We start from the raw sequence: 121896 nt of genomic DNA, 5'->3' as shown, positions 1-121896 counted from the left end.
CGTCTTAGTCTAATAGAGTGGGTCAAGTAATACAGAATCATAGAATATTCTGAGTTGGAAGGGACACACAAAGATCATCAAAGTCCAGCTGCTGGCCCTGCACAGGAAAGTCCCAAGAATTGCATCATGAGCAGTACATAAAAATGAATGTCCTTTAAAAATAAAAAGCTTTTAGGTTTGGATTTTGGGGTTTTTTTGCTATTGATTTCATGTAAATATGCACATGAAGATTTATAGGAGGAAAAAGTGCTTCCACCTCAGGAATAACAAAAGTGATAAGAAATAAGTAGGTAACTGTATCTCGTTGTCTTTGGTGAATGTCAAAGCAGAATCAGCATAGCTTCAGCAAACATAGTGTTAGGTTGTTTCCCTTCCCATGTCTTTCAGAAGGGCTATTTTACACCTCCAACAGGAAATCTTCATGCTTAATGTAGGACTGTGAAAATGCCAAATGAGATTGTCGATTATTAAAAAAGATAAGGGCATCAAGGTGGATTTATTCTACTAATATGATAAAAATGCTTTGCAAGCAAAATCTATTAAAAATTTGCACAAAAAAATTTATTTTCTAGGTTTTGATTCAGGAAAGTGATTAAACACATGCTTAAAAATAAATTTCCTGAACTGGAGGCCTTTAAGGATTAATATGGGCCTCTGAAAATGGGATACAGGATATTCTGAAATATGCTGAATTCCCAGATAGAACAGGGTAAAAGTTACAATCTGATGTCTAACAGTGTCTCTTTTAACACCAGAACCACTAAAAGAATCACAACAGCAAACACAAAGCCACAGATGCATGTATGCCTGGCTTTAGCACATGACAAGAACAATACTGGCTTTTTGGTTTTGCTCTTTATTAGTTCTTATTCTGCTCAGAATTCACAACAAAGTTGCTTGTACCATCTGAATATATAAATTGTTTTAATAAATTTTGTTGTAAGTTTGAATTGTTTCAGCACTTTTTATTTTATCTGCGTTCATAATTGCATACTTTAGAGTTACATAATCTTTTTGATTTCTGAATGTCTTTTTTTTAATATATTGCATGGATTTTTAAAATAGGAAAGATATTGTTCAGCATATTGTTTCATTAAGAATGGATATGTTGCAAACTTTTCATGGCAATTACTACAATAGAAGCCTTTGTTTACTTTTCTTTTTTCCTCACTTGGTTTCCTATTATTAAATTTAGATAAATTTTAATGATTTTTATGGTTCTCACAAAACCTCCATAGGGTTAAGACATATTGATATGAAAGATATAAAAAATAACATATTGATATAAAATCAAAGTGCAAACTCTGGGCAGCATAACTCAGATCCCAATAGTTAAAAATAGAAATGTAGCAGTAAATGAGAGGGAAAAAGGAGAGGGAAAAGAATTAAGATTAGACAGCAAATCAAAGCTGATAAAATATGTTTAAAAGAAAAATGCTGTTCTCCACTGGCATCTATGGATATAACTGAAATCAGCTCTGTGTCATTTTGATAGACATAAACATTTAATTCAAATGGCAAATGCAATTTTTTCTTGAGAGTTATCCAAAACAAATAAGAGTGCCCTCCCTCCTCAAATTATCCACAATGAGAATGCATTCAATGCATTTTAAAATTCAATTATCATTTGCTCAAGTATAATTATTAGACATTTAAACTATGACCTGGTATGCTTAATTGAGTAATCATGGTAAGTCACATATTATCCATGTTACTTGATAGGATGAGCATGAAAGCAGGTATTACTAAAATAATGAATGGTTTAAAGTCTACTTCTACAAGCTCAAGCATGCAGTTTTTAGGTTCAGTTCAAACATGTATGACCCAAATTTAATTGCTAAATATTCCCAGAAAATCTGTGCTGGGCCTTTATTTATTTAGGATTTTTTTACATGGGTGATTGAATAATTGCTGATTTTTTCAACAATATCCTGACATGCTTTTTTTTTTTGTTCTTTTTCCTCACTTGTTTTTTGCCTGATCACTGTACTAGGCACAAACTCAAAGCTATTTATGGGTAAAAACACCCATGATGAAACAAAAGCCAGAATACAGAAGATATTAATAACTTCTTAAATATTTTATGATACTTGAAAAGCAGAAAGCAAATTCAATTGTTCAGACTAAGATACTGTATTTTGCTAAATCTGCAAATACAGTAAAGATAGATAAATTAGTCAAAAGTGAAAATTTGCTACAGCCTTTGAATCCCCAACAATCAGACTTATGTAGTAATTATAAGTATGCATTTCTGTGGAATGTAAGGACTGAAATTAGTGAAAAATGTGTAAGAAAGATGTGGAAGAAAATTGATAGAAAATAGAATTTCCATGAAAAATTGTCATTTATGGAATATGCCTTTTTTTATTGATCTTTTATATAGCATATTTGTTTTCCTTTACTGTAAAGCTGTTGAAGAGAGGAGAGAAATGTACAAAGCCTAGGTACTCCTAATCATCATTCAGAGCATCTAAATTTGATATCAGCTTCAACTTTGATATCACTGCTTTAAAGCTAATCTAATGCTGTTGCCCTGGAAAAGAGAAGTCCTGCCTTTTCCCTCTCCATCCCACCCAGAACTGATCATCTCTGCCCACTCCCTTGCAGCAGCTATAGTGACTTGCTCAGTCTCAGGGAGATCAGGGCAATGCAGTAATGCTGCTTAAAACTCATTATTTTCTTCCAGGGTTAACCTTAAATTGATAACGTAATAGAAAAGAAGCAGGAGAAATATGGTGAAAGCTGAACCATGCATCTCAGGCTGGTTTTAGGTCAGCTTAAATTCCTCGTGAAACTGATCTTTAACAAGATGTTTAAAAAGTATGATATGAACAGGCTTTGGTTTCCTCACTTCTACAAAAAAATGCTGATGATATTAAATTTCTCAGCCAACTCTGACTCAGGCTTTTATTCACTTTTCTTGCTTATTCAATAACAGGGGACATAGAGAACATTCCTCACTATAGTTTCTGCTACATCTGTTGAACATAGGTTCCAGAATCATATTTACCTTCTCTTACTTCCTCAACTATAGTCTGAAATGGTCAACTGTTTTCAATCACTCACTGTACCATTGTGCTGCTCTTTATATCCGTGGTAGATATTACTGTCAAAATTTATATTGATACATATATATTCCTATTTATACAGTTCAGTGCTTAATAGCAAAAGAGATTCTACTTACCATGCTCCCAACAAAACATCTTAAAACCTTCTCATATTAAGGCTCAAAGGTAATTCTCCATCCTTACCCATAATGTCTTTCCTAGACAATAAATAGTCCCACTTTCTTCAACATCACACATGCCTCTGATATCACTCAGGCTTCTCCACAACTGTGCTGTAGTGCTGTGCTTAAACCCACAAATATTTCCATCATAGCATCTCTGAATACGCCATTTCTTTCTACCCTGTGAGACGCCAGCTATATCTCAAAACTATTATTGTTTTTAACATTTACTAATATTTACTACTTCTTTTTTCCCCTCTAAGGTTGACAAAAGGAAGGAAATGCATTGACAATTCTGCTGCAAAGGCTACTTTTCTCTTTCTTTTCTTTGACAGATTCATCTGTTCCTGTGCATCAACATGTGGCCTCCCTGTTTTTCAACTGTACAGAGCAGTGTCCCGCTCTTCCCACTCAGGCTTCCTCTCATATAATTTCTCCCACTCATCTCTTTAGATCAGGTTTAAAATCTTGCCTCTGCTTCCAGTCACATTATGATTCTATCATCTATCATCCACCTGTTAACATTTTGGATATGCCTTTTTGAGATTGCTTTTCACATAGTGAGAAGGCCATGGGTTGTCCCGGTGAACCTGTGCAAAGTTAGCATGTCATCTGCCTCTGAACATTTCCTTAATAGTCTCCTGGGCGACTTTTTCTGCAACTCTCTTGAGAGCAGCCAGATTCTGTCAAAGGCTGTCAATCCATCATATTGATTGAACTGGCTTTACTGTTTCTTGAATTTCCTTGTTTTAACCCCTGCACTACAAGGGACTTGCTGTGTGTACCCTTAAATTTAAAGGCTTTGGGGAATGGGTTATTTTTTCCTGCTTTTTCCTATGGTACTTACTACAGAGAAATCTCAGCTATGACAGAGGTGGCTGCTGCAGTAAAAAAAAAAAAATCAATTATTATAATAGATTAACAATTATTAATTTGAGCATATAAAAATAACATACCATAACCAAACTCTCAGTCTTTTGTTATTGCTCTAGTATTATATTTGTGACCAGACAAATGTTAGTGTTCTATCAAATTAAAAATTGCTACATCTACTTGAAAATATCTCATTTCTTTCAATTAAAATATTATAATACAAAAACACTGGTAGAGCTTTTGTACTTGAAAAATGGCAAACGATGGGGAATGCACTTTGGGATAAAAGTCACTGGATGGCACACAAAGAAGTGGCTTTTTTTCACTTCTCTTATTACAGCCCTTACTCAAAGAAAAGGGCTATGGAAGTTGCTGCTGGTATTACTATGATAGGAATTCTAATAACATTTTATATTTACACAAAGGAAATATCAAGCTATCTAATTATCTAAGAACAAAAAAGTAATAGCAGATTTTAAGTGTATGTATGAATAGAGAAGAAACACTGTTTTTCCAGATCAGATTCATTTTCTTATTATACCTCACCCTAAATATGTTCCTTAAGGTGTGTATCCCTCTCTGTGTATCCCTATCTACTGTACGGACAGTAGGCTGATGTTTTGCCCTTGTTCAACATCCACCTCCTAGGATAATCCAGAAGCAGCAGCAGCAATCTAACGGGATGTTCCTTCATCAGTAATGCCATCAGAAAGAGCTGCTGTGTGACTTCAACATTTGAGAAAAATGTCTCAACGTATAAAGTAAATGATTAAATAATTTGTATTTAGCCTACTACAGTTCTAGGGTTTGCCCAGTTCAGGTAAGAAATGGTGACAGCTCTTCACAGAAAGCAAACAAGGACTCGGTAATATATAGACATTCCTTATTTTCATTAGGCTCATTTTAGCAGATCGAAAAGATCCTGAGTATAGACAGGAGATGAGCTGTATCCATTACCACATGTGTATGATTCACAGGGTTAGACCTGATTATGCCTTCTGGCATCAAAATCTAGTAGTACTCCATGAGGATAGCCCTCATTCAGAGTAATATAACTTTTTAAGGACCTTCTGCCTTTCAGTGTCCTTTCAGTTGCTGTGGATGAAGACATATTGCTCCAGGGAAACTACTCTGAGCTCCCTCAGGCCTCCAGTCCTTTTGTGCTGGGAGGTCAGGGATGGCCTATGACAGCTTGGTGATGAAGTGCTCAACACTTAGGACTTTATATATTGAAGGGAAGCATGAAGGAATGATTTAACAGATGTATTTGTGCCTGCTGAAATTTATGGGCATGTGGATATTCTGTGCCAGGACTTTTGAGCTGCTGGCAAATATCCTTGCCAAAAGTCATGGAGCTCAGATCTACACAGAGTATATTTGTCATTAGGGTTGGTATTCATCAAATGTAACCTCGGTATCTTGTATTACTAAATGTCTCAATGTGAGTTGTTTTAATTTTTTTCCAGAGATAACCCTGGAATTATCTTTAGAGCACTCAACATTCAATCCCCCTCTCTGGTTTTGCCTTTGCTTAACTCGCCGCTCTCTGTGTTGAGTGTGATTGGTGACATTTCTAAAGGAAGGCATCATGACTGAAAGTTGCCTCACTGTCAGTGTCCATACTGTTACAGTTTGGAGGCGATGGATTTTTTTTTTACCTTCTGAAATACCATAAAAGCTTTGGCTTCATAGAAGATCTCACACCGCTACAATATGATGACTGCAACTTGAGGGGGTGGCCTCTGCAAGCCACTGGCATATGGGTTTTATATATTAGGGTCTGTAGAGGAGATACCACTTGCAAGGATTTAGTGTGCCAGGACTGTGTGCCAGATGGTAAAAGCCATATGAGTTGCAGAGTTCTTTAAAGAATTTATTTTAGTTTGTTTTTGTTTATCATAGAGAATATCCTTCTGGGTTCATAAAGTTTCAGCATGTTCTGCCTTCTGCGTCATGGAGAAAAATATTAACTCCATCCTGAATCCAGGCCACCAGGAGAACAAAAATAGTATTTAGAAAAGGAGGTAGGCAGGCCGTTTCCTGGGACAGAAAAAAATAGTTAGTTTAAAATACATTCTTGCTATTTTAATACTAAAATGAATAGATTGTTACTGCTGTTGTTCTCTGAAACAATTTATTCAGAAGATTAAGCAGAGTTCTTTGAAACAAGTATATTTAAACACTCTGCTTTATCCTGTTCACTCGGAAATTTGAAGTTTTTCTTGTTATGGTGAATTACTCACATTTGAGTTTGGGCATATGTTTACTCAGTATCATGGAGGGGCTTCCCCTACCACACAGACAAACAATTGGTATAATATGGTAAACCCCGAAATTTGAAGTCAGGGGCCAGGGAAGCACGTGGGACGTTGGACTAGCAGGAAGTTCGGGAACAAGGACACGGGAGTACGGCACAGTGTGCATGGGCTGTAGGGGGGGGTCGCAAATCCACAACATTTAGTACTGCGATAAAGAGGACGCAGCATCAAGGTATTTAACTGGACTGTCCATCTTTGAAGCCAGCTACTGTGCCTGTGAAAATTCATCTAAACTCACCATTTCTTCACAAGAAAGTAGACATGCGACCGGCAGAAAGACGCCGCGCTGAGGGGACCCTGAGGGCAGAGAGGCCTTCGCGGCCTCAACCCTCAGGCTGAGGCAGGCGCAAAATGGGAGCTCGTCCTCATGGGCGCCGCGGCTGCCCGTTCGGGTCCGGGTTGGGACTGGGGCCGGGGTTCGGGTTGGGGCCGGGGTTCGGGCCCAGCCGGTGCCGCCAGGTGGCGAAGCGGGCGGGGCGGGCAGCGCCGCCGCCGCCGCCTGTTCCTGCGGCTGTCCCTGAATAGCTGATCTTGGGAGAGCCGCGGCCCCGCTCCCAGTTCCGCGCCCCTTATTGCCCGTTTGTTTAGCTGGGTGGGAAGCCGAGCCCCGCCTGCCAGCAGCTTCGGGGTTTTTCCACCAGCCCCGCTGGGTTTTACTAGGCTCCTCCTAGCAAAGCGTCCCGAAACGCGGGGTAATGCCCTGGTTTAAAATTGGTTCCCCCGGGGTGCGTTAGGGAGCGCGGTGCAGCGAACGCGTTCGGAGCTACACCCAGAATGCGGCGAGTTGATGTGAAAATGAAGTAATCGTAGGTTCAGTATAAATTCCTGTGTTAAACCCCCCACTTCATGCTTTGAATCTGAGTCACTTCAGCTAGACTACAGCTACCATTGACATACAGGCTATGGATGTGATCCAGGAAAACAAGATATTTTGGGACCAGTGAAGGGCATCTCAAGTTTGTATTGCTTACTGGTAAAATTATTCATTTTTGTTGAAACCTCCAATTCCTGGCTGAACCATGCTGTGATAAATAAGGGTAAAACATGGTTTGCTTGACTATTGATAGTAAGCTGCATGCTGGTTTTTGTGAGTGAGAGATCACTGCTGCTTGTGGAGGCGTCCCAGTCTAATCGCTTTTATAGACAAAATTGACAGCACAGCCACATGGTGTGCATGAGAGATGAAATGAATGAATGCTTTATATTTATGTTATTAAATTCAAAGTGTAAATTGGTAGTGAGAATTCTGTTGTAACCATCAAAAATAACCATCCCTTGTGCCAGTTCCCCATGTTTCCTGATACAGCTTGGTTTTCTTTTTCTTTTTGTCTGCTGCAAAATATAAAGACTTTTAGTCAGTCTCTCAGCCATTTCAGGGATTTCCTTTTTTTTTTTTGGCTAATTGAGGCTTGTTTTCAGGTACCTGGGCCTAAGTGACTTCAGTGGAATGGGCATTTATGCTCAGAATGCACTGAACACTGTCATTTTATTCTTAGTTATTTGGAACCAGTTTGCTAACTTAAATGTGCCATTGTACATACTGAAGTGATTGCTTTTTTCCTTTTTCTGTTCTTTTTCTCTGTAGTACTTCAAAGCATATACAACACAGGACAAAGTATAGTATTGAGAAGCTCCCAGTCAGACCTTACTTGTAGCTGCTGATCCAAAATGTTAAACCAATTTTTGATACATCTCATAATGGAAATGATTAATCACACAGAAGCTCTTTACAACCAAACAAGGAGATGCAGCCTATGCTTCCAGAAGGGAACAGATCCATAAACAGAGACAAGTTTATACAGAATAATTCTTACCAAACAGATCAAATTGGGCTTTTTTTTTTTTTTTTTTTTTTTTTTTTTTTTGTTAGAAAAGAATTCAGAGCTGTTTTTCAGAAGTTTGTGCAGCTGTTAGTTAGTTGGGTAGAAGGAGGTTTTGGCTTTCAGTGTAAAGTAAATATTTTCAGGGATCAAAGAGGTGGGAAATGGGGGTGAGGTGAGTTTGCATGTTGAGAGGTAGCCACTCAGCTCTGAGTGGGCTATTACACAAACAGGTATTATCTCTATGTTTTTGTCTACCACAGATCTAATACCCTGCCAGTGAACAAAAATGTATATTGACTTATGTTTTGGATAATTTGAATAAAACAAATCCAGAAAGAAGACCTGAGACCTGAGAAGTTCTTGTTTTTATGGTCTCTTTTCTCCCTCATGACTCCAAGACGTATGGTGTCTGGCCTTATTTTTGTCACACCTTTCTCTACTGACAGAAATGCTTTGAGTTTCATTTGGAGGGATTTGGGTTAACCACTAGCTAGAGGTCAAGAAATTCTCCAATCATGTGAAGATGAGCCCTCAGTCTGAGCATTGTTCTTCATCTAGCTACTTCACTTTGAGGTTTGTCTTAAAATCAAGTAGAAGGAGCTATAGGGTATTTTAGTTGTCTTCAGTTTTGAGAAGAGAATTATGGGGTCTAGGCATAAATATTCATACAACAGACATCTCTAAAGCAACAGCTAGAAGCAAAGGCTTAAGCCTGAAGGCATCTCACAAGGTAAGGAATGGAGGCCCCATGGAGGTCTTTCTCAGCTCTTTCCCAATAGTCTGACCAAAGAGAAAACACTACACCAAAATGTAGCTGTCCGTAGGTACAGGCAGCCAGATCCTGGAGATGGAGCAGGAGACAGGATGCAGAATGCATGAGAGCATTCAGGGCCCTGACAGATGTCAACTATCATGAACACAAGAATCAAAATAACTGCTCTGATATTTTTACACCATTCCTCAACACTTTCTTTATACACAGCAAAGAGGAGGAGATGTAACTTGTCCTTGTCACAGAAGAGGAAGAAAGCACAACACTCTCATCAGGCCTGCAAAGGCTGCACAGAACTCTTTCAACCTTAAGTCTGAAACAGATTCAAAGGACCACCTCAGCTTCCTGCCTGAACTAAGTATTTCCTCTGTCTCCCCATGCTTTTTGTCGTTACTTTCATGGGTCCTTGAGAGTTCCCTAGTCAGTCCCTGCAGCAGCCACCTTCTCTCCCCACAGAGTCTGCATTTGTCAGTCTTTGGTACAGAAGTCAATGACTTCTGCTGCTCTGTGCTGCTCTGTGTTTATGGAGATCCTCCCTTGAAATTATTTGGAGAGCCATTCGTGCTCCACTCCTTCAGACCATCTGCCTTAAGATTCCTCCTAAGGAGGATGTATTTAGAAAATCAGCCAACTACTCTAATGGTGGCTAGCCTGAGGAGAAGGTAAGAAGAGGGTGGGGAGTTTTAGGTATTGTTCTATTTAAATAATAATTCTCTATTAACATGTTTCTAAAATGGTTTAAAGCCTGAATGTATGTTTTTGACCAATCACTCAGTTTCATAATTTTTGTTTGTTTTTTTTTTTTTTAGATACAATCTCCAGTTGATTTGGTCTTAAAATAATTTTCCTTCATTAACTAAAATAGGTGATTAAGAACATCTTAACTATGCCTCTCATTCAGGAAAACTGACAGATTAATTATGTTCTAAAGAGCTATGCAAAACTGGAAAATTACTAGTGCTACTTGTAGTGTAATTTTGGCTGATATTAATTTGTTACCTTTTTCTTAATTGTATAAGATTACTTCTTTCTCTGCTGGGGATTTGAGCAGTGAGAATATTTGACCCATATGTTAAGCTGTGGAACAATCTTTTAGTACTTCTATGGAAGTTTTATTTTTCTTGTTTGCCTTAATTTAAACATAATCTCTGATTTGTCATGAGCAAGGAAAAAGGTCATTGAAAAGGATGACAATAGCTAATAGGTTCTATTCAGTGTTAACATGCCCCACCTGCTAGTAGTGTAGTATTTCTTTTAATAAATATGATAGAGTTCTTATGTCTAGAACTGGAAGAGTTTAGGTACTCCTAAAGCATAGAGGAGGGGGCACTGAAAAAGGGTCATGGGTTAGATGCAGAATTACTTTGGATAAGTAGGCATTTGAAAGAGCAGCCTCAGAAAATACCCTGCTTCCTAAGAATGCAATTTGTAACTTTAATAACTGCTCTGCATGGTAAAGTGACAGAAAATGAAGGGGATTTGTCACAGGACACATAAATGAGATAGAAATTATCTAGGTTTCACAGAGATTAATTAAGAATCAGTCATATAGGTAGCTACAGCTGGTGCTCATAGCTTTGTGTTGACTGGCCAGAATATCAAAAACTCATGGAGTTTCTTGAGTGTTTCTAGATTATTTGAAGAAATTGTTTGATAACAGTCCACAACTGTTTTGAAACAATTTCAGACACATTCACTAAAGCATGTTAAAACTTTTGCTTATCTCCCAGGATCACATGGATAAACAAGGCTTTTGTACATATATTTGAAAAAGCTTTGGTGAAAATTAAGCAGAATTTTATCTGCAAAGACAAACTGTATCAAAGTCCACCATACTGGCAACTTTAATCAAAGGCTTTCTAGACTTTATAATTTGTTACAGATAGCATGTATTTTGCACAGGAACTGGATAAATATGGTGGAGGAAATAGAATCTATAATGTATGCCTCCTAGACATCCTGCATCCATCAGTAGGATGTGCTTAACTTATAAAGGATGAAACAATTAGGATGAAGGTGTTGTCAAGAAGGGAGCATGGCAGTGCTGTTCTTGGAAAAAGGGACATAATGAAGAAATATATTGACCACCTGTAATGAGACAAAAAGTTTAGGGAAGAAAAAGGTATGCTGAAATTAAAGCTGATGCAGTTACTGGTGAGGAAAATGATTATGCTTTTTATTGGCCTGAACGGGTTGCAAATGAAAATGTTACAGTAGGATGTGAGTCTTTTAATACAGATGAAGGGCTGAGAATGAACAAATGCTAATTCCCTTCCTAACAAGCTACCTTTAGCTGTAGGGCATATACAGAATAAAACTTAGCTTTAAACATGTAATGGGAACCATGTTGTGTATGTGTTACATGTGGCTCTGATATTACTGAATCCATTACAATGAACAGTAATTAAGAAATATATATACTATATATGTATGTATATATAAAAATCATCCTGATTTATAAGACTTTGAGTTACTTGTTTAAAGAAAACCTCTATTTAAGTCCCATTGAATTTAGAGCTGTGCTTGAATCCTTTCTTGATCTGGGACCTTAGGCAGATTATTTTCCTTTTCTGGGCATCATGACTTCTTGAAACTCACATTTTGCAAGGCAGAGTCAATATGATATGCTGCACAAAAGTATTTTCTCATGAAAACTTTGTTATTGTTCCCATTTTCTTTCATCTCAAATAAAAATAACTCATGCTGAAAATGCAGTCTGTGGATATTGGCAATTAAAAACAAATCAGGAAATCTCTCTGCCCTGTGCAGAATGAAATTATTGGGTTGCCTACCAGTAAATACATGTGGTTCCTGTTTAAAGCAATGTTCCAGGTAAGTGAAAACGAGAAATCTTGGAGACCAGCCAGGTTTGCTTTTTCAAATGCAAGCAAGCTACCTTGCAATTGGCTATGCTTCTTCAGTGAAAAGGCAGGAAGAGGAGACATTAAAAATAAAGAAGAAGCAAGAAATAGAAAGAGCATGTGGGAACCTAACACAGCACACTAGGTACAGGTTCCACCTTTGTTTTCACAGAAGCAACCCTACTGAAATAACTACTGCAGGAAATAAACCTTGGTTTATAAAGATTTTCAGTAAACAAAAAATAACTGATATCGCAGTACCTCGAAGTGGAGGAGATGTGCCAAAGATTCTGATGTAGGACATTCAGCCAAGCTTATTGGTTAGTCTCATCAAAACAAATTAATTATCTTGTTTTTCACAGACCTGTTTCAACTGCTGTCTCTCTCTAAGCAGCGAGACAGTATACTCAATTTATGTAAAATATTTTCTATGAATAATCACAGTCACAAGGCTGAGATCCAAAACACATGTAGGCAATTAGTGAAATCTTTTATAGAGAATAAATACTGAAAAGTTTGATGATTACTATTATTAATATTGACTTCTGTGGGAATATTGAAATAGGCCTAAATGTAGGTAGTTAATATGGCTGCAATGCAATATGACAGTATAAAACAACATGGTAATTTGATGCTGCACACAGAGAAGCTGTATCAGAGGGGAAAGAGAGAGCTGCTGTAAAGTGCCAGTGTAAACACTACCTGGAATTCTCTTTTTAGATTGCTGGCCAGGGTGCATTGCCAGGTGACACCCAAAGAGCAGCAAAATACCAAGGAAATGTTCAAGGTAAGACTACAATCTTGAGAACACTTTTTTTTTTTTTCTGAGAATGACTGAAGAGAAATTTATTTTAAGTATAAGAAAAGCAAGGATAACAATTAGAGAACTTCCGGAACTTCTTGGTATCAGGGGCACTTGGTGTGCTTGGTGACCTTGCATACATTTTTCTCAGCGTCTCTCATTTAGACTAGCTGCTAGATATGATCTGATTGCAGGGAACTATCTCAGGACACTTGTCACCTCTGATGCTTGCAATTTAGCCTCATCAAAATGTGAGAACTATAGGCTGTTGAGGATATGGCTGCAAGCAGAGGGGAGTCACAGCAGGCACCGTTGGAGCCTGTCTCATTCAGGAAGGCTGGCAAGGCAGTTTGTAAGCTGGTGCACCAGAGAAGACCCTTGTTCTTTTGGGCATCTCATTCAAAGACAGACAAGGCCAACTTGCTGCTCAGGCAGAGTTAGTAAGTAGCCAGCAGTAGCAGAGCCAACAGCTTTGCCTATGCCAAAGGGCATAAGGACTGCTTGTAAGAGGAGAGATTTCTGCATAAACAGCAAATTCCTGCCTCCTTCCCCTCCTCCTTTTCCTCCTCCTCCTCTGTTCCATGGCTGAGAAAGGGGTGACAGTTTGCCAAAAGACAAGCATTACTAAATTTCTGTTTTACAGACACCTCAGAAAAGGACCACTGCTCCATCTCTGTTTTACCCTCAGACCCCAGGGCCTCTCCAAATTCGTCCAGCCCCACCATCTGCCCCAGTGCCCATTAGCTGACTTTTAAGTCCTTTCACTCCACGAGTGTGCTGACCACCTTAGTCTTTGCCCACAACCAGCTTCCATACATTCCCTGAGACAAGTCAGTTCTCCCTGTATAGTAAGTTGCTTTGAGGGATTTAGTTTTATCACCCAAAAGACAGATGATAACTCACATGAGGCTGATTTTTTACTGCCTCAAAGGGACATCCTAGCTTGGGATAGACAAACTGATAGAGCAACTTTCACAGGATGAATGTGAGTCCCAGACTAGGTTGGCATTAGCCAGCAGAACATCTCTGGGTGTGTGTGCAAGTCTGTAGACCAAAGCATTTGGGAGTCCCTCATGTATGTACCTCATGCATTTTGGGAGTTTGTACTCAGCTAGATTTCTGCTGATACAGTCTGGAGTGTAAGTACACAGTAACATTTGAAGCGTCACAAGTTTGGTTTATGCATTCTGATTTAGATCTGTCTAGAAGAAAACCTTCTTGTGCATTCTGAAGCAGCTCCACACTGTAACCCAAACCACAGAAAGTGGGGAAAATTTGAATTAAATCTTTGCTGTATATGCACTAAAAAATGATTTCCAAATATTCTTAAGAGACACTTGTAGGAGATTTGGTTTACAAAAGTCTTTGCAAAGAACAAATTAATTGTATCCATCAGTTTGCTCTTATCTATCATTGTGTTAATTCTTTCTAAGAACTTTAATGGGACAGATGTGTTTGCTATTACAGAAGCTGAATTGTTTAGTTCTTAACATTTTGTACTACTCTGTGGTGCTTTTCAACTCTCTATTAATTAAGTTCTCATCTGTTTTTCTTTCCATTAAGACTATAAACAGAGTCCACAAACATAATATTGGCTGTGTAAAGCATCTCTTCTCAATCTATCTAGTGAAAGGAGGTTGTTTTATGAGAAGAATTTTGAAAGGTCTTTGCTGGATTTTCTGCCTTTCAAATGTTTGTACCAGTTGGAACAGTGAACATGTCACTGAATAGATGGTGAGTAAAATCTTCCCATTCAATGAGACTAGGAGATCAGATACTAGATCAGACATCATGTCTGGGAGATTATCTTAGAAGCCTTTCTTGGTCTAAGTGTAATTGTCATGGCTCAGTGGGACAACAGGGAGCATAAATAGCGGAAAACAGAGGATTTCCTGTGAATATGTAAGAGGTAGTGGTGGGCATTGATAGGAGTCAATAGAAGAATGAGCCAGGGTCTGCTGCTGAGAAATGCAATGTTTGCATGTCTCTTGTATGGGCTGAAACTAAGGAGGGAAACGAAGTCCTAGGAACTGTACTGTGAGAAAAGAAAGACTAAAACTCTGAAGAAAGGACTTCTCTTGAATCTTAGGTTCACACATTCTGATCAGCTTTGCAGCTTGTTATTTTACACCCTTTCTTTGACTCCTAGCGATCATGTTCAGGTAAACAATGCTGCTTCTCAGAAAGTTGAGGGTTCCCAGGATATCCCTTTTCAGCAGCCAGAAGCTGGCAGTGCAGAGGTCTTCTGTGTGTGCACGAAGACTGCAGGTCTGTGAACTCTTGCTGAGGCAGAGACTGGCCTTTCTGCCCTACTACAGTGGGGTACCCTGACTGAAGAAAGGCTCAAAGGCATCTGGAGAACTGGTAATTTCAATATAAAGGAAGTTAAAATTGTGATCATGAGAATAAGAGCAGGAAAAAAAATCTTGTCCTTTCTATGTAGTGATGCCATGCAATACAACAAAGGAGCACTGGCACAGAGTTAAATCTGAACTACTGAGCTCTAAGTAAATATGCAGGAAAAGATACCACACAATAGGCCAGAGAAAGAAACATAGTTAATTCAACAGAACCATCTTTCACATGCATTTGTCGTGGGGAGAGATAATGAATTTTGATTTTTTTAGGTCTGATGCAGCCAAATTTTCAAAGAAATCAGGATCATTGATACTTTCTCTCTAACAGCAGAGATGTTCATCTGATAGGATATGATCTCTATTTGTCATCTGCAGTGCATGATGGAATCCTTTTGAGTCATGTTTTAAAAAATATTAATAAAAGCAAGAAGACAACTGGAAAAATTACAAAGAGAAAGTGCCAAAACAAATGAAGTAACTTTCTTTGAGAAAATTCTGAAGCAAGGCTTCAAGTGCAATTTAGGATATCACAGAGGAAATAAGATACAGGACAGAAGATAAGCTTTCTTCTGGAGCTTGAAATTAAATTGTGAATCAGCAAGGTACAGAAATGTAATGCAAATATTTCACATAGGAGATGCTGCAACTAAGTCCCTGTGTATATTATATAGCTAATTACTTCTGTATTTTCTGTATCAACCTAATTTTAGGTCTTTTTTAATAGATTCACAAATAATCTTCTGGTAACAGTATTAGTGGTTTAAAACATCTTCTCTTATTAGAGCTGGGAATCAATTGCTGATTGCTAAGCAAGTTTTGGTTTCTGAAAGGCCTATTTATTTATAAAATTTTGTCTTAATTAAGATTTAAGGTGATTTTTTTTCTCAGACAGAAAATGTCAGAGAAGGAAAGGGAAAATATAGATGCTTTTTTTTTGTTTTGGAAGTAAAAGCTTTTGATTTTTATGAAAGGTAGTGGTGTGTGACGATGCAGAATATCTCAGGTCAGAGAAGAGGCTGGAACTAAGATAAAATTGGGGATTGGTTGAGGGGCACTGATAAAAGGTAACCACTTCTGCCGCGCTCCCGCCCCGGTTCCCTTTATCTCAGCCCCGGCTAGCTCTTGTGGGGCGAGGGCGGGCGATGGAGGCACCCTCCGCCGCTCCCAGCTGGGGTTTGGAGAGTGCCTTTGTGGGTTCCGGGCAGCGCTAGCAAGCCTCGCGGTGGTAAATGAAGAGCGGATCCTGCTGGGGGCTAAGTCCGAGTTTATTGTAGCCCAACGGGGCTAAATATCCTAGAACGGTGCCAGCCAACAAGAACAAGCACAAGGTGCTTGCACTGGCTTATAAACTGTAAGGGAGGGGTATCCAACGACCAATGGGGATAGGGATAGGGGGTGGCTCCGGGATGGGGGGATATGGTGGGGTCCAATGGGGGAAGGGTATGGGGGGAGCCCCAGGTCCTCACCCAATCACCCGGTGCCCTGAGTAGAAGCTTCTGGATGGATGGGAAGGGGCACCGAGTGATAGACAAGGCACCCGGGGGGGGTAAAATGCCTCTTCCAGGGTGATGGATAGATACTGGGAAGGCGGGAAGGGAGGACAAGGCGGGAAAACTGGGGATAAACCAAGTTGCACACGGGGGTACAAAGGAATAAACCAATACATAATACAGGGATAATAAAACATATACATAACGCAACTCCACATCTCCTCCTTTTTTTGTTTAAAAAGAAAGAAAGGTGAAGAGGATAAAGTAAGTCTTTAAACGGGGTCTTCACAGTTACTGGGCTCATTTTGAAACTAGATGTTTCCTTTTTCTGGAAATTCTTCTTTTTGAAACCCTTCTTTGTTCAAGGGTTTCAGTTCATCACTATGTTAAAGCTTGTAAGAAACACAATGAGTCCCAGCAGCAGCAAAAGTCCTGTTTCTTTAGAAAGCAACTGAAATTAATAGTCGAGGTAGGGGAGGTCTAACTCAAAGGGGAACAGAGAATTTTCGGAGCCAGGGAGGGAAGAGGGGGGACCAGGTGAGGGGGACCTTTTCCGCCGTCGGAGGGCGGCGTACCCAACTTGAGGACTGTCCGGTTTTCTCTTCTGGGTCTTAGGGACATATGGTCTGACGAATTTGGAAGGGACCCATCTCAGGCCTGAGGGCGTGGATACGCAAGCGTACCCCCGTCCCCAGGTGACCAAGTCATAGGGTCCTTCCTGCCGCCAGGTCTCAGGGTTTTTAATGAGAACTGGCGGCTTTTCCCTGACCTTGCTCTGCTCGTAGGAATTAAAGTGCCTCGCGATGGGGGGGTTGAGGCACTCGAAGGAACAGTTTAAGAAATTGATGGTAAAAAGGGCCCGCGCTAACTGAACCTGGGGGGACTCATTTTTAGCTGACGACTGTTGTTGTTTAAGCATCCTTTTGATGCTTTGATGAGTCTTCTCTACCACGGCTTGACCTGTCGGGGAATAGGCGATGCCAGTTTTATGTTCTATTCCCCATTGCTGCAGGAAGCCTGCGAATTCCTTGGATGTGTACCCGGGGGCATTGTCTGTTTTTATCTGTTTTGGGACGCCTAGCATGGAGAAGGCTTGTATCAGGTGTTTCTCTACTTCTTTGGCCTTCTCCCCTGTGTGGGCAGAGGCGAAAACTGCTCCAGAGAAGGTGTCCACGGAGACATGGACGTACTTCATCCTCCCGAAGGAGGGGATATGAGTAACGTCCATCTGCCACACCTCACAGGACCTCAGACCCCTAGGATTAGCCCCTGCGCTCACTGATGGTAGTGGGAGCGACTTACAGGACGGGCATGTGGCCACAATGGCCTTGGCCTGGTCCCGGGTTAGATGGAACTGCCGGACCAGACCAGGCGCATTTTGATGGTAAAGCTGGTGGCTGATCTTTGCTTGCTGGAACTTGTCCGGGAGCGGCGCCAGCTGTGCGGGGGCGGCAGCGAGGGAATCGGCACGGCGATTGCCCTCGGCCAAGAACCCCGGCAGGTCGGTGTGTGACCTGATATGCATCACATAAAACGGTTGCTTTCGGTGGGAGACTAGCCTTATCAGCTTAGAGAGCAACCTGTTAAGGGCATCGTTGGAGACACCTTGCAGGATTGCATCCTGTGCTCTAGACACTACACCTGCTACATAGGCCGAATCAGTTACCAAATTAAAAGGTTCAGAGAACCGCTCAAAAGCTCTAACGACTGCGGCCAACTCAGCTACTTGAGGGGATCCTTCTACTTCAACAACATCTGCCTCCCACTGCTGAGTTTGAGGATCTTTCCAAGTTACTACTGACTTGTGGGACCCTCCGGACGCGTCCGTAAAAACTGTTAGAGCCTTTAAGGGTTTTTTGCTCTGAATTTGTTTTGTTGACAGAGTGAATTGGATTTCGGAATTGAAAATTTTGTGGGCCGGTCTCAAAACAGAAATTTTTCCGGTGTAGCTGTCCAGTGCAAACTGCAATGATTCATTCTCTTGCAGCAGGTGTTCTAACATTGCCTTTGTGAATTGGCCCGATTCTAATTTCAAAGGAATGTGGATGTGATCAAAGTCACACCCCGCCAGCTCCCGAATCCGCGTTCTCGCTTTGCGGATTAGCTCTGCCACCAGCTCTTGTGGCCGTGTCAACCTTTTGGATCGTGAATGACTCAGGAATACCCACTCTATGATGGAGAGTGGGTCCCTTTTGTCCTGATCCTTGCCCTTTCCTAGGGTGTCTGCCCATTGGAAGATGACACCGTGGAGGTGTGGCAGTCTGCCCAATATGATGAATCTGAAGGGCAGGCCCGGATCGTACCTGTGGGCCTGCCTGGCAGACATTGCCTCCTGAACCTTCTGCAAAGCAGCTTTGGCCTCTGGAGTGAGTTCCCTGGGAGAACTAGGCTCTTCCCCCCCTTTCAATAAATTGAAAAGAGGGGCTAGGTCTTCGTTGTTAATACCTAACCAGGGTCTCACCCAGTTTAAAGACTCACACAGCTGCTGTACGTCGGCTAGAGTCCGAATTGAATTTTTTATGGCCAATTTCTGCGGAACAATGGTCCGCTTGTTTATTTCTAAACCCAGGTACTTCCAAGGTGGCATTTTTTGAATCTTATCTTCTCGCAGCTCGAACCCTACAGCAACCAATGCACTGGTTGTCAGTTCAAGCGCGTGTGTAAGTAGATCGCTGTTGGGGGCACAAATAAGAATATCATCCATATAGTGCTGGATGATCACGCCCTCGGTGGCTGCACGCACAGGGGACAGCAATGAAGAGACGTACCACTGGCAAATGCTTGGGCTGACTTTCATGCCTTGGGGAAGAACTTTCCAGTGGTATCTCTCCATTGGGGCTTCTCGGTTGATGGAAGGAACCGAGAAGGCGAACCGTGGTGCGTCATCAGGGTGTAGGGGAATTTGGAAAAAACAATTTTTGATGTCAATGACAGCTAATTCCCAATTTTCTGGTAACATCGTGGGGGACGGCATCCCTGGCTGGAGAGGACCCATGTCTTCTATTACATTGTTGATGGCGCGAAGGTCATGAAGGAGGCGCCACTCGTCTTTGCCAGGTTTTTTCAGGACAAAGACGGGGGAATTCCAGGGGGATGTTGTTTCCTGGATATTCCCTTTGGCAAGTTGCTCCTTCACGAGCTCCCGAAGCGCTTTTAATTTCTGTTTATTGAGCGGCCACTGCTCTACCCACACTGGTGTATCTGTGAGCCAATTAAGTTTTCGGGTAGGACGCTCCTCAGTGACTGTTGCCCGAAAAACCTGGGGGGTCGGGATGTCAATTGTGACCCCCCACTGGGCCATCAGGTCTCTCCCCCATAAGGGTTCTGTGTAATCTAATACGAACGGGCGTAAATAGGCCGATTGTCCGTTCGGCCCTTCAAATTTTACGATGTTTTTTGATTGCTTTGCCAATTGAGAACCCCCTACACCTTGAATTTTCCCTGCCACGTTTTGCAATTCCCAGCGTGACGGCCAATCCCGTTCGGGAATGACTGTTACGTCTGCTCCTGTATCCAGGAGACCGCTTAGGTGTTTGTACTCCCCATCCTTCCGCATATAGCAGGAGAGCTTTGGTCTTTCCTTCCCTATGACCTGGGCCTGGCACACCTGGTAGCTCTTTTTTGCTGATTTTTTCCATAGATCCTCAGGGTGTGCCGGAGGCCCAGATGCTGGAATGGCTTGGGCGATGATTTGGCCCTTGGGAAGGAAGACTGGAGGATGGGGGCAGTGCAGCCACACCACTAATCGCTCGGTGTTCCTGGATGTCAGGGATGGTGCAATAGTGACTTCGAGAGGCGTGAATTTTGTGTCCCCAAGAACGATGTACTTACTGTGGAGGTTCCTCCAGGTTTCCGGGTCCTCTGTGTCGACAGTGATGGAGTGCCAGTCGCTGTCCCTTAGGTGCAGAGCCTCAGTCAGGGCCAACCTATATGGGGAGAAACCAGATACGATGTTAAGTATCGGCTTGGGCTGGTTCGGGCCTCGACCCAGCCAAGCAGCGGGAATGAAATCCACATCCTCCCTCATATAGGTTGGTTCGTCAGCCATAGTCCGGTGTGTCAAGTCCAGTGAAACGTCCTCAGGTGGGCATTGATGGTAGTCGTCCCTCCCCTCCTCTGATGTTATAGAACCCACCATATTTATGTCCTCGCGCAGGGAGGGACTGCGCTGATGACTTAGTTTTTTTGTTTTCCCCCCGAGTTGGGGGCACTCTTTTCTTGTCGCTGTTGTTTAAACCTAAAAAACTCGTCCCTCAGCGGGCATTGGGAAGCCCAATGTCCCTTCTGCCTACATAGATTGCAGGCCTGATGGTGCTGTTGTCCCCTCGGGGGTGCTCCTGTAGGGCGGCGATCTGGAGAAGGGGTGGCTGGCGGTGTCACGGCTTCAACGAAGGCTACTCTCTTTGTGGGTGGTTTAGGAGTCTCTGGAATGTCTTTAGCAGGAACTGTCACCTTCCTCGCACAGACTTGTAGCATGCTTTGAAGGGTAGGCTCAGGGTCCAGGGGCAGACTGAGGATTGCTTGCCGGCACGCGTCGTTAGCGTTCTGCCTCGCAACTGTGGCAAGCATCCCCTCTCGCAGCCTCTCGTCCGGGACCTGAGCCTCCATCGCGTGATGCAAGCGATCCACGAACGCGACAAAAGGTTCTAGGGATTCCTGCTTTAGGGACAAGAAGTTAATAACCGTACCGCTGGGTCTTAACTTAAAAAACGCCTTTTCTGCTGCCTTAGTGCTGACTTGCAGCGCCTCTCTGGGGATTTTTTCCGCCTGCTTGGTCCCCATTTTCCAATCCCCCTCCCCGCACAAGTGGTCTAGCGATATTACAGCCCCATCCTCATCCCTAGAGCTATCTGCATTGGCCCAGAGGTCAGGTAACACCTCTCTGATCTCCCGCTTCCACTCGGACTCCCAGATGAGGAATTCTCCGTGGGTAATTAAACAGGAGAAGAGAGTTCGCATGTCTGCTGGGACATATTCTTTGGAGTAGAGGGTTGCTTTTAATAAGCCTCGGAAGTATTCGCTTTCCATCCCGAACCCCTTCTTGGCCTTGCAGAGCTCTTTGATGGTCTGCTGGGGGATGGGGGACCACTGTGCAAGGGGCCTACCCCCCCGCCGCGGGGTACAGGTGACAGGTGCGGCCGAGAAGGCAGGCAGGGATTGGGGTGGATCGGGGTTCCCACGCTCCCCCCCCCGGAACCGAAAGCGTGGGAACTGGAAGTGGGGTCGTGGGAACCAGGGGACGAGGCGTGGTCTGGAGCAGGGGGAGTGGTATGGTGGGGACTCACCTCCCCGGGGGTGGAGCTGAGGGGTGGGGTGTTGAATAATTCAAGGAAGGGGGAGTTGACGGGGGGTGGAGGAGGGAGGTGGGCGGAGAAATCTGGGGAGCAGAAGGGGTTGGTCTGCCGGAAGGGATTATGGGAGGGGGGAGGACAGGGATCATGGGAAGAAGGAGCACGAGTGGCGGGAAAACCCACGCGGTCACCTCCATCTTGTGTCCTGGGGAAGGGGGAAGAAGGGGAGCCATTTCGTGGGGTTTGGGGATGGAGGATGGGGGATGAGGGATCTTCGGGGGTCTGGGATAACTGAAAACGAACGGAGTCTCTACGGGACGGGGCTGTACAGCGCGGGGAAGAAGGGGAACGGGTAGAAGCAGAGACAGTGCCTGCACCGCTCTGCGGGGTGTCTAGGGTATTCTCAGAGGGGCCAGAATCTGCCTGCGGGCAATGCCGGGATGCCTGTCTGATAATACCCGACTTCGGGAGAGAGGGAGAGTTTTGCCGCAGTTTTTCCGCAGCGCCCGCCGCAGCCGCAGCCGCGGGAGCAGCGACAGCAGCCGCCCCGTGCCCTGCCGCAGCCGCAGCCTCGGGAGCAGCGACAGCAGCCGCCCCGCGCTCTGCCGCAGCGGTGGCTGCCGCATCGTACTGCAGCGACCGGGCTGAGGGACAGGGAAGCGGAGTAGGGTTATATGAACTACCCGCCGAACTGGGGATCGGTTTGTTTGCGGCTGGCAGTGGCAGACTTTCGTAGCGATATTTAATTATATCGCGAATTTGGAGAGCCAAATGGGTGAATATGGAGAGAGAGAGATCTGACTGTCGCAGGATCTTCTCCGCTACCTGTTCCCAAAAAGGAGCTTGGTATAATTTAGCTGGCGAAATGTCAGGGAAAGTTTGCGACAACCACTGAACGAATCGTTTTACTTCAGATTTTTTAACCTTAATTCCCCCCACTAAAAGGATACCCACAACTTGGGAATAAATGCTCTTTTGCGGCACGGACAGCCTTGCACCCATGGCTGTTAGATGTTAAATCGTGCTGCAGCGCCTACGATTGGGAAAACACGAACGAAAAACAAAAGACCACACTTCCGGCTTTGTCGCGGTCCTTTAGCTTCTCGCCCGGAAAGGGAAGCACCAAAAACAGGAATTTTTTCCCCGAACCCCGGGGAAAAAGAAACCCACCAAAAAGGGATCCTTCCCCTAAACCCTAGGGGAAAGGAACCAACCAAAAAAAGGACCGGGAAAGCCCCAGGGGCCCCTATACTCACAAACCACAGGGGTCCGAGAGGGAAGGGTGGAAAAGAAAAACCAATCGCAGGGCTTCTCCGCGAGAGAATCGACTCTGGAGGTGCTTTCCAGAGCTGCCGATCCTGTCCCCAAGAGTGCCACCCACTAAAACGTGGGTCTGCTCTCGCCGGGGTAGCTGACGGCCAGGAGGACGATTCTTCAGGTCTGCGCGACCCTAAAATCCTCAAACGAGGGTCCAACGCCGCGAAAACGGGGCCGCTCGTTGGGCGCCAGCTGCCGCGCTCCCGCCCCGGTTCCCTTTATCTCAGCCCCGGCTAGCTCTTGTGGGGCGAGGGCGGGCGATGGAGGCACCCTCCGCCGCTCCCAGCTGGGGTTTGGAGAGTGCCTTTGTGGGTTCCGGGCAGCGCTAGCAAGCCTCGCGGTGGTAAATGAAGAGCGGATCCTGCTGGGGGCTAAGTCCGAGTTTATTGTAGCCCAACGGGGCTAAATATCCTAGAACGGTGCCAGCCAACAAGAACAAGCACAAGGTGCTTGCACTGGCTTATAAACTGTAAGGGAGGGGTATCCAACGACCAATGGGGATAGGGATAGGGGGTGGCTCCGGGATGGGGGGATATGGTGGGGTCCAATGGGGGAAGGGTATGGGGGGAGCCCCAGGTCCTCACCCAATCACCCGGTGCCCTGAGTAGAAGCTTCTGGATGGATGGGAAGGGGCACCGAGTGATAGACAAGGCACCCGGGGGGGGTAAAATGCCTCTTCCAGGGTGATGGATAGATACTGGGAAGGCGGGAAGGGAGGACAAGGCGGGAAAACTGGGGATAAACCAAGTTGCACACGGGGGTACAAAGGAATAAACCAATACATAATACAGGGATAATAAAACATATACATAACGCAACTCCACACACTTCCATCACACAGAGTTCAAAATACTTTATTTCACTGGTTGTTTGAAACAAGAAATACACCCAGTCTAAGAAGACTAAGAAAGGGATAGAGAATGCAAACACAACAAGGTTTGCCAAAAACAAAGCAAGCTCTCGTTAAATTAATTTATTAATTTCTCAGCATGTGAAAAATGTATCAGGCTTCATTCCAAAATACTCTATTGTTATTCTGAGAAAAACAGCTCCAAACAACCTTGGAATGTCTAAAACAGTTTGAAACGAATCAGTGAGCATTCACATTTTGGAACAGTTCACAAAAATGGTGGGAGGCATTATATACTTCTAACAAGTTTCAGATTTGACAGATTTGGGTCTTTACACAGAGTTTTGGGGTTTTACATTGAAGCCTGTTTCTCTTTTTGCTGCTATCCAAATTGGCTGTTGCCATGTTCCTGCAGCTGTCACATTTTACAGGAAGAATGGTACAAAATGAAAAACTGAATTGAGGAAAATTCAGACAAGGTGACTTCTGTAGGCTGCAGAGGAGGCATCCATGACCTGAGCCTAAGCATCAGTCTGTTGTAATAATTCATGCATTATCAGTGCTGAATAAAAAATAGTCAAAATAAGATCCATGCTGTTGTGACAGTTTAAATAGAGCTTTCAATAGCCTGCATCCAGCTGAGGGCCTGGTGGTGTGGGGTGCAGCAACTCAGGGCGTGCATGTGCACTGTTCTGGGATGCTTTTTTACCAGGTGCAGATGGTGTATTGTGGATTATAGGGTGCAGCATGGTTCCTCATGATGTGACAGCATCCACATCTCCCTCTGGAGATGTCTGCAAGTATCTGGACTCCCAGGAGAGGAGAGCTTGTGATCCACACTCCACTGTAGATGTGTGCGCATGAATGTGTGCTTAGTTGTGTGTAGGGGCCAAGAGTCCTTCTTGGGATTACTTGTAGAAGGTGATTTAGAAACTTGTGGGTATTTATGAGCATTTCATGGTATGTAAGATTATGGTTTATTTGTTTTGTTATTGATATTGGTCATGACTATCAGTTAATGATGTCGTTAACAAAACACTATGATTCTGGTTTGGTTAAGCTATATGCAATGAGCAGTTTTCCCTGGGACAGGAGAAGAGAGTAGAAATCTCTTCTATTTCAGGAATAGGAGAGAATGCAGGTTGCAAAAGAAGAGTGGATAAGCAGCCCTACATTAGCAATACAGATAAGGTGGAAGAGGTGGATTCATGGGCTACACAGAAGAAAAAATAGAAACTAATATAGATCATGTTTATGATAGGAAAATTAAGCTGAAGAGTGAGATCTGGAGAATTTTTTGGACAAGCCCTGCAGAAGCACTTTCTCTTACATGTTGGTGGGAAGTAAAGGTGAAAACAGAAACTATCCTGGATCAAGGGTACAGTCAGTATTAGCTGCATTTGAAGACATTGGGAAGATACATCATTAGAGTCTGACAGCTCATGGAACAACTGAAGTTTCCAGCTGAGGTAATGAAGAGGTAGAAAGAGCAAGGTCTGGGACTTAATAAGGGAAAGGACAAAGGAGAGGAGTTAAGTTATAAAAAAAGCATAGACAGAAAGGCTCATTTCAGAAGTGGAGGTAAATCTACTGTTGTTTATCATGGCTTTGGAGAGAAAAAATACTTCAGGTGTAGACTTGAGCAGTAAGAGCCAGGTTGCGCTAAAAAGGAGCATGACTGCTCCATATCCTATGACTATATCTGTACCACTGCTGCAGCACTATCTTGTCTGTGCATGCAAATGTCTGGCAACAAGACTAGAAGCTGAACCTTGAATAAATTGCAAAACTTTGGTAATTTTCAGGGAAAATAGGAAACGTGTGGCATCACTAAGATTATACCAATAAAAAACCCCTACCACTTTTTACAGCCATCAATTTATGGGATTCTATGTTTATGTAGTGGCATTGTTTATTATGCTTACATAGTAGCTATTTCATCTTCAAAATTGCTCACTTTTAATAATCTCTACAGATTTTTGGCTACATTGAAATGTTACATTATTGAATATTTCTTTCCTAATGGCAGGTAAAATCTTTTTCAAGTTGATGGTTTGCAATCTGAGACTAATGATTACATTTCTGACCAAAAATTATTGGAAAATAACTGAAAACTATTTTAAATGTGCTGATTTTGAAGTATGGGATGGCTTACTGAGACTCTTAGTGCTATTTCTTATTGTGATACTATAACTATAATTCATAATTCTCAATCATTTTCAAATCTTTCAATAACAATCAAAGCCCTGTTCCTTGCATTTTAATTTTGATAAAGTTTAGCAGTATGAAAACATATGTATGAATATTGAAATTATTTTTATATATTTTTAGTATATATACCTTTAAGTCATGAGGAAATTTATGTAGAAAATTTTGAAGGAAAATATAATATTGTGATATTTTTACATAAGGTGTAACTGTGAAAGTTATGATTAGATAGGTGAAATAGCAACCATTATGAAATAAGTGGGCTCTTGCTTTCACATGTATTTAAAAATCTAATGTCAAACTGACAGTAACTAAAGTATTGTTGGAAGGAGTTGGTTCAGCATGACTTCTAGTAACTTTTGTTCCTTGTTTGTTATTTTCTTGAGTTGAACACTTTTTTTTCCTTTACTGGTTTTATGAAAAGTTTGTAAATTTTCATAGCTCTTCCTTCCCTATAATAAATTAAAAGGCTTAGGGAGGAGTTTCTCCCTTGAGTTACTTCTAAGTTGCAAAAGTTTTGGCACAGCGCACTTTTAATGTTCAGTAACTTTCTAAAGAATAATACAAGCTTTCTGAGAGACCTGCAACAGCTTCATCCTGTAACTTTGGGACTGCATTCACTGTTCCAAAGAGGAGTGGTGTCGTGGTTTGACACGGAAAGAGAATTTTTTCCGGAAGGAAGAGGTCAATTTAGATATTGACCAATTGAAGATGGACACACCTCTGAGAACACAGAGGGGTTAAAAGCAGAATTCCCAGGGGAACTCGCTGTCTTTGGTTCCGGTCAGCGTGCAGTGCAGCCTCCCCTGCCCAGCAACGAGCTGGGTGGGGGAGGGGAAGCCCCATGGCCTGACAAAGGTAGGCCCAAGGGTGGAGGGACTGGAACCAGGCCCCTGCAGATGGAAGGGTGGAAGAAATCTGGGATGTTTCCATTTCCTCCCCCCCGCGAGTTTCTCTCCCAAGAGGGAGAGAGAAAGAGACAGCGGCAGTTCTGTCAGCAATTCCACCACAAGGAAGGAGGAGCGGGGGGAGCTGCAAGGTGCCCAGTGCGTGGGAGTTGCTGGATGTCCGGGCATCGAGCCAGGGATGTTCGGACTTAACCCTTCCTTGAGAAATGAAAGCTTGTGAATTTTCCTTTCCCCTCCTCGGTTTGAAAGAGAGGAAGAGTGTGGGATGATTATTCTCCTTCTGCACGGTTGGGGTGTAGTGAGGCAGAGATCTCTGACGCTTGCTCTTGGGGAGAGGGGTTTATTGGAGAATTCAGGAATGCCCAAGCCTCGTGCTCTCAGGCGTAGCACGTGGCTGGGCTTAGGAGGACGGGGGAGGGGAGAGAGAAATGGAGGGTTTAGGAGAGGGGAAGCCCCAGGGAGGGAGGGAGTCCTAGAGGGGGAGGAGGGAGGAAGTCCAAGAGCGGGAGGAAGTCCAAGAGCGGGAGGAAATCCAAGAGGCTGCATGGCCCCTCGGAGCCCCCTTTTCAGGGGCTCCCAGGTGGGCTGGGACAAGGCATGGGCCAATGGGGTTACAGACTCTGTTTTAGGGGCAGGTACAGAGGTGCGGGATGAACCACAATCTTTTGCAGGGTGGGATGGAACAGTCCATTTCACTCCAGGATTCATCCAAGGGTAGAAGTGACATTCGGCTAGCTAAGATAACAATCATATCTATCTATCCTCTGCAACAGAAGAGGGACACCTTGGACCCTAGGGATGTTGGAAGGAGGAATTCTAGATGGGAGGGGGACAAGGAGTGGCTTTTAGCTGGACTTTTCCGTGTTAGCCACAACCTGAACCAGTCTTCTCCTCCAAGAGGGACTGTGTTTTGGGAGGATGCCAGTGAGTCAAGAGACCTGCTTCAGCTGGGAAAAAGACAAAAGTGGAGTGAACAGAGAAAAGGTTAGGGGGTTTGTGGTGGCACCCCCTGCCCTGGAAAGGAAAGAGAAGAGAAGAAGATCTCTGTTCTTGAGCCCTCGGCCCCAGGGGAAAATGGGGGGGACTGTGGTCCCAAACAATGAAAAACTGAACTGTTGTTTTCTCCCCTCTTGGCAGGGCATCCTTGAAAGGAAAAATCCTAAAAGCAGTCTGTCCATCCATGCATTGCTGGTGAGAGCACTGTGCATGGAAAGGAGAAGGGTCACCATGGCAAACTTTTTTCTCCGGGCAGTGCCATGTGTGACATGGAAACACAGAATGTGGAGCTGTGTTTCTTGGGGGGTCTGTGGCACAAGAGAGACTCTGTTCCCTCGATGGACTGAGTATTGATTGTCTGGAGGGTGGAAACCTGATTGGGGTCCAGATTGTGTCTCACTGTGGTTTGTTGGAGTTGGGTGGTGGGGGGGAGGAATGCTTTGCAAGGTTTTCATTTGATCTTTGTGTGGTTTTTTTTCCCTTCTTTAGTTTTCTCTTTTCTTTTGTAGTAGTAGTTTAATAAAGTTTTTTTTCTGTTATTAAGCTTGGGCCTGCTCTGCTCTGTTCTAGATTCCCCTTCACAGCATTCAAGGGAGGGATCACATTTTCATGGGGGCACTGGCATTGTGCCAGTGTCAAACCATGACAAGTGGCCTTTCAATTTGGCACAGAGATGGTGTGGTCTGATCAGTATTGTCAAGACTTTGCTTCTCACAAGTTATTGGAATGAGGAGGTAGCCAAGAAAAGTTGCTATGGTAAAGAATTGTTTTGATAAAAAAAAAAAAAATAGGAAGGAGACAGCACAGTCCTACTACCAAGAATGACTCTGTTGTGATGTTGTATTATGAATCAAAATAATGTAAATACTGTGTTAGTAAAATGACAGCCCTGAAGGCAGTGGTGATGTAGAGCTGAAAACAGATTAAGGTGAAAAGAAGTGAAAGAAAGTGGGAATTAATAAAGACAGGATGGCAGATTTAATTTTTAGATCAGACCTATTAATTTTCAATTGGTAGTGACTAAGCTGTATTATATGAATGGCAGTAGTTTAAAAAGGAGACCAAACTTCAGGGAAAAACCTAATGAAACGGTAACTAATTATTACATAGGTTTTGAGCCCTCCAGAGTGTTTCCTATGCCTATTTCAAGCCTTTATCCTCTGCATTATTTAAATTATTTTTCAGGTAAACCAGGTTGGCTTCATCCTATCATTGCAAATTTCTCATATAGTTAATGAAGCCACTGTCTTTGGGGTGGCTGGTCCCCTCCCCTCCACTCAAATTCACATAACAGTGGTCAGATATGCAAACCATCCTTTTAATTCAGTGATGCCAGTGAATTTTACTGGATTGGAGAGTGCTCCTTATTTTGAAAACCTTTCTTTATTGGGTGGAGAACCAAGTTTGACAGAGTGTGTTCTTGCTTGGAGATCTGTGCAAACCAGCATTCATCCAATTTGCTGTCAGCAGCTTATAGTCATGCACATCTTTATCAGATGCTGTGCTTCCAGACAAGAAGATATATTGATGATTTGCTTTTTATTTTCCCTTTTTTTTACTAAACTGTGCCAGCCCTCAACAGAGAGAGTAAGGAAGAGGGAGGAAGAGGTTTTTACCTTGGCTGGCACAGTGCAGGTAGTCCAGTGAGAATCACTGCCCAGGTGACACAACAAGGGATGGATCTTGTGAGACATTATGTCACATAATGGAGTGTGGGATTGAGAAAGAAAGCACCCAAGCCAGTGGAGGTTGGGCACTGGGGTACACAGGACTGTGTCTTCACAGGCCCAGCTCTAGAATAGGCCAGAACTTGTGATGGATCTTTTACGTTTCAGCTGCTGGAGACTGGGGAATTGTAACAAGAGTTTGGGCAGTGAACACAAAAAAGTGCTTTAACTGCCAAGAGTGTAGTGTTTATTGTGATCGTTGCTGTAGGGGAGCTTAGACCTACTGAACAAGACATAAATAAATTACCTGTAATACCCTTCTCTTACACAATGCTCTCCACCCATAGATTTCAAAGAAATCTTCTTTCCAAAGAAGCCCGAAATTATTATTCATACTATTCTGAGGGGGAGGCAGTGGTAGAAGACAAGGGAATGACTTCTTCATGGTTACATAGCAAAGCAGTGACATAGCTGGGATAAGGGCACCATTCTCCCAAATGCCATTGTGCAACTATGCATATGAGAAACCTGCCTTTCCATAGGTACTGGTGTCCTGCTCTCTATAAGGGTTTTTGCTGGTACTAGGAATGTGTTTCTTAATATTTCAAGGTAAATAGTAAAAAAATCTGCTAATCTGATAACTAGCATAGGGTGATTTCATGCTTGAGCATAGAATTAAATTAACCATGTTCACAGTTCTTAAGAACTTGACCAAAAAGTGGAATCCATTTTGCCTTTTCATTCTGTGTATCCATATGACTCTCTAACAACATCTGTAGGAGATCACTGATAGCCTGTGATCTGTTCTTTCACCTTTGCAGATAATTTGCACTTTTGGTTTTTTGCCTAAATTGTTTGATGGATGATACAGAATTGCTGTCTTCAGTAAATTCTTTATGGTGTTATTGCAGGCTCAAAAGCTCAAACCCATTCACTTTCAATGGAACAGCAAAATTTGTAGCTAACAAGTAGATTTCAGCCTTTATTTTTTGAGTGGGCTAGAACTACATCCACAATGGCCACTCCTCAATGTGAAATGATTCAAAATAGCTTTAGCTGTTTCTCCAGACCATAGAGAATAATATAAGTATATATTATAGGGTATAGGGCCTATAGTATAGGGCCATGCACCAAGGCAACCAGAGATGAAAAAGCTATGGAAAATTTGCAATGAAACATTCCTGGCATCATCCTTCTAGCAGAAATTATGTGCAACAAAAGGACAATTGATGTTAATAATTAATTCAGCTTTAGAAAGGACTTACTATGTTTTCCTTGATTGAAATGATAGCTAAATGATGTCTGTCCAAGATTTTGTGTGCCCATTGGGGAAGATGTAACATTGATCTGCCTAGAACCTCTAGTAAATCCATGACTGCCTTAACACATCATTAACAGAACAGTTTAATACATACAGTATTAAAGTGATCAGATCCACTGAAAGTCAGCCAAGCAACACAGAAACTCATTTCCAGAACTCCCTTCTACCTCTTTATAGTTGCCCTCCTTGTTTGCTCCAAAAACCATGTGGGGAGAGAAGGTCCTGAATTCTTCTTACCTTTTTGCCTGAAATCAGGAGCAAATTTCCAAGCTACTCTGCATGTCTTAATTTTAGGCTGATATAATCTGTTCTTTTTTTCTTTGGCCTAGGTATTGTTTCAGCATGTTTATGCACTTTGTCACATGTGCAGTCCAAGGTATGGAGAAAAATCTTCTTGCACCTTTGGGCTGTGCCTTAACTGTTCTGTTTGGAGCTTTCTGTGGGCTTAGCACTGATCAGTTGTTGAAGACAGCACAAGTCTAAAAACTAAGGCTAAAACTGAATGAAATATTCCCCAAGAGCCCTCAGAAACATGAATAGGCAGGGAATTCTACATTCCTGGGGCAAGGAAATGGCACAGGTGTTGTCAGTGAGGAGTCTGGGGAGCAGCCCCACCATTAGGTGTGCCAGTGGGGTGGATGGATTATTGCTGCTCCAAGAGTGCTGACAACCACTGCTGGGCTGGGGCTGGTGCTTCTGGACTCTTCTCCAGCACCCCCAACTCCTCCGGTCTCTTATGCAGCTGTGCCTACATTCACAAAGCCAGGCAAGAATGGGGCTGAATGCAGCTGGTGGCAGCAGTTTAAATCAGAATAAATGATGCCTGTATGAGAAGCCTATGAGTTGCTGTTAGATCACTGGTTCTATTTACCTTGTCTGTCTTCATTTTGCAAAGTGAAAGTCTATTAAGAATAGAGTTCTTAAATGCTTTTTGGCCACACATTGAGAATGGGGAAGAAAACTATTTACTGAGGAATTTCATCTGAAATCTGGAAAACTGCTTGCCAAAACACAAATGAAATGAGCACCCTATGCCACAGTCTTTAGGAAACACTGCATTTAATTTTATTTTAGAAGCAACTGGTTATTGCTGGATGGTGACAAGGCAGAGGATGGCAGTGGAGGGGTCACCCTTCCACAGAGCCATTTACCAAGTTCTGATCTAAAGGCAATCTTTAAAAATAAATGAAAAGGGGATGCAGTCTGTATCAGAGATGACCTAGCACACAGCTTAAAGATGCTTAAAAAGAGGAGAATTCAGTGTGTGTGGGATGCTGGAGAACTGCCGTGTGGTTGGATATGCAAAATAAAGATCTGTTTTGTAAAGGATCTGAGCACCTGGAACTTTCTTTTGGCATTAGCCTACCAGTCAAATAAAAGATAAATATGCTAATCTAATCAATCTATTAAATAATTATTTTTCAATGAAATGGAAGCTAAAAAAAAAATCCTAGTAACAAAGCTCTCCAATCGATACCTTTGCATAAATAATGTGTGAGTACAGAATGCTATATTGAAGCTACACCGATATTTGTTTATATACAGAATACACACACACACACATATGCCTTCTGCCACCCATATTCTATACTAGAAAAGACAGGATAGCTGATGAATAAGCCAAGATAAACAGGTTTTTTTGGATGATACCTTTTTAGAGCTGACTTCTCTGCGAAATTTAAAAAATGCATTTGAAATTAGAGGACTTTTTATAGAGGATATAAAAAAGTAGATGGAAGAAGAAATCACTTAGAGAAATGCTAATCTCCTCCTCCACAAACTGCCCTTTGCTATGACCCTGACCTTTAGTTCTGTCAGTTGAGAAGATCCTGAAATATTTGTTGTGATATTTTGGGAATAGACAGGTACAGATAGAGCTATATGCTGGCTACTCTGACTCATTCCTTCCCTACAGATGAAGGTGTAAGGAAAAATCTATATAAGCATGCATACATACACATTATTTGACATGCACTAAGACATGCGTGTTTAAATTAAAAAAGTCCCTCAAAGTTATTAATATTTATTTGTGCAACACTGAGCTCTGAAACATGAAATTCATAAGTAGTGATTTCAGTAATCATCATACTTGCATATTTTCTTACTGCCTAATTACTTGACTTCTATGCTGCCTGTGCTCACATGGACGCCCTCTTTGCTGAGCACATTTGTTCTGTCACAACCCACAGCCATCCATGCTGTAGATATCCTGTTTGTCTGCACTGAACGTGGTTTCACACATGAGAGAGACTGTGAGACACGCAACTGTGAAAACAGTTCCTAATTTTATTAATGCTGTTACCAGGCCTGCCACTGCCAAGTGCTGTGCAGCAATTACAGTGAACTACTTAATACAGTGGCCAGTGGGAGAGGAGGAGACTCTTTCTTAGTGGCATAGTCAAATGCAGCAGCTGTTTTAGGGATAAAAACATGCACACAGCTGGCTTCTGGGCTGTTGTGTTCACTAAAACACTCGCTGTGACTACACATAAGCAAGCATGAATTTCACATTCTTGGCATTATAGTTGAAGATCTCTTGTAGATTTTTTTGGAGAGTGAGTTTCTGTCATGCACTCCAAGTTTTTATTGTATGAACATCAAACAATGTATGTGTTGATTGTATTCCTTAAACTCGGGTTCTGAAAGACTTTGGAATCTATCCCTCCTTCCTTTGTGATAATCTCAGGATGTAACCAAAACTCTTTTGAATAAACAGGTAACTTAGAAAGGATATATTGATCTAGTCCAATGCATACTGGCTGCTACCCCTTTGTGAATAAGGCTCCTTCAGATGTGTTGCTGTTTGTACACCTGAAACTGCTGCTTATCTGTGCAAAAGTAAGCCACTCCGTTTAAACAAATGACGGAAAACATAAAATCAATTGGATATCCTGTACAGAACACTGGGGGATTTTTTCAGTGTTATCAAGTTTATGCCATATCAGTAATTGGAAATTACTGTTGAGCCAATAGCACTTATTTTAGGAAGAATGAACCCTGTGATTATTTTTGATGTGATTATTTGGTTTGCTGTACAGTCACACTGAACTTTGTCTAATGGTTTCTTTCTTTGAGTTCAGGGTTAGGTTGCAGTATTTCACGCCTACTTTACATGACCAGAAATGACACATCACACATGTGACACATGTGACAAAACAACCAAAAGCAAAACTCATACTTGCAATTTTATAAACCCTTAAGGAGTGATTGTATCCTCCTCCTAATTTGTTGTGTTTCTGCAGTTAAAAATCTCACTTATTATAACTAAAAGATAGGTTTCTTAAGCTAATTTAAAGCTGAAATGTGACTTGTCTTGCATGTATCACACTGAAGAATGTACTATCTCATAAAAGTTAATTTATCTTGCTTCTTGGAATTGCTCTGCAGCTATGCTGCAGAGATAACATAACAGTGTCAAACACCTCTTTTCAAAAGCAAGCAAGCAAACAGCTGTGAGTGATTCCCCAAACCATCATTTATCATGCAATGTTCAGAAAGTCACAAGTGGAGATGCAAAGATCTCACTCCTATCCAGGGCTGCCCTACATATGTAGGATAATTGACTTCCTTACAATAGCAATTGGAAAACTGGAGCTTCTGCAGTTGTGTGCTTATTTGTAATCAGTTAGTGTAAATCAGAATCTCAGAACAAGCTGATAGCTCACAAATACAGCAAAAATGTGGGTTTATGATGCATATTATCAGATTTTGTCTTTTTTACACAGAAAATCCCTCCCTTTTCCTCCATCTCTATATTCTCCTCAAGCCAAGTTGATTAGAAACAGCCTAATATCTTGGAACACACACACACTCTCAAGTGATAAGATATTGGTCAGAGAGATTGACATTGATTAATTAGTGCCTCTGAGGTCTCATACTTAAAGGAGAAAATGTTGATATTGTGAACATTTTTTTTAGTAGATTCTGATGTTTTATAAATGAAACTGGCAATTTAAAAATCTGAGGTTCAGTAACATAAAATATAGCACAATGAAAAATCCACATGCTGTGATTTTACCAGGAGTGAAAACTAACTTTTACTCTGGAGAGTACAGAGACTTCTCACAGTTCAAATAATAATAGAAAAAAGAAGAGTGCTTTACTGGCATTTTTAGGTCATGTTTCAATACATACTGAAATATTCTCTTTTATTGCAGAGTTGTTCCAGATTTAATTATTTTAATTTTTTTTTCCAGCAAATACATTAATGGAGCTTTGAACTCTCATTAGAGCGATGATTTATTTTCTCCTTTCAGTTGTGTAAAGTTGCTGGAGCTGTGTGGCTATATTGGGAGCTAATTGGGTGGCAGATGTAGAGAGGTATAATGAATACAAACCAAATGCACATCCACTGTAAGAATTATATTTGCACTTAATCTAATATGTATTCATAGCACGAGTGATGGGATGACTTCTTACTCTTTCACCTTCAGAGTTTAAAGTAATAAAGTTCACTATGCAGGAAAAAGACAACAGTGAACATAGTAACATAAATGAAGTAGAATCTGCCTTCTTTTTTGCATGTAAAATGTTGGGATTTTTTTTCCAAAAAGAAAGAAGGTGTCTGATATTACAAGTGCTGCTATGTGTGGCTGTAGCAGTTTCCCAAGTGAGTCATCAAAATTCAGGATCCCCTGTGTCAGGTCCAGTAGGAAGTACTATCTGGACCTGAAATACAGAGTAAAAGGATCTTTTCCCTGCCCTTAGAATTACGTATCTGGATGTCATTGGGCATGTCATTAGATGCCTATCTGTATTTTCAAACACCTTGTAGTTTAAAGAAGTCTATATTTCAACATTTATTTGCCTGTGGAGAGAATCTAGAATAAAGATAAACCAAGTCTAATCATTACAGAAGGAATTCTGAAATAGAGGAGAATTTGGTTGCAGTTTCTTTTGACAGATATTGTAAAAGATTATCCTGGCTTAGTTAAAAATAATAGCAAACCTGTTTTGAAAAAGAAGCCTAGGTGAGTTTTGGCAACCCTTTTTTTTTTTTTTTACCATTTATACTGATTTTTGTGTAAGTGATTTTCTCTATGAAAAATCAAAAGGGAACAAAAGATTGACCTAAGTGAAGATGTCATTCTCTTAATATGAACATGTCAGATGGCAAAAAATCCCAAGCCACTTTCTGAACAATTTTATGGAGCTTGGAACTATTCTGTTCATGACAGTGGAGTTTTAGTAATTTCATGTTAATTTTGTTCAATTTTTTTCCCTGTAAGAAAGGGTAGGATTGAAGATCTGCACCATTTATTGTGATTGATGTCTCATTTTAGCTGTCAGCCAGCAGTGGGCTTTGTTCCCAGTAGAGGTCAGCTGTGAGAGAGCAGAATGCCCACAGGTACGCCCTCATCCTGGGCAGAGCTCAGATGCCATTTCCAAGCCTGGGGGCTCTCGGGTGTCTCCTGAGATACCTGTAATGAAATCTGGTCCCACATATTCAGAAGATGGACTCAAAATGAACCATAGCAGCTAGTTACAATTTTTTTGTTCACTGGTCCTAGCTATATTCCTTGCTGATAGCCAGTGTCAGTACATGTTCTCCTGCAATGTACTATACAAAGATAAAATTACACAGTTAAATAGTCAAAAGCCAGCATGTGAAAGCAGAGTGATACCTTCACTCAAATACCATTGCCCTAGAATTTCAGCCATTTCTTCATGCTTCTTAATCATACTTGGCTCAGATGGATTAAAGACACATTTCCCTCTGCATGGAAGTCTCATTGAGCTTTCTGTGACACAGGCTGATTAATCTCATTCAATTTATGCCTGTTTCCTTTGGGGAGACATATCAGTGTCTGGGACGGGAGAGTCCATCTTTGCCTATAGGGATCAGTCACATCGGTGCAATTAGTCTGTAACAGTTCATAGCCTCAGATCACTTTTGTATAAGAGTGTATTTCACAGCTGTATCTGACTTGCTTGTATGTATTCAGAGTCACACGAGTTATTAAAAATTTCCTTGCAAAGTACAAGTTTTCTGCTGGACAGAAATAAGTGTTTATATGTCCATTTCTGGGATATTTCTCCTCAGAGATTTGCATGGTGAAAAGAACACTTTTTCCTCAGCTGCAAATGCAATCCACTTTTTGAGTACAAGGCTTTTATAATCCTGGGCTAGGAAGAAATTAATCAGAAATCAAAAATTATTTTCAATTCTTATAATTACCATTTTACATATGGTAATTTACATATGTTGATTTTTCTTTTCTTTTGAGAGGCTGAAAAAATAGCAAAAGCCCACTCTTCACTTCTTAATAGTGTTTGAATGGATAGATACTTCAGACTTAAATTGTGCTATTATTGTTATGTATGACAGACTATTTCTATTCAAAATAAAATATTACTTACACAGGCTAAATTTTGCCATATTATCACAGCTTTAGAGGGTTATTTGATTAATTTAAAGGGACCATTTTAGGCTACTAAAATAGATGAATATGTGGTCTGACACAGTTTGGTAATTTTGATGTCTATGTATACACAACTAAGATGACTGGGGGAACAAATCGACCCTTAAGCTTAAAATACAGGCTGTTTTCATTCTCCACACCAAAAATGTCAGATCTGTGGTATCAAAGCACACTGACTTACTTGCTGCATGTTCTGCTCTATGTTGCCAACGTACTCTGTACTAAGGAAATGACAATGGATACTGTCCTGTACATACTCTGTACGGTGCCCATTTATACCAGGTGCTGCAGTCTTGCATCTTTGCTCTCTTGCATTGCAATAGAGGTATTCCATATAAACTGGTTTCCAGAAAAAATTAAGCCATATGTCATACACTGATAAGATTTTTCCACATGGTTATAAATGGAAGTGCTGTTCTGCTTCCTTATCACAGGATTTAATTAACTTACACATCTGTGTCCACAGAACCAATTTGGCCACTCAGTTGGCTAGTCACTAATTCAATACCTATGCAGAGGCTTGCAACCCAATGCAGGTGTGCCATAAGCCAGTATCTCTAGCATGTAAAGAGTCCAAGCTGTTTGAAGAAAAATGTTGGGGTTTTTTTTGTTTTGTTTTGGTTTTTTTGCTTTTTTTTTAACAAAAAATATGTTACTGAGGTGAAAACTCCAAGTTATACACAACATGCAGCAATTTTATTGTAAAGAAGTTCTTAGATGAGCACCCTGTGGTCTGCATGTGCCTACAAAGGGGTATGTTTATGGAAAATATATTAGCAATGCAAGCAAAATAGCTGCAAACAAAATTAACTCTCAATGTGAAATGCTAGGAACATAAAAAAAGAGAACACATTTAAAAAACTGAAGGTGTCTCCTGGTCCTCCTTCCAAAGAGTGAAATAAAATTATTAAGAGAAATGTAGTAGGGGCTTTTATTGTTAGTATTACTTTTTTCTTTGTTATTATTATTACTTTTTTTTAAATAATAGACTTCAGTAAACTGATTAAAAAGAAAAGTTACTAAAAAAGAAAATACAGCTGTAGCCTTGAGTTATATGAGAGCTGCAGGAAGGCAGGCCAGGTGTGTAGATGTGGGTGATGATGAGAAATAAGAGGGAACAGGGCTGCTCTTGCTCCTTTAGAAACCCATTCAAGGGCTGCATGTCCGTGTGAAAGCATGTCCTCTGCAGCTGCTCACCAAGAGTGTGCAAATCACAGGGCTGAATGGTTGACAGAGAACCTTGATATCTTTCTCAACACAAGTAACTTTTCTGTGGCCTTTTTTTGTTAAAGTTTATAATGAATCAGTTATTTGAATTACTCAACAGCAGTCTGAAATATCACTGCAATGGCAAAAATTGCTTTGATTGACTTTGTTTTTTGTTCTCACTTGAACTACTCTCCTTTTTTGTCTCTAGAAGGCTGTATTGGGTTCATCATGCAAAGGGATGGAGGCTGTAACAAAAGGCTGAGAAGCATCAGAGAAAATAAATTGTGGAAGTAAACTTTTCAGAGTATTCTGGCCCTGCCCAGCACTTCTGAGAAGGGAGCTCTTCCTCACTTCCAGGCTGGAGTGACTTCCTATATTTCCTGAGCCTTCCCTTGGTGTAAAACTAGTTACTCCTGGCTGCTTATATCTCTGCACAGCTGGTGAAAGGAATATCAGGTTCTGAGTATTTTACATGTCTGCAGTGAGAGGTCTCCATTCATCCATATAATAGCTAAATGCTTTGTCCATATAAAGGTAGTTTAGAATTTTTGTCATTTGACACTATTGCCATTCAGCAACATAATACTTAATATGTATTATTTCCACAGTTCAATAAAGCAGAAATTAGCTAAAAAGGAAAAGGAAAACAGTTATTTCTGTTTAAGCATTAAGAGGAAAAAATATACCTGAAGAAGTTTAATATCTTAACTTCTCAGAAGTTTACCAGGGGTGATCTGGCCTTACGGTTTAAAGTCTAAAATACTGGGAAAAAATAAAGATATTATATTGACAAAATACTCTGCTTTTCCTATTTTCTCCCAGCTATGTATTTTTAACTTTTATTTTCTGAAATCTCATTTACGGAATTCATTTTTCCTAACAATAGGTTTAGCAAGTAAGTCAGTCTTTTTTCACATCCTATTGCTACTGCCATATTCTAGGCAATATTGTAGATATTTTAATATGTTCAACAGGACATAAATTATCTTGGAGGACATTCATGGTTGTTTTGGGGTGTGCACTAGACCCAAAGCAGTTTTGCTATGGAAAATCATCGAAACAGTGATGCCTGAAATTTGTCTCTTCATAGGAACTTAAAAAATAATGACAGCTGTACCAAGAAATTTGCTTATAGAAGGCCTTAACACATTTGTCTAGACTCAGTCATACTTCATACTCATTATAACCTGTAGAAGGATTATAAGAAAATGAAATGTAGAGAAAAAAAAAAGGGAAGATCTGCTTTTCCTTGAATTTCACACTGGCTTCATTTACGTTACCTGACATTGTCTATGACAAATATAACCATAACAGTGAAATTTAAAAATATTTAATAATATAGATTAATTTGATTTTAACTTATTTGATTCTAATATATGCAGCATTTTATTTATTATGTGCCGTATACACAGTGGAAATTTCTCAATAATTAGCATAAAGCTAGCTGTTCTGAAAACAAATAGGAAGATTCCCGTGTCAATAATGTTAGAATTATTGGCTGTAAAAATGTTGAGAAAATTGAATTAAAAATGTAGCAGTATGAGAGAGATTCTGTTTTAAAATGGTCTCACTCAAGTTCAAATTACAGGTCATAGATGAAAAACTAGAAGGATTCTGTAGGATCAAAACACAAGAGAGTTTGCTAGCTTTGGTCTGCTAGAAATGCACAAACACACTAGAGAATAAGAAAATTGGCTGTGCAACCATTAAGCTATAGTATGTAGCAAAAGCAAATATTTTTATGGGTTGGCATCAGTTTGAAAACTGTGATAAAAGTGGCTGATTTTAAGACAATGTTTTAATTAAAAAAATATATATAACACATTCCTATATAAACAAGAATTGTTTCTAATGGGGCAGAACTCTATTCAAGACCTTATGAAGTGAAGAGTTAATCATAGACCTGAAAAAATAGATGAAACTGATTTTATCTCGATTACATTTTTATTGTGAGTTCTGCCAAGAATTCATAGTCTCAGGGGGTTGAAAAGGACAATTTAATAAAGCTGAAAGTAATATTGAGACAATCAACTGGAGAAAATGTAAACAGAAACATGAAAAAGATAATAGTACATTGCTGAATAATATTTTACTAGATGCCCAAATTGCACATTTCAGAATGATGTTGTTGCAGTGACTTAAGAAAAGAAAAGAATGGGTCAAAATAAAATGAAAAACATCTCTAAATCATATTGAAACATGGATAAAAGCTGGAACAATCATTGTAACAAGTCTCTTGGATTTCAGGAAGTAGATAGTGGAAGCAAAATGTTAAAGACAAATATCTATGGTCATCAGATCTAAGAATGGAAAAGCAGAGAAAGGAGTTCTCAGTTGTACCGGGAATCCTGATAATATTATTGCTCTGTGACTGTATGATGATAACAGAACTGACAAGAATCCATGAAAAGCAGAATTTCAGTCACTTGGAGTCTGCATTTGGAGAACGCCAGATGGTTGAGTCATACAACATGATGATGCAGTCCTTTTAATTCTAACCAGTTACACAGCAGTTTGTTTAAGTTAGACATTTTGAAATCTGTATGTCTAATTAACTTTCATCTGATAGTTTTAAAAGAACTAGCAAAAGACCCTCATAGGCATTTTATTTTGGTTATTACAGGGTTGAAACATGGGAATTTTCAAGTTGGGAAAAATTTAAATTGTACCAATATTTAAAAATGGCATCAGGACTAAATCAGGAAATTAAGGGCCTATCAAGATAAGATTGCTTAAACACAATTAATTTCCATCAACATTAGTTTCACCAAAAAAAAATTGTCAGACGAATTTGATCCCATCTTTTGACAAGATTACAAGTTCTTTTCAATCAGGATAATATTGTTGATGTAATAAAATTTTTAAAGGACGTGCTCTCTCTCACACCAGAAGACATTTTGCAAAGAAAATAAAGGAATAAAAAATTAACCTAACACCTATTAATTTTATTGAAAATATAATCATATTTAAGTGTAACTGCAAATAAGCCATTACGGTGAGGATTTGGTCCGCATGAGGTTCATTTCCCTCACACCTTATCTTTCTTAATGAGACAAGAAAACATGATATTTTCTTCATGAAGTTTTCTTTTATCACTAAAACTAGTGGAGGATTAAATGATATAAAGCTGGTGAATGACAGAGCAATCTGACTTTCTTTAAAAAACGGAACAAGTTATTTTTTTGGAAGCCTGTGCAGTGAGTAACAGTGTGAGCCATGCTTGTAGGATGGAAAAGACTCCATGCTGGGAAATAGGGACTGAAAGGGGTTTGATTTTATAATGGATAATCAGATACACGTGGAGCTCCTGTGGTGCACTACGGCCAAAGTGCTAAAATGATCATTGGACTATAATGAGGAGAATATGAATAAAAGCAGAGAGCTTGCATTATTCAGGTGAAGATTTACTGTGAGGGAACAGGGAAAGTGCTACACAGACTGTAGCCCCTTGGCAAGGGAATTTTGGGGCTTTGTGCCTCTGCTAGAGGAGAAAGGGAGGCACTCAAGTGCCACTGCCGGTGTCCAGCAGCTTGCCACCATGCTGCATCACTGCTCATCCTGCCCTGTGAAAAGGATTTTCTCCCTTCTAATTTCTTCTTTTTTAATCATTATTATTTATTTGGTTTTCTTTAGAAAGAAGGGTTTGATAGAAACTCTGGTTGAGCTTAAAGGACTGGAAAATATGCTGAAAATGAGGGACTACAGTTCAAAGTCTTGACTTACTAAAGAATAGAAAAGTGGTACAAAGGCTTCTATAATTTCTCTGGAAAAGACTAGCAAAATCCATTGCCTGGAATTAGAGAAATTTAGCCTTGAAGTAATTTACCTCAGAGAAGGGAACTGACCACTGGAAAAACTTACTGTAGCCTGCAGTGGATTTTGTCTAAAGAGAAAATTTGAAACCATGATCAGTTTTTATTCTGGCTTATCTGCACTATTTGTCTTGATACAGAAATTCATTTTGGGGAGTCCTGTAGATGTGTAATATAAGAAGTAACATTAAATAATCAACAGAACCCTTCTGATATTAATATATTTCAGTCAAAAATATAAAATTGTCATGTTATTCTGCTGAGATGATCTACAATAAGGTCTTATTGATGCTTTTTAAAAATGTACTTTGCAAATAATTTTAATTTATGAGCTAAATAGTAGACATATAAGATATGAAATCTTGAAGTTCTCCACTAAGTAATAAAACACTGACTTTTCTGATTGACATAACGAACAGAAATACACCTAGATCAAAAAATCTGGTCTTTTGTCTCCAAACAAGCATGTTCAGAGACCTCCATTTCTGTCCATGTAGGAAGAGGAAAGTACAAAATACTGCAGCTCTAGAGGTTAATTCTGCAAGTCAGGAGGCTCTGTCCTGCTGTGGGAACACAGCCCACAGCCCCAGCCTGCCTGTCGGCCACCCTTGTGGCCTTGCATGGGATCATGCAGGACATGTGCTGGGGCTGGACTTGGGACAAGGGGAGGAGGTAATGGAGGGGCTGGAGTAAGGGCACAGATAGACACTGCTGCCACTAGTGCGATGTTAGAAAATCTTTTCTATATTTTCAGGTTTCTTTATTTGTATAGTTTGAAAGGTTTTGGTTATTTTATTTTTGACCAGTTCTACTTTAAATTACATATTGCCTCAAGCCATTTTGTTTCTTCTTTCGTTGCACCTGCTGGCACCAGTTTCACCTCATTATATCCACTGGCATTGAGTTTCACCTCATTATACCCACTGGCCTTTTAGTATTGGAGCTGATTCAGCCATCCACTCCACTGCCATGCTGCCCTTCCTGCTTGAAATGATTCAGAGCCTGGCCTTCACATGTGGCCTTCACCAAGAAGTTAACAAAAAAAGGAAGTAAGCCTGTTAGAACACACCAACACACCCTGCTTCTTGTATGGTCGGTCATTTGGTCTGTTACAGGCATGCTGTCTGCACTATCAGTGAAATGACAAAAACTGCCTTCTTTTATGGTCTTTGCTGGAAAAAATTTCCAAGATGATCTGTGCAGTTTGTGACCAGCACCTCTGCTAAAAGAAAGAAAGGCTGAAGTGATCAAGGAACAGGATGGGGTGGATTTCAGTGGGCTGGGGAGTGGTGACATGTTCCTTGGGAGAAAGCACTGCTGCAGGTTGCTCCTAGAAAAATCAACATCCCAAAATACAAGAATTCTGCTGATGTAAATGGAGAAGGGCAGGTCTCTGTCTTCTTCAGCCAACTGCATTCATGGTAACCTGAACACCCAAGTCCCTTCAGAAGTTGCCTCAGAAAACATACCACACCTTTGTTTCACTCTCTAGGTTTTAATTTCCCCGCCAGTCTTTTTTTTTTTACCCACTGGTCCTCTGAAATATCTCTACAGTTCTCCTGGCTTACCCTCTGCCTCAGACACATTTCTATAAAGCTGCAGCCTCAGCATTACTTTGCTTTTACATGTATTTGAGTGTGTGTATGTACTATCTACATCTGGAATGAGGGGCTGTATTAAGAATAAAATAATTATAAAAATAATTAAATGGTCTCACATGGAAAGCATTTGGAAAGGAAAATACCAGAGTAAAAATGGAAAAATAAGTACGTGTCAGGTCAGCTGCAGGTTAGGAGTAGCTCTCTGGGAAGCCAGTGGGATTTGCTGGTGCCCTGTATGGGAAGGCAGAGACCGAGCAAGCACAGCTGCCCTGCAGCACTCTGGTGACGAGGACTGCAGTTATGTCTGCAGGAAGACTTTAACCTTGCCAGCCTCAGGAGTATTTCTCAGAAGTTAAGGACATCAACTTTAGCAAGACTGTGCCCAAAGATAGTTATGACCAAAAGGGAAATCCCTGGGGCAGGCTGCAGGAAGCTTTTGAAGGTACTTGTGCCAGCAGATATCTGAGGCATGGGCATAAGAGAAGGAAGTTCACCTAACAGTCAAATTCATATGTTAAACCCTTCTCAATTCATTCCTGCATCGAGGAGAAACACTGCAAACAAAGACATCATACACTGAGTTATTTGTCAGCGTCTAAATTAAGAAAGGATTTTAATACCTTGCTTTGAGAGATTTACTTCAGTGATTAAAGTCAGGCATGATTTTAGGAACCTCAGAAGATCAGCCACCTGATAAACTCCCTGCTTCAGGTTAAAATAAATTACATTTAAAAAGCATGTTTCTTGAAAAAAAAACCACAAGGAAGAGATATTATAGCAACAAAAATTTGTCTTAAAAATTATTAAATTGTTTGGTCTTTCAATAATTGAAAAGGCTTCATTACCATGCAAACAAAAACCAGCCTGGCTATTCACCTTTCAGAAGATGGCATTTGCATTGCTATAATAGGAGAGAAGAACCTTAGGAAACTAATGAAGGAGCATAAAAATGCAAATTACTGCAGCTAATTGGCTGTGCCTTCTTACACCTTCTGAATTATTAATTTATGACTGAGTAAATCTGCCCCTTTTAAATAATATAATAAAGAACAACATTGTGTTCTATGCTGTTGGGTGGATAGTGTTTGTTCCCTTAATTTTATGGTGAGTTGCTCTTGTTTGCACTAGCAAGATGCTTACAGTGCTCTGCATAACTCTGCAGGTCCATCACTCTTCTCCTGCAGACTGACACCATTTTATTTCCTTTTTCTAATTCCTGACTGGGAAATAACAAGACAAAAGATGATGTCATTATTACAATAATGCTAATAACATCTTTATTGCCATTGGCAGTAAAGTTTAATCATAAAGCAGGCTCAGAATTCTGCAGAGACCTATTTACATGCCAATATATGAGTAATTCCATCCAGTTCAGTGTAGTAATTTAGAGATGGTTGCTGCCCAGGTGGTTGAAGAAATCAAAATAAAAGATTTGATAACTGTGGTCGATATGCGCACATTTTCTCCTGAATATTATTTTTTTCCCATGAAAAATTTGGTAAGAGTGAGGAACTGTTTATTTTACCTGGGGTTTCCAGCCCTATGATACGGCCCTTTGGCATACATGAGCACAATTTTGCAAGTGCCAGATATTCTACCTGGCAGACCTGTATGTTCACAGTGTACACACATTCACAGAAAGGCCCTCCCATTCCCTGTGCACACTCACTGGGACTGTGCAGGGCATGAACAGTGTGTCCATTACTTTCTGAACTTGCCTTATATTGCTTGAATGCTTCACAGTTATCTGAAAAAGCTTGGAGTCATATATTTAAGTAATGCTGGGCAACATGGGCTTAAAAATTAAACTTAGCTTGTATGATTTCCTTTTTCATTGATGGCTTTCTATATTTCCCTGCAGCATACTTAAATTAACAATTTTTATTTTAAAAAATATGTGCTACAGCACTGGGTACTTTCGTGCTGGGGGTGCCTGCATGACAAGGTTGGAAGAATTTGGCTTGTGGGATGGATCATTGCCTTAGAGGACACAGGTAGCCACTAAATACAGCAGGTGGGAATGCCTCTCCTCCTTCTGTAAGGCAGAATGTTTTTTATTACAAAAATCAGCCTGTTAACATGAAGTTTCTCATTCTCAATTTTAGTCTCCAAACTATTTCTTCTTTAAAATGTAGCCAAAACAGGTTAAACATTTTGTTGCATTTGATTTTATGTTGCTTAGTGCATGCTACTCCAAACTAAAAAAGACGTCCACATCCCAAGGAACTAATTTGTGTGTTCCAGCCACTGCTGTGGCTGGGGTGCCTAAACCCACTACCACAATGAGGCAGTCATGGACAAAGCTTTGCCTGATTTTAAGGCTTCAGTTATGAAGACAACACAAGGGAATAGCAGTTAGTCCAGGGAAATTCTAGTGTTGAAGTTAGGTAAACAAATGCCAAAGAATATTAAGGCTGATTTTTTTTGTTTATCTTTGAGGACTTTTATAATTTGACTGTGCACAAGCTTTGCCTGGGTCTTCTTTTATAGCATCCAAATATCTCACTAGTATCAGTGCATTTCTCAGGTGGGAAAGGAACATTATTTTCAGTTTATAGAAGTGAAATTGAGAGATGCAGGTTGGTTAAAATAGCTCCCCAAGGCTGCCTATGAAGACTTAGGCTGGAATTTGGACTGTCATCCCACTTGCTGCAAAAACTACCGAGCCATTTTTTGCAGTCTGAATTTCCAGTATTTTCTAAACAAAGAATGTCAGTATTTTCTAAACAAAAGAAAAGAATACAAACCTTGCTTTAAGATGCCAAAGAGATATTGTCTTCTTAGGCAACAGAAACTTGGTTGTCATAGCATGCCAGTTTTTGTTGAGCAAATTTCCATATATCAACCACTGAGAAACTCTCTGTAGCGGATCTGTGGAATATTATAGTCCAGGATCAAAACCAAACCTACTGCCATTTGAAAGGGTCATATTAAGCATTAGGTCTATACTATGTGTTACTTAAAACGTTAATGAAGTATGTAACAACTGTTAAACTAAAGCCAACAAAAGCAGTGAAGAAGTAACCCTGACATATTACCCAGAAGAGCAAGGAGGAAAACACTCCAGGAAGTATTTCAGTAACAACCCATAGGTGGTAATTAAAGGCACTTAGACACAAAAGAATTTCATCCAGATAGATGCATGGGGAATGTAGCATTTACCAAAAACTTGCTGATAGTGTCTCCTTCAGTAATCTCTGAAGGCCCGGAATCTTCTCTCTTAACTAGGAAGGAGAAGAGTAGCAATGTTTTAATGCTCTAAGAATTGTTGAAGAAATTAAAAATACTTGAAAGATATAATAAGTGTCCATAGATTCGCAGAGAGAAGAAGCAGGCATACAGGGACAGTAATTTTCGTTTGTCAGCAGGCCAAAACCTAAAGGGATTAGCCTGCAGCAAATTAGATTAAATATCAAGGAAAAATATTAATTAGTCATGAAGGGAATTTTTAGAATTAACATCATTGAGACTGAGGCTAAACTTCCTAAAGCACAGCTAGAGATGGTTTAAGGTCAGTTTAAGTCTCCCATCACAAAAAGGGGAGCTTACTAGGAACAGTGCAGCTTACTAGGAACAGGCTCCTCTCACATTCTAGCCATAGGCTGTCTTTTGAACCTCAGCGAGGGTTTTTGTCTCCCTTCTGGAAAGTGACTGGTCGAGTAGCCCTCGATCAGTTTCAGTCCACTTTCTCCTCCTTCATATTTTAGCCCAGTAGCTGTACACTTCTTAAAAGGCTTTCTCATTAGCATCTGAAGAAAAGCTGACCTCTGGAAATGTGCCACTCTCCCTGCCTTGCTGGGGAGGAGGTGGAGATGTTCATTCACAAGGACATGACATATTCTGCAAGATGGGTGAGCAGTCACAATCTGAGCTTCTTTAAGACCAGAGTTTTGACGACAAAGCCAAAGCAATACTTACTACGCCGCGAGGAAAGAAACCCAGCCCAGTGACAGAGAAGTGCCACACTGACCATTCCTTTGGGAAGAGCCACATTGCTTCTTCCCAAGCTCTGCGCTTCAACCCTGAGGCGAGTATTGCGTATCTCTGCTGGCAGTGCTGCACTATCACGTGCTCGGCTCCTCGCTGGCAGCGTAACCCCGCCAATTCCGAGCAGAGGGAGATCGCTGTCACCACGCCAAGTGTCCTGGTGGGAAAGGGGCGGTGGGCGCCCAGGCTGTCCAGTCCATCCCCCGGGACTGCGGGGCTCCCTGGGCCCGGAGTGCCCTCTAGCGCTGGCAGAGATACCCAGCGAGATACCTGACTTGCCATAAGTACTCCTACTTTGGCCATAAGACATTCCTATTTTACCATAATTTTCCATAAAGCAGCTCAATACAGAAGACACAAAGTGATGGGCAACCCACACTTGCAATACTTGTGACGAATAAACCCAAACCATTTCAATTTATGGATAGAGTTTTATTGTAAATGCAGGTGAAGCCAATGGGAAGAAATTATGATGTCCAACTCAATTCAGAAGGCTGAATGATTTCTTTATTGTAACTATGATAAAATACATTAATATACTATATAAAAGGAGGGTACTAAAACTACATACTACTTTCTCTGACTCTAATACAACTCGTGACCCTCTCGCAAGAGTCCAGACACAGGTGAATCGGATTTGCCATCAGGCTCAAACAATCCTCACCAGAATCCAATCAAGCACTCACTCCAGGTAAACAATTCTCCAAACACATTCCACATAGGAAAAACAAGGAGCAGAAATAGAAATAGTTTTCTCTTTCATTTCTCTCTGTGCACCTCTATGAAAAGTCCTGAGAGGGAGAGAAATGTGCTTGCCACAACAGTTTTATTTAAACTCACTAGAATCTGAAGAGCATATTCACTAATGTGAACAGGGAAGGTTGCTCTTTGTAAGGGTGATGCTGTGCTGCTCAGCAAGTTGTGTACCTGGGACTGTTTGACCTAAGAGAAAACGACTGGCTACATGTGATGCAAACAGATTAAAGCTGAAGAAGGAAAATGTTTTTAGTTCTTGTCTACCCTCACCTCTTTTGTCTTGTATTTTAACTTCCCATCTGGTGGGAATTTTATTTTTGAAATTACAAATGTGACGCAGCTTTATAATACTGTTTTTTTCCAGGTGACCTTTGATGCCAAATCTCATATTTTCAATTTCTAGGTCTCCTAAATTCTTATTAGAATTAAGATGAAATTATCTACTTTGCATTAAATCTGCTGCTGGAAAAGTGTTGACAAACCAGCAAGTCTATTAGGGACTGCAGGGCAAAAAACCCATGTGACATGCCAGCTGTGGAACATACCACATCTGCTCTTAGCAAGTCACTCACTCTAAGTCTGGGTTTTCTTTTTGAAGAAGATTCTACTTCCTGTTCTGACTATTGTGGAGATGGACTTGGGCTGTAGGTGAAGATCCTGTTGTGGTTTGACACACAGGAAGATTGGGTTATAAATAGGCTCAAGAAGGTCAATAAAGTAAGTGACATGCCTGTCAAACCCAGATGGGGTCATCAGAGAAAAGCCTGGGTGAGGTCTTTTGAGAAAAGCTTTGTATCTCTTCTCAAAAGTTTTGCCAGCACTGAATGCACTGCTCTTTTAATGACTGAGGAAATTATTGACAACATGTCTCCAAGCACTTCTCTGGTAGGATTTTCCATATTGTGTTATCTTCAAAGTTAGTCAATCCCTGTAATTCCACTTGTCACATTACTCACTGTTGTGAGTTAGGTCTGCTTCTGCAGTAGCCATCATTTACTACTTCAGGTAGTAACTAAAGAACCAAGAAATAGTTATTTAGCAGGGCTACATCAGAGGGAATAAATCACTTATGACTAGGTGAAGACATAATATTTACCCTCCCAGAGAACTTGCTTCCATCTGTGTATTCAGCACCAAAGTCTACCTGTAACATTTTTATGGTTTTGTAAGGAAACATTTTGGGGCATTTGAACAACCTTTAAAAAACCAAATAAACTGTTTTGGATAGTTTTCAAATGTGATATCTCACCACATATTTAATCTCTTTTTACAGCAGAAGATAATTGTCTCAAGAAGATAAGAGCCTCTTGGGGAAGAAGGCCATCAAACTGGTAATAATAATGATGAACATGAACGTGCTATTGCTGAATTAAAATGAATACTCTTTTTCCTATGTTTGAAGTAGATCACTTTAGATTGCTATCTAATCTATTATTGGAATAACAGAGGGAAACTACAGCTTGAGTACCTATGCATGACAGCACTTATGGCGGAGCTGTAATTAACCAAGTAATTTATTAAGGGAAGGGACTTCAGAAAAATGACTTGGATTAAGTAATGTGAAATACTAAAGCAGCTTCTTAAGGTATTTTTCTTTGGCTTGCTCTAGAGTTTCTTGAACAACTAAAAAACAACTTAAAAAATAAGTGTCAAGAAGTCTACTGTCTTGTGAAACTTGTGAAAAAATAAGAGCTAGGTTGAAGTGATTAAAAAATCAGTTCAGAGATTCCTGATTGAACTGAATATTTTATCTACTTAAAAAAATTGCTTTGACTTTGGTTATTTTAAAAATAAATCCCAAAATAGTGTTTCACTTTGACCTTTTTTTCATACTCCTTATGATTTTTTGGCATGGCTACTGACAATAAAGCTGAAGAAGAAAACTAGGGAGGGCTCCAGACTAACTTACTTGGTGTGGCAGAATGATGCCTTTTACAATTGCTTTGCAAATGCTTTTCTTGCAACAGTCTTGTTTATGGGAAATTCTGGAAAAACACCAAAATGACAAAAACAGAAGCTTTGTTCAAGTATTTCCCTTTTATTGAGTGATATCTTCATTAACTGCAGTCAATGCTTGTGTGGAAAGTATGTCAATCTGTAGAGGCGTGTAGGAAAGAAAGGCTGAGATCACTAAATAATTTCTGGGGGCTTTGGGTATGTTCTGTTGATGGCAGTGCTGTAAAAATGTTGATAATTAATAATATTTCCAGAGGAAGAGATTTAAATTGCTCTGTTGTCTTTAGCACATAGTGTCCCTAGATTTCTGCTCATAAAGTTTTTGCTTATGAGCTGGCCCTAAAGCATGTACAGATCAGGCAAGCTTTCTCTAAAATTTCTAATATGCTGCTGCAGACCTAATTTTGTGGATGTTATTTGCTTGTTTTGGACATATGGAGTGCCATGTAAAGTTTGTTTTCTTTCTCTAAAATGATGTGGTTCAGAACTTTAAAAATAGGTGGTATGTAAAGTTTTTCTTCCAAATATAAAGATTTAAAAATGCTGAGCAGTTTCATTTGGTTTTAGAGAGCTCAGTACTTTAGAAAAATCAAATTATTTTTCAGCCTAAATTTAGACACTTGCATTAAAAAGCTCTGATGAGTATTCCAAAGAAATAAGTTAATAGAAATAAATTAATTATCACCCTAACATTTAGCATTAAAGAAAAGTATTTTGAGTAATAAGAAATCTGGTTTAAAAATTCCTACAAATAAAGGTACTTTAAAATATGAAAATTATTATAAACCAGTGTGAAGACCACCTGGAATCATTTCTTGACATAAATAAGTACAACAAAAAGCAAGATGGTAAGAGTGAACCCCAGACAAAGTGGTAAGGCTCAAGTGGTTTTTCCTAAGCAATCTGGAGTTCTTAAAAAATTATGGTTTTGCTCAACAGAATAAAATAGAGGATGAAAAGATGAGAATTCAGAAATATGGGAAACCTAGGAAACACAAATAACCAGAGATAAAGAAGACCAAATAAAGCTTAAGTCTTCAATAAAGTGAAACCATAAAACCTGCAAGTTTACTGAGCCGTAGCTAAGGAGAATGAGTACAGCAGTATGATGAAAGATTTGTCTCAATATTCACCATGTGAGTTAATAGCAGATATATTATTCTGAAACCTATTCTTTACAAGGAATAAAATTAAAGGATCTTATAAGATGAGGGTGCTGACACATGAAGATACTGAAATAATATTGAGATATTTTTTATCCATATTGTGTTTCATGTGATAAATGATAACTTCTGTATTAGAAAAAAAAAACAAACCACCTTGAATAAGTTAACAGAAATCTAGTAAAGAACAGGATGGCATTTAAGTTGGATTTTCCTTTTAGAAAATTCTTCATTCCTCATTAGAGGTATGACTGAGGATAATAGGTTTTCATGGAAGAAGAGCTGAAGTGCTGCACCATCCTGACTGAAAAACAGGAAACCTCACTAGAGTGGGATTAAATAGTTAAATCTTAGTAAGGGCAAAGGTTATTAGTAAAGTGCCTCTGGCTCCCTCTCTGCATACATGTGTTTAAATGTATATTTTTCTTGAAAAGTAGGTGAACACTGAAATGAAAAAATATGCAGTAGGAAAAATGATCAAGGTTAGCTTGGATAAAAGATGACTGAGAGACCTGGAGGAACAAAAGCAAGCTACAGCATGGTAGAGTGAGAGCTGAGAAATATCCCTGAGTAATGCAAGGTAAAGAACATGGAAAGAATAATTGGAAAAAAAGTAGCTTCAGCTACTCTGGAGAAAGGAAGAACAAAGTGTTATTGCTATTTTAAGTGGAGGTCAAAGTGAAAACAAGTATGTTTGAAGTCTTAAAAGGACAAAAAAGGCCAAACAAACCCAAAACCCTAGGATAAACCAATTCAAGAAATTAAAATCAACTCCCAGTCACAGTTATGAGTGATATTTTACTGCTAGAGAAGTAAGTGGAAGAAAATAACCTGCTGACAACTTTAGTGTTATGAATTTGTATGAAACAAATGAAAACTTGTTTTCATTCGTAGTTATCTTTTTATCACAAGGATGTTAAAGCTGAAGCATCTGCATTAGAACTGTGGTTGTTATGAATTTCACCCAGTGGACCACTGGTCTGGTCCAGCATTATTATTCTTCTGGGAAAGCAAATTGCTAAAACTCAATTGAAAAACACAAAGGCATCCTATGCAAACATGTCATAATTAGAAATGCGTAGGGAAGGTTTATGATAAATATATTGAAAGGTGTGGAAAAATGTATTAATCTGTCACTCATTTTTCATGACAGGATAACATCTTAATTCACTCTTTATCTATTTTTGGACTTAAGTACATGTGTTTAATTGCATTTACCATATCTCTATTGTTTTATGAAACTGCTGTGTTTATAATTAATTGTTTAATTTAATATTTGTAAAGTGTGAGTTTTACAGAAGCACAGCGCCCTGGTAGCTCTCACTAATATTGCCTTATAAAGCAGATAATACAAAGTGCTTTAATTTATTTTTCATGTAATAACCACAAAGCTGTAGGTGTGGAGCCGAGTGCAAAGTCAGTGAGTCAAAGCCCCAGTGATTTGTATCATCTCTCTGTTCAATACTGATCCCTTGCCAGGCTGTTGGCTTTACTTCATGATATGTGGCACAGCAGACAGCACATAACAGAGCTCTTAGTGAATCAGCTTCTACCAGGGGAAAATGTGGGCACAGTTTTGGCCTTGATCTTGCCAATATCACAGTCTTGGCAAGTAAATGTGGGCACTACCTGGCTATCCTCTGAGGCAGCCTTCTGAACAAAAAATGGAGCATAGCTACCAGGGAGTTTGAGAGAGCATTTCAGCTTAAGCAAGAGAGAGCTCACATCTTACTTGTTTTGGTGTTGCAAGAATAAGAGTCACAAGTTAAAAAAGAGAAAATGTAAGCATATGTTGCCACTCTCAGACTTTGGGAAAGCTGGTAGTGCTCTCTGGAGAATCAGTTCCCTTTAGTCCCTTTCATTCCTGCAGGACAGCAGCATCTGGTACCAGTCAGCAGGAAAATGATGCTGCTCTGCTTCTTCACCAGTTGAGAGCAGTGCTCTGTGGGAGGGGGTGAAGATCAGCAGAAGAGGAGCTTGTTTATCTTTACATGTATTTCAGGCTGCAAGTCCACCAGCACAGCAGCATCCACTGGTTTGCATTCCTGTACAGTTTGTCAGAACTTCCAGTGTGCATTTTTTGAACTGATTTCAATTAGTTGGAAGCTCACTGTGTGGGAAACCCAACTCCTCATGAAGTTGAACAATGCCACTTGCAGAAGTCATGTTTTGCAAGAGGTGTTTTGCTTCTAAAATTTTCAGTTTCTGCTTAATATAATATCTAGCACAGTACAAAGGTTTTTATTCTTTTTAGGGCTTAGAGGATAGTCTGTGGGGTATAATGTACTCTTAGCTACCAAAACAAACCACCTCACTGATTCTGAGGAGAAGCTCGTAATAGCACCATTTGTTCAAATACTGAAATAAAAGGAAAGCAGTTAATCTAAGAAGTTCTGACATACAAAAAGCAGTAGCAATAAAAGCTAATTGTCTGTTAGCTCCAGGTATATTTTTATTGAGTGTTTCAATCCTAGCCTAGAGGCATATATTAAGAAAAGGCTCTGCAATTTTCACAGATCAAGCAGCAACCAGAGGAGGCTGCAATCTCATTTCTCTCTTTTCTTTCCTAACCAGCCCATCCCTCCCTCAGCTATCTGAATCTATTTCAAGGAGCTTTTAATGCCTTCATGTAACTACTTCCAAAGCTCTTCACAGTGGCTGATAACCCACAGTAATAAGGTGATTTCCTCATATCCTCATTTATATCTACTGAAGCACAGATTTAAGGAGGAGGTTACTGTAGCTCATATGAAGAAGGAAGGGGCAGCTCACATGGGTTTGTTTATTTTCAGTGACAGAAAGCATATTTCTCTCAAGGTTGGTAGCATAATCAAGGCTTTAATTAATTATTTAATGTGCTTTGTGTATGGCACACTTTAGACATTTCTTTGGTAGGCAGAGGACCTACAATTTTCTAATCTGCTTTTGTGTCTGATTTTGTTTAATACAGCCTTTATGTCTGGGTATCAAGAAATTAGGTTTTTTTAAGACAAGATACCCCAAGACATCTTCTATCTTCTGTGACTCCATCCAATCTGGGTTTCTGTCATTGGAGCCTCCTCAGGTTTTCCAGTAGTTTCTTTATTCACCCAACAACAACAAAAGCCACAGACTTCAGTGACTTTAAGCTCCAAGCCCTATCTTGAAATATCATGGATTTGGTTTTCATGTATATTTATGCTAATAATTAATAATAAATTGATTATTTACTATTGCCCTCCAGTAATGGATCATGGCCATTAAGACTGTTCACAAATGAAAAAAAAAGTTATTTTGCCTTTTCAGGTAAATTTCATGAATCAGCTGACCTGTAGTAGACCAAAGATGGGAGTTTTCCCTTTAAAAAACTCTTTGTCATAACCTACATTGATCTGCACTGTTGTGAGCATACTGTATTTAGTTATTTTTATCTAGCACGTGACAGAAACTTGTGCATCACTACTGAAACCATCAATTGCACTATTAAGAAGGAAGACATACTCAGTAATCCCTGCAGTTCTCATCACAGCAGGGCTAAGTCTAAAAATGACGTTGGTAGGATCAGCACTGAATTTCAGTGCTTTTTATTACCTTGGCCTTGTTTTCTTAGAATTCAACATTCTTCAGGCTTCTTACAAAGTGTATACTTTGTATTTTGCAAATTCTATTGGCTGTTGTGGGTGGACTGGTGTGGCCAGAAGAACAAGTGACAGTGTTCATGGAACAGAGGCAAAAATCAATTTAACTTTAAAATGTAAGCACTTACTGAGGCTAGAGATTAAATAATAGAGGCAGGCTCTTCTGTCTAGCATGGCAGGGGGATCTGGAAGCAGAATAAGCTATAGAGGAAAAACAGAGTAAGCAGCTGGAGTGAAATGCCATATTTGTTAGGCATTTTTGATGGGTAAATCTTACAGAAACCTTTATTCTTGGCCTGCTGTGTTTGGAAATTGCAACAAAAGAAACAAAAGCTTATTACTTGGAAAAATCCAGCCTCTGGTTATGCATGTTTACCAAGATGAAGGAGTGCCTGGAATAATTATTTTTCAGAAGAAAAGTGAGAAGGATTTTGCTGGTGAAGGCTGAAAATATACTCCTCTGGGAACAGAAAACACATGGATTTGATCACACATCTTTTTCCTGCTTCCAGATATCTGTGCTTGCCTGAAGGATGCTACTCTCCCTGGGGCAGTTCAAAAAACCAACATGATCATTAACTTTTCCAAAGATAGCAATGGGGAAGCAGAAGCTCAGGCAATGCAGTGATTCCTTAGGTGACCCTGGGAAGTCCCTGGTGCTCTCAGAAGGTCATTTCAGGAGATGCAGTCTGGTGGGACCAGTGGGAAGTGGACCCTAGGGAGCAGCTGGATTGTAGGAATATGTTTTCCAACCTGCTTGCTCAGATTACAGCACTGCCAATCCCAGATGTTCACAAATCACAAGAAAAGCCTGAGAAAGGCCTGAGCTTAAAAACTTAAAACTCAGATTTTAAAAATAAAACAAGTTTAGGGTGTGGTTTATTACCTTCAGGTTTCTTAGCCTTAAGGGTGCACTGGAGTCATGTTTTTAAGTTTCTCTTTGCTACTATGAGGTCTAGGAAACTTACTTAAAACCATAAGACAAGATTCCCACCTATTCATTTGGCTGTGGAAGCTGAAAAATACAAACTTATGAGAGGTGCAGCACTGACTGATGGGGCCATGCATATGACAAATACTTGGGAAAGAGAATTCTCTTGGAGGGGGAGGGGAGGCATCCTGGGAAGGAAGTGCAGCAAAATGGTCTGGGAATTCAGTGGGGATAAGTGTTGAGAGAAAGACAGGGGAACACAGGCTCATGAGGAAAGTGAAGCTGAACATACCAAGTTCAAATTTGCAAAGGAGATGGGAAAGTATTTCCCAAAATGAACTCTATTATTTAACCCCTGTGATTTCTGTTTGCCAGGTGAATTTGCTTTTCCACAGAGACTATTTGATTGATTTATAGAGACAATATGCCAGCATAAGAATGTCACCAGCTCAAGGGAAGTGATCCTGCTCCTGTGCCCAGCCCTTGCGAGGCACATCTGGAGTGCTGAGTCCAGTCCTGGGCTCCTCAGGACAAGAGAGACATGGAGCCCCTAGAGTGGCTCCAGTGGAGGGTAACAAAGATGATTGAGGCACTGGAGCATCTCTCTGATGAGGAAAGGCTGAGGGAGCTGGGTCTGTTCAGCCTCGGGAAGAGGCACTGAGAGAGGAACTCATGGATGTCTGTGAGTATCTGAAGAGAGGTGCCAGGAGGATGGAGCCAGGCTCTGCTAGGTGGTGCCGAGCAATAGGACCGGAGGCAGTGGGCAGAAACCGATGCAAGGAAGCTCCACCTGAACATGAGGAAAATCTTTACTGTGCAGGTGACCCAGCACAGAGACAGAGAAGTTGTGGAATCTCCCACACTGAAGATACTCAAAAACCATCTGGACACAATCCCATGCCACATGCTCTAGGATGACCCTGATTGAGAAAGGAGGTTGGTCCAGATGACCCACTGTGGTCCCTTCCATCCTTGCCCATTCCATGTTTCTGTGGTTCTGTAATTGTTACTCAGAGAATTGGGTGCTTGGTCTGAGCTGAGGATGATGAATGACAAATCCAGATTAAAACTAACTGATAAAAAGGTGATGACCTGTGGCGGCCCTAACTTAGCTTTTCAACATAATAATATAGTAAAATCCAGCCTGAAGAAAGACAACGAGCAACTGGAATGAAAAGATGATACAGTTTTAAGGTCATGAATATTTACATTTCTCAATCTTTTAAAATATCAAGTCAAGACAGGAGTGAATGAGGGTATTGAGAGCTGTGAATTAGCCTTAGCTGTGGGGTGCTTACAAATGCAGTGCAGAAGTGTAGACAAGGCTGCCTCACAGTTCAAACACAAGGTGAAGATTTTGGGAATTGCAATGCTGCTGTCAACTAAGTCACTGCCAGCATGGTGAGTATTCTCAGTGTGACCAGTGCTATATGTGAATGTAGGGAGCTATGTTGCAGACTTGAATCACTCTTCCATGTCCTTGACTGTGGAGCAAAGAAATGGCTAAAACATTCCATGAGGGGTTTTCCTCAAAATTCAGCCATCCTTGCTGCTATCAAAAATGCCTTGGCTGAACACAGAAATTGCATTTGCATTTCTGCATGCTCTGTGGGCTATTTGCTCTGCCCAGTGTTAGGCATATAACTTAGAAGACTGGTCTATGACAGGTGGAAGAAATAAGTTCTTGCAAGTGGTGAACGTGAGCACAGCCTTCTGTCTCCTCTTGCAGTGTGGTGGCACATGGGCTCTAGCTGGACACTTCAGATCTGGGTGTGCCAACACCCTTTTTCTTGTCCAGAAGCATCCTTGGGTGGCTCATGGTATACAAGCATGGAAATTCTGTTCTGTCTTACACATTGTGGAAAAAGATTATTTAAAAAAAAAAAAAAGTCAAAAGGAAATAGAGCTTTTCTCCTCACCTGCCAATACCTGCTACATTGGATGATGCTTTTGTTATGTTTACTGTTGTACTGAGCAAACTCCTTGCTGCACTGAGAGCTGGCTGGTACTTTGGGTTGTCTAGCTCTTACTTACCCATGTCTTCAAAGACTCTGCAGTGATGCTGCATACTGAAAAATTGAGCAGATTAGGTACTTTTGAAAATCCCATTTGAAGGATCAGTTCAATATATTTTGTTAAAAAACTTGAAGTAAAATAGAACCATGAAATCAAAGCCAATCTAGCATTAATATTCCACGAAAGTAAAAGTGGAGCATTACAGACATCAAATCAAAATCAAGTCAACAAATTGACTGCAGCACCAGCTCAGAATGAAATCAAATTGCTAACTTGATGAAAATGCACAGTTTTTATGAACTCTGAAGATCTATGAAAGCAGTGTCTATTTAGCCAGGAATTTCAAAAAGCACATTTTGCCAGAGCCAGACAGAAATGTAGCACTGAGCTGGGTTATTTTATGGTGAAACCACAATTTCAGAGCCAATTATCTAGCTTCCTTCTTCAGATCCTACTCCTCAGTAATAAGTAAATCCTACCCTCACCTCCCAAGTGCCATCATATGTAGCACAGTCTAAGAAAAGGACACTCCTGACAAGCAGAATTTTGTCAGAAGTTATTTACCAGAAATTGCAGATGACAATTTCAGGTCTTTCAGGATCAAACAGAAGCCCCAAAAGATACATTAAAGAGCATTTTTATGCAATGTTATATATAATTTTTAAGCTTTAGAAACTTTCCTTCCCACTTCTTTTTCAGAGAAATTTGTGCACATCTGGAAATATAAAGCTACCTTTTAGAACTAGGAATCTGAAGAATATAAAAAGACCTGGGTGTCTTCTACCTAACAAAATAATGAAAAAAGTAGATGACTAAGACAAATGAGTGTAACTCTCTCTTGAGCTCTCTTACTCCTTCACACTCGCAGAAAAGCAGTGAGAACTACAGTTGAAGAGGGAAATAGAAGAGGTCACAACACTATTTGAAATCAGGGCTTTCCTGCTTTTGGAAAAGACTCATGAAATGCTGGTGTTGCTGGCTGGTGCCATAATTCCAAATACCCAGGGTTTTTAGAAGACCTTATATTTCAGTCCTTTTCCAGCAATACAAGCTTCTGTCCTGAAGTCAAAGCATGTTTGAATTTTCAGATGTCCCTCAATCACATTTGTAGTACTTTCTTCCAAGGACGAGCCTTGCAATTTGGTATAACAGGGCTCAAATGCACTCTTACACATCAAGTATCATTTGAAAAAACTTTTTAAATCACAAGAATATTGTGCTTTGAAAGCTACAGAAATAGATACCTTAACAGACTCAAATGCATCATATGGATACATATCACTAAATAGCAGGAGCACAGCTGACTGCTTTTGAGGGAACTGCCATTATCTTTGATGAGGCAGAGCTTTCAAGATTGCACCATATCATTATTCTATGGAGTGCTCTCAACATTCAAAAAAGTTTTTTTAAAGTAGCTGTTTGGGATAAATAAACACCAAAACAGCTGGGCAACAAGTGGTGTCAATACTGTCTGTCAGCAAAATTAAGAAATAAAAATGTAATGGGTGACTCATCACCTCAGCTACATTTTAGAAGTTCTTGCTTTATGTCTTAGAAATGAACCGGACAGCTTCTCAGCAGGAATCTTTGTTTTCATATTCTTTATACAACAATATTTATCAATATGAAATTTACCATAAAATCTTACATTTTATATGCAATCTGTATATAAGCTATTTTTTTTTTCAAAACTGTATTTTAATCTCATACTTTCACAGTACCATTTCTGAATTTGTTATCATTCTTGATCCTCTTTATTTTTATTGCCAGACTCACTGTGAGATGTTAAAATACCAAAGGACCAACACATGACCAAAAGGGCAGTTTCAGGTTCCTGCCTGAAACCTACAGATTTGACATCATGCATGCCCAATTTTCAAATGTAAAGTTCTGATTTTTTTCCATTTTTTTATTTGGTATGGTGGACAACATTCTGTCAACACTGTGGAAGAAATTGTGCTGCTCAAATTCTTACCCTTCTAGCCAGCACGAGCTTACACAACTTGCTTCTCCCTTTGAACAAGTCATTACACCACTGAATCAGGGCTCTTGTCTGTGAAACTGGGGTGATAATAATTTATCTCATAAGAACAACTGATTTAATATTTACGATTTAAAGCATTGTGTATTTCCCATTTTATTAAGAGTAAAATTAATGTTTAGATTTTAACTTATTTTTATTTTTTTCCCCCAGTTGATATATATATGTGTGTGTGTGTGTGTACTTTTTTTTTCCAAAACTGTGCAGAACACCAGAGAGGAGGGTGACTGAAAAAGTGTAAGGAGAATTTGTGCCCAAGCAAGAGTAGCTGAAGGAGAATAAACTTTGTGTTAGTAATTTTCATTCTAATAAAGTTCCTTCAGAGTTAGGAAAGTGTGAAGTTTTCTCTATTTCTTTATTTAAGTAAAAACTCAAGATTAAAGTGAGCCAGGAAAAGAGAAGCCTGCCTTGACAGATCTTTTGGTTATGATGAACTTTATAAAAATTTAACTTCCACACTAAACCTCTTAAGCTGAGTTTACTATTAAATTTAAGTCAGAACGCACTGGAACGTTAAGAAATTTTAAATATAAAACCATCTCCAGCTTAGAGATCCCACAATCTGCAATTGTTTTGAGGGCAAAAGGGCAAAATTCTGAGATAATGTCTGATTTTTATATTTTAATAAAACTTGAGCTGATCTCTTGCTTTCTAGGGCTTAGCTGAAAAAAACCCAAAACTATGCCTATATTGAGTCTTAAGGTTACAAACATGATGCTGTTGTTTCTCCTGCACAAAATGTTGCAAAGGAAATTGCAGTTGTATAAAAAATGCTTGTTCAAAACTAGTTTTCTATAAGGGAACATGCTAAGCATAAATACAGGGCAGCAAGTTAAATTGGAGCTTTCAGGTTAGCTTGTTTGGAATGAATTTCCACTGTGGCAGAGGCAGCTGAGATGAATGATAAAGTGACTGGGTGAAAGTTCTCTTCTCAGTCTGTGATCCCAGACATTACAAACTAAAAAAATGAATCATATTGTAAGCCCTCAGAGCCTTTTCCTAAAACTGCAATTATGTTACATGTTTTAATAAATGCATAATCCCTGTAATATGTACCTCTAATGAATGCAAAGGCTAATTCCAGTGCTTTCTTCCTAACAGAAAATATTTTCTGTTGCTTTAATAGCAGGATTCAGCAGATATTTACATCAGTTGATGCTAGTGGCTTGTTCCACACTGGCTGCATTGAGGACTGGGACTGATTTTTGTTATTTCCAATACTTGCATTTTTTATCCAGCAGAAGGCATAGAGATGAACTTTCTTTTTGATGATAGAGCTGTGAGTTTCTCTCAGAATTAAACCTCAGGCCTGGTTGTCTCCTGCCTCCTTGCACCCCCATTTGAGTAGGTGTTGCTCACCTCATCCTTCTGATCAGAGAAACAACACTTGAAGTAGTTACTCAAGTTTTAAAATATTTTCTTGAGAGAATTCTATACTGCAGATTCACAAGCATTTCTTTAGTTTGGAAGAGGGATGTCAATCAGAAGTACTGCCACTTTATTAACTGCTTCTATTTCCAAAATCACTTATATTGTTACAGTCTGACAAACTACACAAAGAGTTGAAAAAATTGCTACCTACAGGGGCTAATTCAGCTCCTTTTTGTGGTGTTTCATACTTTTGCCCTGCCATGATTACTGTCCTATTTTTTTCCATGGTTGCTAAACCACCAACTAATTACGTTTTATCAAAGCTGCACATAACAGTGGAGTTTGTCTTGTGGTTGATGTACATAAAAACAAACCGGGTGAGTGAGTCAGTCAGTCAGGCTCCACCTGGTGCCTGTGTTAGCACTTATTCATGCCTTCCCTTTGTTCTTCTGGGCTCCTTTTGCTTTTTACTGCACAGCTAGAATAGGTACTGACTGCTGCATTATGTGTGCTTTAATGTTTTTTTATTATTACTATGGGAGAACAAAAACAGTCATAAAGGTGTATTTTCTTTCTGGCAAAATTTCTCAGTAATGCAGTAGCTTTTTTGTTGGGGAGCTTGAAGCTTGGAGAATGTAACAAAGATTACTAGACGCCCACTTAGTTTCCTAGCTGCTCGGGCAGCTATTTGGAAGAAATGAAAAATCCCTTATCCTCCTTCCATGCTGGTATGAGTTCAACATTCTGCAAATATCAATGTAGAAATTTACATGCTTATCCCTTGAGAAGTCTGTGCACATATGGTATACTTTTTCAAATTATTTAATTAAAGCTCAGAAAGCACATGAAATCTGGAATGCTCACTTCCAAGAACACCTACCACATTAAATCAAACTCCCCAGGATGAAATATGGAGGGATTTTAAAGAAATGTAATTTACTTTTCCTTTTTGTATTCTTCCCCCCTCTCCCCCAATTCCCTCGCCTCTAGCAACAGTGAGAGACCTAAATTCTCTTTGGCAATTTACTCAATTGGACAAGTGAAACTGTGCAGAGATGAACCTCTGCAATACTGAAATATAGAGGTTTCTACCTTACATGTTAACTATTTTTTTTTTTTTTTATATAGAGGTAAAAGGAAAGGATTTTTTTGTCTGCAGAGTTTTGTTCATGTTGGTAGGTAGAAATTCTAAATGTTCAGGTCTTGATGTGACCTGACAGCATTCCTTCTATGTTTGTTTAGTACTTGGCAGTTGAGGAAATACACAGCAAATGAAGACAGAGATTACCCACTCTGAGGTAGGAGGTTGGGAATTGCCTACTATATTCAGCTGCCACTACTTGAAAAGAGATACTGAGCTTGCCAAAGCACACTGCCTATAATTACTAAACCTGTCTATTTGATGTCTGCTTTGACCAAATGGGGAAAAAAAGAAGACAAAATCAAAGAAAAACTCCAACCCTTGGGAATGAGATCGTAACTATTTTTCAGAAAAATTTGATTTCCCTTTGCCAAGATGCTTACCTTGGTACCTGAGTACATGGGGAACAAATCCCGGATTTTCAAAGGAGCACGTGGAGCATGTGGATCTATTGCTGGCTTTGTAATGAACACCCACAGCCTTCTGTGAAAAGGTTGTTCTACCATAGCCTTTCTCTCTGCATCATGAACATGGGTTGGCAGGTTACCATACTGTCCACAGCCCTGCCTGTGGTGTGCTCTACCTGGTGGGCTACTTCTGTAATAACCAAACCAGCTCACAAAGAAATGGGCTCAATTTCTTCCATTTTACATGTGGATTCAATAACTTTTGCCTTGTGCTGTCTTTCATGCATGGTCAAAAAGGATCAATGTTTCTCAGCTTCAGTCTTTAAAACTCAAGTATGTTTTTAAAGAGAAAAAATGGGGCTGTGTAGCCACATGTGCTCTCTTGGCAAAACTGCTCCAGATGTTCACATGGTCACGTCCAACCTGGCTTGAAAGAGATAATAGCCCACAGCCAAGGTCTTGCCAAGCCTTTGGCTCCCTGGGCAGCTGCAGAGCTTGGTAGCCTGCTGCTGTGGCTGCCTGCCCAGCAGTGCTTCAAACAGGGACCTAAAGACATCCTTCATAATGGGACACACAAGCTTTTGTCACAATCTCAAACTACATTTGTAGGGTTATATCCATAAATACAAGAAAATGCAAGGCACTCAAATCTCGCATTTCCACAGGATACCTCATTCCCACTGTCTTGTTTTCCCTCTCAAAGCATCCCTCTGGAAAACAAGCAGCTAATTGCTTCTTGTCAAATTACTGGGGAACTTCAGCTAGCTCAGGCAATTAAGAGAAGTTTCATTTTGATTACTTTGTGCAAGTTTTGAACAGAAACTATGCTCTAAAGACTCATTTTAGGGAGAACACTATTACATCAATGTAGGTAGCAATTTCTGTCTGATGCAGGAACTTTTGAGTTCAGTGAGGAAACCTCCATGACTGCCTCTTCTAGCAGTCAGATCTGATGATTCTTAAAATGGGGGACCCTTAAAACTGGGATGTGAGGAGTAAATTATTACCTTCAGTTATAAACAGTGCTAATTGCAGAAATAAAGAAACCATTAAAAGCTGTAAACAGAGGGTTCTACCATTTCTTTTCTGATTCTGTGCTCTGTAGCCAGAAAGATCCATATGGTTGAGGGAACCTGGCAGTGAAAAATGCTGTTCTACAACATTCACCTGAAAGTGACAGCCCAGAGAAAAACTAGGTTTGAACTTGCATCAGCAGTCCTTGGATTATTTTCATGTGAATGGCAGAGTGAAATAATTTGTGATTGCAGGTAATGCATGAAGCAATTACCAGAAATATGGTAGTTTGGCCCAAGGAAATTTGTGTTCAGGCAATAATTTCAAATGTTTTAAATTCTACGCTTCTGTAGTAGGTGACACAAAATCCTTTTTTGGTAATGATTTTATCACTAAGTCTGTCCTTGCATGCCCTTCCTTGTTAGCTGTTCAAGCATTAAAAAGATTTATTAACCTTGTCTTAGTTTCAGTAGCCTCGTTTTTTCTGGATTTAGTTTGCAGTATTTGACATGCAAAATGTTATGATTTTTTAAACCAAGTGCTCCAAGTAATAAACTACTGCATTTAAGAATAAATAGGTGGTTTTACTTTTCTCACTTGGACCTGGAGAAGTCTGTACAGTTACAGAAACCCCAATATTTCCATTCTTGGTCAGCCTAGTCCAGCTACTAACAATGAAGCTGATAATATCAGATGTTCCAGAGGTATAAGCTATTTAAAGGTGAACAGTATAAAGCAATCAATTCTTTAATAATACACTAAGAATAATGTTTGGATATTTATTCTGAATTACTTTTAAACCTATCCAATGACTTAGAGAAAATCTCACAATTTAAACTAATAAATAGACTTTCACCAAGCCTTGAAAATAATTCTAGTCCAAAGGGGTAGCATCTTTCTCTTTTTGCATGGAAAAAAGATGTATTGAATTACTTTCTCTAAAAATCCATTATTAGATATACCTACTGCATATAATTTTTTTCATTTCTCTCTGTAAATATTTGCAGTCTGTCTTATTATGGATAGTCTGTCAGTTTCTTTATACTTTGAAACTATATTTTCAGAAGCCTTCCTATTTTTTTTTTTTATTTTTTAAAAAATAATATGGGGAATACAATGTTCCATATACAACACTGAAAGAAAATAGAATAAAAATGTCAGTATTTTTTTCTCATTCTCTGTGCTCCCTGCATTTTTCATCCTTTCATAGTTTTTGGGTTACACAGGTATTTTTTTTTCTGAATACTGCTACTTAAATTATGTGCATAATATTTGAGGAAACTAGAATAAAAATGAAACAGGAACAGAAATTGAAATCAGAGGAAGCAATAAATGGAGCTGCAATAAATGACCAGAGAAAAAATAAAGAGATCACCCAACAGAACCCAGGCTTTTCTATTATTAATACATTCTGGAATAAAAATAAATTTGCTTTCAGGAGACGTGCCTCAAAACTTTTAGCCGGTGTAAATCTTTGAGCCATTGCCTCCACTGGGAGTGGGAAAACTGTGTAGGGACATGCACTGGACACAGCAATTTCAGCAGCTTTTCCAGCCTGAAGGATGACATATGTGCAGGAGAGAAGCAAACTGCAGTGTGTCAGTTTGCAGGGAGAAGGCCAGGAGTAGTGGCTGTTGCTGTTGAGGCAGGATGGGAATGAACAGACTTGACTCAGAAGGCTGTGAGAGTAAGACTCCGATTTATTCAAAACACACCGCTCTTTTATACAGAGCTTCATGAGGATCAAATCCATTGGTCCTGAAGTGAAAACAACCCACCCATTGGCGCAGAGTGCTTGACGCACAGTGATAGAACTTAACTATAAACAATGTGAAAAACAAGAGAGATAAAGAATTATTTACATTCTTCTCCAACTTTTTCCCAGGCTCCTGCCTGGCTAGAAATTCTCAGTTTCTCTCTTTGACTGAATCCAAGTCCCACAAGTGGCTTTTGCCTCAGCCACTAGAGGTGGCAGCAGTCTCTAGCAGCGGGAGGGAAGATGCCAGGGGGAAGCCAGAGTGGCAAGGACTCATCTTCTCCACCACTGAAGGCAGCTTTGGAGCACACCCAAGTGTGGCTCAGGTACAATTGCAGTGTTTACTCTTGAAGGGAGTAAGGGACAATTCACATGCCTGAGGTTGTGGAGGTCTAATCAGTGCCCACAGTGCCAGGCTGTGTCCCCAGCACCACCATCCCAGTGGTCACAGTTGTTGGCTCCTCGTCTCAGGGTACGGCTGAACCATGCCCACAGCTGTGGTGTGGTGCATGTTGGTGAATGTCTGCAGCACAGGGCACTCCTGAGGCACCTTAGTGAGCCTGCAACTGGAACCTTCAACGTTGTCTGGAGCGCTTCCCTTCCTGGGAGGGTGGGCAAACCTACATCCTGGGGTGAGCCTGGTAGCCCCTTCTTTGCACAGTTCCACATTGATGAACTGAGGAGCACACTGTGATCTGGAGTGCTCCTGCAACTGGCCTTCATCAGGAAAGAAACTGATTTAGGGTCAAAAATGTGAGGTCATTTATTTCAGTTTCAGCATCAGCCTCAGAGAAATGCAGTGAGCTTACTGAGCAGCACACAGGGCCTGGCACTTTTCTGCTGCCCTTGGAAGGGCACTTAGGGGTGGTGGGGGAGGTCCAGCAGTGCCAGCACTTCTTTTCTGGTACTGTCTGGGGCAAAGCTGGCATTGTGGGGTCGAGGGGAAACTCTGGTCCCTGAGGCAGAAGGCTGCCTTCAGCCTACAGAAAGGGAGGTACAACGTGTGCCTACTGTGCCTGCAGCACATGGGAATAGAAATGTGGGAAAATACACACAGAATCACAGAATATCCTGAGTTGGAAGGGGCACACAAGGATCATTTAGTCCAACTCTTGGCCCTGTACATGACACCCCAAGAGTCACACCATGTGCCTGAGAGGATTGTCCAAACTCTGTCAGGTTTGGTGCTGTGACCACACCCTGGAGAACCCATTCCAGTGTCCAACTACACTCTGGGTGAAGATCCTAAACCTCCTATGATACAGCTTCAGTCCATTCCCTTGGGTCCTGTCACTGGTCACCACAGAGAAGAGATCAGTGCCTGCCCTTCCTGTTGTGAGGGAGGTGCAATAAGGTTTCCTCTCAGTTTCCTTTCTCCAAGCTGAACAAGCCAAGTGACCTCAGCTGCTCCTCATACAGCTTCCCTTCAAGGTCCTTCACCATCTCTGTTGCCCTCTGGATGCACTATTATTGCTTAATGTCTTTTGTTATGTTGTGTCACCCAAAACTGCTCCCAGCACTCAAGGTGAGGCTGCCCCAGCTCGGAGCAGAGCAGGACAATCCCCTCCCTTGTCCGGCTGGCGATGCTGTGCCTGATGCCCCCCAGAACAGGGTTCGCCCTCCTGGCTGCCAGGGCACTGCTGGTTCATGGTCAACTTACCAGTGATCAGAACTCCCAAGTCCCTTTCCATGGAGTTGCTCTCCAACTTTTTGTTCCCCCATCTGTATGTACCTCAAGGGTTGCCCTGCAGAACACTAAGAATGCTCCTCCTGCCCCAAATGGGACACTATAACAACACAGGCTGTAATACAACTGTCTGCCTTAAGCCTGTGTGGCATGCCTGGTTAGATGTTATTTCATGACAACCTGATACCATCTGTAAATTTTCTTTGGATAACAGGGTCAAGAAGCCATTTTTCCAGCTGTGGATGAAGAGCTGAAAATACATGCGCATGCTGCTTATGTGCTATAGATGTGTTAAGTGCTTTTTCCCCTCCCAGGAATAATGTAGTGTGACAGGGTGGGGATGCAATGTTACTGTTAGTTTTACAATAATGATCTTTTGATATTTGCTCTTAAACTCTGTCACATATTTTTATTCCATCTTCAACAGGTGTTAATCTCTTCCCAGAAGCAGCTGAGCATTTGGCTTTGCTCAGCTGTTTCTAATCAGAGCCAAAGGCAGTCCTGGAGCAATCATAGTATTTTTCCTTTTAAATTGTCTATGCATATTTAAAAATAAATACTGCATTTCTGTGTGGCTCTGGCTAGATGCATATCTTCCTCTGCCTCCATTATACCTGTTTAAACTAATGCAGAGCTAGCTGGAGCCCAGTTGCCCAATTTTGTTCTTTCAACACCCACTGGAATGTTCAGAGGACAGACACTAAGTAGGGGAAGAGCCAGCCAGAGAGCCTCCCTTACATTCTGATTTGCTGCAGGGGCCCAGTGCTCTGCAAGGTGGTTGGGATGGATGCACAAAGTCCCTGAAAGATGAGATCATCTATACAGTGTGGTGGCGGTGTCATGCACAGAGCAGGCAGCATCACTGGCTTTAATAACTGGAGGTTCCTCCCTTCCTCCCTCCCTCCCTTCCTCCCTTCCTTCCTCTCTCCCTCCCTGTTGTAAACCAGAGTCAGTCCTGGTGGCTGCAGAACCCTCGAGCTGTCCACAAGGAGCTGGGCAAAAGGAGGAAGCAGTGACCAGGGTGCAGGAGGTCTGGAACTGCTGGACCACTCTGCCCTGAGGCCCGAGTCATTTCCCTGTCATTCCCCCTTACCAAGTGTCCTACATATAAAAAATGGCCTCCAGAAAATCACAATAGGATAATGTGTTGTATTTGTGTTACTTCTCAGTGTGACAGTAGTCCCTCAGGGTGGTTGCAGGTGGAGGGACTTAGTGCAGCCCTGAAAACATTCTAATGGTTACAACTATTTCTCCACATCCAGGTTTTGTTTGTTTGGGTTTTTTTTAAATATCAAACAGATATGGGGATATAGTCAAAGCCCTACATTTTTAAACTTTTATTTGACATATTTTAGAATAATTTATATAATCTTTGTGTTCTTTATTACATTGTGTTACAGATCTACAATATTGTTAAAGAAGTCTATTTTAATTTTTGTTACATTCTGTCACATGGGGCTGTTTCATTTGAAGTACAGGAAGGAGTCAGGGGTGTGGGAATCCAGAGCTTCCCTCTGGCTGCCCTGGAAGGTCTGGGATCCTGGCAGGGGGTCAGGAACCCCCCTGTACAGAGCTCTGAGAGACACTGTCTCTGATCTCTGTCCATGGAAAAGAGTTCTGAGTGTTTGATATGAGTAATAATTAAGTGTGGCACAGGTGCAAAAGTAAAATTTTAGGATTCTAGATTAAGGGTTCAAAGGGGACAAGATGGAGGAAATTGGGTATGTCTTGTTCTTTTTCTCCTTCTTCATGCCCTCCATGTTTCACTGTAGTGTTGGCATTTTTCGCTTGGTTTAGGCTGGGGACCCACTATTCAACGTAGGTGATAGATATTGGCACATTATTGTAAATATAGCACAGGTAGTTTCTGGTATATAATGTTTGTAACATCCCACCGAGGGGCAGAGCCCAGGCAGCAGAACATGTTAGAGATAAGCAAGAATAAACAACCTTGAAAACCAGCGCAGATGAATTATGGCTTCTTCTTTGGCAACGGGGCAGAAAGAGACTTTCTACAATCTCAGAATCATCAATACCCCAGATTCTAACACAGGGGGAGCATAAGATACTCTCAGAAAGCTCTGAGAGGCATCTTAGGCTTCAAGACAAAAGACCTAATAAGTTCTGCAGTTAGAGCAGCAAATTTGGTTGGCTGTGCCAGAAGGGCTGCTCAAGGGTTAGGGAATCAGTGCATTCAGTATCAGCATTGGAGAAGCCTGGGCTGATGTGGACCAAGCTGGTAGTTAGCTGCAGGATAGCTGGGTCTGTGGGCAGTGTGGGAAGTACAGACCTTTGGGCAGGGCTTGTTTGCCCTTGACTCTGAAATCTGCCCTCCTCTACTCTCCATGCATCCTCATTTACTCATGAGGATCATATTTACTGAGTCATTAAGTAAGGTCTTGAAGGAACAAGAAGAGAAAGAAAATTGTAAGATTTTGACAAATGCAGAAAACAAAGAACACAACTGGGAAAGCTTTAAAGAACTAAAAAATATTTGCTTGTTTTCTTTAAGAATTAAACTGGTTAGTCTAATTATTTTGCTTTATCATTTTGTAGATATTGAACAAATAGGCAAGAAAGGAAAATGTGTTTCTCCAATCAAAGGTTTTTTTTAGCAGTATTAAAACTAAAGTTGCTTCTGATCAAGTGCCAAAATAAACATGTTACTTACTGTAAGCTGTCAGAAAGAGAATTTCCCAATTTTTTTTTCTGCTCAGATGTTGTACTTTCATATGCTATGAAGAGAAATGAAAATTGAACACTGTGGAGAGCACATAGGGTTACTATTCTACAATAGGCATATCATTGGACAAATCAATATTGGAGTTGCTATTGGCTTTTTCCTCCTCCCCAGATCAAATACAGATATTAATTAGTGTTATTTGTGGTGCTGCTGCCCTTTGCAAAATATACTCATTAAAAATGCTTCTTGGTTCAAATGGCTCTTCATAACTTGTTGTCAACTGCAGTTTACAAATGAGAAAGTTTGAAGCAAAAGTACATAACATTCAAGAGGCAATCAGAAAATAATAAATAGAAAAAGTTATGTCTATAGAACACATATAGCACAGTAACATTATTATACTTCAAGCCTAAACAATAAAATGAAGAAAATCATTAAGTACCTATTAGGATTTCCTACAGTAGCTCTAGAGAGTTGGATACCTTATTTAAAAAAGTGACATTATAAAACCACACCAAATTCCCCATTATGGGAAGTTAATTTTGGGCCTTTTAGCACACACCCATCTCTGAGTTAGAGAGGCCTTACTACACAGCCCTTTGTGCTGGAGAGTGCTGGTCATAGCCATGCAACACCTCAGAAACAGGGCTGGGGGCAAATTCCCTGAAATCTGTTTCTTTACTGCTTGAGCAGCTGTCTTGGGATGGCTAGACACAATGAAGTGCTGTACATAATTATTTTATCCATGGCTGAATGATGGCCAGCTTTGCTGGAAAACCAGCAGCTGTTTAGTGGTGTATAGTCACATGCTGTACCAGTCTATCGAGGGAAAGGATAAATGATCCAGCTGATGTCTTAGGTCACAGTTGAATAACCCAATTTGGAATTGAGTCAGAACAAAGAAGGCATCCTCATGGTTTCATTTTTATCATGAAACCTTTAGTAGAACTAGGGATGCCCAGGTGATGCCTTTCACCCAGGTGGCTTCTGAGTGCAGTGTCTCAGAGTAGTCTTGTGCTGAGCACTTGGCATAGGGCAGTTTAACAGCTGTGACACTCCTCTGAGTATTTTTTGAGACTCAAACATTTAATCCATAATGTCTTGCATTGTATTTGCATTCTTAGCAAGGCTCATTACTCCATGTTTTCATAGTAAAATATGTGTAGTAAAATATATGTTCCCCATATCTGGTGCTGTGGGGCTTATTAAACATTTCCCTGTTGGTCTTCCCAGGAAGTCCTGGAAGGGATATGAGTGAGTCACATCTACAGTCATCGGGCAGGCTTGTATCTGTGTGGGATGCCAGAAGGGACAAGGCTCAGCTTCTTCCCCAGCTCCCAGAGGCAGGATGGAGAGGATGAGTAGGGCTGTTTGTTGACCCATGGCTGCCATGGTTCTGAGGTTGGACACTGCCCCATTCCCTGGAAAAGGGGCTAGTGGTGGGGACAGCCACTCGCATACCATGCAGCATAGTGTGGAGTTTAGGACTGCAGCTACTTTTTGGAGGCCTGCTTTGTTCTGATAATACTAATTTTTGCCTTTCCTAAACTCAGTCTTGTGTTTATTCACATGTCAAATCCTTTTCTTATGAACTGTAATATAAATAATGTACATGAAAAGCCACAGTCCTCTATCCCAAGAACTTGAACTCCTTATGGCAGCCTGTGTCCAGTTTTACCATCCTCCTCCCATTCTCTTGGTGTTGTCAAAGCCAAGCACAGAAAGGCAGACAGGTTTTGAATCCTTTTAACAATGTGATGGATCTTACTTCTAATAAAACTTTACAATGTCAGTAAAACCTAGAGGAAGGTAAAATCTCACTTTCTTCAGTCACTTTTATTGCTACCTGTCCTGTCTCAAATTTTCTTCCAAAGTTTGGATTGTACTCTGTCCTTCTGTCCCAGAAGGTTCTGGCTTTGGGGAAGGAAACTGATTTTGGATACCTGTGTATGTGTTTCATTTACAAGGTGCAATGAGGGGCCCTATTATCAGTTTCTGATTCGTGCTGTCAGATAGGGTCAAGTCCTTAACATGACACTAAGGCAAAAGCAGGCTGCTTGAAGATTATTAATTAATCTTCAACAAATGAATCTTCCAGAAAAAAACAAACAAACAAACAACAACAACAACAAAAAGATATCCTACTATTCATCAAGTAAAGATCACACATGGAGAAAGTAGTGAAAAGTCACCTTCCAAAATTGTCATGGAGACATAGCACCTTGTGATACAGAGACTGTGTTTCTCATTAATTATTTTTTACATTGAAACTAAGAAACCTTATATTAAAGCAACTTTAAGGCTAATATAAAACCTAGACTCATCTGTTCTCAGGAATATCTTTGAAAAATATTGGCATCTTCATAATTTCCCATTTTGTTTATTATCAGCTAACTCTCTTATATCAGAGTGCTATCAGTGTGAATAAAATCTTTCCTTTGAGAGAAATGATTAAAATGTATGATTGGTGGTTTACTGTGACAAAAAATGGGAAAAGATAATCTTCAGTATTGTCATTAAATAAAAAAAAATCACAGCATTTAAAGACTATATCATTCTCCGAGGAAAATGTTAGGACAAATGGGACAAATAGTCTATATTTTGCAAAAAGAATATTTAAGGTCTTTCAATGTTTTACACCGGTTGTCAAAAATAATCCAAAATAATTTATCCTCTTTCTTATATTCTGTAGTGTGGGTACGTCCTAGCTCTGTACTCCTGATCCCGAATGAGAGGAAATGTGAAAATACAGGTTGTGTTTATCAGTAAACAGTGCTGAGAAATTTGTCACCTGAGCAATGAATTACCCAAAAAGAATTTACTACAATGATGTAGGACTCTGCAAATGTACATGCTGCTGTAGAGCTTCGTGTCAATAGAGGTTTTGGGCTGCTTTTAATTGAATGATGTATTTCTATAAGGGCCTGTGAAGGCAGGTCTTGTATTGAGATTGAACTCATTTACATTAGCATAAAAATGGATGACTTTTGGTCTCTTTCGTGCAGCGTACAAAAACATTTTCACAAAACCCAGAATCCAGTCACTGAATCACAGTAGCAAATAATTAGAAATGGAAATGCCTGCTGGGTTATTGGGTTCTTTCCTTTTAAAATGCAAATATATTTCCTGTGATACATACTTTTTCTTATGAAGTTCACTCTTGAATCATGCTTCATGACCATTTCATAATTTTCCTGTGCATATAATCCCACAGATTCAACTATTAAGTGCCTCACTTATGTCTCATTAATCTTGGTTTTATCTCTTGACTGTATCCTTGCTATCATGTTCTCTAAGAATTAAGGAGAGCTGTGGGAAAATCTGTTTGCATGAAATGACATTTAGATTTCTACAAAACTGCAAATGTAACATTTTTGAGGTTCAAATATGTTTTGCTAACCTTTCACGTTTCTTCATCCTTTGAATTTTTTACTTTCTGATCAGGAAGGGAATTTGAAATTACAAAATACATCAAGAAAATTATTCCTATGGTATTTTGGGACAGAAAGAAAATTAGCATCTCACAAAGCCTCCCTTCTGTCTAGGTACTATTTGAGAACCAGAAGGAAAATGAACTAATTTTGTGTTCTTCTGAATACCCATGAAATTATCCCAAGTAGTGTTTCATTTGCTGGGCTGTTTCCCATATGGTGGACATTAAATATGACATATTCTTCAGAGCAAGCCTGAAAAATAGAAATAAGAAATATATGTATTTTTTTCACAGAAAATGCAAGTATTCAAAATAAACTTTATCCTCTTATTTTTGAGATCCTAATTTGACAGCATTCTTGGAGAATGGTGATCTAATAATATTCCTGGATACAGTTGAGAGAGTAAGCTAGAAAATTACTGGTTCTTGTTAATTTAATAGCTTGTTCTGTGCAAAGTAGCTGTAGCCCTATTAAGTCTGTTACCTTAACAGGGGAGAATGACTGTGCCATGCCTCAGGAAAGGAAGTCCCTAAGGTGCAGACAGGCACAGGGATCATCACCTGGAACTGAGAGAAAGTTCAAACACACCTGGCCATGGATACCTGGTCCAGTGGCATCCAGGAAGATATTGTGACCACTCACCAAGTCACACAATTACTAAGAATCAGCAGAAGCAGGGGTCTGCCCTGCAAGAGGATTGCCCATGGGAAGCAGAACAGGACTCTTGATGACTGCTCCATACATATTATGAAAAATATTTCCTTTTTTAGACATCCCAATGTCTCTTCTGTAAGTAAAACATCTACTCGCTTGAGGTCTGAGTAGTGACTCCAAATTCAGGTCCTGTCTCTGAATTATTAATCAGTGCTAGCTTTATTTCTCCAGTTCCCTGTGAGCATTTTGTGATCCTAGGAGTGAGTGATTTGATATGCCAAAATTGTGCCTAACCCTCTGTGCAGGGGGGCTACATTTCATCTCCTCTTCTCTGGAATGCAGCAACTCACCAAGGAAGTGTTGGGACACCAATGTTTGTCCCTTTGTCCAGCCACACTTGATAGCAAATCGGATAAAATTTAATGGAGGTGATAATTGCTTTTTCCAGACAATGTATTTTTCTTTTTAATTTCATTGTTGGCTAATGATCTGTCTATTTGTTCATCTTGCATGTCTACAGGGCTGAAGAACAGTTCCTCAGATTACTCCCTGGTGAATACATCAGCAAGTGGTTACTTTCTAGGCATTTTGCAATACTCCACAACTAATTATATCTATTTCAGGAGATGTAAATCAGGAAGGATTTTTTCTTGTCCAGCACTTTCAAGCTGCATATCTGAAAACTTCCTACGAACAGAAAGGAAATGCCTTTATCCCTTTATGACCAATGAAGCTTCTTTTTTGATGATTTTTTTTGGTTTGTAGCTCAGGTGTATGCCTCGTAGACCAGACTAACATTGCTATTCTTGGCCTTGCTTGAAGGGACTGTCTTTATCCATGTTTTGGACATTTCTGGCTTGTGGACAGTGTCTGCAGGCAACAGAGATTTTAATTACTATGTATAATTTGCATCTGGGAGCAGAGAGCTATTGCATGGCACAGAAATTCATGATGTTCTGACTCAGGTGGTGCTTGACCATGACAGCTTTGCTTTAGATCTGAGCTCTGTCCAGATATAGAAAACATAAAAAGCCGTAATAGTTGAAAAGCAATACTCTTGAAATTATACAAAATGGACTTTTAGTTACAGCTTCAAAGATGACAAAGTGTTCTCTGGTCCAGTAGTGGCTTTGGCAGATTTTCGTGAAGAAAATCCTTGTTAGGGGCCACTGCCTTCTTTTTTCTGGGTTGCCCTGCCTGAGAGTGGGGAAATGGCAAACTGAAGAACAGGTGGAGTTGATATCTTGACAAAACTATTCCTACCTTCCCCCATTTCCTGTCTTCCCTGTCTTCTGATGGTTGAGATGCCATGCCACTCATTCATCATTTACAGTACCTCAGAAAGGTAGCATAACCCCATGTGGATTTTATGGAATCTGGGAAGCTTATGTAAATGTCGAAAAGACAAACTTCTCCAAAATATTTTTAGTCCACATGTCCCAACATGTCTTCCACCAATATTTGGCAGTCATGAACAGATACAATCCTTCTTTTGTTATTGATCACTTAAAGCTCAGGCATCTAAATGAGATGGGTGTTCTCATTAGATGAGATGCTTTTGTGTGTTTGCAGAAACACAGTGGAGGGTTGCATTCTTTTCTTAGTCAGTCATCTGAAGGCAGAGAAATGAAATGCAAATTATTATTTACATATTTTCTGTGTTTGTATGTCTAGAAAAAATGTGTGAGAATTCACCTTGCTAATGAGCTATAACCAAAGTTTTCTGGTCATTAAATAGTAAGGAAACTTGGGATATGAGAAGTAGAAAGACCAGACAATGGCAGCCTGACTAGGGAACAAAAAGGGCTGATGTTAAAACAAGGAAAATTGCCTTTGCCCTCTAACTTAGCCAAGGAGAACCTTGTTCATCAGTATTTGCAAGTAGTAAGTCTATTATGCAAATAGCTTATATTGGTTTACTGCTGTTTTCTTCCAGTTATTTATGTTATGACAAAAAAAGCTACTGATATATAAACAAAAAGTTGAAAGTCCTGCAGTTATCAAAACTATAATTTGTATTAAACCTTTTCCTGTGGGACAGAGACATTTTCTTCTCAGATTTATTATGCCATTTAACATCCCCTTGGTTCTGACAGTAAAAATGTTAGTGGAATTGTATTGAAGAGTGGATCAAGGAGATGAGAAATCATCAAGGGCAAAACCAGGTCAGAATATCTCCAGTGACCCCCAAATGAGCAGGATTAATTTTTGAAGAATCACCAAATGGGGTGATCCTGCTGAAAGTAATGGGGAAGACAGATTTTAATTATGAAACCATCCAGGAATACAATGAAGAAGCAGATTAGGTGGAGATGACTGAGAAGAGTTGGTGACTTTTCTTCAGAAGATACAGATAACAAAAGAGAGAATCTGGGGTTAATTAAATCCTAAGCAGCAGGCTGTGAGTGCTAGGAAGGGAGGAAAGCATAGAGCTTCTGACTCCTGGGATAGGGAGGAGAAAAAACACCAAAACAGAGACCATAGGTGGGCAGAAAGCTGGAATCAGCCAAATCAGAGGCTGTCTTACTCAGGACACTCAGGAAGCAAATCTGGGTAAAAGAAGCTGAGGTGAGTTGTGTGTTGCTGGCAGGGACAGTAGGAAGAGCACAGCTACAAACCCTCCCTGTGCAAGGATAGTGAGCAAGAGTAGTGAGAGACCCGCTGGCTGAATCACCATCTTCTCACTTACCCAAGCCCAAGAAATATTTGTACAGAAACTGTAAATTAAGTTGACTTAGATTAGCATGAGTATAAAAAGCTATTACAGCCAAAATAAGAGAGCTCTACTATATAGTTTGATGGTTACAAAGATTGCTTTGAAAATGAGCAAAAATAGGATGTGTATAAACCACACCAGAAAGAACAGGATTGTACTTGCCTCACCCTGTCTCTTGATTATTTTTTATGTTGTTCTGGACTATTTACTGAACTTTTTCTTTACCTTCTCATATCCCTGGGCCTTTTAAAAATAGGGACACTTACTGTCATTTGACTATACTAGTTTTGGAGCAATGGGACAGACTTTGCTACAATGAAGAGGGGGAAAAGTATCCAAAAATGAGAAAAACAGTGGAAAAACCACATAATTCTTAGTTTAAAATCTCAGAGAAAATGGGGTGATTTAAATTAAGAACTACTTGCAAAAGCAGAGCTGCCTTATAATGTATCCTCTGTAAGGGTGAAATGTGCAATGTGCTCTTATAAAATTTCCAAATTCACCAGAGCAAAGAGAGCACCTGACAGGCAGACAAATCTGAACAGCTTTAAACTCCCTGCTGTATCAAAAGCCTGGGGCAGGCAACCTCCCCTTTTAAATGTACTCCTAAGGTAAATATGTGAGAGAAGGGATGGGAAAAATATGCTTCAAGACTTCTGTCTCAGCTGGAGCTGACCCCTGAGCAAATACCAGGGTTCTTAACCCTATTGCCCAGCCATCTGAGTGAACAGTTCCATCACCCAGCCTGAAAAGAAATTCAATTTCACCTCAGTTTAATCTTCCCTAAAAGCAGGTCTGGGGACTTCCTACCTATTATCTGTGACCTCCTTTGTAGTTTTCAACTACTCTCTGGTTATCTTACTTTTGCTTAACCCTCTACTGCATCCTTATCTCTCCAGACTTGCCTTCACCTTCACCCCTTTCCTGCTGTAATGACTGTCTCTGTGCTGTGCCTGCTTATTTTTTGTCTTTGAATTGCCTGGATTGGTCTTTCCTAAATGCCTCTTTTCTTGGAATTACATATTTTATTCTTTCATTCTTCACTTTAGGTACAGTTTAGTGTTCTTTTCTTCTAAATAGGTTCTTAGCAGGTAAAGTTCAGACCCTATGAAGAGAGGATTGATTCTTACCAGGGGTGGCTATGCAGTCAGCTTTTTAGTGGGAGAACTTCAGCTGGCTCCTTATACCCTTCATTGTTTGCTAAAAGGGCAGATTCTCACTTCATGCACATGTGTTAGAAGTCAGCATAGAGACTTGTGTCCTAGTCACTAATGATGTTTCAAAATCTTTACTGCTATATCCATTACCAGATCATAATTTTTTTCAGTGTTCTGGGTGGAATGTGTATGCTACAAAATTTTTAGTAATTTCTTGGTGTCTGTGTAAAACAATCTATTTATGGTATTTGAAGAATTTGGAGACTAAGAAAATTTCAAATTATTGTCACATCAATGGCAATGAAAGTGAAGTAAAAGCTGTGATCAAGAGTCCTTACCCTGTTTTTTATTTTAACAAGAGAATTTAAAAAATGCCTGCAAGTGCAAGCTAAGTGTTGCACTTCGCTTTCTTAAGAAGCTCCCTTTCTTAAGTCTTCAGAGTCGCTAATTTCTCTCCAGTAGTATGTGTTAAAACCCTGTCACTTATTTCTTGTTCACTGTTCTACCTGTGTGGGGAAGGAAAAAAAGGCTCAGATGAGTCACACACCCTGAAAACATAACAGTGATTTGAGTTAGGGCAAAGGCTTCCCTGAAATGCAACCTCTCCTGCTTCTGCAGACATCTCATTGCTTGCTCATTATTAGATGCCTGCAAGGATGTGAATGTATGTGAGATTTGTGTAAAGCACAGATGGTTGTGGAGACCTGCGTCTGCTGTGTATTCATTTACACAAATATGATGGTGGTATCCTTATAGCAGCCTCTCAGTACCTGAAAGGAACCTACAAGAAAGTCGGAGGGGGACATTTTGCAAGGGAATGTAGTTGCAGGACAAAAGGGAATGACTTCAAACTGAAAAAAGGAAGGTTTAGTTTAGGTGTTAGGAAGAAGTTCTTTACCATAAGAGTGGTGAGGCACTGGCACAGGTTGCCCAGGGAAGATGTGGATGCCCCATCTCTGGAAATGTTCAAGGCCAAGTTGGACAGGGCTCTGAGCAACCTGGTCTAGTGAAAGGTGTCCTTGCCCATGGCAAGGAGATTAAAAATTTTTGATCATTAATGTGCTTTCCAACAGAAACCATTCTATTTCTGTATTTGTGATAATTCTATTCATGTCATTCTTGTCTGCAGTAGTAAATCTGTCTGAAAAGAAAATTAGAAGAGGGAAAATTGACAAGGAGATTTCTACCTGATGACCCACTGGTGAGCTGATTATTCTTGGATAAAATCAGAAGATGAAAGGAAAATAATGAAACTTTTGTTTCTTTTTTGGGGGCTATATACCAGGAGGTTATGTGACTTTAGTTCATGCTTGTATTACAGTGACATGACTGTTCTTGAAGGACCTTTGTTACATGGTTTATTATAACACCTGCATTTATATATTTCTCTGGAAATGTTTATTAAAGTTATGAAACCATAAAACTAATTTTAAAATTTATATTTAAAGGAAAAATTAATATCAAACATTAAAAAAATCAGTTTCAATTTCAAGTATTGCATTTTTATTTGATTTTTTTTCCTTTTTAAAATATGTTTGTATCTTGATTAGGATGTATTTACTTTTTTTGCCTAAATCTTTATCAATATTATTGAAAAAATATTTTCAATATTATTGAAAAATCTACAAATTGCTCCTATAACAATAAGAGTAGATTTCCCCATCTTAAGTATTTCCCCATATTAAGTAATACACAGTCACATTTTAAGAAGCAATTTCTGTCTCTAAGCACCAAGAGGGGCAAAAAGTAGGAGATACAGGGGAGTAAAATTGCAAAAACTCTTCATTGCAAAGATGCTCCTATCTCAAAGCCTTGAGGCTCATTACTATGCCTCTTAGCACTCAGAATGGCAAAAACATGCCAAAATCTCTTGGTTTGATAAAAAATCACACCTTGCAGCAGTCTCACTTTTCTGCCCTACCTGGTCCTGCTCTGCTCATTAGTTGTCCTTAAATGTATCTCCAGTATATATTGTTTCTTACCCCTGTCCAACAATCAGATGCATTTCCTCTATACCTCACCTGCTCTAATGCATTCTGCATGCATTCTACTTTCTGTGCCTGTCTCTGTTGTCTCCCCTCTGACCTCTCAGGGGCTTCTTACTTTCCTCTGTCTTGCAGCTGGCAGGACAGGTGCTTTTGGCAGCATTTCTGGGCTGTCTCCTTGTGTAACACCCCACTCCCCAGTGTATCCAGCCTCCAGCACCTCTATTTACCTTTCTTGACAAGATTGGCTTCCTATGCCTCTCCTTCATGAAATGATTCTTATGGAGGGAAGGAATGGGGACATTTATTTCCCTCTGCTGTCAAGCCTGTTGCTGCCTCTGTGGGTCTTTGGAGATTGGAGAGGTAGAATTTTCCCCCTCCTCTTTGGGGTGACTGGCTCCCCTTCATATTCTTTCAGTTTATCCATATTCTTTACTCCTTAGGTCCTCTAAGCATTAAAGTAATTTGCAATGTTTCTTGGGAGATCCCAGGATATTGTTCTTAGAATGGTAATATTGAATATTCTGCATGAAACTTATTGAAAACTCCATGGGAGTTTCTTTGTCTTTGTTCTTTGGAAACTCTCAAGATCTAGCTTCACATTTTCCAAATATTTGGGATTAAGTTGTATGCAATGTGATGCTGTATGCTGTATTCTCTGGAATGCATGTCTTCAGAAATGTGGCCTATATTGTTTATGACAGAGAAAAAAGTCTCATGAAAGGAGCTTCATTTAGGTTTGTATGCAAGGGGAATTGCTACCAAAGTCTTTAGAAGTCAGCCTAAAGTGAGGATAATTTTGACATTTTTGTTATTTATCTTTCCCTTTTTTAATTTCTTTGCTAATTTCTTACATCTGCTTTTTTTTTTTTCCCATCAGCATTGATGATTTGCTCAAAACTTGGTTAAATGATAATAATTCTATGGGCAATTTAACCACATAATTTTAGATGAAATTAGAACTTACTGTCTAGCCTAATACTGTGATAAGACAGAAAAATAAATACTTGAGCATCCTGTTATTAATGGGTAAACTAATTTCATATCAGCTGCAGAAACATTTTGAAGAATTTATTTTTCTTTCATGGGATTTAGAACATGGAAAATCAGGATCTAGGTTTCAGGTTCTTAAAATGAGGCCACTGTAGTAACTCAGACACTGTCTGGTGTAATAGAGAGAAGAATCTGATCCTTGTATTTCTGCTGAATTGTGCCCTTGCAAAGAAAAATGGAAATAAATGAGAAAAGCAGACTCAATTTACTAACAATCTTAATGACAAAATCTCCATAAATTGTGCTAATAGAGCAATTTATAAAAATTGTCATAGTATATTAAAGACAGCGATTTACAAAATCCTTTTAGAATAATAAACTAAGAATTGCTGGTAATGCATCTATACTTTCAAGTATTGTTTATGAATAAAACAAAATGACTGTCTCTTCTCATTTACTCTATATTATGCTAATACCAAGTATAGACAAGTGCAAATAATGAAATACTCAGATTGTTGTTTATCTACAGATTGCATTGATGGTCAACACATATTTTAGATGCATCACACTTTTTTATGAGAAAAAGATTTGTCAGCTGGACCATTGCTGGGGTTTTTGTTTATGAATTACTGAGAAATGTTTATCTGAAACTGTTTATCTTGTCACTCTGACATAAAGCTCAGCATATGAAATTAATACATTAGGACTTCAGTACACCGCTCTCAGCTAAATTAAATGCTTCAAAATCCATTTGGAGGTTAGTTGTCCCTTGTTGCAGTCATGCTGGCATGGTAGCGTGGAGGAAGGTTTTAGAAAGGCCTTGGGAATGGTAAACTGAGGAAAAGGATACATTCATGTATGCCCCATTGTATTAGAAAGGCCTTGGGAATGGTAAACTGAGGTAAAAGATACATTTATGTATGCTCCACTGTTTCGGGAAAGTCCCGCTTCAGCATTCCTCTGTAGACCCCCTTCTCCCCACCCCTGAGCAGTTCCCATTGGACCTGGCCCCTGGGGTGGTTCTGATGTGCCTTAGCTGAACACTGTCTCTATTGTTTAAGACCTTATCTCTTAATTTTGCTGTATAAAACTGTATCTGGGCAATAGCCCAGGGCCTTTGGTCACTGCAATGCTTCAGGCAATACAATCTCTCTGGATAAGCATACCATTGGTCTCTCTTGGTCTCTTTATCTCGAACCCTTGCGGCGACTGAGGCAGCGCCGCAGCTCGGACCGTGCTAACCCAGACGCTGCCTGGTGAGCCCAGGGCAGTGGGACCGCGGAAAACCCCGGCCCCGAGAGGGGACAGCTAGCCGGAGGGTCCCGGGGGGCCGGGGAGAGACGGGGGACATCGGCGAGTAACCCTCGAGAGCAAAGTGGCGGTCGAAAGAGAAGCTACAGTCCCTCCCAACATAACAATGAAGATTTAACAGGAGATGCTACAGTGAAGTTTTACATGGCTAAAACTGTGTAAGGATTTAAGACAAATCCTTAACAGGCAAAATAATGGAAAGACAGACTGCAAGATGTGCTGCTTTATCCCTGATCATGGAGGGGTAAATCCTGCCCTGCAGTTGTTCAGTTCCTGGAGGTGGGTTCCTCTGAAGAATGGCTGCATTGTCCCAGGTAGTCATGAAGTCCCAAAGGCAACTGAGTTTTCACCCCAGGTGCAGGGTCTCCCCTTGGCTGAACACAGAGCCATTTGAAGAGCTGGGTCTGTCCTGCCAACTTTCTGCTGCCTCCTCCTCAGTCTCCTCCTGTAGCACCTTGCTGCAGTGGGTGGTGCCCCTCAGCTAAGCAGAACAAACTGAAACCTCTGTCTAAAGCTGACCAGATGGAACTGCAAAGTGCTGTGTGTGTCTAGCTACTGTTAAAGCCAGGATGAGGTGGTGGCGGGAGCAACTCTGCTACTTTCAAGGCAGCAGTACATGGAATGATCCCCCAGGGCTTGTGTATAGGGTTTCCCCTTGCTGAGCTCCAGGATCCCAAAAGCTCACCCCAAGCAAGGACTCCTCCATGGCTTGGGTGATTTAGGGTAAGTTGGGAGTTACAGACAGGTTTGGACTTGTTTGAAGAAAATGTATATGCAGTTGTGGGATTTTCTTTCCTGCTGTTTTATTTGGCAAAGACACATGTTACTGCAGAAGAGCAAAAGTAGGAATTGAGGTGAGTCAGTGAGTGCACATATGGAGGTTATAAATATTGTGACCTGCTCCAGGGGTGGGGTTGATGGTTTACTGCTTCCCATCTCTGGCACATCAGGATGGTGGAAACAAGTCTGAAGCTGCAAAAAGGCCCCCTGGCAGTGTCTTGTACCTCCCTGCAGGGAAACAGCATGTACAAACTCTCACTGCTTATGGGTACAGTCTTACTTGCTCTTTAACATCCCCTCCTGGAGGGGACTGCTCAGCTCTTCCCATGGTCCTCACATTCTGCTGACACAAAGACAAATAATTTAGTTAGAGCCCTGGGACATGGAACAGAGATTCACTGCATGATTCTTAGTTGCTTGGTAGTCACTTACTTACCTTTAAGGAACCCTAAATCTGCTTAAAACTGTGCAAGGGATTTTTTAAAAAATAGCATAATGCTGAAATACTATGGGAGTAGTATGTTCCTTCTCACACTATTTGAAAGCTGTCTGTACGTAGCTCTGCCACTATTGAACACCTCAATTCTCAGCAAAAAAAATAATCTCATTCTCTTTAAAGTCTTTAGTTCAGTTTGCTTTAAGAAAGTGGAAGATTAGCCAACTAGTCCCTCAATATTCAGGAGAGTGAAGACTGATATATTTGCATATTCTTTTAAAGCACTGCTGAGAGTGAATGTTTCATGATAACATTTTTAATGGAAGTTAGAATAATTTGTAAGCCAGTACATATGCCTGAAAGAAATCCTAGTAGACAGTGACATGAAGAAATACACAGACATAAAATAGAAAATATTTTAAGTACATACTATTTGACTTTTTAGTTTGTAAAACTTTGAAGAAATGTTTTTGAACACTGAACAATTCCAATTTATCAATTAATTACTTCTATGCATAAAAACACACGGCGCTCATACAACATCTATTTTTGCGCCAACAAAGTGGTCATATACGAGCCTTTGCTCTTCCACTCTCTTCAACCTTATTTTATTTTGATTTCTTTATTCTCTTGCAGCTCAGTTGTTTAAGAGATTTCTGGGATGTTAGCTTGCCTGCTGTCACTGCCGGCTCCTGACAATGACTGATAAGTGGACATCCCTCCAGCCACTCCTTTCTTTGTGGTGAGTGGTGCAAGATGGGAGAGCAGGAATCAGAGCACATGCACACTATGTGCACAGTGGACTCCAGCTACAAGGTGTGACAAAGAATGTGAAGATAAGATGGAGATGGAGTGGTGTGGGAATCCAGGGCTTCCTTCTGGCTGCCCTGGAAGGCCTGAGACCCTGGCAGGGGGTCAGGAACCCCCCTGTACAGAGCCCCAGGAGACTGTCTCTGATCTCTGTCCATGGAAGAGTTTTCAGTCTTACAGGATGAATTACAAGTTCTGAGTGTTTGATATAAGTAATGATAAAGTGTGGCACAGATGCAAAATTAAAATTTTAGGATTATAGATTAGGGGTTCAAAGGGGACAAGATGGAGGAAATTGGGTGTGTCTTGTCCTTTTTCTCCTTCTTCGTGCCCTCCATGTTTCACTGTAGTGTTGGCATTTTTCTATTGGTTTAGGCTGGGGACACACTGTTCAACGTAGGTGACAGATATTGGCACATTATTGTAAATATAGCACACGTAGTTTCTGGTATATAATGTTTGTAACATCCCACTGAGGGCAGAGCCCCACACGCTGCCCTGCAGGACAGACCTGTGGCAGGGCAGCAGAACATGTTAGAGATAAGCAAGGATAAACAACCTTGAAAATGGCACAGACGAATTATGGCTTCTTCTTTGGCAGTGGGGCAGAAAGACAGAGACTTTCTACAATCTCGGAATCATCAATACCTCAGATTCTGACAAAGTGGGATTTTCTTATTTACTAAATGCAAGATGTTAACATAACTTTGAAGAAAGCATAAGATTATGGCTAAGACCAGAGTTTTCAAACAAAAAAACCCTAAGACTTGCCCTGTCTTAGGCTGTCAAACTGTCTATAGAAAAATCATTGTGTACATCCCATGTTCAGTCAGTGCATTCATTTGAGAAAATATATGGTACTGATACATTGAAGAATTTATTTTCCCTGTGGTGAGTTACAGAATGGTGACTATTATGGAAGCATCTGATAAAGGAAGGCACACTGTTCCTAATCACTGAGCTTTTTAAGCCAGTTAATGGGCAAAGGTGTCTTAACAGCCTAAGAACATTGGGCATTATAAACTGTGGAAATTATAATTAATAATCTGTGTGTCAGATTACTGTAAATTCTGGAGTTGTCATGGAGTTCATATCAAAGTACTTGTCTGAAACTGCATGGGTAGTTGTCTTAGCATGTCTATAGGCTACAGAAGAAGTAACATGAGGAGAAATGCATCCTTTCTCTATAATTGTTTGGGGGAAAGGATGGGCAGATTCTGAATCAAAAGATTCTGAGTTTTTGGGCTTTGTGTGGAAATGGACATATGCTGGCAAAATTCAAGAAAGAGAATACTAACCAGGACTAAAATATTATTATTTTATGTCCACTGATTTAGCTATTAAAACCTGTAGGAAGCTCAGGTGCATGCGTCAAATCTTTGTGCTTGATGGTATTTAGTAGAAGTCTTTGTGGAGACCGTTTTTATACCTACAAACCAAATTGACAATAAAGCTACATCTTTGAATATAACCTAGTAAATGTATCAGATGGTACTGGAATATTTATTTTTGCTCCTTGGGTATACAGCAGAGTATTGAGCAAACAGCACTCAGACGGAAGGGAAAGTGCTTATGGATTGCTTAAACTGAAGGAATAGCTGTTTGCAATTTCTGGGTTGAACACAGCTAGTTCTTTCAGTTGAGAAGAGATTTTGGTCTCAAATTATCTTCAAAACACTAGATGAAGAGGCAGATTCTTTCACTGGCATAGCGCTACAGTAGTCAGGGCACTCACATTTTCTGGCTAGTTAGCAAGACACCTGTGTGAGCTCAGAATATCATCTTTACTACAAAAACATCCCAACAATTTGTTGGCTCTTTCTATATGAACTATTTACTCTTGAAAGAGGCCTGGAAATCAGGCAACCACAAGATATTAACCATACCAAAAGATAATAGTTTTTTCAAGAAGCTCAGATGTCACCCCTTTTAGTGGGGCAATGGACATATTTTATAATCTCTTTTAAGGAAAATATTTGATTTCACTTAATTAGTTTTAATGGGTGAGATGGAGAGAACTGGTAGATGATGCGGCAGTGAGTGGCTATAGGGAGAGTGACTCGTCCTGTGGAAGCATGAGAAATGCAGCCTTCAGTCTGGAGCAGGATAAATGTTACAAGGGGCCAAAGAGCATAAAGTGCTCTCCACATACCAAAGATGAGAAATCAGAGACCTTACACACATGGGGTCATAACTGCTTTCAAATACCTTTAACATTTTTATTGGTGAAGAGATGGAGGCTATGGTGAGGTAGTAGTTTCCTTTAGCTAATGGTGATGTAGGCATGCTTTGGAAAAGGGACTGTAGATGGATAGGCTATATAATTTTCTAGAGAAAGCAGGATTTCTCCTGATTTTCTACTACTAAAATGATAATTTAATGGATATGGTAATAATTGGTTCTGGCTCTGTAACTAGTTTAAAACCTGGGCCGAGTGTTTGTAGGAATTTTTGTCTTGAGAGAAATGAAGGACTACTTTCTGTGGAGTCTGATAGAGCTGAGTGCAGGGTGTGACTATAAAGACAAAGATTTGACTGAGGTGTAGATATGTTTGCTTTAACAGTGCAAGGTTAAAAGAGGGTAATACCATCCCAAAGTGACTTCAGTCACTTCAGGGCATTGGATCAAGTCTGCTATAAGTGGTAAGGACATGCATTTGAAACCTGTATAATGTGTTCAGATTTGCCCTTTGAACACAATGCCATTGTGTAGCTTAAGTGCTCAGCAGCCTTTTGGAAGGAGGGCAACAAAACTGTGGCTTGCTTCTTCATTGATGATACTGCAAAGCAGACTTGGCTTAACTTAAAGGTCAGGAGGACAGACCATAATTCACTGGTCTCTGCTGTCTGCTGGTTAAAAGGTTTCAAGGAGGGAAGAATTGTGCATAGTATTATTTGCAATGTCCAATGACCCTCCCAAAAATGTGGAGTCCAAATGAAAATTTTTGATAATCACCCAAAGATTAAAAATTGTTTTACTCAAATTATTTGGTGAATCCTCATGTTCAGATCAAAGTCCTAAGATCTTGGACTACTTGACAGCAAGCACAAATCAGAAATGTTTAAACATCAGTAGATTTGCTTCGGGGCAGGAGAGCTGATGTTTGCAGGATCAGGTTTTTAATTTGAAAAAATAATACTATAACCAAGGAACAAAGAAAGCATTTATACTGATAACATTATATTCTCTGGTTCATTGGGATGTAATTCCATTTTATTTGCTCAACAACTTCATAAGGCACAATGGTTTTCTGAAGTTGCCATCATTGACAAGACCTTCTCTAGATAAATACATAAATGAGAATTTATCTTATTTACAGTACAGAAGTTTTCATCCTGTATATAACAGAATTTTCCTGTATTCTGTGCCTATAATTGCCTTTTCTCTTTTACAGTATGTAATCAATTACTTTTTAATAGCCAGATACTTCAATTTACGTGAATTGAAGTTTTATCATTATATTGCAAGTATTCATCAGAATTTACTCTCATAAAGGTGAGAATAATTTCTGGTCTTCCCCAAGAGAGGCTAAAAGCTGATGCCTATTGATTTAGGTGTTTCCCTGAATTTAACCATTCTTGCATACATCCAAATATTTTTAATCAACTGCGGGGAACGCTGGGCTCCAGGACAGTTTAGATGAATGGAGACAAGAGATCTCTGAAGGCTGTTCTTAGAATATCAGGTTTATTAGGGATGGAGAAAGGTCTTGCTTGGAGCTGCCAGACACAGCACATGGCAAGGCTTGAGGGGATGGGGGAGGGGAGAGACAAGGGGTAGAGAGGATGCTCCAGGAGAGGGTGTAAGTTCCAAGAGGGTGGGGGTTCCAAGAGAGGGGAGGTTCCAAGAGAGGGGAAGTTCTAAGAGGGCATCTGGCCCTCAGAGACCCCTTATCAGGGGGCTTCAAGGTGGGCTGGAACAAGACTTGGGCCAATGGGGTTACAGACACCTGATGCTTCAGGGGAGGGTTACAGGTGTGGGATGAACCATACATTTTGGGGGGTGAGATGGAACAGTCCATTTGACTTTTGGACTTATCTGTAGGTAAGGGTATTGTCCAGCCAGTAGAGGGGATTGTTTTCATCCTGGCTGTACTACTGTGAATCTTTTGCCAGGCAATTATATTTATTCATCCTTCCCAACAATCAACCCTCTCCTTTATACCCACAAGCAGTAGTCTTTCACTCTTGGCAGCCCTGTATTGTAAATGCAGGTGAACCCAATGGGAAGAAATGATGATGTCTGACTCAGATTCAGAAAGCTGAATTATTTCTCTTTTATAACTATGCTAAAATACATTAATATACTATATAAGGAAGATACTAAAACTGCATACTACTTTCTCTAACTATCATATCTAACTAACTCACAACTCATGACCCTGTTCTCAGGTGGATCTGATTGGCCATCAGGCTCAAACAATCCTCATCAGAATCCAAGCAAGCACTCACTCCAGGTAAACAATTCACCAAGCACATTCCACATAGGAGAAACAAGGAGCAGAAATAGAAATAGTTTTCACTTTCATTTCTCTCTGTGCACCTCTATTAAAAATCCTGAGAGGGAGAGAAATGTGCTTGCCACAACCCTGGATCCTCTGTTGTGTGGCAGCTATATGCACCAGACTTCAAACTTGATTTATTTTAAATACAGTGCTGATAGAATACCAGAGTTTGTGGTTGATGGATAAAAAATTCCCCTGCCAGTCTGGGACTCTATATTATGCTCTGAATGTGATCTAATAGTGCAGCTGTGTGAGTCTATATACACACATATATGTACTTACAGTGTTTCAGCGGGTATGGAGAAATGTCCTCTCAAAGACCAGATTGCTTGGGATTTATTTATATAAATCTGTTACTGAGCCTCCTATGAGGATATAATCATTGGAAGTTCATGCTATTTTCTGTTATCCCACATTACTCCAAAAATAAAGAGAAGAAGAGATGCCCTCCATCTATGACTTCTCTACCTGAAGTGAAGATTTTTCAAAGTGTCTGTCGGAGCTGAGGACACCAGGATTTATGGACAGGATGAAGAGGAAAGGGGAGTCAAAAGGCTGCTGTTCACTCACCAGCCCTCTGGCAGTGCAGATCCCCAGATATGTGCCATGGTTGTTTTTGCCCAGTCTGCTTGTTCATATTATGGTTGTGTCTTCCCATAAATGATGTCTGTCTTATAAATTAATATACTCTTATGTGTCAAGGCTCTTGGTAGGTCTAGAGACAATCCAATAGCCTTTATGTAGCTCTGGTTGCTAGGACTTTGCATTTTAAGTTAATTGTTGCAGTAAGTTAATGCTCTAAACAATTGAAAGACTGTTTTCCTGTGATTATATTTTAAATATTCAATGGGAATGAAGAAGTGAGAGCTATTGTTAGTGATCTTCATAAATTTTAGGAAGTCTGTTCCTGAAAGTGAGGAGTAGTTTAGTTATAAATGGAGAGCTTATTCCCTCATTGTAGAAAAAATGGATAAAAACTGTGTGGACATTATAGACTGAGATGTAAGTGCTGATAATCCTTTCTTGTTTTGTCAGAAAAACAAGGTCCTAACCTGACATTTCTGTTTAATACTGAAGTATAAGGATATGTGTTTCCTCTAGAGCTATCCTATTCCAGTCTTGCTTAAATGTTCCTTTGCATGCACGAGGAGAAATGTGATGCTTGTGTGTGACCATAACCCTCCCTTCTGGCCTTAGAGAGCTGTGAACCTGCTTAGGTGGGGCAGTCCAGCAGGGCAGACCTGTTCTGCTCCCTTGGGAGCCTCCATAATGTGATGCTCTGGGCAGTGACTGCCACAGGGCACTTTGCCTATAGCAAAGAGATCCTGCCACATTGCAGCAACCTGTACAATCACAGGCAGGCACACAGACATGTAAAAATGCTAACAAATCATCCACAGAAAGTCCCTGCTGCAAGCACTATTGTATGAGAGGACATAGTTCATGTTTACATTGGAAGGGAACAGATCTTGGTTATTTAAGAGTTTCCTTAATTAAATCCAACTTAAATCTTACCTACATAGTCTACTGCATGCATCTAGGTTTCTCTGGAGTGTGGGAGTTAAAGACAGATCTACTTGAAGTATTACAATCCGATTTGAACGTGGAATCTATTTATATGATTGAGAGAGTTACATGGTTTTGTTTTTAAACAAAAAAAAAAAGTTTTTGGAAAGGTAGGAGGGCAGTGGACTGTTGCCAGGCTTTGAGACACTGTGTGCTTGGTGGGCACTTCTTTTAGAACATCCTGGAATTTATACTTCCATTCAAAGCTCAGTAGTCACCAAAATACAGAGCTGAAGACTGCTATAGTTAGACAAAATAATTGTCAGTTCCTTCTACTGTTCTTGAACTCTCGGAGTGGTGAAAGAGTGTCAGTGATTTTTCCCAAAACTGTTAATTATTTTATATTTGGTTGCCAAATGATTTTAAACAACCTGCTCTGTTTTGTGGAAATTCATAAATTGCATGCAGTGAGTCTGAAATTTGGTAGTTTCTTTTAACCTGGCTTGTGATCTAATTCATAGGATAGAAGCTCCTTTTCCTAATCAGGTGTCCAGATTCAATGAACAGAACAGCTAATTAAACAAATAATTGCAGGTTATCCAAGCAGAGTGGAAACTGCTTGAACTATTCAGCAAAAGAGAAGGCTTGCCTAGGGAACTGCAGATACAGATTTCCTTTATAAATCTTTCCTTCACTTGATTGTAAATTGAAATATTTTTCATAATACTTACAGGTTTCATTTGTAAGTGGCTGAGCTTGACTTTTGTGGCCATTCCACTGATCCCAGCAGTTGCTTCCCAGCTTGAGAACCCATGGCACAGTTTGTGCTGTCCTGCATTGACCCTTCTCAGCAAGGTGCATGGAGCTAGTGAGTGTGTGTGATAAACTCATGAGCCTAAATTTAGATATTTGAGGAATATTTTGGTGTATTAACTTAATAATACCTGTATTGTACTTGAGAAATTTTGCAGTTCATCTTGGTGCCTACCTACCTGAGTTTATATCCTGTTTTATTTTATCACTGCCACAATACTGCAGTAAATAATAATCATTTACTCTGGTTATATTAGGGGATTAGATGCTCTGACATTTATTTAACTTGTTCCACTGGTCACTGGAAATAGGCAGCTGCTGTGTATTCTCCGTACAATCACACACATCTGCCACATATGTGGCTTTAAGTCCACAGTCTTTAATGGCACATTCTTATCCAAGACTTTCACTTTATTGTGCAGCTTATAAAGGCACTGCTGTGCCTTTTCCATTGATTTCATTGTAAAAGAAGCAGCAGACCATGGGTGAGCCAGCAAGACTTTTGACAGTGTTATTTGCAAGGGGATGTATCTGAAATGCATGTTAAAAACTGTTAGATGCTTTCTTTATGACCAATACAACAGGCAAAGTGGGGAATGAATCAAATAATTATGAAAAGCAGATTTTACTCAAAAATAAAATATTTGCAAGTCCTTTGAAAATGCTCAGCTGCATGTAAAGCTCTGCTGCTGCCAGGTGAGACTGGTGAGAAAGGAGCTTATCCAGGAGAGATGTGGCTGGATCTCATTCCCATTTTTCCAGCATCCAGCCCTTGGCCCTGCTTTTGCAAAATCTGTAAATTAACACAGGTGCACACTGTTGCTCCAAATAGTGTTATTAAATGTATTGTTTACTGGGATCATTAACTACTGCTGTAAATACAAAAAAAAAAAAAAAAAATGCAGCCGGGTTGCAATTTATCTTGTGCCTCTTCAGAGAATGAAGGAAAACAGTGATCCTTACATTGACCCTTTCCTTAGCCTCATCAATCACAACTGGAAATGAAATAATTTGAACTGGTTCTTAACAGTGCCAGGGATTCCTCACCTTCTTTTGACTTCCTTTGTCATCCCCTCTCTGCACTCTCTTGTGGGTGATACTGGTGGGCAGGACTGAAGCTGTCAGGAGCAGCACTGCATACCTGCCTGCTTTATCACCACGTTATTGCAGACTGTAGGCCAGGCTAAAGCACTGTCTATTTAGTGTGGTTCACTGCCACGTTAAAGATAATCACATCTGGGATCATGCAGCCCTGTGAGCTCTGGAAGCCTTTACCTATAGCTTGTCTGTGGTTATTTAACATCTCTGTGCCTGTGCCAGGGAAATCACCTGGGTGGGACCCCAGGCTCTTTATCAAGAGCACACGAGAGACTTTGGTATTAGGTAGGTATGTACATCCATGACCACCAAGAGACAGAATGAAATATGAAAGCACAGGAGAGAGAGCAGAAAGAGTAGACATGCAGGCAGGTTTACTGCCAGATTTGGGTGACTTATGGCTCCTCTGGTGCCTGGGTGCTTCTGGAAAAGGTCAGAAGGTTCCTCCTATTTTGAAACGTGAAACCAGCACTCAGGAAAGGGCTTCTTATAAAGGCTGCTGTACAGAAAACAAGGAAGGTACTTCAGTGAGAATGTGAGGATGTGGGAAATACTGGGGATGGTTTTAGCCACCAACAGTGAAAATGTTCCATGGTGTGAAAGGGGACAGCAACTCGTGTATGTCTTACTTCAAGGCAAGGACTTGGTGGAATACTTAGGGTGAGCCTTGAAGCCAAAAAACAAATCAGATGCTTCTGAAAGGCAATGTATGCATAGAACTGAGGTGTGGGGAATTACTCTTATGTAGATAAAAATGGTTAAAGAAATACAAGTATAAAACTATAGCTTTGTGACAGGTTTTTCAGCTGTTTCTTTTTATTATTTTTGGTTTGATGGCACCAGAAGCAAGCCCTGATCTGAAGGAATTCAGATAATAGTGAAAATGTATGAATAATTTTGATTATTGTAGCAATAGGTACAAATACAAAACATACAAAACAATCTCTATTGTAAGACTCAATGTACTGTGATGAAAATAGATTTGATTTATGGGAAATTCTTCTGGGTATGAGAAAATACTTCAGGTGATGTGAGACTGCATTTCTTGCAATAGACAAAGCTCACAGTTATCTGGAAGAGATTTTGATCAAGTTTTGATATTTGGATATGATCTATTCTTTCTGAAAACACACCTGTGTAAACTTTCTACAATTGCTAGTATTATGAGATCTTTGTTTTGCTAAATCAACAATGTAAAAAAAATTAAACTGAAAACCCTGAGTTTTTGATCGGTTTTTCATCACTCCTAGGTGCAAATGATTATTGCTTGGTTTTGCATGCTCTTCTAGCCATATACCAATGTTTTGAATACTCTCTCAAACAAGAAAAAAAATTCCTAGACAAATCTGTTCATAAATTTCATGCAAACACTAGGCAGAGTTGTTTGTTATTTGCCTGCTATTCAAGTTGTGATATTTTTTGTTTGATGAAATGGAATTTGAGGAAGGAGGAAAAGGCTCTGTGTTGCATGGACATCCTTCTTTCTTTCAGGATTTTTCATAGAGCAGCACAGAGGAAAGAAAGAGAAAACAATTTCTATTTCTGTTCCTTGTTTTTCCCATGTGGAATGTGTTTGGAGAATTGTTTACCTGGAGTGAGTGCTTGATTGGATTCTGGTGAGGATTGTTTGAGCCTGATGGCAAATCAGATTCACCTGTGTCTGGACTCTCACGAGAGGGTCACAAGTTGTTAGTTAGATATGGTAGTTAGAAAAAGTAGATTTGTAGCTTTAGTATCTTCCTTTATGTAGTATATTAATGTATTACAGTATAGCTATAATAAAAAAATCATTCAGCCTTCTGAACTGGAGTTGGACATCATAATTTCTTCTCATTGGGTTCACCTGCATTTTACAATAGCTCTGGTTGTACGTTACATTATCTCTATACCTGTTTAGGAAGGGACACTTCATTTTGGGCTAGAAAGAGAGCATATAGCTTATATTGTAATGGTAACAGAGTAATAGAATTTAAATAATAATAGTAGTGCTACCACAGCTGGAGTCTTGTCCTACCTGTATTTATTGTACAAAACAGCAGAATAATTTTGCCATGGAATACACAGTCCCCAGAAACTTTTGGAAAAGAAAGGGTAGACAATAATTATAGCTCTTGGGTACACCATCTCTAACATACACAGTTGGTACCTGGACTTGCAAAACTTGAGTGTAACTTTTTGCATCTAGTCCCCGTGGAACAATTAGCTTTAGTTAACTAAAACCCCATGACGTTCTTGGAGACTTTTCATTACATGCCTCACTTTAAGTGTAAATATGACACATACACAAGTAAAAACACTACAGTAATAGCTTAAGTGAACCAAAGAAAGAGCAAAATAAAGGAGAAAATTAAATTACTCTTTCTATATTAAAAAAACAAGAACAAGGAAAGGTTGTAATTTAGCTCAGTTAAATGAAAGATGGTACAACATAATATACTGTACTTCATACAAATAATTCATTTAAGTAGTATAAAATCCCCCAAAGTAAACACTAACTTATATTTGTAAAATCATGATCCTAAGAATTTAATGAACGGAAACCTTTCATAAAGCCATCAAAACTCTCCTTTTTGAAGCCTCTTTATAGTTTGTTACTGGGATTTGTTTAGATATAAAAAAATAAAGTGGAAAAAACTTTACTGATATGAAGAAATGTCCAACCAGTTAAGCACATACTTATCTTTCAGCACACAGGACAGCCATTTGGTAAAGCACTTCAGCATGCATCTACTTTCACATATGTGATATATCAGCTATATTTGTCATATGGGGATACATTTTGAGCTTAAATTTAAAAAATGCATTGAAAGTTAATCATGTGCTTAATGTTTTGTGGAAGTGAAGCCAGTTCACAAGAGAAGCTTTGTCTGCTGTAATATTAAAATGCTTTTGTTGGATACAAGAAGAAAGGAAAGATATTGGAAAAACCCTCTCACTTGCTGAGAGCTTTTGGAAAGCTTTTGAAAGGGTGGAGTGGAATAGGCACTTGCTCTTTAGATGATATAAACTTGGGCATAGGGATAAATAAATCCTGAATATTCAAAGTACAGTGAGATATATTTCAGGAGGATTTCCTTTGCATTAAACCCAAGAATCTTACAACTAACCTTTATTATTTGCTATCCTAAATGAAACTTCCAAATAAGTGCTCACGTAAAATGAAAACACCGTGGCTGAAAAATAATTGCCAGTGGACATAAAATACCTGAATATGCAGATACATAATCGTATTTCCAGTAAAGCCAATTATCTTCCCAAATTTAATACATTTAGACAGACTGTTTGAATAGTTCCGTAGATTTAAAATGCAACAGGGTAAGCATGTAGTACCAGATATTCCTATTTCAGTCTCTTAAAAATTGCCTAGAACTATAGCTTCATTTAAAAAACCCAAACTTTCTAAAATCACCTTACAGTGACTACAGTTAGGTAAAATGAATATTTGTATATTCTTTTTTAAACACTCCTCAGGGACAGAAGATCACTAAAATATTTTTATCTCAAGTAATTGTAATTACATTTTGGAAATAACTTTTCAAACTTACTTTGCTTTTATAAATATTTCCTACAGCATTGCCTCAGTTTTTCCAGAACCACTACAGCTTTTCATATGTTCCATTGTGGTTTACTAAAACAGATAATCAAATGTTTCCTTTGTGGTGCATCAATACTGTTATTTAACAAGTTAAATAAAAACTGAAGAAAAAAAAATTCTGATTTTGTGAATCAAGCTAGAAATTTGCCTAATAATAATCATCATAATAATCATAGTAAGTAGCATTTTTGCCTGACATCTCTAAATATGCAAGTAAGATTTAAGGTGAATGTTATAATGGTTTATATCACTGGTTTTAAGGAGTGTGAGACAATCTAAATCTGGTTTACCATTAGAGGCTTGATTGCCTGTGGTGGCAGTATGTAGCCTATTCTGTAATACACCATTGCAGTTTCTAAGGCCATAACGTAAAAGTTTGGAACTTCTTTAAGCACAGTGGAGATGGCAAAAGGTTATGAAGAGAGTGTCTTAGAATCATAGAGCCATTTTGGTTGAAAAAAGCCTTTAAGATCATCAAGTCTAACCACGAACCCAGCACTGCCAAGTCCACCACAAAACCATGTCCCCAAGTGCCACATCTACACATCTTTTAAATGCTTCCAGGGATGGTGAATCAACCACTTCCCTGTGTAGCCCCTTCCAGTGTTTAACAACCCTTTCCATGAAGAAATGCTTATAAATATCCAATATCTTCACCTCCCCTGAGACAATTTAAGGCAGGTCTCCTGTCTTGGGTAGTAGGGCCTGTGTGCAGCAGCTCCCCTTGCACTCTGCAGCCACTTTAGCTCAGAGGGTTTGAGGTCATTCAGCAGACATGCCTCAGCAGTACTTAAAGTACAGAGAGGATTTCCTACTTGTTTTCTGATGAACTGTGAGGACATCTGAGAGGCTGAAAAACACCAGTGTGTGACACGGTGTGAGCTGGCTGAATAAGGCTTTCTGCACTGCCAGGCTCCAAGGACTTCTCATAGAGTGCTATGCTCCAAACGCATACATTTCTCTCTAAATGGACACGGCACTCCCTTCCTGTGCTCATAAAAAGGCTTCCAAAAGACAGTTAACAGATTCTTTCCTGTGCTCTGCTGTTGCTGAGAATGTTCCCAGCTACTACTCTGCTGGAATGCGTAGTCCTGCAGGAAGGTAAAGGCAGGGGTTTTCCATTCCCAACATCACACAGCAGAGTTGTTTCATGTGAAATAAAATGTTTCAGCCCATTTCATTTAGTGAAATTTAAAAGACAAATAAGAAAATAATTTAACTAAACTTGCTCAATTTTTTTTTCATGTGTTTATCCACAGCTATGGAATTTTTTTTGTCCTTTTCTAATTTTACATGCAAAATACCTTCATTGACAGGTTGTGAGTAGCTATCCCCAATTCAAACTATTGCCTTTCAGCATAATACCTGTCTAAGTGAACAAACCTTATCAAAGGGCTGAAATGAAGTAATATCACAAATGGCCAAAGATGTGTGCCAGTGTTATGCAGAAGACACATATTCTCAGGATCAGATAATGTCATCTCAGGCCATGGTGTAAGAAGAAAGCACAAGAAATGTCTTCATGATATACATACATGTGGAAGGAAGAGCACAGATTCCAATTTCTAGATAGCATTGCTGTAAGCCACGCTTTGTACTTGTCTCAGTCAGAAGAACTCAAGGTAAGCCAAGTGCAAAGTGTTTATCCCAGATGACTTCTAGATCTACTGGCAAAATTGGCCTCTTTTGAAGGAAATGGTAGGTGTTGACAGGACTGAGACATCATCCCTTCTTTATCTGAAATGTCTTGTTCCTGTTGCCTTGGCAGCAGATGCTGGGTGTGTGTCTGCATCCCAGCATATCTCATCTTTTTTGTGTCTAACATGCAAATAGGTCAGGGGAAAGGAGGATTGTGTCTGAGGGCAGTCCTGAAATAGTTATTGCCTGGGACAGGGTGAATAAAGTGGAGGAAGATTAAAGCCTCCAGAAGATACATTCTGATATTGAACTCTACCCTTCTGCAGAACACTTTCCATAATGAACTGCAAAAGCTTAAATGCTTTGGTCATTTAAAACTAAATTTAACAAAAAAATTGTGTACAGACTTTTAATTTTAGATAAGTTTTAGACTTTCATGTCTATGGAAAAGATGACCTAGCTGGTATTTGCTCTATGTGGTTATTGAACTCTTTGGGATGTAATAGATAGTTACAGTCTATAACATTTGAAACTAAATTATACCAAGCTTATCTCTATTTGGTACTTACCTGCACTGAGCAAACTCAGCAAATTTTCTCAGCAAAGAGCATCACTGATCAAAAGTGGTTTTTAAAGTTTGCATCAAACAGGAAAATAATAAGAAAAATACAATAATTTTTTTCTTATACCACTTCTTCATATAAAACCAAAATATTTGTGCAGGCAGAAGTGGAATAAAATTATATAGGATTTAATTTACTTTGTTGAGGATTGAGTGCCACGTAATAGAAAGATTTCCAAAGCATGAAGGTTAAAGACATTGAAGTAGAGATAGTAATTGTAAGCCATTGCATTTAAAAAAATAATTGATTTTACATGCCAGTTGACAGCAGACTTTAAGCTTCACAGTGGGATACATATGGAATATGCAGACTTTGTCCATTAACAGTGTTGAACTGGGAAACTAAAATTGTCAAATTACTTATAATTAAGGTAGCAAAAGAACAACTTAATTGAACACAGCATCATACCAGATTAGCTGTTCTATGCAATTTAATGTTAAATATGCACTACTGGGCCTGATTCCATTTTTAGACATGTCTAACAGGACACAAGAGATCATCTGAAATCTCCATGATGAACTACAGATAATAAAATGATGACTTGGCTAGTAAGATTAAGTAATACCTTATCTTTTACTTAGTTCTCAGAAAATCATCTCTGTCTCAGTTGAAATGAAAGTGGGCCTCATAATTAAAAAAGAAAATTGCAGCAGGGAACCACCCTAAGGCCTGTATAGGCTGTTTATATTGCTGAAAACAACAGTGGGAAGAAGTACTGCAGCAGTAGACTATTTATTTCTTTTTCTTTATAATAGAATACAATGTATATATAATGCAATCAGTATATTCTGAAGAGAAGACAGTATAATTTTCACTTTGAGACGCATCAAATAATTATTTAAGAGAATGGTTAAAATTAAAATGCATTGATTTTAGAGATATAATCTAGGCTTCCTGAGGGCATAAAAGTGATATTACTTTGCGGGCTGTGTTTTGCAGCCTGTCCCAGAGGAGACCTCTGGGGGGTTTTTGAGACTGGGATGCTCCCTTGCCTGATGCCCAAGCAGTAGCCTGGAGGCAGAGGCAAGCTTTCCTGGGGATGAGCTCCGTGGCCTGTCCAGAACCATCCATGCCTGGATGTTCCACACCTTCATCTGCACTTGTGAATCTAGTTTTGAATCTAATATCCAGATGAACCCTGTAGATAATCCTTGGAGTCCATCTTGTTCCTGGCAAAATGGCAAAATTTTGGTTTAGAATAACATAGATATTCTCCAAATAGCCTGATAAGGAAAGAAATAGCTTTCACTTAGGCTTCTGCAGAAAGCAAAAAGGCAGAACTGACTGGGAGGATGGGACAGAAATGGGATGGATCGAGGGCATCCCAAAACAGATTCTACCTAGCTAGCCCATGGCTTGCCTGTGAGGTAGAAGTTAACCTCAGGAACTGTGGTTTTTGGCATTGTTCTCACTGAGCAACAGCTAGATCAATTCAATTCCATACAAATAATTTACTCTTAAGCTGGACACACTTGCCAAGATTTAGCCTGATGTGAATAAAAATGGCCACATTATAAAATATTCAAATAGGCAGGTCTTCATGGGAGAACTGAAAGGCCCTGTGACCATTCAGTGTGACTTCCCAGTTGCGTGCCACTCTTAAACAGTGAGAGAAAACAGGCCTGTGGAAAAAATCCCATCTTTATTAAAAAGAGTTAATTATAAAGACACATGATGTAACATCAAATGCCTTTGGAACACAGAAAGTCACATTTTATTTTCTTTTCTGGGGGTTTCAAGAAAGTCACCCTAGAGACAGGATTGAACAGAACTCTCTGGAGGTTAAAATAAACAGCAAAACTATTATACTGAGACCTAGATTATACACTTGCATTGCTTATGAGTTTCAGGGAAAGCAAGCTCAGTTGTGTGTTATTGTGAAAAGGTTCAGTTTCTGATTGAGGAGAGTAGTGAGGTATCAGTCAGCTGCAGCTTTCCAAGTAGCACACCTACAATTGAAATAAAGGTTCCTTTTTTTACTTTACTAATTAAAATAAAGATTTATGCATTCACTCCCTGATCAGTGACAGCCACATTTTTAACATAAATGCAAATGTATATGTTCTATGGCTTTCCCATGAAAAAAAAAAATTCTATTGGAACATAAAATTTATGTAGCAAGTCTTACTGTAAAATAGTATCTGAAAAATAAAGTGTTTAAATTCTACTGAAATTATTTTCCCAAAGTCTGCACTTCTATTGATTATCACTGGTATAAATTGAATTTATATTCTTCTACAATAATTTGGCAACCTTATGTATAGTTTATAGTTATCTTATATGGAGCCTTACCACCAAATGTTAAAAATACAAAAAGCTTTCAGCTATAAACTCTCTTTTCTTAGATTAATAAATTAAGAGTGATTCATCTGGGCAGATCCTACTTTCTTTTTTTTGGCTTCCACCCAAATGCATATTTTTGAAGGCATGAGCAGAAATCTTTTTATCTGGTTTTAATCTGGCTAAGGAGAAAATCAAATATGTCACTGTACACTTCTCAGTGAAGAAAAAAATTCCACAAAGCACCAAATAATTTTTAAACAAAATCTGTAGTCAACCACATTGCAACAGGTAATTTGTCTGATATCATATAGACACCTCACTGTATGTTTCTTGGGAAAATGAAATAAGCATGTCTAAAAAAAGAAACTGGAAAACTGTAAATTTTGAGATGCCTTGCAAGAAAAATTCTACTAGCAAGGTACTGTCAGTTCTTTGTAGACCTCAAAGTCTTATCTGAGCATGGAAAATATACTTTTAGATATCCTTAATGTGTAAGTTAATAGATAGGAGAAAAAAATATTACTAATTGTGCTCAGATATTCAAAGGTATAATAACTAACTGCTATTCACTAAATAATCACTGAAGCTACAGGAGGCAATATTTTATTAGACTTGACTTAGGTAAGCAGCAAATGAAGTTGTAGAATAAATGACATTATAGAAAATAACCATGGAACCAAATGAACATGAACTAATCCCATTTGAGACACAAATAGGACAGCTAAGACTAATAAATTGAAAAGGTTAAGTTTGATTAAATGTGGCAGATAATTTTCATGAGACTGGACTGGAGAATATAAAGCGTCAGTGCAGAGGAGGGTCACCAAGCTGTTTATATCATTAAGAGTTTGTATCCGAAGTGACACAGAAAGATTTTTGAAAAGAAGCACTGGATGTAAACAGATAAATAAAACTACCTTATTGATACTGAGCCTGGGCAGTCAGACAGAGAGCCTCTGAGAAAGAAAAATTTTGTGGTGGGTGAAGAGAGCTGTGTGTTATAAGGAAAAAAATCGTAGCGCTGAGGTGAGAATTGCTAAGTCAAGCTGACTCATAACTCAGAAAGAACACTCAAAAAAAGGCATGAAGTTCTTCAGATGCATATTTTTAAAGAAAATAGTGAAAGAGAAGGCGAAGTGGATGTAGATTCGGAATAGGCAGGTATTACTCAAAACTCAAATACTGCAGCTTCTTTTCAGTAGATGAAATGAGGCTGCATATGGAGATAAAGACAAGACTGATAGCAGGAATACATCTGGCAATGGATGCTAAAGGCAGAAGAAAAACTGCAAGAAGTTCCTACAGTTAACAAGGGGTAAATGGTTTCCCAGGATTTTGCCAGAACTTTTGGATGAATTTGCTTGTCCAACTGCATATTTCTTCTAGAAAATTATAAAAATGTGTTAATATCATAAAGCTGGATATTAGCAAAGATAATACTTGTATTTCAGAAGAGATGAAAGGAGGCAAGGTGTTGATAAACCCATTTTTGTGTGCATGGATATGATATTTTGTGGAAATGTTTAATCTTGCTGATGTCTTTCAGCTCTGCTGGGTAGAGTCAGAGGTAATTCAACTTTGTTGTCTACTGAGGGCATGAAGGGATTCAAGTATTCTATCTCTTTCCAATAAATAAACACTCTGCAAGATAAAATTTTAATAGTGCGTTAAGAAATGTTAAGGGCTTTTGTGGCAGTCAATACTAGTTTAACAAAAACATACTGTACATGTGACCGAGAGAAAAGCCAGGATATCCATAGGGAATAGGAAAGAGGTTTGGCTACATTTCTCAAAGCTGGGAGAAAATTCTCAGAAGACTCAATAAATACAGAACGGTATTGGCCTGAAAAACAGGACGTGAATAAAACTTTTTTCAGTTCCCCAAAGGAGATCAGAGTGGATTAATCCCTATGAGTTTCTTTGACCCCTGCATTTGTATACATTTCTCATGTAGGAGTTGAATTTTACATGAATGATGAGATCATCCAAAGTAAAACAAATGGTGATAATAAAAGGATCCCACAAGGCCTGGAACTTTATGTTTTGGAGGAGAAGGAAATCTCTGATTTGGGAGCAAGGAAGAAGACATTTCAAGGGTCCTCTTGCACTGTTTTCTACATCCCTGGCTCCCCTTGAGGAGGAGGCATTGCAGTGGGAGAGTTGTGTGTGATCTGGAGGGTCCATGAGTGGATTTGGGTTTGGCATTGCAGTGGGAGAGTTATGTGTGATCTGGAGGGTCCATGAGTGGATTTGGGTTTGGCATTGCAGTGGGAGAGTTGTGTGTGATCTGGAGGGTCCATGAGTGGATTTGGGTTTGCCCCTGGCCCTCTGCCTGCTCCACACACCCTCTGTGGGGCCATGTTTGTCACTGGGTCAGATCAAACCAAACAGAGCAGGAGGCAAAGAAAATCTAGGTCACTCTACCCAAGCAATAAGTATGGGAAATTTAGATTCTGAACTCCTCTGGTGATTTCTGGAGTCATTATTTTATTTCTTAGCGTCTTAATGTGGTCTGTGCAAGAAAAGGGGCAATAATGCCTCCTTTTCCTCTTGTAAATAGATTGTAAACTTTCAGACACAAGGACTTCTGTTTTTCTGTGTAAAGAGCACTTGGAAAAAAATGTTATTATCTCAGCTGGAGCCTCTTTATGTTACTGTACTACAAATAAATCCTACATGCATATTCGCCTTTAGATATCCAGGAAAAGAAGGCCTCTTTCTATGAGAGATCTGCTGTTTATGCAGGAAAATTCACTAGAGTCTGGAGCTTGTTTGTGCTGATTATCAGTTGCTACATTACTTTCTTTTCCTCAGAAAAACTCAGAAGGATGAGGAAAAATCACAGATACCCCAAAGTAAGGTATTTTGATAAGACCAAAGGCTGACATTTCTGATCTGTGGAGTAAAAATGTAATTTCCTAAATGATAGCTCAACTATGCAGAGGCTTTACATTGTACCACCAGTTACCTTTATACAATTGTACACTTCTCAATGTAAAGTCTCTTTTTCTCCTATTATGCAATGCAAAGCTTCTTTTTCCTTCTTGTGGAGTTGCAGTTTTATATGTTTTATTACATCTTTATTCTGTCATGGTTTGTTCCAGTGTATCCCCATACTGTTTTGGTTTCTCCCTGAGTTTTCCCACCTTTCCCCAAGTGTCAGTTTCCCTGGAAAATGCCAAGTCAGTCCCCTGTCCCCTCCCAAGTGCCTTGTCTGTCACTCGGTGCCCCTTCCCCTACCTCTAGAAACTTCCATCCAGGGCACCGAGTGATTGGATGAGGTCCTGGGACCCCTACCCTGTCTCCCCCTCACTGCATCCCCCAGATGTCAATCCCCACAAGAGTCACTCCTGTCTGTTCCCCACTGGCTGATCGGGCCCCCTCCCTCTCCCTATGTAACATGTTGCCAGCACCCCTCAGTTGCTCTTGTTGGCTGGCCCCCTCCGGTGCTGTTGGGTCCACAGGACCTCAATAAACATCGGATTTTTGCCCCCAACAAGTGTCTCTCCTCATTTCCTCGCCGTTGGAATCGGCAGCGACCTAAAGCACTCTCCTGTGGTCTGGGGCGGGGACGCGGCACCTTCTCCTGTTCAATTTTTTTAAAGTGCTTTTTATCCAAACCATCACATGAACAACTCTTCCCTTCCTTTTCATGTTAAGAGTGAGAGGCAGTAGGAGAAACCTGGTGAGGAACATAAAGGTGAGAATCTCAGAAGAGGCTTTTCCTAAATATTTCCTGACTACCACCTTCTGCCTGAATAGCATCATTTTCTCCAGGTCAAAGCCAGTGGAACTGCAGTCCAGCAGGGAGCAGTAGGGGTTTAGGAACTTGCCCATATTGAGTAAAAAGGGTTCTACTGTTGTGCTCTGAAGGGGAGGCTGAGGTTGATGTGTAATTTGACAGTATTCATGGAGACATGAACATTGCAAGATGCACAGCCCATACACCATCCCTTATAGTATACAAGCAGCCACCATCACCTTCTGGCTTGTAATGGAGTTTTCAGTATCTTGCGCTTCATGGAAAACTGGTTATCTTTTAGGAAAAAAACAAATTTCTTCCATTGGTAACAAGGAAACCTCTGTAAACAAAACCAATTAATTCCTGCCAAACTGTTCTGTGACACACTGGTAATAATGTTAGCCAATGGTTATTTTGCACTTTGAAAACATGATTTATTTTGCTTATCGTATTTCCAAAGAACATTACATCCTTAAGTGTTTAACACCTAACTTGATGAGGAAACCCTTTTTCATTTTTATATGATATGGATATAATTCAATATGATGTGTGTATTTGTTTTTTTCTTATTGTAATTATATAACAGAAGCTAAATATGTTAAGTTTTAGACTCTACTTGAAATTTTGAAGTCTTGGTCATAAAAGACCCAGTTTAACAGCAAGGCTGGCATAAAAATGTCTTTTGTGAAGTTTTGCATTTTTTCTTATAAAGAAGCCCTGCAGCGTGGCAGTAACTGAACTTGTAGAAAGGAGGAAGAAATTTAGTGAAAACTGTATGAAAATCTATTTTGCAGAGTTTAAATGCACTAGCAACCTGGTCCCCCTTTAGGAAAAGATCAGGGAGAAGAGAAAGGTTAAAGAGCTTAGTTCAGTCTAAGCTTTGATGAAAGTAAAATTTCTGGGCCAACCTGACATAACCAAGCTCCCTTTCTGTGTAAAACTGAGGATAACGTTAAAGAAATATTTTCTCCCAGGGAAAAAAAATAATCCTTAAGATTTCTCACAGAGTCTTCTATTGAATGTGTTTCTAATTTACCCACTTTCCCCACAGGCCATCGGCTCCCTCAGCATTTCGATTGAGCAGATTAAAATGTGGAGGCATAAGAAGGTAAGAAAAAATATCAATTCACTAAATAGTTACAAAACCCCTTGACTTTTAATAGGAAAAAGTCATCAATAACAGAAATTATAGTGCATGTTTCTTTCAAAATCCTCTTTCACACCTTCCTGTCAGATGAGGAGACTCATAGCCAACTAGAATCAGATGCTTTGTCAATGGACAGGCTACAGCATAAACTGTGGAGAAAACTCAGAACCGGAAGAAAACTTCCATCCTTTTGACAGAGACTTGCCTTTAGTGGGATCAGCCTCCCCTTAGGTTGGAGTCAAGCCCTAATTAGTGGCTCTCCTTTGTCTCAAAGTACCACAAAAACTCCTGGCTTTTTGCCTGATGTGTCTTCTCTTGATTGACAGGAACACCAACATGGACAGATATTCTCCAGAAACTATACAATCCATGAAAGCTCCAGATGCCCAGGTTCTACACAGGGCCTCTGCCAGGGAGTGAGGTGGATCCAGATGAGAAGGTGAGTACCGTAGGCTCCTCCTGCTCAGCTGCAGAACGAGATCCAGTTGAGGCAAATTAGATGATGTGTTCAATTTCTGCATGTTTTCCTAATGCTTTCTTGGTTCTGTAAGCATTACAGATGGCACATCCTGAGAGTTTGATTTCACTCAGATACATTGCTCAGCAGAAGATGACTTTTAGCCAGAAGCTAAAAGTCCCTCGGGAAGCCCACCTGGTTCCATTTCCAGCCATTAATACTTAAGCACTTTCAAATACCACACAGATTGCAGTATCAGTCTGCTAAAAGCTACCTTTTAGCCTCAAAGTACTTGCTGAAGAGTAGGGATGAATTGTAGCTGCTGTAGTCAGTTTTCATTGTCTACATCTGCATAGCCTGAAGGGTTAATAGTTGCGGGATGACAATCATCTTGAGAAAAATGGTATGAAATGAGTGAAAATACAGTGAATTGCAGCCTTTCCCCTCCCCTTCACTGTTATCTTTTTTTGCCAGGGTCCCTACTGAATCCTCTGGACTACTTCTGTGTTTGGTGGCAGCTATTTCAGATGCCTTGGGATATCAGCTATCTTTACATGTATTCATAGACAGACTGATGTGTTGGTAGTTGCCTACTGCTGAAGGTATATGGGAAGAGACAGCAGGCAGTATTTTAAGAGTTTCTGAGTTTCTATCTGGCTAAGATTAATTCACACTTTTTATCTTCCTTCTGGCTCTGTTCAAAATTTGCCACATTTACTTAGCACTCAGATTGTTCTTGGGCTTTCTATTTATTATTATTACAATTTTAGTTTCTAGGACACTGGTACTCAAGGTAAAGCTAGAGATGGCAGCTAATCATTTGATTGATAATACTACCATTAATTTAAACTTTGTTTTTTTTCAATCCAATAAGTTGTTCTTAAGCTCATGATTGGACCTCTGTTAGATGGAAAACAGTCCTGTAATTTAATAGAGACATTAAAATCACTAAAAGAGTATCAAAGGGCTAAGCAAGGGAGTCAGCTTATCTACTGAAGGAATTTAATAACTCAGAAATCTACATAACTGACATTGGTTCTAACTGTAGTTAAATCACACTCCAAAACTGAGCAAATAATTCCTGTTCATGCCTCAGTTATCTCTGAAGCAGATGGTGGAGTGTTCACTAAGCATTCAGATGTAAAGGCTCCAACATTTCTCATTAGGGAGATGAAAGTTGTCCCCTGGCTGCTGGCCTCACTTTTTTGCCAGAGCTGCTGACCCAGCACAGTAGCCAAACAGCATCCCATGGACCTGGCCCCTCTGCTGTGGGAGTTTGCTGTTCACTGCATCAGGTTAAAGCATTATTGAGGTTTATACTGAGTTCCACAAAGTGTGTGAAAGTCTATGGAGAATAGTTTTAATTATTATTTTCTGAAATGGAGGAGTAAAAATTTTACACAAAAAGTCAGATTTTACTGACTTGAATAAGTACTGATTTGTTGGAATCCTCAGTGGTACAGCTGAGGATTATCTATACATCTATATAATTGTGTATAGAGTGGTTGTGTTTGAAGTCTTTCAGCTACCCTAGTGAAGGTCTAGAGTGACATAAGAATAAGTACATGAACAGTTATGTTTCATGTATTGTTCAGCTACTCAGTAAAATGACAAAGGGGTTTACACACAGAAGACAAAAGGCCTTATAAAAATTAATACCTGTGAGGACTAAAAGGAGTATATGCACTGCCCCAGTGCATCAGTGGAAGTGGAAGCTGATTCCTCTAAATGACTTCAAGCTAGGGCTGCTTTAAATAAAAAGTAACATTGGATGTGACAGAGGTGAAATAATAGTCTATCAAAAGATAATGGAGCTGGAGTCTGACAACAAGAATGAAATGTAAGGATGAAAAGCTGATGTGGCAAAGCGATGTGGTGCATACATATGAACAAATGGCACTGGATTTGCTTGGACAGGATGTTAAGAAGAAAAAATAACAGAGGGCTCTGATAGTACAGCAAGGTATTTGTTTAAAATTGAAAAGGAAAGAGTAGTGCCATGCTGCATTTACCTGGGGTTTATTTGGAAGTTAACCTTTTAATCAACATATGAGGAGCAAGAGATTTTCAGTGTCTCTTGACATGAATTTTGATGCAAAATTAAAGGGTCTATTAAAGACCATCCTCTCTAAATTTCTCCTTAACCCAACAACAGTTCTCCCCGTGGAGCACAAATCTCTGTCTCTGGTTCATTTCTCTAAGCAGCCCTTGACAGAGGTGTTGCCAACACCTGCCCTCTCTGTGTTACAGGCAGTGGTCACAAACAGCTTTTGCACAGCCTTGTGAATCTTCTTGACTGCCACTGGCTAAAAGCCATTAACTCTTTCTCCCTGAGTTTCATTCCTAGGAGAAACCACCTCATAATATAAGAGTGAATGCTGCAAGTGGTACAAGAGAAGGGAGAAAGAAACGTGTTCATGAAAACATTCATTTGCATGGTGAGAAAGAGCAGTATCCCAGCCTGAGCCCTGGATTTTATCCTGTGCTGGGCTCCTTTTGCAGAACTGTGCAAAGACACAGGAGATTTGCCCAAACACATTTTAACCTAATAGCTATTATTTGGGAATGAAAGAAAAATATTTGGCTGTCAGCTGTAACTAGAAAATTATAATCAGTAATCAGATAACTACCACCTCCCTCCCCGCAAAGTAAAGCAAGCATTAATAATTGGCTGTAGTACACAGGTGTAATTCATTACAATGACTGATTATTTGTAAATGTCTGTAACATTTTGCCATAGCAATTAGCAATTCTTGTTTTAGTTATCTGAATTCTTACATGACAACCATGAAATCATGAAACGTAAGTATTGACAACATTGATAGTTGGCTTGAGCTACTATATTTTTGAGGGCAGGTTTTAGAAAGATAGCAATTTTGTTAAGTACAATGCTAGCTTACCACTCAAGTAAAAAATAATACATTCACAGAACAAAAATATAAATATAGATTTTTTTTTTCCTTTTAGGAAGAAATATGAATTGTAGTCCTTCATGAAATAACAAAGCTTGTTGTTTGAAAGAAAAACCAACAGGCTGTTTTGTCTGCATGCAATTCAGACATCAACTCAACAGTGACCAAAACACCCCCTCACATGTTGAACTGATTCTTTGCCAGGAGGTATCATGAGAAACCTGGATCTAAAAGGCCTTTTAAAACCTGATTTGTCTACAAAGCCTGCTGCAGTTGGTTTGGTCAGTCACTAACCTGATATCTATTTTCTAGTAAATACTAGAGAAGAAGAAAAGCTATGTTCCATTACAATGTGGTCCACTCTGATTTGTTCCTACTGCTCATGTTTCCTATCTCATATATATTTGTTTTCAGATGCAAGATGGTAGCAAAGAAGAACAGGCTTCACAGTATAGAGTGGATGGGCAAAAGGGAACCCCTGGGATGTAAAAACCTGCTGAGCTGAGTACAGACCTGCTCCTCCAGATGTCTCAGACCTTGTGCTCATCTTTCTGAGGAGCTGAGGAAATGAAATAAAAACATAGTATGAGTGCTTCAAATAAAACTGGTGAATATATTAAGAACTTGTTCCTTGGGACAAGTAATTAGGATTTGTAGGTATTTTTCACATAATTCCCACACTGGGCTAATTTATTCTGAGGAAAATTTCACAAGAACCTAAGCAAACCATGACTTAAACTCCAGATTTTAAATTTGACTTGTAATTGTACACAGAATCTGAAATGCCTAACGATAATAATATTTTTAAAACCAATTTTGCATTGCAAAAAGAACCTTATTATAAAATGGTAACTTAATACTTCTCAATACTATTCAATGCCCCTAAGGTTTGAAAGTTTGGTGTGAGGACTTTGGTGCAAGTACCATCAATACCTGACAGGAGCTGTGTAACTGGTGCCCATGTAGCAGCCTGTGGTGGGATGGTTTGCCTTGTTGTCTACTCTGCACTGTTCCAGAGACATTGTCCAACACCTCCTCGGCCCTTTTGTGACATCCCACTCACCAGGGCTGGACTGAAGCATGTTGTAAGGATATTTAAGTTACCTTAAAATTACCTGTGCCAACTTGGACAGTGGCTCCCTGCACTCCTGCCTCACACCCATTCTCACCACTCCCCAAGTACACAGATGTCTTAGAGGTCAGATGGCCTTGTGCCTATCTGCTATTGGGATTTTTTCTGTCTGTTGCTTGCAGCATGCTATAACACTTTTCTGGGTAAATTATGGAAACTCTTGTGCAAAACAAGGTAATGAATGCCTGGAATATTTTGTGGAGTAAACAGTTGCACTGAATTTCCAAGACTTGAAAGGACATTTAGAGTGCAGACTAAGCACCTGAATGCCACTTGAATATTGAGTATCATGAAGCTACAAATTAGGGCAGTCTATCCCTGTGGAAGGAAAATTCAAATAAATTCTTATTAGATTTTTTTATCCATCTTTAGCTACAAGACTAATAAAGCAAAAGCAGACTAAGCTAAAAGAAAAAAACTGTATCCCCTCATGTGAAGAGAATGTCTGAGCCCCAATGCATGTGACTATAGCACCTATTATTTAGTTTGGGCCTGAATTTTAAGCTTCACATTTCACTTTTAGGTCAGCATTTTCTCACCACTCTGGACTCCTAACAATTACCTAGAACTTTTACAAAAATACACAGAGTACATGTAAAAATGAAAAACAATGAGTCTGCTCCCAGATGCCTTTTATCAGCCTGTTTTTCCTGACACTTTGGATGAGATACTCAGCCAGCTTCTCTAAAAGCAGGCTGAGAGCTCCCACACTTGATAGTGCTTTCACAACTCCTGGGCCCAGTCCTAACATTACTAAACTCTGTTCCTTGTTTACTCCCATAAAGCTAAGATTTTTACCTCCAGAATATGTTATTTCAGTTCATTAGTGAAACAGAAGTTTTCCTTATGAAACATACAAATTTAAGGCTCATTATAAATGAAAACTGTATTTATAGTTCTCATTGGTTCATTTTGATAACAAAAGTGCAGAGTCCTTACTGTTAATTTTCTCTGTCACAATCACAAAGGGGCAAAGAGAATTTGCATTTACTTTTTTCAGGCTAGATTTTGTGTAGGCTTAATGAACTTCTAATGGGGTTGATTGTAGAAAATTACCTTGCATTGTATGAGCAGAAGTTAAGATTAATTTTAAAATAAATAGAGTCATTTCATGGAAGCAAAGTTTGTGAAATTGGAGGAAGTGGTTAGTAAAGTCAACTGGGCTGAAGTGTTCAGGGGTTTGACTTAGAGGCTTGAACTCTCCTCTAATCAAGATCACAAAATATAGAAGGAATTTGCCAAACAAGAAGAGCAAGGAAATTATAGCAAAATATTACCAAAGCTATTTGAGTCAACAGCTGACTGTGAATGATGGTAGGAGTGAGCATATTCAGCGAACAAAAGTTATTACAGGGACACATCAGGAAAGAAGTCAGTTCATACAGAACAGAAAACATGGGAAAAAGTGAAAACCACCAAATATTAGGGTAAAATAAGCCTTCTAAGAAAATGCTAAAATATATTGAGAAAATTATTTAGCCTTTAAGTGATGGGCCAAATCAGGGGCCAAGGGCTGAGTGAAAAGTGATGGAGCCAAATCTGAGAGAGTGGATGCAATACAAAGACTGGGCACACACGACAGGCAAGAACATAGAATTTGGCACAGGAGGCCCTTGGAGGTTTCTTCTGAGTCTTGGAGTCTCTTCTGTGATTTCTCTGTGAAGGGCAGCACCAAAAAACAAATATGGGATTTGAAATTTGCCAGTAAAAGCCAATTTTCTAGTCTCACTCAGCAGAAAAAAAAGAAAGTAGCAGTGCTGAATGTCTTGTATTTTAACTATGTACATTTAAGGTGTAGCCTACTCAGTGTTGTGAGTATAAAATGATGCCACCACAGATTAATAGCTTGCTTTCCAGGCTAATGGCTCATTTAGTAGTCTTCTATAAACCAAACTTAATGAGCATTCAGTAGAGGAGAAAAGGATTTTGAAAGAAATTATAATGAAAAATAGAGGTGAATGGAACAGAGGACAGAATTCAACAAAACCTGCCAAAGAGTGGTTCACATCAGACTAATCTGATATTTAAATATTGATAAGGCTAGTGATTTTCTGGGGAAGTGAAAAACAGAACATGTACAAGATAAAGGAGTGAGGTCCAGAATATGTACAGATAACATGATGTCTAAATATTAGACTGGGAATTGAATTAACTTTCAGGTGTCAGGCTTGTAGCCTCCTATTATGTATTTGTACAGTGACATGGCACTATAGACATTTATGATCAATTATACAGTTGTATATCTAAGAAACTGCACAGAAGCCATGATGTTCATCAGGGGAACACAAAAAGCTAATTAGTAGAAGGTACAAATGTACAATTGTACAAATGTGTAGTAGATGTGTCCAAAACACTCTTTCTTGCCTCATTTTAGTACATCTGTAAACTGGGCTTCATGGATTAAATCCTTTCACAAGGATTACACACCAAGACTGTCTCTTTGGAACCAAGCAAGGGAAAAATACTTTTAGGTAGTTTTCCTGAAAGAAAACCTCTGGGTCTTGTAGGGACTGTTGCTTCTTCTCCCTCTTCTCAGTTAGCTGGAATGTTTTCTTTGTGATTGTAGCAGTTCTCTGCAGTTTTCTGATGCCCCGTGTTTCAAGTTTTCACACCCAGGCATAGGCTCCTTCTGGTCCTCTTGTTTACATACTTTTACAGGACAGGGAAGGGTGAGGCAGCCTGTGGGCAGGAAGAATAATGTGGTCTTCTCCCATCCAGGAAGAACTTTCTTATCCCATCTGCAGTGTGCTATGGTGCTCTCCTGAGTTTTCAAATTAGGCTGTTTCTTACAGCAAGTTCTTCTCCCTGGAAAATTGCAGGATTCTCCTAGTCAAAGTCCCAGAGGCAGAGACTTCTTGTTTCTGACACTCCCCAAGACCTGTGTTAACTGCTGGGAAAATTGTATAGAATATTGCTCTTTGAAAGGTGTTGTCATCTGCAATTCAGGCTTTACTTTTTCCCTTAAGTTTTTTCAGACTTCTTTTCCAACTCTTAACTCAAGAGAGGTACCAGTCCCTAATGGCTGAGAGAAACAACTACGCTACTTAAGATCTACTCCCCTGTTTCAACACCTCTTGAAAATGCAAGGAGAAACCAGCATTTATCCAGCCAGTGAAACTAGCAGAGAACCTGTCCTGTTGCCTTCTGAAGACTGGTTCAACTCCTGCTCAGTGGTACTCTGTTGCACAGAGAGTATCCTGCTTTTCAATTCATATCTGAAGACCTTCTGGCTGCTGTGGTCAAAGTTCATATTTCAATTTTTTGAATATGTAGTTGCTTAGATTAGAGAGAAGGACAGATGATAGAGAGGGGAGACAGGTGAATACAGTACAGCACTTATCAAAGACTTGGATAAACCCTTAGAAACAGATCAGAGCTCTGGCCAGCTCTTGCAGCCTGTCCTCTATTTTTGTAAAAAAGAGGAAGGTTCACACCAAAGGCCCCACACATCTACAAATTTGTTAGAAATGCCAGAATATATTGAGCTGATTCTCTGTGAAAAGACTTTGTGGCAGTGCTGGGACCACATTACTGGCCAGGGTCCTTGAGGAACAAGAAAGCACCTCAGAGCAGCACTAAATAAGGAGCTGTGGCCTTCAGCTCTTGACCCATCCCTTCAGGACTGGGTATTTTGCATGGCTCAGCTGGTTTCCTTGCAAGACCATCTCAAAGTTTGGGTACCAGACATGTCTTGACATCAGTTACTGTCCCCTCCTACTCCCAAGAGGTGACGATATAACAGAACCAGATGCATTGATCTTCCCAACTCTTTTGTGAGTTTAACACCCACAATGGAAGCTACTCATATGGTAAATGCTGACACTAATTGCTTCATTGAGTATTTTTTTTTTAATTTTCTTCTCTGTCTAAGCAGACTTCAATTCTGAAAAGACTTTTAGCTGTTTTAAAACTGCATGTCTGATGGCTAAATATTTTGCAGAGAAATCCCATACAATCTCTTTGTAACTGTGAAAGAGTGACTTCCTTCAAAGATAGTGTTTCATTTGCTCTAGGTCAATGTTTTTGTTTTGAAAGCCCATCTGCCATGTTTCCTTCGCCTTCTGGTCTCCTTATCTGTAAAAAATTATTCTGTTTGTATCAACAAAAAGAGAAGTCATCAAAAGAGGCTGAGATACAATAATTAAGTGGAGGAAAAATTTAGGCATGCGAAATATAATCATACATGTCTTTGTCAACTAACATTGTTTCAACAAAGGCATTTTTGAAAGTAGCTCCTAGCAGCTCCCCAGCTGCTACAGGTTTTCATTCCTTGTCAGCATCCCAGAGTATGTATGTCATGAGGAGGAATTTGAAGGAGATAAGAAACATCTTTCTGGCTTGATTCAGGGAGTGTGTGCAAAGGGATCCGTGAGGGATATTTGCCTGAAGCTTTACAGATACAACAGCAAAAAAAGAGAGAAATATGCATTCAAGATTGGCAAACCAGGAGTGGGAGAGCCAGAAATTATGCGACAGGACATATGATGGATGTAACTATTATTGTAATGCTGCTTTGGTCTGCCACAAGAAAATTTAAAGCTGTACATATTTTTGTAGCCCATTCACTTTACCTCAACTTTTTTAGCTATGCCTTGATGTAGGGCAGGATGTTCTGCTTAGTGATACTGAGAAATTCTGTTTGCCTACAGCTTTCCAAAGCTGCTTGTAGATAATTTCTTAATCCATTACCAGGATGGATATTTGACACATTCACTTGCATTAATTAAGCAGATGTAGGAATAGATGGGTCATTTCTCAGCAACCTTTCAGGACTTGTTGAAGAATCCGATGGAACAGTTCCGTATTTTTCTCCTTAGGAAATAATAGGAAATGAATGTTGCATATATTATTTGCATATTTAGCTAGCTGTCCATTTAAAAACATTTACTCATAGCATTTTTTCCTCTTATTCCTGCTGATCAAAACATCAGCTCTTCACCAGTAAAAAAATGCTTTGAAGGGGGAAAGTCCCTATTAAAAACAAACATTTTTATTGTAATTATGAAATTATAATTCATGTACTATGTATATATTTTCTAACATTTTGCAAATGCTCTATCAAAATTATTTTCTAACATCTTGACAGCTACTCTGCATTTCCTAAAAATGGTTTCTTTATTTAGAAAGGAAACCTTTCTTGAACATTCTGGAAATAGATATATTATATTGAGCACTATTTTTCAAAGCATACAATGCAAATTATTGTCACATGTGCTATAGCCTCAAAATCATGAAAATGTAGCACAGATCTGATGCCCATGTTCATATGGATTTGAATACAAATGTGGTTAAGGTAGCACAGCTAATTTCCTGAGATGCTCAGGACTCCTTTGATAATGCCTCTGTTTAGAGTGCTACTTATTTCCAGGAGGGCTCCATGGGGTACAAGGCTTTCTACATGCCCTCTTTTCTGTTGTTCCCAAAGAAAACCTTTGTCTTGAAAAACACCCTCCCTCTTGTTTTTTTTTCAGTAATATTTGCTATTTAAAAACTGTTTATCAAACTGCTAAAAAATACTGTTCTTGTGAATGCAAATAAATCTGGAGCATGACAAGTTTCTCAAATGCAACACTGGCTCTGCCTTGAGGAAGTAGGAGGTACCTAAGCTCACAATGAACTGTGAAGAAAACAAACCTTGCTCTGCTTGTTGGACTTTCTTAGTAGTTTACTTTGAGAACACATTCAGGTTATGATAACTGGAGCAGAATTTCCTGCAGAATATCTGCTACAAACACAAATATATCTTTCTTTCGGTGCTCTAAAAGGTTTTTTGATGTTGTCTTTTTTCACCATAGATACTTTCAAAGAAAGAAGAATCCCCCTGAACTTAGAAATCACAAACTCTTGTTGGGCAATATGTACTAAGTAGGAGATTTTTATTAGGTACAGATAGATTATAGATTCATGCTACAGGGTATGAGCAAATTTTGATCCTCTCCAGCTTTGCAATGTTTTATAGTTAGGCCTCTTGCTTTTATAGATAATTTATTAGCAGGGGACAGAATATTTTTTTCAGCACTTGGACCTTTTCAGTATTTTCCAAGGGCTTGCCCCCGATTAATGAACACATTTTCAAGTCTAAAGACCTCAAAGTGTTTGTTTGAAGAGTTGCCTATTACTTTTCCCTATATTTTTTTTAATTAACAGAAAGGATTTGCAAACAAATTAAGTAAACTCAGTTACTCATCTTGGCCTAATTATTTTTGGAGTTTATTCCCATATCAGAGTTGGTAAAAATCAGGCAAATATTTTGACATTTGGTCACTTTACACTCTGTGAAGGTGAGGAGTCCTCTCCAAAGCCTTGCCAGGGGGTGGGATAGCTCCTTTTCCACAGAGTCACAGTAGGATCTATCCACCAACCATTGCAGTAATGTTCTAGCACGTGCTCTTCATCTTACAGCCTCATTCTGTTTTGTTACCAGCAGGCATTTTATGGGATGGGATTGAAGACACACATATGTAGCAAGATAGTTTGGTTCACGCTGCTTGGAGCTCATTTTTGGCTTTTAACAGCTGCGCTGCATTCGGGGGACCTCACAGCTGCACTGATGTAAACAGAGCCCTTGGCTGGAGGAAGGACAGCCTCCCCCACAGCTGCAAATCGCAGGACAATCCATCCGCACCCTGCTCAGTGGAAGAAGAAGCGGCTTCATTTTCCATCTGCTGTGGCTGGATGGGGTCTGCTGGCTGGTGCAGAGAATAGGAGACCCCAGCCCAGCTTCCTCTTGGCTCCATCCCTGGCCATGAGCGGGCATCGTGCTGGGAGCCAGCTGTGCCCAGCAGCTGGGGGGATGCTGAGCGGAGGAGAAGGCTGCACTCCAGGCACACCGCCTCCCGCTCTGCAGAGGAAATCTTTCATGCCTTCATCCCTGCTCCCTGCATGCTCCTGCGATGGCCAGAGACAAACTACCTAGCCATTATTGTATTACCCAATGCATCCCAGCTAATCTTGTTTTGTGTCAAGGGAAAACCCAAATGAAATCATTGTGCTTTATGGATATTTGTGTCATCTGAAGAGAATGATTCCATTAAGATTAACACAAAGGCTTCTTTTTGCTAATAGCCTTTGAAATGAAATTTGTTTTCTCAAGAGTCCTTCATTTAAATAGGAGTCCTTCTCTTAAGTCAAGGGAAGAAAAATTGGTATTGTTTTTTATAATTGATCAAGAGAAATCTGTATTACAGTAAATATGTGGCTATGTTTCTCACAATGAACAATATACTTACCTAAGAGATACACACTTTAAGCTAATCAACTCTTTCTCTTTAAAAACCTAGGAAAATATTATTATTTAAATTTAGAGATATTATCCTAAATGCACTATAGCTAGGTAGCATCAATGTGTTAAATTCAATATAATCTTAGATAAAAATGATAAATTATTTATTTGAAGCAGTGGATAAAACAATTCCAAAGCAATCATAGGTGAAATTAAAAATCACAGCTGAAATTTTGAAATTTGCTTACTAAATAGGTTATAGCCACATAGATGCAAAGAATATAGGAGCTGCATGGCTTTTTATCATCTTTTCTTGTGCTGTTGTCAGTACAGATGTTTTCAGTGGGAACAATCACTCCTTGTGAGACTTGATACTACAGCTTACTTCCTGAAAATTTGGCACAGGGTGGTTTAGGGAGAAGTTTGCAGATTTTGGTTTTGCACTGGCAAGTAGGAGAGAATGAGAAAACAAATTGTGTAGTAAGTGAAACAAAAACACAGAAAACTTACATATCCATTGCCAGCTTTTAGGGGAATGAAAGCACTTGAGATTTCGCAGTCTTACTGGAATAATTAGAACTACATAATATTTAGAATACTTAAGCCCAAGAAAATCTTGGGAATATTAAAAGGGTGATGTTAAATCCTCTGCAAGGAAGGAAGAGCTAGGCCAGGCTTTGAAAGGATATAAAAAAAGGGAAAATCTGTGATCTGTGCTGGATGTGCTGTCTAACTGCTAACAAATTTGCACAGATGTGAGAAATACAGCATGAATGAAAGCTAAAAGAAGACCCATCTGGAAGAATAAAAAAATAAAGTGATGCATTTATTTAATTTTTCCAGCTTCCTGCAGGTCTGGCTTCCCAGCTTCCACTTTTGTCAAACCGATTTTATCACCTGGAGCTGTACAGTGTCAGATAAGGACAGTGTGTTGGCATTTATAGGGGAAGTTGTTTGCAGTGTCCCACGTGTCTGGTCCTGCTGCCAAGGGGTCAGTGGCTGTTTAATGATAGGAACTCCCATTTTGGAATAGTTGTGACAAGTGTAATGCCAGGCCAGTTTCTGATAGCTTTGTCATATGCTATGGGACTACTCACAAACTGCTCATGCCTTTATGTACAACACACCATGAATAGTAGCAAAACTGGACAGCTGGAAAATAGTCAGATCCATGGTGGCAACAGTGTGAGTGACCCCAGCCTTAATCCCTGAGCTCAAAGAAAGGGATAGAAAGACTGCTGGCACCGAACCACAGCTCAGCATGTAAGGAGGATTACATTCAAGATTAGACAGGCATTTTTGTTGCCTTTGATCTTGGTTTCATAGATGACAGCAGGTTGCTAAAACCTTCAAGGCTTAAGAGAACACAGAGGATATTTCATGAAAGGTGGGAGTTACACCAGTAAAATGCAGAAGGGATGAGTGAAGTTACCACTGGTGGGTTTCAGCTGACTGGCACTGACCAGCACAGTGAATAACTCTGCTCAGATTTCAGCATCCTTCCTTTCTTATGACTGGATGAAACAGAATATTTTGTTCTAGAATGTCACATTTTGACCATGAATTAGAGATAGTTATAATTCCATCAGGTTGGAGGGAAAAAGCTCTGCTCTTTTCTTTCACCAAGGGTATGCGCCTTGATTTATAGAAAATCAGTCTCTCTTCTTACATTAGCTCTTGTCATCAACAGTTGCACAGGTGGAAGCCCATGAGGTGCTGATGTCAGACTAATCCCTGTGTCTGCAGTCATGGACCAGGCTCTCACCAAGCAGACCCAGACCAAAAATCTGTGATCTGAGTAAGATAAAGCAAGGATAAGATACCCTGCTTGCTATCCTCATATCACTGCGGGGGCAAACACCTCTCTCTGTCTCTTAACTTGGAAATGTTCTTTGGACTAAAGTGTCAGTTTTTACAAATTAATATTTTCCAATAAAAGAACTAGCCAGAAAATTCCTGGCCAGTTCCACTCACAGTGTCAAGTCCTGTTTATCAACATTTAGCTGAGACTAGAAAATGTTTACTTTAGTCCTAGCAGACTTAGCAAGGCTTAAGTAAGGCATCAGAGGTGACAGAAGAAATGCTCTGATGCCAATTACCAACTGTCATCTTGATTTGCAGGGAAATGGTCTTCAGGGTCCTTCTTTCTTTTGATGAGGAAAGCATGCCTATGTTTGACCCACCAATAATAATTTTGACATCTCTAAAACACATTCACACTGACTGTCTTGATCTGTTTAATGCCAAAATGTAACAGGACCACTGGAAATATGAGCCATGCTTTCCAGTTTAAACAAAGGGAGTATTAACTCCTTTTCCTGGTGTCCTACGTTAGGCCATAAGATATTGAACAATTTCCTTACTTCCCCCACAGAAGACAGAAAATCAATTTCCCTCCATTTCTGCTCCATTGTGTTGCTTGATGCAAACCTTTTCCCATCAAACTGCCCTGCACTGCCCTATGTCCTTCAGCACAAAAGTTTTCCTGAGAGCTTCTGTGCTTCACTCTGCCAGTGATTAGAGCTAGGAGGCATATTTTGGCTCTTGCTATCTGTTTGGGCTTGTGTGTTCCCTGCAACATATGTTGAACATGTGCTGGGTGAGTATTTTCCCTTCTAACATAAGTTACATTCCTGGTACTGCCGCATCAGCAGCATCTGGCTGTCTGGGAGCAAGGAAGGAAACAGTGAATGCATTTGAAAAATCACTGATGGCCAGGCAGCTGAAGGACATGACATATAAACTTTTCAGAAAATGCTTTAAGGGGCAGACATTCACTTAACCCCATCTGGAGCACATAGCAAGCTGTTTGATTTTGTTCATTCTTCTGGACAATTCCGGTGACGACAGCACCGGATACTATTTTTATGAAGAATATCACATTGTGAGCACCTGCATGAATAATGCTCTTAGTCCACAGCATTTTGTCTTACATGCTCCTTGTAGTCTCAGTTTCTGTGCTGAGTTGCACAGTTTTTCCAGTTTAAAAATGCAGAATTGGTATTTTTTCACAGAGTCTGCAGGACAGGTAAAACCAGCCAAAACATATAAAAAAATCTGAGTGCTGAGAACAAATGGATTCTTGAAAAAGTCAGATGAAAATGCCTTTGATCCTGAAAAATTAATTATGTTCTCCTGCAAAGTCATGGGAAGGAAGAAAGCTGTGATGAGCATAGGAAATATTTGTTGTTTGCAATGAGCGAGGTTAAAATGTGCTAGTCAGTTATCAGGTACACAGAGAAGATATTGTGCCAGATGCACAGATTGATGGGTTATAAAATGATTTGAAAACTGAAGGTCATATAGATGGCATACTGCAAATTAGACATTTAAGCAGATGGCATGGGTATTCACTAGTCCACCTGGCTGGAAGAGGCAATTTTCCAATGCTGTACAAAAATATCAGCAGATAAATAATAAAAAGCAGCTAAGTAGGCTAAACTGCTCTAATTACTTAGTTGCCATTTTTCACATTTCTGATCTTGTTCATTTTTCACTTGTAACTGATTTTCTATATGATAATAACCTGCCTAGTCCCAGGCAATACAAGATAACAAAAGCATGGAGGGGGAAAGTTTTGAGTGAAATTTCATGTTCAATTAGTATGGTACCTACATTTAAAATTTTTCCTCTGAGTGAGCAAAAGTAATTAGTAAGAAGAAAAGTAAATCCAGATAGCCACTCTTGTACCTTGTCACCGTCATAAACAGTAGAGAGGGGGGACACAGAACAGTAAACAGGAGGGGGGAAATATGCCCTGTAAGAAGGTCAGGATGAGCAGGAGACAAAGTAATGAGATAGAAAATGTGAAACTTTAACTGCAAGCCCTCACAAAATTCCCTGTGTAGAGACATGATGTGGTTGACTTAGCACAAAGGCAGCATCCTGCCAACTATCTGGAAAGTGGAAATAAATGTAAGTTTGGTTTTGAGGCAGAGCTTGGAAATTTCTGGCACCTGGTGCTCCCAACAGATCCCATGGGACCTGTTGCTTGTCCATGTCACATATGACCTGAGACAAAGCCACCTTGCTTCCACCATCAGCTATTGAAGTAGATACGGCTGTAATAGATACGGAGGGAGGTTTCATTAGCATCACTAAGCAATGGCCCATGCCCTTTCTGGGATGGAATTCATTGGCACTAAAATTCAATGACAAAGAGCTACACTTACACAGGAGAGAGATGTTGAATCGATGGGAATGGTTTATATTCTTCTGCTGTTTTGTTGTTTTGTTTTTCATTTTTTTTTTTTTTTTTTTTTTGGTAACAAATAAGAGGCTCAAGAGGAAGTGAA

The 121896-nt window shown here is 39.8% G+C and overlaps 2 long non-coding RNA genes across 3 annotated transcripts; one reads left to right on the top strand and one right to left on the bottom strand.

The window, feature by feature from the left end:
• Positions 1-5954: 5954 nt before the first annotated feature.
• Positions 5955-7005, bottom strand: LOC116183468 (uncharacterized). The gene is made up of 2 exons (XR_004148103.2): positions 6659-7005; positions 5955-6142 (listed from the first exon to the last, which is right to left on the bottom strand). It is a non-coding gene; the product is annotated as an uncharacterized LOC116183468 (long non-coding RNA).
• Positions 7006-7128: 123 nt separating this feature from the next.
• On the top strand, positions 7129-106282 carry LOC110469413 (uncharacterized). Of its 2 annotated transcripts, XR_014954394.1 has the most exons (5): positions 7129-12663; positions 50144-50201; positions 84756-84861; positions 105783-105839; positions 106205-106282. It is a non-coding gene; the product is annotated as an uncharacterized LOC110469413 (long non-coding RNA). The 2 variants fall into 2 exon arrangements; XR_014954395.1 differs by lacking the exon at positions 84756-84861 and having other exon boundaries at positions 106205-106217.
• The last annotated feature ends 15614 nt before the right edge of the window (positions 106283-121896 follow it).

Source organism: Lonchura striata, chromosome 3 (genome assembly GCF_050655825.1).
Source record: "Lonchura striata isolate lonStrDom1 chromosome 3, ASM5065582v1, whole genome shotgun sequence".
Taxonomy (NCBI): domain Eukaryota; kingdom Metazoa; phylum Chordata; class Aves; order Passeriformes; family Estrildidae; genus Lonchura; species Lonchura striata.
The sequence above is the reverse complement of the archived record's forward strand: the minus strand, read 5'-3'. Positions and strand labels throughout refer to the sequence as shown.